The 113,615-nt window shown below is 38.9% G+C and overlaps 12 protein-coding genes, 1 non-coding gene and 1 pseudogene across 20 annotated transcripts; 6 read left to right on the forward strand and 8 right to left on the reverse strand.

The window, feature by feature from the left end:
- Nucleotides 1–13,308: 13,308 nt before the first annotated feature.
- LOC112201675 (probable polyamine transporter At3g13620) lies at nucleotides 13,309–15,410 on the reverse strand. Its single transcript, XM_024342587.2, has 2 exons — nucleotides 13,802–15,410; nucleotides 13,309–13,496 (listed from the first exon to the last, which is right to left on the reverse strand). Exon 1 carries the CDS (start codon nucleotides 15,306–15,308, stop codon nucleotides 13,875–13,877), a length of 1,434 nt encoding a protein of 477 aa, XP_024198355.1. The 5' UTR covers nucleotides 15,309–15,410; the 3' UTR covers nucleotides 13,309–13,496; nucleotides 13,802–13,874.
- An 8,297-nt stretch (nucleotides 15,411–23,707) lies between these two features.
- LOC112167272 (probable polyamine transporter At3g13620) lies at nucleotides 23,708–25,700 on the forward strand. The gene is made up of 2 exons (XM_024304274.2): nucleotides 23,708–25,263; nucleotides 25,361–25,700. Exons 1-2 carry the CDS (start codon nucleotides 23,828–23,830, stop codon nucleotides 25,383–25,385), a joined length of 1,461 nt encoding a protein of 486 aa, XP_024160042.1. The 5' UTR covers nucleotides 23,708–23,827; the 3' UTR covers nucleotides 25,386–25,700.
- A 1,215-nt stretch (nucleotides 25,701–26,915) lies between these two features.
- Nucleotides 26,916–28,340, forward strand: LOC112166793 (F-box/kelch-repeat protein At1g15670). Its single transcript, XM_024303697.2, has one exon. It carries the CDS (start codon nucleotides 27,164–27,166, stop codon nucleotides 28,229–28,231), a length of 1,068 nt encoding a protein of 355 aa, XP_024159465.1. The 5' UTR covers nucleotides 26,916–27,163; the 3' UTR covers nucleotides 28,232–28,340.
- A 5,022-nt stretch (nucleotides 28,341–33,362) lies between these two features.
- Nucleotides 33,363–35,095, forward strand: LOC112168261 (feruloyl CoA ortho-hydroxylase F6H1-3). Its single transcript, XM_024305384.2, has 2 exons — nucleotides 33,363–33,937; nucleotides 34,420–35,095. Exons 1-2 carry the CDS (start codon nucleotides 33,429–33,431, stop codon nucleotides 35,000–35,002), a joined length of 1,092 nt encoding a protein of 363 aa, XP_024161152.1. The 5' UTR covers nucleotides 33,363–33,428; the 3' UTR covers nucleotides 35,003–35,095.
- A 2,052-nt stretch (nucleotides 35,096–37,147) lies between these two features.
- Nucleotides 37,148–38,887, forward strand: LOC112166778 (annotated as a pseudogene).
- Nucleotides 38,888–40,508: 1,621 nt separating this feature from the next.
- Nucleotides 40,509–49,952, reverse strand: LOC112166777 (probable acyl-activating enzyme 18, peroxisomal). Of its 2 annotated transcripts, XM_024303677.2 has the most exons (14): nucleotides 49,537–49,952; nucleotides 48,819–48,948; nucleotides 48,474–48,733; nucleotides 47,974–48,181; nucleotides 47,815–47,855; nucleotides 47,584–47,712; nucleotides 47,333–47,406; nucleotides 47,017–47,237; nucleotides 46,671–46,765; nucleotides 46,376–46,592; nucleotides 41,693–41,818; nucleotides 41,322–41,420; nucleotides 40,939–41,145; nucleotides 40,509–40,715 (listed from the first exon to the last, which is right to left on the reverse strand). In XM_024303677.2, the coding sequence occupies exons 1-14, from the start codon at nucleotides 49,809–49,811 to the stop codon at nucleotides 40,626–40,628; spliced, it is 2,172 nt and encodes a 723-aa protein (XP_024159445.1). In that variant the 5' UTR covers nucleotides 49,812–49,952; the 3' UTR covers nucleotides 40,509–40,625. The 2 variants fall into 2 exon arrangements, with proteins under 2 accessions (XP_024159445.1, XP_024159446.1); XM_024303678.2 differs by lacking the exons at nucleotides 48,819–48,948; nucleotides 49,537–49,952 and having other exon boundaries at nucleotides 48,479–48,581.
- An 8,857-nt stretch (nucleotides 49,953–58,809) lies between these two features.
- Nucleotides 58,810–59,876, reverse strand: LOC112164436 (probable acyl-activating enzyme 18, peroxisomal). Its single transcript, XM_024300628.2, has 4 exons — nucleotides 59,632–59,876; nucleotides 59,133–59,340; nucleotides 58,974–59,014; nucleotides 58,810–58,867 (listed from the first exon to the last, which is right to left on the reverse strand). Exons 1-4 carry the CDS (start codon nucleotides 59,661–59,663, stop codon nucleotides 58,810–58,812), a joined length of 339 nt encoding a protein of 112 aa, XP_024156396.1. The 5' UTR covers nucleotides 59,664–59,876.
- Nucleotides 59,877–64,074: 4,198 nt separating this feature from the next.
- Nucleotides 64,075–81,658, forward strand: LOC112164437 (feruloyl CoA ortho-hydroxylase F6H1-3). Its single transcript, XM_024300629.2, has 5 exons — nucleotides 64,075–64,740; nucleotides 65,230–65,563; nucleotides 69,492–69,969; nucleotides 80,503–81,090; nucleotides 81,564–81,658. Exons 1-4 carry the CDS (start codon nucleotides 64,075–64,077, stop codon nucleotides 81,086–81,088), a joined length of 2,064 nt encoding a protein of 687 aa, XP_024156397.1. The 3' UTR covers nucleotides 81,089–81,090; nucleotides 81,564–81,658.
- An 890-nt stretch (nucleotides 81,659–82,548) lies between these two features.
- LOC112166776 (probable acyl-activating enzyme 18, peroxisomal) lies at nucleotides 82,549–87,817 on the reverse strand. The gene is made up of 14 exons (XM_024303676.2): nucleotides 87,392–87,817; nucleotides 86,675–86,804; nucleotides 86,330–86,589; nucleotides 85,831–86,038; nucleotides 85,672–85,712; nucleotides 85,437–85,565; nucleotides 85,182–85,255; nucleotides 84,866–85,086; nucleotides 84,508–84,602; nucleotides 84,213–84,429; nucleotides 83,866–83,991; nucleotides 83,496–83,594; nucleotides 83,121–83,327; nucleotides 82,549–82,906 (listed from the first exon to the last, which is right to left on the reverse strand). Exons 1-14 carry the CDS (start codon nucleotides 87,664–87,666, stop codon nucleotides 82,793–82,795), a joined length of 2,196 nt encoding a protein of 731 aa, XP_024159444.1. The 5' UTR covers nucleotides 87,667–87,817; the 3' UTR covers nucleotides 82,549–82,792.
- A 587-nt stretch (nucleotides 87,818–88,404) lies between these two features.
- On the reverse strand, nucleotides 88,405–90,718 carry LOC112166779 (constitutive photomorphogenesis protein 10). Its single transcript, XM_024303679.2, has 4 exons — nucleotides 90,478–90,718; nucleotides 89,423–89,496; nucleotides 88,924–89,071; nucleotides 88,405–88,605 (listed from the first exon to the last, which is right to left on the reverse strand). Exons 1-4 carry the CDS (start codon nucleotides 90,653–90,655, stop codon nucleotides 88,508–88,510), a joined length of 498 nt encoding a protein of 165 aa, XP_024159447.1. The 5' UTR covers nucleotides 90,656–90,718; the 3' UTR covers nucleotides 88,405–88,507.
- A 59-nt stretch (nucleotides 90,719–90,777) lies between these two features.
- Nucleotides 90,778–90,849, reverse strand: TRNAM-CAU. The gene has a single exon. It is a non-coding gene; the product is annotated as a tRNA-Met (tRNA).
- Nucleotides 90,850–91,173: 324 nt separating this feature from the next.
- Nucleotides 91,174–95,416, reverse strand: LOC112165487 (glucan endo-1,3-beta-glucosidase 4). Of its 4 annotated transcripts, none has more exons than XM_024302010.2 (5): nucleotides 95,306–95,416; nucleotides 93,975–94,103; nucleotides 92,234–93,478; nucleotides 91,793–91,817; nucleotides 91,174–91,695 (listed from the first exon to the last, which is right to left on the reverse strand). In XM_024302010.2, the coding sequence occupies exons 2-5, from the start codon at nucleotides 94,039–94,041 to the stop codon at nucleotides 91,551–91,553; spliced, it is 1,482 nt and encodes a 493-aa protein (XP_024157778.1). In that variant the 5' UTR covers nucleotides 94,042–94,103; nucleotides 95,306–95,416; the 3' UTR covers nucleotides 91,174–91,550. The 4 variants fall into 4 exon arrangements, with proteins under 4 accessions (XP_024157778.1, XP_024157780.1, XP_040363413.1 ...); XM_024302012.2 differs by having other exon boundaries at nucleotides 93,975–94,098; nucleotides 95,306–95,400; XM_040507479.1 differs by lacking the exon at nucleotides 95,306–95,416 and adding an exon at nucleotides 94,852–95,295 and having other exon boundaries at nucleotides 93,975–94,098.
- A 483-nt stretch (nucleotides 95,417–95,899) lies between these two features.
- LOC112165489 (serine/arginine-rich SC35-like splicing factor SCL30A) lies at nucleotides 95,900–99,465 on the reverse strand. Of its 2 annotated transcripts, XR_005810657.1 has the most exons (7): nucleotides 99,312–99,465; nucleotides 98,498–98,671; nucleotides 98,271–98,348; nucleotides 97,656–97,814; nucleotides 97,331–97,495; nucleotides 97,051–97,209; nucleotides 95,900–96,340 (listed from the first exon to the last, which is right to left on the reverse strand). XR_005810657.1 is itself a non-coding variant. In XM_024302014.2 (6 exons), the coding sequence occupies exons 2-6, from the start codon at nucleotides 98,647–98,649 to the stop codon at nucleotides 96,109–96,111; spliced, it is 786 nt and encodes a 261-aa protein (XP_024157782.1). In that variant the 5' UTR covers nucleotides 98,650–98,671; nucleotides 99,312–99,465; the 3' UTR covers nucleotides 95,900–96,108. The 2 variants fall into 2 exon arrangements, 1 of the variants encoding a protein (XP_024157782.1); XM_024302014.2 differs by lacking the exon at nucleotides 97,656–97,814.
- Nucleotides 99,466–109,063: 9,598 nt separating this feature from the next.
- On the forward strand, nucleotides 109,064–111,598 carry LOC112166012 (transcription initiation factor TFIID subunit 7). Of its 3 annotated transcripts, none has more exons than XM_024302760.2 (6): nucleotides 109,066–109,223; nucleotides 109,388–109,501; nucleotides 110,011–110,144; nucleotides 110,238–110,357; nucleotides 110,611–110,680; nucleotides 111,130–111,598. In XM_024302760.2, the coding sequence occupies exons 2-6, from the start codon at nucleotides 109,390–109,392 to the stop codon at nucleotides 111,303–111,305; spliced, it is 612 nt and encodes a 203-aa protein (XP_024158528.1). In that variant the 5' UTR covers nucleotides 109,066–109,223; nucleotides 109,388–109,389; the 3' UTR covers nucleotides 111,306–111,598. The 3 variants fall into 3 exon arrangements, with proteins under 3 accessions (XP_024158531.1, XP_024158528.1, XP_024158529.1); XM_024302761.2 differs by having other exon boundaries at nucleotides 109,133–109,278; XM_024302763.2 differs by lacking the exon at nucleotides 110,238–110,357 and having other exon boundaries at nucleotides 109,064–109,223; nucleotides 110,011–110,186.
- Nucleotides 111,599–113,615: the final 2,017 nt, after the last annotated feature.

The following is a 113,615-nucleotide window of genomic DNA, read 5'->3' on the forward strand; positions in this document are numbered from 1 at the left end:
CTTTAGGGCCATCCAATTAGAAAAAATAAAATTTTTCCTCTTTTACAAAACTGCCCCTACTCCCTAAATGTACAATACCCAAAAGATTCCATTACTGGACAGTGATTGGTCTGCCGCACCACGTGGCGGTGCGGATGCCCCACGCAAGTCTTTCTCTAAGAAGCAACTTAGCAGACCCGGCCAAGAAAGCGAGGAACAAATAACCAGGAATTTTCTATTGATTTTCTTAGTTCTTTGTTGCAAAATATATGGCTATTTATAAATTTTTAACTGAGAATGTTATTGACTAGGTAAGGAACCAGTCCCACCAGCTGCTGAACAAACAATTAAAGCTTTCCAAGACTTACTATCAGGTTATGCATTGTAGACTACGCGAAGGAGAAGGCTATAGCTGCATTAAGAATCCAAATTTAAAAAACTACACTACTAGAACAGGTAGGACTCAATAGGCATATACATGCCATAGCTTGTGGCTTGTGCTATCATTTAAATCTGCCCTTGAGAGTACATCATGTGCCTTTCACATGTCAAAATTTAACAGAAAAGGAAAAGTGAGTTGCAATAACACAATCCCCGGCCCATTGTTCCTAAAATAGACCCCATCCCATATTGAGCGACTAGGTTTGCAAACCCTAATAGAATAGTTGAGGAAGTGCATGGATATTAGTGTGAGCTATGAGAAACTGGTTGCTATTGTTAGGAAAAAGACCTGGCTAGCTCCGAGCTCCATTAATCGATCAAGGATACTAGAGTTTAATTAGTACGAATTCTCATCATAATCTTGAATTCTTGATGACAACGAACATTGATTCAGTTATCTACAATGAATTGATGAACTATATCTGCGTTAAAATATATTTCCAATTTTCTGTTTTGGTCGAACCAAATAATTTTCAAAAGAAAGGAACAGGGATCCAAATTAAAACACAAGAAGGAGGTGCCGGGGTCGTGATTGAATGATTTGGAGGAAGTTGTGCATGTGGTGGCTAATGCCTTAGCTTCCTTTTTCTGGTGTCTCTTCTCCAAGACTAATGTAAATTCCGGCAATTTTACATGGTAACAACTCGCTTTAGAGCTGGATATTACTCATTAAATTGGAAGTGGAAGGTAGTTGCACTCTATTGTAATCTTTGAATTTAAATGAATCTGAAAAGAAAGATTGTTCAACAAACTCCAGCCTCCCATAGGCTAAAGTGCTAAACCACACCCTGAAGCTACTTAAATACTCGAAATTTTCGCCACAGTTGGCATATACTGTATCTTTATGATAAGAATCATTAGACAATACTACATAAGTTTTCCTTTCCCAACCAAGGAAGATATCTTAGTCCAATAATTACAACGACAAAAACTTTTCAGTAGGAATCATCTAGGCTAGACCGTGCAAGCCCTAGAAGACACATACAATCGATTTGAGAAACATTTATTATTTGGTTAAGATCTTAACTTAATCTTTGTCCACTGACGATCAGAAACTGCATGCATCTCATCAGCCATGCAATCTTTGGCTAAACGGTCTTACGCAATCTAAAAAGAGAGCATGACTGGCTAGGTCTTGGGATAAGATTATATTTTTCAATTTTTCATATGCGTAGAACTACAAACTGTTTTAAGCAACTGTGCAATACTAACAATGCCTTAACGAAGTGAAATGTATCGAATGCAAAACTGATGTATTGTTACATGTAAAAGTCATAGAAGTATATGGACAACAAAGCTTGTTAGAGCTGGCTATATTGGCTTCGGAGAAGTGATATTTTGAGTATTAATCAATGATAATCTAGAATGAAGAGATTCTAAGGAGAAGGTCCAGATTAAATGAAGGTGAAAATATGCAAAATAAAGAAGAAGAAAAAAAAGAAAAAAGAAGTACAATTGCTTAAATATAGCTTTGGAGATCTGGAAAGTTAAAATAGAATTATAAATCTTTGTAGCTTTGTTACTTAATTCATCGCACGGTCGAATCACGATCAGAGACGTGGGGTGTTATAATTCAAGGACATGCAAACCGTCTTAATTAACCGTTTCACTATTTCATTGCACTTGGTCAATTGGTCTAAAATTAGAAAGGGTAGTTTCGTAACTGCATCACCTAATCAGTCCTAATTTGGGCTATTAACAATATATATAGGACCTAATTGCATTCGCTTCGCCAACCTCTTCATCTTCATCTTCATAGTCTTATTCTTCTTCTTCTCCTTCTTCTTCTTCTGATTTTCATTTCTTATTTGGCCGTTGATCTGTAGTTGAATCATGTATTTGTTTTGTCGTTTACAGTTTCACACTTTGGTCTCGATAGATTTGTATCGAGTAATAGAGCCTGATAATGATTTGGATTTTTGTCTCGTTCCTCACCCTATATTCAATCCATTTATATTGGGGGGGGGGGGGGGTGGTGGAATCTTGCATCCAACGAGCAACAACAACTCATATTTCGATCGATTTATATCGAGTAATGGAGTTAGGGTTGTCTAATTGCATAGGTCAATTAATCAATTATTTTTCAATACATGTATGTATGTTGAATGGTGAAGTTGGGCTAGGGTTGTGTTGTTTGTTAGATCAAAAACATCATGTTTTGCTAATTCGATCTCGATCGATCTGGCTCTATTTTATTTTATTTTTTCTTTTCTCATTTTCGATTGATTCATACCGATCCCGTAAATGGAGTTCGAGTTCTTTATTATATTGGACCAAACGACATTGTTTTGGTGTCTTTGTAGTGACCAATCACGAACCCTGGTATTCCAATCGTGCGGCTTTGCTTTGATCCTGAGTGAGAGGCCCGAAGGTTCTAGAAATAGAAAAAGAACGACATGTCGTGTACATTCCCCAATGTATCTTGGTCTCTAACCCTCCCTCCCAGTCTTGAGAGGAGTCGTTTGGGTTTTTTCATTTCATCTCTGCGTTCGTCTCTACGTTCTTGGCTTGGTCTCCCGTTTCTCTCAAACCCTAGTCGTCATAATCATCACTCACGGAGGTTTGTCTTTACAATTTGCACTCTGAAACCCTAAAGCCCTAATTTTGTTCATCATTTTAGCTTAAAATGTGCATTGTTGTAAGATATTTAGGGGTTTTAATTTGTTTGAATTTCATGTTTGTTCCTTGATTTTTTCTACCGATGTGCTAGTCTACATTCAGATTTATTGTTTGATCTTGAATTTCAGTGAGTGCTGTACTTTGAGCCTTTGATCCTTCGTGCTATGTGGTGTCTCAGGGAGAAATCATGAGAGTTGCTACATTTTGAGTCTTTGATTCTTTTACATTTTAAGTCTTTGATTCTTTTACATTTTGCCTTCACCTCCTACTATGATTACTACTCCACTTTCCTTCCCTGCTAATGTTGTAGTGCGTCAAAATCTTGTTGTCCGTGGAAACCTTGTTGTCTATGGAAACATTGTTGTCCATGGATACTTTGTTGCCCGTGGAAACCGTATTGTTGAGCAACAAGTGGAGCATACTCGTGCTCAGACTTGTGAGCAGACTAGCAAGCAGCAAGGTGAGGAGACTGGCGATTAGCAAGGTGTTTAGAATACTGGTTGAGTAGACTGGATGGTTTCAGCTCAGATTTTTTTATTTATTTAGCTATTATGACGATATATCGAACGAGCAACAACAACTCATATTTCGATTGATTTATATCTAGTAATGGAGTTAGGGTTGTCCAATTGCATGGGTCAATTAATCAATTATTTTCAATACATGTATGTATGTTGAATGGTGAAGTTGGGTTAGGGTTGTGTTGTTTCTTAGATAAAAAACATCATGTTTTGCTAATTCGATCTTGATCGATCTCGCTCTATTTTATTTTATTTTTTCTTTGCTCATTTTCGATTGATTCATACCGATCCTGTAAATGGAGTTCAGGTTCTTTATTATATTGGACCAAATGACATCGTTTTGGTGTCTTTGTAGTGACCAATCACAAACTCTGGTATTCCAATCGTGCGGCTTTGCTTTGATCCTGAGTGAGAGGCCCGAAGGTTCTAGAAATAGAAAAAGAACGACATGTCGTATCTTGGTCTCTAACCCTCCCTCCCAGTCTTGAGAGGAGTCGTTTGGGTTTTTTCATTTCATCTCTGCGTTCATCTCTACGTTCTTGGCTTGGTCTCCCGTTTCTCTCAAACCCTATTTGTCATAATCATCACTCACGGAGGTTTGTCTTTACAATTTGCACTATGAAACCCTAAAGCCCTAATTTTGTTCTTCATTTTAGCTTAAATGTGCATTGTTGTCAGATATTTAGGGGTTTTAATTTGTTTGAATTTCATGTTTGTTCCTTGATTTTGTCTACCGATGTGCTAGTCTATATTCAGAATTATTGTTTGATCTTGAATTTCAGTGAGTGTTGTACTTTGAGCCTTTGATCCTTCGTGCTATGTGGTGTCTTAGGGAGAAATCATGAGAGTTGCTACATTTTGAGTCTTTGATTCTTTTACATTTTAAGTCTTTGATTCTTTTACATTTTTCCTTCACCACCTACTATAATTACTACTCCACTTTCCTTCCTTGGTAATGTTGTTGTGCGTCGAAATCTTGTTGTCCGTGGAAACCTTGTTGTCTATGGAAACATTGTTGTCCATGGAAACTTTGTTGTCCATGGAAACTTTGTTGTCCATGGAAACTTTGTTGCCCGTGGAAACCGTATTGTTGAGCAACAAGTGGAGCATACTGGTGATCAGACTAGCAAGCAGGAAGGTGAGGTGACTAAATATTAGCAAGGTGCTTAGAATACTGGTTGAGTAGACTGGATGGTTTCAGCTTAGATTTTTTCTTTTATTTAGCTATTATGACAATATATCGAACGAGCAACAGCAACTCATATTTCGATCGATTTATATCGAGTAATGGAGTTAGGGTTGTCTAATTGCATGGGTCAATTAATCAATTATTTTCAATACATGTATGTATGTTGAATGGTGAAGTTGGGTTAGGGTTGTGTTGGTTCTTAGATAAAAAACATCATGTTTTTCTAATTCGATCTCGATCGATCTTGCTCTATTTTATTTTATTTTTTCTTTGCTCATTTTCGATTGATTCATACCGATCCCGTAAATGGAGTTCGAGTTCTTTATTATATTGGACCAAACGACATCGTTTTGGTGTCTTTGAAGTGACCAATCACGAACTCTGGTATTCCAATCATGCGGCTTTTCTTTGATCCTGAGCGAGAGGCCCGAAGGTTCTAGAAATAGAAAAAGAACGACATGTCGTGTACTTCCCCCAATGTATCTTGGTCTCTAACCCTTCCTCCCAGTCTTGAGAGGAGTCGTTTGGGTTTCTTCATTTCATCTCTACGTTCTTGGATTGGTCTCCCGTTTCTCTCAAACCCTAGTCTTCATAATCATCACTCACGGAGGTTTGTCTTTACAATTTGCACTCTGAAACCCTAAAGCCCTAATTTTGTTCTTCATTTTAGCTTAAAGTGTGCATTGTTGTCAAATTTTTAGGTGTTTTAATTTGTTTGAATTTCATGTTTGTTCCTTGATTTTGTCTACCGATGTGCTAGTCTACATTCAGATTTATTGTTTGATCTTGAATTTCAGTGAGTGCTGTACTTTGAGCCTTTGATCCTTCGTGCTATGTGGTGTCTTAGGGAGAAATCATGAGAGTTGTTATATTTTGAGTCTTTGATTCTTTTACATTTTAAGTCTTTGATTCTTTTACATTTTACATTCACCTCCTACTATAATTACTACTCCACTTTCGTTCCCTGCTAATGTTGTTGTGCGTCGAAATCTTGTTGTCTGTGGAAACCTCGTTGTCTATGGAAACATTGTTGCCCGTGGAAACCGTATTGTTGAGCAACAAGTGGAGCATACTGGTGATCAGGCTTGTGAGCAGACTAGCAAGCAGCAAGGTGAGGAGATTGGCGATTAGCAAGGTGTTTAGAATACTGGTTGAGTAGACTGGATGGTTTCAGCTTAGATTTTTTCTTTTATTTAGCTATTATGACGATATTGTCAGACTGGATTGTTGATCAAGTTGGTTCCGTGATTGAGCTAAACTAGTATAGCTGATTATCTTTTGGATTAAATTCAGTTTACCCCCTGAGGTTTGTGGGTAATTTCATGTTAGTCTTTGTCCTCTTAATTTAATCAGTTTACCCCCCGAGCTGTTCAATTTTCCTCAACCGTGTCCCATGTCTCATTCTTCGTCCAATTTGGACGTTAAGTTTGACAAATGAGCTTACTTTAGGGGCTAAAATTGTCATTTCACAAAAAAAATCCACGTCAAAAAAAAAAAAATTCATCTTCTTCTTACTCTTCCTCTGATCGATTCTCCTCCCCAGAACCAAAAAGAAACAAAAATAAATTCAGACACCAAAAAATGCAGAGAGTCAGACCAATTTTGAAAACATTTTGATAAACCTTTCACAGTACTTAAATACCAACCCGAGTGCCAGTTGTAAGCGGAAAAGAAAAAACATGAAGAGATGTGCTTCAAAGCACCGATTGATTCCCCCACTCTCACCCAAAACACAAAAAAAGAAACCATCTTTTTACCTCTAATCAATTAAGCATTCTCACCTCTCAAATACCCAAATCCCAACACATTGAAATTCCCAACTGTTTCACTTTCATTTTGACACAATCTGAGGCTTTCAATCAGTAACCAAAGCAAAAGGGTATCACTAAATTTTGCACACATGTTATTCGGATTGAGTTTCTAGCTCAGACCCTGAATCTCGGAGCTTCAGATCTTAGCAATAGTTGCAGAGCCTTGGATTTTGAAGATGGGTAACCAGGTACCAGGTAAGCTCGAATCTAAAGCATGCTCTTTTACTTCAGCATTCAAAGAACCCCAACACCAAAACCCAGAAGCAGACTATAGGGATTCTTTCATTTGAGGTAGCTAATGTTATGTCCGTCGCTGGAATGGCCGCACCCCTTCCGCCGCTGACATGGCCCGACACCTCCCCACCCCCAAATTACTGCCCCATCAAAAACTAACAACACTAAGAAATTGAATTCCTCTGAGAATTTTGAAACCATGGCTGAGAGTGGTTCATCTCCACCCCAAAAACTTGCAACCCACAAACCCAAATACCAGAGCGAGAAAGCTGATTTTGATGAGATTAATAGTCGAAGCTCCAAACCGAGATCGACGAAGCATTGACCGGATTTCGGTTCTGGAAGGGTGAGTCTTGAGATGAAGAGAGGAACGAAGTTGGCATGTCGACAATGTAGTTTGGGGCGAGACGCGGCAGAGAAGGAATTTGTTGACGGCGGAGCTCTTGTACTTGAAATTTGTAGGCTTGACCAGATGAAGCTTGGAAATATAGATGAAGCCTTGCCGGATGAGAGATGACGAGATATAGAGAGTTTGAAGTTTGAACCGAAGATGGAGAGATTGAGAGATGAAGTGGAGAGACTGGTTGGACTCGAGTATAAGAGATTGAGAAATTGGGGCTTTTTTGTCGCAGGTTTTTTTGTTCTTCTTGAAATGGCCATTTGAGGTAAAGGAAGAAGGGTTTGGAGTTTTGGGTGAGGGAGTTTGAAGGGAGGTGAAATAGGACTCGAGGTTAGAACAAGTTACATTAGAGAGGAGAGAGAGACTGATAGATTCAATCCCCAATCCATCTTTAATCCTTTACTATTTCAGCCCAATGCATTGTAATAGTGGAATAGCACATTACAAGACTCAGTAACTGTTCACATGACAGCTGGCAGTAGCCATCAGATCATGTACTGATCTTGTAATCCTACTATATATTTTGTATTGCTGTTCTCTTTTGGAATCAATGAAGTATTATGCAGTTTCTTTAAGTTTCTCTTGTTAATTTCCTCTGTATCTCCAAGTTGAGTCTATCAACTGGTATCAGAGCATGGCTCGGACCATGCAAGCTTCTGCACCCTCCTCCACCCCCATCTCCACCGCATTTGTTCCCCCACCACCTCCCCAACCAATTACCCAACTGGCCTCCTCATCGTACCGCCCACCTGATGACTCTGAACCATTACAAAGAGCAGAATTTCACAATTCCTTAGCTATACTGCAAGAACAATTTCACCAATCGATGGACTCAATGAACCAAGACCATACCTCATTTCAAAACCATATCACTGCACAGATTGCTGCCTTGCAAAGCACTATGGTCCAAGCACTTACGGGACGACACCAACCCATCCATTCATTAGCCACAGCCACACCAACTTCCACTCCAACATTTACACTTCCTCCCCCACCTCTTACACCAGCCAACATTCCCCCCATCACTTTTGGCTCCATTTCAACACCACTCATAACTGTATCAGGCTTCAATTCTACCACACAAATCCCAGCCTTCAATGTTCCAATATCTGCCACTCAAGACTCCTCTCCTCACACACCAACACCGTTTCAATCTGCCGCCCCACAGTATTCTACTGTGGTGTCATTCGCACAACCATCCTTTCCCACAAACACTGCCATCATCAACCCCCCGCCACCTCGCTCAATCCCCGAATTCAACATACCCTTTTCTACTCTCAATACTACCACCAGACACCAAACTCCCAACCCATACCCTTATGATACCCAATTCTTCAGACCGCCGAAAATCGACTTACCTCGATTTACAGGCGACGATGCAGTTGGGTGGATCTGTATGGCAGAGCGTTATCTGAGAACACAAAGAGTCCCACCATTGGAAAAGGTAGCCATTGCTGCTTCCCACTTCGGTCCAGATGCATGTTTTTGGATGAATTCATTCGAACAAAGACATCCTGTCATTACTTGGGAGCAATTCGTGCCAGCATTCTTGGCTCACTTTGGTGCAGGTGCAAACCATGATTTCAAGATCGCACTATCACACCTTCAACAGACTTCTACGGTCGAACTCTTCATCACAGCTTTCACCAAGCTGTCTTGCCGGGCCCCTGATTGGAACGATAATCAGCTTCTACCCATGTTTCTCGGTGGCCTGAAAACTGCAATCCGGCATGATGTCATGTCCTTCAACCCACTCACCTTGACAGAAGCACAGCGTCTAGCACGGTGCTCAGAAGCCAAGTTGTCAGATAGCCCACGAGCTACACGCCCAAATTCATGGTCCCATACCTTTCGCTCCAACCATACCTCACTTTTTCCAACAACTTCTTCATCCACTTACCGTCCTCACAATTCTGTACCACCAACTACCCCCACCCAAACAACCACTCCACACAACCCCTCATTGACCAAACCCACCAATAGCCGATACCATCGCATCTTGTCTACTGCAGAACAACGTGAGAGAAGGGCCAAAGGACTGTGCTTTAATTGTGACGAGCTATACTCACCTACCCATGTCTGCAAAAGACCATTCCTGGCCATACTTGCCGCAGATTCAACTGAGGAAGATCTTCCTGATAATCTGGAATTTCATGATTGTATGCCGACTCATGAGGAGCCCACTCCTGAGACAGGCGAACCATACCCACTCCATGCAATAACCACCACCACCATTGGAGAGGTCATGAAGATCCTGGGTACAATCAATGGCTCTCCGGCCACAATTTTCATCGATTGTGGAGCCGCCTCCAATTTCTTGAATCCCAAATTTGCTCAGACCTTGGGTTTACCCATTGCCCCAGTCCCCAACTCCAGATTTAGCTCGGCCTCCGGCGAAACACTAGTGCCCACTGGAGCAGCTAGCGCCGTCGATGTCCTCATTCAGGGATACTCACTCAAGGGATCCTTTTTATTACTACCAGTAGCTGGCTGCGACCTAGTATTGGGTGCTCCATGGTTGAACTCTCTTGGTCTCATTGGCTGGCATTTTCAAGAGAAGGTGATGATGTTCTATACTGATGGCCAATGCCATATTCTTCGCGGTATCACACAACGCCCTTCCCTTCACTCTCCATCAGAAATCCTAGCTCTGCTACCCACGGATCAATGGGATCCATTAGCCCAAAGCCCAACCTTACCTTCTCAGGTCCAACCCGAAGTTAACCACCCCTCAATCCAACTTCTTCTCACCTCTTTTTCGGATGTGTTTTCTACACCCACAGGCCTTCCACCTAAGAGGTCTATTGATCATCAAATCACCCTCTTCCCAAACACAAGCCCAGTTAACGTGAGACCATATAGATACCCCCATGCCCAAAAAAGCTGAACTTGAATCCCAAGTAACAGACATGCTTACCCAAGGCATTATACGACCTAGTTGCAGCCCTTTTTCTTCTCCGGTCCTCCTAGTGAAGAAGAAGGAAGGTACATGGCGGTTTTGTGTGGACTATAGGTCACTTAATGCGGTGACGGTCAAGGATCGATTCCCTATTCCGGTAGTAGATGAACTTTTGGATGAACTCCATGGTGCCAAAGTCTTTTCCAAACTGGATTTACGATCCGGCTACCACCAAATCCGAATGCACGCGGAAGATATTCCTAAAACAGCATTCCGCACTCATGAAGGCCATTTTGAATTTGTGGTAATGCCCTTTGGCCTAACTAATGCACCATCTACATTCCAAGCATTGATGAACCATGTTTTCAAACCATTGCTTCGCAAATGTGTTTTGGTTTTTTTCGATGATATTTTGGTTTATAGTCCAGATTTACATTCGCATGTTGATCATTTACAAGAGGTACTTACCCTTCTCCGAGCTCACTACCTTCAAGCCAAGCTTTCCAAATGTTCATTTGCACAGCCCACAATACACTATTTGGGCCATGTGGTGTCGACCCACGGTGTCTCGGTGGATCCAGAAAAAGTTAGAGCCATCAAGGACTGGCCCAAGCCCACAACAATCAAGTCCCTACGTGGTTTTTTAGGGTTGACCGGCTATTATCGGCGTTTCATCCACCATTACGGCCTCTTAGCCAAACCGCTCACTGACCTCCTCAAGCTTGATAATTTCAAATGGTCACCGGCATCCGAATCAGCTTTCCAAGACCTCAAACATGCCTTGATGACTGCACCAGTGCTAGCTCTGCCGGATTTTTCTAAACCATTTGTGGTAGAAACTGATGCAAGTGGTTTGGGTATAGGAGCGGTTCTATCCCAGCAACGCCATCCGATTGCATTCTTGAGCAAGTCTTTATCTCCTCGTAATCAGGCCTTGTCCGTATACGACAAGGAGATGCTCGCCGTTCTTTTTGCCATTGAGAAGTGGCGTCCATATCTGCTTGGTCATCCTTTCCAGATCCTCACTGACCATCAGACTCTCAAGCACTTGTTGAACCAGCGTATTTCAACACCCTCTCAACACAAATGGTTAGCCAAATTAATGGGCTACAATTACACCATTGAATATCGGGCTGGTAGTGCCAATACGGTGCCAGATCTGCTTTCTAGACGTCATGAGCTTTGCCCGCTTCAGGCGGTTTCTGCTCCGGTTTTCGATTGTTTACCCCAAATCGATCAGGCATGCCTCCGTGATCAGCACGCTCAAGTCATCATATCCCAATTACAACAAGGTCTTACGGCCAAGAAAGGTTTCAGTTGGAGCAATAATCGACTATTGTACAAAGGTAAAGTCTTTGTCCCTGTGTCCTCAGATTGGCGCACTAAGTTATTGTATGAGTTCCATTCTTCTCTACAAGCTGGGCATTCGGGGTACCTACGCACATATTTGCGTCTCTTTCGCAATTTTGCTTGGCCGGGAATGCGGAAAGAAATCAAATCCTTCATAGCAGAGTGTGATCAATGCCAGAGGCAAACTTATGAAACCATCAAACCACCAGGTCTCCTCCAACCTCTACCAATCCCGGAAAACATATGGTTTGATATCTCAATGGATTTTGTGGATGGTCTTCCCCCTTCTGATGGAAAAAATGCGATCTTTGTCGTAGTGGACCGCCTCTCTAAGTACGGGCATTTCATTGCAATCTCTCACCCCTATTCTGCTACTCAAATCGCAGAAGTGTTCATGAAAGAAGTATTTCGCCTTCATGGAATGCCCAAGTCGATTGTCAGTGATCGTGATCCTATCTTCATCAGCCATTTTTGGACAGCCTTCTTTAAGCTGCAAGGTACCACACTCTGCCGAAGCTCCGCATACCATCCGCAAACGGATGGACAAACCGAGGTTGTTAATCGCTCTTTGGAGCATTATTTGAGGTGTTTTGTGCTGGACAAACCCTCCTCTTGGCCTACACTGCTTCATTGGGCAGAATGGTGGTACAATTCTACTTACCATTCCACCATTCGAATGACTCCGTTTCAAGCAGTTTATGGTATTCCCCCTCCCTCTGTTGCTATGTATGTACCGGGCTCTACTTCAGTTCAGAAGGTGGACAAGGCACTCCAAGACCGCAATGTCCTTGTCCAATCACTCAAGATTCACATGGCAGCAACACAGAACCGAATGAAGCAGTCTGCTGATCAGCACCGCACGGAAAGAGTGTTCAACATTGGCGAATGGGTGTTTCTGAAATTACACCCCTACCGGCAACAATCGTTGGTGAAACGCGCAGTACACAAGCTATCTCCACGCTACTATGGCCCCTTCTTAATCCTAGAACGCATTGGCAAAGTGGCCTACAAGCTCGAGCTGCCTCCTCAATGCCGCATCCACCCCATTTTTCATGTCTCCCTTCTGAAGCTGCGTATCGGAGATGGTACGCCCTTTACTACTTCCCTCCCTGAATTTGATGACCAAGGTGACTTATTATGGCGTCCTGAAAAAGTCCTAGACTTGGCTGTGGTGCGTAAGAAGAAACGCAATATCACTCAATGGCTGATACAGTGGGCGGGTCTCCCTGCTGAAGATGCTACGTGGGAAGACGCTCACACCATCAAACATCGTTTCCCAGAATTTTGCGCCTGAGGGCAGGCCCTTCTTAAGGGGGAGGGACTTGATAGATTCAATCCCCAATCCATCTTTAATCCTTTACTATTTCAGCCCAATGCATTGTAATAGTGGAATAGCACATTACAAGACTCAGTAACTGTTCACATGACAGCTGGCAGTAGCCATCAGATCATGTACTGATCTTGTAATCCTACTATATATTTTGTATTGCTGTTCTCTTTTGGAATCAATGAAGTATTATGCAGTTTCTTTAAGTTTCTCTTGTTAATTTCCTCTGTATCTCCAAGTTGAGTCTATCAGAGACCCAGAGTGAGATTGAAGGAAGGAGATGATGAAATTTTTTGTTTTTTTTTTTTTTGCCTTGGATTTTTTTTGTTGAAATGACAATTTTAGCCCCTAAAGTGGCCTCCGGATAATGAAACATTAGACACGGTTGAGAAAAATTGAACAGCTCAGGAAGTAAACTGATTAAATTGAGAGGACATGAACGTAATTTTATATTACCCCCAAATCTCAGGGAGTAAACTAAATTAAACCCTTATCTTTTTCATTGAACTACCAACTGTTAAAACATACAAATCAGCACTTCTTAATTACATCTTTATTTACAAAAGACAGGAAGTTCTATTCATTGTACTACAAACAATGGATTTTAGTGCAGCTACTGGGAAGTAGTGGTAGTAGTTGTAGTTTCTGTTGCTGAGGGATTTTCAACTGCATGCTCATCTGGTTTCTCTTCAATACGAAGCTTTTTAGTAGAGAAGAGTGATTGAGGAGCCGTCAAGTAGCTTCAAAAGTGAGACTCCTACTTCAACATTGTCAAAATGGCTCGCATAGAACAGCTCACTCACTCATGTCCTCGTATTTCCAATTTTTGTTCACCCTTGTTAAATTCAAACCACATCTTTGATTTGCAGAGATTCATAAAAAAGTACCAAACAATTCCAAACAGAGTCATCAATGCACTAACCAAATAAACAGCTTTGGTAGCCACAGCCAGAACATAGACCAAAAACCCTGATGGAATCAAACACATTTCTCTTCAATACGAAGCTTTTTAGTAGAGAAGAGTGATTGAGGAGCCGTCAAGTAGCTTCAAAAGTGAGACTCCTACTTCAACATTGTCAAAATGGCTCGCATAGAACAGCTCACTCACTCATGTCCTCGTATTTCCAATTTTTGTTCACCCTTGTTAAATTCAAACCACATCTTTGATTTGCAGAGATTCATAAAAAAGTACCAAACAATTCCAAACAGAGTCATCAATGCACTAACCAAATAAACAGCTTTGGTAGCCACAGCCAGAACATAGACCAAAAACCCTGATGGAATCAAACACATGACGATCAACCCTCTCATGTCCATTGGAACTTTAAATGGCCTTCCTAGACCTGGAAACTTCACTCTCAACCAAAGAAAAGATGCAAACTCTAATAGCATTCCCAAACTGTACAGGAAATTAGCAGAAGATATAATGTCTGCGAAATCCAAGTAAGAAACCGATAGTGCGAAAACTGTTGAAATGAGAATTCCTAACCAAGGTGTGTTGAACCATTTAGACCGTGACCCAAAAATTACCGGTGAAATCCCCAAGTCTGCCATGCCCAAAAGCTGGTATGCACAGCTACTTAACTGAGCTTCAAACAGTCCAATGATTGATAAAACAGCACCAATTTCGATCCAGTATTTCAACCACTTCCCAGCAATCACTTCTCCAGCTGAAGCAAAATACCCATCAACCCAATCTTCTTGTTCAAGTGGAATAGCACCAGTTGCAGCTAGGAGAGGAACTATGTACCCCAAACATGTGAGAATGCCAGCTGAAAAAAGTGCTTTTGGGTACATCTTTTGGGGTTGTTCAACTTCACCAGCTAATGTACTGGCATTGTCCCAAAAATTTAAGTTCCAGAATAAGGTGTTTATATACAAAGTCCAATCTTTTTCCACACCCTTTTGTCCCAAACTGATCCATCTGCTAGGATCAATCTTGGGAATTGCAACCAAAGACATTACTATAAATGGACACAGTGACAATATTCCTAAACCTACTGCAGTGTAACCAACAATACTCAAACCAGAATAATTCAAACATGAGAGCACTACAGTAGATAAAAATATTGCAAAAAATCGAGGAAGGCCTGAAGAGAAAATTGGGATTACCAGCTTGAGATAGTCAACACAAAGAATAGGATATGAAGCTAAATTGATGACTCCACTGAGGAATTTCCAAGATCCCATTAGGGAGCCCCAGAAGGGTCCAAAGGCCTGGTGTGCCCAGATGACAAAACCACCATTTCCGGGGAAGGCGGTGGCCAGCTCAGCGGTGACAAGGGCCTCAGGGATGCTCCAAATGAATGGGAAGATGAGGAAGCCAAGAATGGCAAAGAGTGGACCAGCTGCACCAACTGCTGGTTCTTCACCATAAGGACCTCCAGAGACCTCAAAATAGATAAGGAAAACTAGTGGGATAAGGGCAAGTTTTTTGGGATTCTTGGTGGTGATTTGAGGCTGTGATTCTAGTTCTTGTTGTTGATGTTCAATTAGGGATTGGGAGCTTGTAGAAGAATCTGAGGCTCCCATGCTCATGAGCCTTTGGATTAATTTCTGGAATGACAGATTGTGATAACAGAACTTTAATCATATTCAGATGGGATTTAGGTGGTTTGGAATTATGTCACTAAGCAAATGAGGGACCTAAGATTTTGAAAGGTAGTTGGAAAGTATTAGAAATGCAAGTTGCTTCAAAATTTACTATTACTTTGGTTACATGGTTGCTAGTGTATGATTACCTCAAACTTGGAAGATATAAAGCAGCATCCAATGATATCAATACAAATATCTCAGAGGCTTGAAAGATTTTTTCTTTCTAATTATTTACAGTCAACGAATCACTTGGTAACAATATGTAAAATGTAAATTTACTCTTTGCTAAGTGTTTCAGTTTGAAGATAATGATAGACTGAATATTCCCTATGAACATGAAAATAGGAACTGCAAGAATAAAACTACTTAACATTGTTCTTTAGACTTTTCAAAAACAGAACTGTGAAACGTGTAAGATCAAATATGGACATAACACATATCATCATAAAGTAATTGATGATTAGCTTAATATCAATCCTAGTTTAACATGGATACAAACAGTAAATCAATACTAGTGACTTAATGAATAGTGTATCAATTCATTAAGGATAGTAATCTATTGCTTAGTCTACAAGGAAGGCTACAAGTTGTGATACATTAAGAATCTAACTAGGAAACCTAAACCGATATGGATAGCTTTAATGGGAAGCTTCTTGAGGTTTAAGTCACCTATATATACAGATGAATTGGTCCCTGATTACTACCGACGTTTTGCATATTGTTCTGTCCATTGAGAAGCAAGTTGGTAAGTAACAGAAGGCTATATTCAGTGTTCGTGTTTGCAGTTGCATAAGATGGAATCCATGCCAGTAATTGCTGAAGGTAAGCCTTAATCCCTTTTATGATTGTGTGCATATGTTGTGAGCATGTATATGGTTATTTTACAATTGGTATCAGAGCATAGGCTCACAAGTATCAAAATCGTTTTAGGGTTTTGCAAAACAAACACAAAAAAAAAAAAAAAAAAAAAAAAAAAAGGGTTTTTGCTTTACGGACCAAGTCACTGATCAGGTAACTGACCATGTAACTGGTCATGTAACTGATCAAGGTAAGTTACTTAAGTCAATTGCTGCATCTGGTTAAATATCAAGTTCACGCTTCCGCTGTGATTTTTAGCAGCAAATTGGGGAAAAAGCAAAAAACAGGTTTTTCTGTGAAATTGATTTCGATTCATAGCATGATAATTGAATTTTGATTGTGCTCAAGAACACTAGTTGCATTCCCGGCGTGCGTTAGGTTAGAGTAGATGGTGACCGGATGAAATTTACAATTTCTTGATTGTTCTGTGGTTTCTTGGAATCGAAACAATTTTGATTGTGCTTGAATATGCATGATGAATTGATTGATGATATGGTATTGTATCTGTGATTGTGTAAAAATTGCATGAAGAACAAAAATCTCCCAGATTTTGTTTACACATTATTAAAATTGACAGATACGAGAGCTTAATTTTCTTACAAGGATGAATCTGGGTAGAATATAAAGTTAAAAGCTCATGGGTTTTGTGGTTTTCTGTTGGCATAAGTGATTATGATGCACAAAGCATTCTTCATTGATGTTGGCAGAAAACGATGATCAGGTAACTGACCAACTAGTCAGGTCACTGACCATGTAACTGGTCGGGTCACTGACCAAGTAACTGGTCAGGTCACTGACCATGTAACTGGCCAGGTCACTGACCATGTAACTGGCCAGGTCACTGACCATGTAACTGGCCAGGTCACTGACCATGTAACTGGCCAGGTCACTGACCAAGTAACTGGTCAGGTAACTAATCAAGTAACTGATCGAATAACAAAACTGAAATTGTGTTTTGTGTTTTAAAACTATGCTTCAGTTTTATCTTCCAAAGAAGTGGTCAAGTATGGTTTTAGAATACAAAACAGCAATATGCGTGCTTGATGAAAATAAATACGGATACTTAGAAATTTTTCTTCTGTCTAAAGATGTGGATAAATTTCTTTGGATAACTTGTTTTCATTGAACATGGTATATTGATAAAGAACTCCAGGATGTTATGCTTCTGCTCAAAAGTGTTGCTTAACATTATTTTTGGTTATGGACTGATATGAATGCAAGTATGGATTGTTTAGGTTTTCTGTATGTTCTTGTTTTGGTTGCTTAAAGCTAAATAAAACACAGAAAACTTAAAGTTATTTTCTTTACAAATTGAGAACTCACACGAATTTTTGTTTTGCTCCTTAGGTAACTCTTACATGAACTTGAACAGTGTCTTGATGCTAACTGGAACCAACTATAGAGCTTGGCTAGATTCTGTAGAAAACTATATGGGAATGCATGAGAATATAGACTATTGCTTTACTGAGGATAAGCCTATAGAGTTGAATGAAAAGAGCACCAAGAAAGAAACTGACCTTTACAAGAAGTGGCATAGATCCAATAGAATGGCTAAGAATCTCATTCGTACCTCTATGTCCAAGACTGTCAGGGGAAGTATAGAAGAACCTGAGCTAGCATCAGATTTTCTGGAACTCATAGGTGCTAAGTTTAAAGAAAGTGAAAAGGCAGAAGCAGCTAGACTAACCAAGGAGTTTCATGATTTGAAGTACATGGGTTCAGGGGGAGTTAGAGAACATATTATGAAGATGATCAATATAAATGGCAGACTCAGGGAGCTCTTGATGGGGGTTAGGGATGAGCAGGTAGTGCATTATGCACTTCATTCCTTGCCTAACAGTTTTAGTCATCTTAGGACCAGTTACAACTCTCAAAAGGGAAACTGGACTTTAGATGAACTTATATCCATCTGTGTTGATGAGGAAGCTAGGATCAAGGAAGAAAAAGAACCTGCTACAGCCATAAATCTCATAGAGAAGCCTAAGAAGAAAAAGCCCCAGAATAAGCTCAAGCCTACCAAAGCCATAACTAAGAGTTCAACAGCTGCAGTGGCCAAGGAAAACAGGCCATTTAGGTTCAAGTGCTACTTTTGCAAAAGAGTAGGACACATGAAAAAGGACTGCACTGGCTATAAAAATTGGTTAGCCAAAAAGGGTAAGATTTTTTCTAATACAGTTTTTTCTTTAGAAATTAATCTTATAAATATTGAACCACAGTCTTGGTGGATAGATTCAGGCTCACCTATTCATATTACTAATTCTTTGCAGGGATTCATAAGGAGCAGAATCCCAAAAAGTGATGAAGTGAACCTGTGTGTAGGCAATGGCATGAGAGTGGCAGTCAAGGCTATTGGAACCTTAAAGCTCGCTCTAGGATTAGGAAAATTGTTAGTTTTGGATAATGTTTTTTATGTACCTTCCATGAGAAGGAATTTGGTTTCAGTTTCTCTTTTAGTAAAATCTGGTTGTAGACTTGTTATTGATAGTAATGGAATTCTTATTTCTAAAAATTCTGTTCAAATTGGTTCTGGTGTTATCTCGAATGATTATTTACAGTTAAGTTGTTCAATGGCTCAACAAGAAATTTTACTTGTTGAAGATAACACAAACAGTACTAGCACTTTAACAGGTGTTAAAAGAACCAAACTAAATGAAAAGTCTGCATTTTTATGGCATAGAAGACTCGGCCATGTTTCAAAAGAGAGACTGAAAATTTTGGTGAAAAACAACATCCTAAATGAACTTGATTTTTCTGATCTAACAGACTGTGTTGAATGCTTTAAGGGAAAAATAACTAATACTAGAAAGAAGACTGCATATAGAAGCCAAAATTTATTAGAACTCATACACACTGATATATGTGGACCATTTAGGCATCAAACTATCTGTGGGAATGTGTATTTTATCACATTCATTGATGACTTTTCTAGATACAGTTATATTTATCTACTTTCAGAAAAGGCACAAGTATTGAAAGCCTTTCAAATCTTTAAGTCTGAGGTAGAAAATCAACTAGAAAGAAAATCAAAACAGTAAGGTCAGATAGAGGGGGAGAGTTCTATGGAAAGTACACTGAATCCGGCCAACAAAAGGGTCCATTTGCCTTGTTTTTGCAAGACAATGGAATTAAAGCTCAATACACAACACCCTATAATCCACAACAGAATGGTGTTGCAGAGAGAAAGAATAGGACTCTTTTGAACATGGTTAGATGCATGATGTGTACAACTGGTTTGCCTAAATTTCTGTGGGGAGAGGCTTTAAAAACTGCAAATTATATTTGCAATAGAACACCTAGCAAAGCCATAGAAAATACTGCTTTTGAGCTTTGGTGTGGCAGGAAACCTAGTCTTCATCACTGTCATGTTTGGGGATGTCATGCAGAAGCTAGGATTTATAATCCAAGCTTGAATAAACTTGACCCCAAAACTGTTAGTTGCTATTTTGTAGGTTATCCAGATAAATCTAAAGGCTATAAGTTATATTCTGCTCATCATTCACCTAGAATTTTTGAAACACATCAAGTAAAGTTTCTAAGTGAAAAAGTTCACAATACAAACCTTGAGGATTTAACCTCAGTTTTTGAGGAAATTGTGTCAGATGAGAATTTAAGTGTAGCATTGCCTTTAGAACAAGATGTAACTGATCATGTCACTGGTCACGTAACTGACTATGTCACTGACCAAGTAACTGTCCCTGGTCGAGTAACTGGTCAAGTGACTGACCATGTCACTGACCAAGTAACTGTCCCTGGTCGAGTAACTGACCAAGTCACTGACCATGTAACTGTACCTGATCAAGTCACTGCCCATGTCACTGCCCATGTCACTGACCATGTAACTACCCAAGTAACTGTACCTGGTCAAGTCACTGCCCATGTCACTGACCAAGTAACTGACCACGTAACTGGTCAAGTAACTGAACCTCAAAATCCTCTAGTAGCTCAACCTAGAAGATCACAGAGAGCAAGAAAACCAACTTATGGGGGGGAAGAGAGTGACTACATTGTTTATCTACAAGGAGCAGAAATTGAAATGGACTGTGCAGAGGACAATGATCCAACTACATTTAATCAGGCCATTGAAAGTAGTGAATCTCATCAATGGCAGCTAGCAATGGAAGCAGAAATTAATTCCATGAGTCAAAATGCAGTTTGGGAATTAGTTGAACCTGACCCCAACCAGAAGCCTATAGGTTGTAAATGGGTTTTCAAAACCAAAAGAGATGCAAATGGCAATGTAGAGAGACATAAAGCAAGATTAGTTGCCAAGGGTTTTACACAGAAGGAGGGCATTGATTTTACTGAGACTTTTTCTCCAGTTTCTACAAAAGACTCGTTTAGGATAATCATGGCTTTAGTGGCTCATTTTGATATGGAGCTGCACCAGATGGATGTTAAAACAGCTTTCTTGAATGGTGAACTAGATGAAGTGATTTATATGAGGCAACCAGAAGGGTTTGTGCGAGCTGGAAGTGAAAACTTAGTGTGTAAGTTAAGAAAATCAATTTATGGCCTAAAACAAGCTTCTAGACAGTGGTACAAGAAATTTGATTCTGTGATTTCTACTTTTGGATTTACAGAAAATCTTGTTGATGAGTGTGTTTATTTGAAGACTGTTGGGAACAATTTTATTTTTCTGGTACTCTATGTGGATGATATACTTTTGGCTAGCAGTAACATTAAATTGCTTAAAGATACCAAGAGTTTTCTATCAAGGAATTTTGACATGAAAGACTTAGGAGAAGCATCCTATGTACTAGGTATTGAGATTAAAAGAGATAGGGCACAGAGACTACTTGGTTTGTCTCAACAGAATTATGTTACCAAAATTTTAAAGAGATTTGGTATGGAGAAGTGTGCAGCTGGAGAAGTTCCCATGTCCAAAGGAGATAAGTTAACCAAGAAGCAAAGTCCCAATAGTGATGTTGAGAAAGAAAATATGGAGTCAAAGCCTTATGCCAGACTTGTAGGAAGTCTCATGTATGCACAAGTCTGCACTAGGCCGGATTTGTCTTTTGCAGTAGGGATTTTGTCAAGATTCCAATCTAATCCAGGCCATGAACATTGGGTAGCTGGGAAGAAAGTGTTGAGATACCTGCAGAGAACTAAAAGTCACATGCTAGTTTATAGGCAAGTGGAGGATCTGAAACTCATTGGATTCTCAGACTCGGATTTTGCAGGGAATTATCCAGACTCCAAGAAGTCCACTTGTGGATATGTGTTCTTGCTTGCAGGAGGTGCTATTGCTTGGAAAACCATGAAACAAACACTTGTTTCAACTTCTACTATGCAAGCTGAATTTATTGCAGTATATGAAACTGTGTGTGAAGGACTTTGGATTAGGAATTTTCTCATGCAGACCAAAGTATTGAGTCACATTGTGGCTGGAACACTTGTAATTTATTGTGACAATGAGGCTGCAGTTTTCTTTAGCAAGAACAGTAAAAGGTCAAATAATTCCAAGCATATTGATCTAAAGTATTACAGTGTTAGAGAAAGAGTAAAGCATGGTGAAATAGCTGTTTTGAGTATTGACACAAATTCACAGCTAGCAGATCCTTTCACTAAGGCATTGTCAGTAGCAGCATTCCAGAAACATACAGCAAGCATTGGAATTTTAGCTAATTTAGATGCTTAGGTTCAGTAGAGAGTTAGTCCAGTTGGAGCATTTAAAATTCTAAGGTTTTTTGAGTTCTTGTGTTTTAGTTGTGATCTTTTATTTTGTTTATCACAACTTGTTTGTAATGACAGATTTTATTATTAATAAATTTTGAGGTATTTTCAGATTTTGGTTATTACTGCAGTTTTTGTTGAATGTTCTGAAAATTATCGATTTTGTGTTTAAAGTTATACTTGCTATCAGATGGCTTAAATCATGTGAAGCATGATGTTAAGGTTCAAGCAATATCTTTAAGCCATCAGTGTTCAGTAAATTTGCTTGAGTTTTTGGTTTTAGAAACATAAAGTAGGACCTAATATATGTTTACTTGTTGATACACATTAACATATATTGTATCACTTCTGGTTTGACATATGTGGATTGCAGGAGCTTGTGTTTGTGGTTTTGAAACTCTGCATTTTTGTTAAAATGTATACTGTTTCTTGCTCTGCATAAGTAACTGTGATCTGACCATGTTGGAATGGATTTTCGATTTAAGTTTGTTATCTGGCGCGCACTTCAGTAAGTTAAGTAGGTTTTGATGTTCTCTGGTGCAAATCATCGAGCATGATATGTGTGAGTCCAAGGGGGAGATTGTAAGATCAAATATGGACATAACACATATCATCATAAAGTAATTGATGATTAGCTTAATATCAATCCTAGTTTAACATGGATACAAACAGTAAATCAATACTAGTGACTTAATGAATAGTGTATCAATTCATTAAGGATAGTAATCTATTGCTTAGTCTACAAGGAAGGCTACAAGTTGTGATACATTAAGAATCTAACTAGGAAACCTAAACCGATATGGATAGCTTTAATGGGAAGCTTCTTGAGGTTTAAGTCACCTATATATACAGATGAATTGGTCCCTGATTACTACCGACGTTTTGCATATTGTTCTGTCCATTGAGAAGCAAGTTGGTAAGTAACAGAAGGCTATATTCAGTGTTCGTGTTTGCAGTTGCATAAGATGGAATCCATGCCAGTAATTGCTGAAGGTAAGCCTTAATCCCTTTTATGATTGTGTGCATATGTTGTGAGCATGTATATGGTTATTTTACAAAACGCACTTTCGAGAGCCAAGCATATGAGCAGTTCAAATAGCAGTGATGAATGGTATACATACTCATCGGATTAATGGGTAACGAGTACTCGTATCATCACTGTATCAAAGCTTTTCTATTTAGATCAAAATTCTTGTTCCTGCTCCCTGACTCGCTGGTCTGTGAGGAAAGTAAATATAAAACGAAACCTGCCAAACCACTTGATTAAAATATCTCACTCACATGAAACCCAGTAGTCAATCCCGGGTCATAATACATCAACCTTATTTAAAGCTCACTGAAGTTTTGTTCAATCTCAGTTGTATTATCAAATCATAGACTCAATAGACTCATAGTATATGAGACCTTATTTAAAGTGATTGATTACGTTGATACGATTGTATGAAATTTACAACACACACACACCCACCCCATCTTTCCTACTAAATTTCTTCTGCAATAACTACCCATTACTACTTCTCCATCTTCTTAGTAAACTTGGTATAGCTTTTAACCTGCACGACATGAATATCACCAATATTCTCTTTTGTTGTATGCCAAGAAATTTCCTAGAAAGAAGCAAAGAGGGGTGAAAGGAAGAGTATACGCAATCAACAATGTATTTTTGCCCATGGGAAGTATGTGCTGCATGGGTACATGCAAATACTTTGTAGTACAAACTACCCTTTTCTTACAACAAGCTATAACATGTACCAACCTCAAGCAATTTCCAAGAAAGAAGCAAAATCAATACAAACTATAGAGAGCAGAAGCATAACGATTGAGAAGCTGTACCAAGTTATATGGCTACCTCGCCTGAATGTTATATATGCACAATGAACTAGCAAATTTGACACCCAATCCAAATTTTGCATCAACACATCAAAGCCACCATGAAAACACCCCAACATTCTCCCAGTTCAGAAAAGCTTCTTGAAGGTGAAGAAAAACAATGCCTAAAAGAACCTCCAACTAGCACTAAGATCACAACCAAAAAACTAGCTTTCATCCCATTACTCTGCCTGATCTACTTTCAAGTCTCTGGTGGCCCTTATGGCACAGAAACCATGGTTGGTGCTGGGGGTACTTTCTATGCAATCCTTGGCATCATATTCTTCCCAATCCTCTGGAGCGTTCCCGAGGCCCTCATCACTGCTGAACTGTCCACTGCCTTTCCCGGCAATGGTGGCTTCGTCATATGGACTCACCAAGCCTTTGGTCCCTTCTGGGGCTTCCTCATTGGGTTTTGGAAGTTCCTTAGTGCTGTCATAAACTTATCTTCATACCCAATTATCTGTTTACGCTACATTGATCCAGATCTTCCACTTTTCTCCTCAAGCACACCTCACTATCTTGTAATCTCTGTTTCGACTCTGTTTCTCTCTGTTCTCAACTTTACTGGTTTGCATATAGTGGGTTATGCTTCAATATCTTTGGGGATTCTGTCATACCTGCCCTTTTTAGTAATTACTTGTTTTGCAATTCCCCAAATTGATCCTAGCCACTGGGTACTTCTAGGCCAAAAGGGTAAGAAAAAAGACTGGCCTTTGTTCTTTAATACCCTCTTTTGGAACATGAATTGTTGGGACAATGTTAGTACTTTAGTAGCAGAGGGTGTTACACAACCCTCAAAAACATTACCAAAAGCATTTCTCTCAAGTGGATTGATCACTTGCTTTGCTCATTTAGTACCTCTTCTAGCTTCAGTTGGGGCTATGAAAATTGACCTAGATGATTGGGTTGATGGATATTACACAATTGTGGCAGAAAAAATTGTGGGGAAAAAATTCAAAAGGTGGGTTAGGATTGGAGCCTTTTTATCTGGTATTGGTGTTTTTCAGTCCCAGCTGAGCAGTTGTTCATATCAGCTTCTAGGTATGACTGAATTAGGGTTGTTACCAACATTTTTCAGTGCACGGTCCAAACAGTTCAACACTCCTTGGGTGGGGATTCTGATATCAACAGTGATATCGATCTTAATTTCAAGTATGAAATTCAGACATGTCACATCATTAGTGAATGTTTTCTACAGTCTGGGGATGATGTTCGAAATCGCAGCTTTTATTTCCTTGAGGATGAAGTTTCCACATGTGGATAGGCCCTTCAAAGTTCCACTTACAAAGCTGAGGAGTCTGATAGCAATGTGCTTCTTTCCATTTGGGTTTTTATTGTATGTGGTTTGTGTTGGGCAGCCAATTGTGTTTTTGGTGGTTGCTTTGCTGACCATGTTGGGCATTCTTTGGTATTTCTGCATGAGGATTTTCCAGGCTAAGATGTGGGTAGACTTCAACCATGTTATGAAAAAGCTAGCAGATTATGAAAATTTGGGGTAAGTTTATTGTGTATGCTTGTCTTTTTCTTGTAAAAAATTATGATTTGCATACAAAATACTGACTCCATCTTTTTCCCTCTGGTTGTTTTTGCAGCTACTATGATCAGATTGTGAAATAAAGTGGTTTACAATCACAAATTCTTCATTGCTATTCTGAAGAAGAGTGCCAAGAATATAGCTGTACATTGTAGTAGAACTATATAAGTTTGATGTAGTACTCTACTATTATTCCTTATCATGTACCTTGTCAGAAAAATAAAGCAAGAAGCATCATGTGGTTTGCAAAAGATTGGTTTAGCACCCAACTTTCAGAACAGTTAGGTATTCATAACTTTCTGACCTTCTGTTGTGGGGTTGAACTCTTCTAGAAGCTGTTGTATCCTTTATATTTCTTTTTCAGATTAGATTTATGAATTGAGAAACTTCTTATGCTAGGCATCTAACTCTACTGATTGGTGATTGATGCAGGCATGTAGTGGTAGTTCAGTATGCTCCTAACATGTTAAAACATCTAAATTCTATTACAACTATAATAAGCAAAACCCAAGATTGAAACCAAAACTGAAAAGAAACAGTTCTTTATTTTCATCAACATAACGATCAAGCAGATAGATCAAGTGACCGCAAAATGTCTAAGCCAAAATAATAACATAGATACAATAACATAATGGTCAAGGAGTTAGATCAAGTGAGCATTTGTAAGCCAAAATAACCAACTTCAAAACAACCAAAGCCACGTATTGGAATGGATAGCTGAAACCTCGAAAATGTAGGCGTGCAATCAATGAAGCACAAACCCTTGTTTACCCAACTCAGAGGGATATTATGAATTTATTATGACAGAGAGCTTCTAGAAGCACATTTCATTTCCCTTGAGGGGGCTGACGCACTATCTGCAATTCTGCATAACTTACCATGTGAAGAGAGAAAGTAGTCTTCAATTTCACCGAGTCTTCAAAAACAAACATGAATTGTTTTTCACCTTTCCATCATATCTCATCAAATCCCATTTGCAACCTTTGTTTCTCAAGTGACTGACACCAGCTGATGATGACTCACTCCAAGTTGGCCTCTTGCGTCAAGACCGAGCAAGTAATTATAATTAACAAACTCAAAACTCACCGAGAAAAAACCCAAACTTATCCCCTAGCCTCTGTATACACAAGAATTTCAATTTTTTTTTTGTTTTTTTCTTCTAAATTATCAAAATTTCCGTAATTAAACATGATTGATACTTAAACGAAATCTAAAATATGTATTTGCATACCAATTTACGACGATATTTATTAGTGTTTCAACCGATATCTGATTTTCCATAAATCTAAATCGATTTATAAACACCGAAATCTCGATTGTGAACTGAATTATAAAATCAGATCAAACGCCATACGCTAAGCACGTGAGCCTTATCCTCTACTTGGCCCCAAATCCAGCTTCAATCTGATAAAACATCAGCACCATCAGTTACACGCCACGTGTGAAAGGGACCCCCAGCTAGGTTAGGACCAGCCAATCAACTGATAGGTATCTTTGGGGTTTTATTATTATTATTTTTGCTCTTATCCAACTCTCTCCGTGTTTCCTTGTTCAGTTCACTGAGCCTTATCCTAGCCTTAGCTACCTTCATCATATTTGTAACAGCTACTCGAAAAGCCTTATCTTGGGTCCACTCTCCCTCCCATAGCCAAACCCAAAGCTAAAGCTAGAAAAAAAAAAGTTATTCGCCTTCTAGAAGGCTAACCTGGATTCTTTTCCAGCATCTGCTTTTGCTTCGTGAGAGAGTAATTGATTTCCCATTCACATTTTCCATCATCTCCTCTCTGGTTCTATAAATACCCAAAACTTTCATGGCCTCCAGCAACCCACACCCACAAAAAAAATATAAAGACACCTTTTGATGCATAAAAATCAATTCTCGGCTGAAATGGGGATTCCTAAAGTCCCCGAGTGGATTCCGGGCTTGCCGGAAGAGCTCGGCCTCGAGTGCCTGACCCGGCTTCCGTACTCGGCCCACCCCACCGCCTCCCGGGTCTGCCGTCCGTGGCGGTCCTTGCTCGAAAGCGAGGAGTTCTATCGCCACAGGAAGCAGAACGGGTACACCCGAAACGTGGCGTGCTTGGTCCAGGCCGTTGCGGTCGCCGTCGAATTGAACACGGGCCCCAAATCGGGTGCCGGAGGCTCGCCGAGTTACGGAATCGCCGTGTTCGACTCGGTGAGTGGGACCTGGGAGCGGCTCGACCCGATTCCCAAGTACCCGAATGGGCTGCCGATGTTTTGTCGGGTGGCGAGCTGCGAGGGCAAGCTGGTGGTGATGGGCGGGTGGGATCCGGCGACGTACAAGCCGGTCACCGACGTGTTCGTTTACGAGTTTACGACGTGTCGTTGGAGGAGGGGGGCGGCAATGCCGTCGAAGCGGTCGTTTTTCGCGATCGGGTCGCGCGGGAGTCGGGTCTACGTTGCGGGCGGGCACGACGAGAGCAAGAACGCGCTGAAATCGGCGTGGGTTTACGACCTGAGGCGGGACGAGTGGGCCGAGTTGACTCAGATGAGTCGGGAGCGGGACGAGTGTCACGGGGTGGTGATCGGGGACGAGTTCTGGGTGGTGAGCGGGTACGGGACGGCGAGCCAGGGAGCGTTTGAGGGCGGAGCGGAGGCGTTGGATCTCGGGTCGGGTCGGTGGAGGCGGGTCGAGGGCGCGTGGGAGGAAGGGGAGTGTCCGAGGGCGTGTGGGGGTGGAGTTGGGAGAGATGGGAGGCTGGTGAGTTGGGCCGAGTTTGGCCCGGCGGTCCGGGTCGGGACCCGTGGGGTGAATCTCGGGTCCCGGGTCCTGGTGATGGGTTCGGAGTACGATGGCGGGAGCCAAGGGGTATTCATGAAGGATGGGCAAAATGGTAAATTAGAGAGGGTTAGTGTGCCTGAAGAGTTTTCTGGGTTTATTCAATCAGGCTGTTGCGTTGAGATTTAGAATTTAAGGATATATGACAAATTGATACATGAGTATGTATAATTTTGAGAGGAGAATGTGGAATATACTTTCATTTTAATTTTGATAATTTTAGTTTTGATAATGTTAATACAGTTTCGTAAAATTGTTTTGATTTTATTTTTTACCAAATTGTTAGATATCTCACACGTTTAATTTATGATAAAAAAAATAAACGATAATTTTTCATCACATGTGTTAAAGACATTGGCTTATGAGCTCATGAGTAGTCACCTTACCACCAAACTTAGCTCGAGGATTTAATAAGTTGTCAAAAATTTGTTAAGAGGGTCTTCGAAATCCATGTAGGGTTTTCAAAAAAGCTTTGTTGACAGCCTTTGAAAACTGGTGAATCAAGTTGTGATCATTTCCAATAATTCGTTGCTTGATTGACTCTGAGTGTAAGACTGATACTTGAGTCGTTTTATGAGTAAAGTCAGTAAACACTAAATCAAATACAAAAAATTGTTAAGGGTCTTCAAAAGTTGGTGAATTAAACTGTGATAATTTACAACTATACATTAATTAATCTGATTCAAGAGTTTGATAGATATTCAAATTATAATTTCAAAAGTGACAAAAACTCTTGCAAACTTCACATGGCAAAATATCTAGATACAGTGAGTGCGAGTTTGAGACCTTCAATTTTGAGATTGATAATGTAGGAATTGAAACAATTGGGAGTAGAGTTGAAAAACCACGTAAATACATTAGGTAATGATTGTATTTTGTTTTTTGTATCATGTATATTGAGTGATGTGCATTTTATCTTTATCTTTTGATGGTGTCTTTCCTTTTCAGTGCAAATATCTTCTTTGTTATTTATGCAATATACAATGTATATCGATTGTATCACTATTTTTCTTTTGATATCCTTATTACTGTCTTTCCTTTTCAGTGTAAACGTCTTCTTGTGATACCTGCAATGCAAATTGCTGTTGATGGTGACTATCATGTAATGCTGGGAGGGAGGCCATGTCAAATTGAGCCAACCAAAATTTAGATGACTTGGGAATATTGCGTAGAATTTGGACCTGATCTTGGTCTAATTTTTTCAAACCCATCACCATCACATACATAATGTATTTTCGAATCTCATAACGAACTTTCGTTATGGGTTTTTAAAGAAGATGAATCAAATGTTAATACGATTTTGAGATTGCGAGGCATAACAATTTTCTAAAATCACCCAAGTAGTATGAGAAGAAGTAGAATAGGCTACCGTTGTCCTCGGGGTTCACAACATTTGAATTTTTGAGAATCGATGCTTCATACTGTGGGTTTACAACATCAATTGCTTTCCCTTTTTCATCCTTGAGGTTAGGAGGAGGCCAAGAGAGTGTCGTCACTCGTCAGTGATGCCCATCAGACCAGGTTCTTCAAGATGAGAACAATCTGATCGAGCAAGCCAAAGAGAATAGTTGTTACGGTCAAGCTTGATGGATGAGAGATTAGTCACTGTGGGAACAAAAATAGAGGAAGAGGTATCCACGGAACTGGAGGAAGCCACGAGAGAAAGGGTAGGAAAAAAAGAAAAAAATAGTATAAGGTCGTTTGACGCTTTAGAGCACCATATAAGAAACAAAATGAATCAATCAGTACACGTAGAGACTTTGATCAGATATTACAGTATTTATATAGAGTTTGATTCCTATATATACAAACTAAATCTTAACATGCTTATACTCGAGTAATAGATACAGAGAGAGATAGAACTTGAAGAGAAAGCAGGAGCCTTAGAACTTTCAGGAACATGTGCAGACGTGGCACTTTGCTTAGAGCGTTCGTTACCCGTTAGTATCATTGTTGTCAATTTTAATTTAGCACTCGCAAGTGCACGAATCAATTGTAGAATAGAGGTGCAAGCATGAGGTCATTCCCTCGAGAACTGATTGAGACAATTTTGTTATGACAAATGTGCTATACTTAAGTGAAACAAACTGATTTTTATGATAAGGTGATTGAGTTTTAAACAGAAAATTAAAGAAAGAAAAACTGAAATTAAAGACAAGAATGAGCAATGGGATTCTTTAGAGTTTAAGAACAGATTATGAAGATGCTAAAGCATTGAATCCACCACCTAATACTTCTATTATATTCTCTAGTTGATAACAATTGAATTCCCTTGATTTCATGCTAAAGATTTCCGTACATAAGCCTTATTGATCCCAGACATATGCCAAGTTTTTCTAACCTATGAATTCCAACTTATTGATCCAGTATAGAACTCAAGTAGCCAAACAATAATTTACTCCACTTAATGATCAGGTTCAAGCAAACATGTTCAACTCCATTAAGCACAAAAGAATTAGGAAATCATGCAAACAAGAATATCGACTATGATCAAGCACTTGTATTCTCAATTCACAACTCTCTAATCACAAGATTGAATTATCTTTTGGCACCCTAGAAAACATCTACTCATTGATCAAGCATCATGTTCTCCAACCAAATAACTCATAAACAAAACCTAAGTCTTATTGATCCCGAGCAAAGATTTTGAATAAAAGTTCTATTGAAACGGTGATTAAGAGTTTAACATAGAAATCAGAAATTCAATCACAAATCAACTAAACAAATAGAATAGTCATGCTAGGGGCTTCATCTCAGCCCTAGCTTAGGAATTTAGCAATCCATAACTATGAAAAGCATGACTAGAATCAAAGAAATCATGAAACAGACAATGGAAGAATTGAGGAACTCGGGTCAGCGATGGTGAGAGCTTCTCTTCTTCTTGTTCTCTGTGGAATATGCTGCCTCCTGTGTCTCTAGACGTTCTAGGTTTTCTACCTTGTACGTTCCTCCCAATCCCTACTTGACTTGGGCTTCTTAGGTCTTCTAGTCCAACTTGGAATAGCTTTCTTTTCTCCAAAGAAACGCAGGGTTATTAAAGTCAATGCAAGAAATTACTCCAAATATGTCAAACACGTTCAGCCTTGTTCCATTCAAGTGCTAAGAACAACGGACTTGGGCCTCACAAGTCAGATTCCCAAAAGATATGCAAAATCCGTTAGAATCTGTCTTCCCGAACTAGGTTCACTTAAATCATCATAACTTCCTCCAGAAAAATGCGAATCCACTTCCGTAAAATTCCTCATAAAGCTAACATCCGTATCTTTCCAATGGTGGCTCGCCTGCTAATTCCTTGTGAGAAGGTACAGTTTAATCCGCGAAGTTGACGCACAGCAGAGACAATTCTGGACACTCAGGATAGCAAGCACCCTTTCAATCCTGCGTTTGACTTTAAGCTCCAAATCTTTCTTTTCTCTAATTTAACCTACAAAACACAAACACAAAGTAAATGACTCAAAAATGATAAGAACTAAGCCTAGAATCCTACATTTAAGGGTATAAAAATATATGAAATTATGAACCTATCAATCATCTCACAGTTCTCACTCTAGACTAGGATGTATACCTTGAATAGACTTATGAGTAAACTCTAAGCCAAACAAAAAAAAGTCGTATGAGCAACTGATCAGCAACTGCATAGTAAACCTAGTGTTCCAATCCCCAGTTGATCAACCTAATACAAACTTAGGTAGGACCCTTGGTTAGAGTTTACAGTTGAATTTTGTTTTATTTTAGGGCAAATAATGTTCATCGATCTCACCCTGTACATGGTAGAAAGTGAGTTAGTCCTCTTCCCACAACAACTTCGGCGGCTAGATCGAACTCCTCCCACTAATTACTGTTTGGTCTAAACAAACTTTCCAACATGATTCCAAGTTTCCAACGGATGAATCTAACTTTCGAAGGCCAAGTCTAACTTAAACTATTTTTAACTACGTGAATCTAACAAAGTTACCGGCTTCGAAATATTAACACTAAAGCACTGTATTGTTTTCATTTGCGCATGCTCCAAAGTCAAACGCTTCGCAAGTTGTCCCTGAAAGGCTGAAATGTCAGTGAAGATTGTATGAACTTTACTTACTGTTTCAGCAGCATCAAATGTCGAAGGCAGCTTAAATGATAGTGATGACTGACGAGGAATATAAGGAGCATGCATGGAAAAGAAGACACAGTGAAATGCTGCCGACACTGTTTTAATAGTGTTTTGTCACATCTCTATTTTTGTTTTTCAGATTGCGCGCAGAAGCTACAGAGAGACAGCTGCATTGAACAAGGTCAAGTGGATTCTGTTAGAGCTCTTCTTTTTGCGCTCTATGGTCGACGTTGCTTTCTCTCTGTAGATAGCAGATTGTAGGACTGATTAGTTTCTTAATTCCTTTGGGCTGGGCAGCCCTTGTTGCCCCCTCTTTTGCCTTTGGGCTTTAATGATTTCTCTTTATGACAAAAAAAAAAGTTGATTCTGTTAATGCTATGTAATTTTTCAGATCGAAAACTTGTTTAGGATTGTATTAATTTAGTTGACAAAGAACTATTCTAATCCAACTTGTATCAAATGAAACATTTTATGTCTTGCAATGACTAGTACATATCTCAACATGAAGCACCCATGACCACCAACCCCTAGAGCAAATAGCTAGCTAAGTAGTCAGTAGCTGGCTGCCTCTGTTTTTTTTTTGTTTTTTCCTTTTCTTCTTTAATTAATTCATGAAGCACCCCAATGACCTACCTAAAGGCAAAGAATTAATATTTGTACTTGCACTTGGGATTCTCTCTATTTTGATTATGAGATGTATTTGAATCAATTTTAGTCGTGTATTACAAATTTAAGAGTTATAAATCTATAAATTGACTCTGCATACATCAAAAAAAGCGTTAATCGTAATTATATATTAATATATGCACTCGGAATTCACTATTTTTTTTTTAAATTAATTTTAATTGTGTATTACAAATTTTATAGTTAAGAATTTATTTTTTTCTTCTACTCAGACATGCACCTTTAAATTCATAATATATGATAACACAATTAATACACTATATTATATCAACACACAAAATTTAAGCATCAAAGTCCAATACACTGTTTACAATTAATTAGATTTCATCAGTGTGGTCCACTAATTAATTAGCAAGCCAAATGAAGCAGAGTGCCAAAGCAAACTGGAAGAAAAACATGCATGACACTTGCTAGGTGAGTTGGTGTCTATAGCCAATAAATAGCCATGTAAATCAATCTAAACCGTACCATTTCCGTAGCCAATTGCTCTGATCACTTCCAAGAGACTAGTATAAGCTTTTTTTCATCCCCAATTCTCAAATTGTAAAAATGGCACCATCTATAAGCCAAACCATCACAGACCCTTCAGATCTCACTGATTTTGTCATAAACAAAGGCAATGGAGTAAAGGGTCTTTCCCAAATGGGACTCAAAAGCCTCCCAAAGCAATATATCCAACCCCTTGAAGAAAGAATGAGTATGAATATGACAAAAATGCCTGAAGAATCCATTCCCATCATTGACATGTCAAACTGGGAGGACCCGAAAGTGGCAGAATCAATTTGCAATGCGGCAGAGAAGTGGGGGTTCTTTCAACTACTCAACCATGGTGTGCCCATTGAAGTCCTTGAGCATGTCAAGGAAGCAACTCACAAGTTTTTTGAGATGCCGGCTGAGGAGAAGTGTAAGTTCTCGAAAGAGCATTCGTCTTCAAACAATGTCCGGTTTGGGACAAGCTTTAGTCCTGAAGCAGAGAAGGCACTGGAGTGGAAAGACTGGCTTAGTCTCTTCTATGTTTCTGAGGATGAGGCCTCTGCACACTGGCCTCCAGTTTGCAAGTAAGCAGTGAAATCTACACTATATATCTTACTATCTCAGTTTTTGATGATGCCGATGATGCCATTGAATCTCCTTTAGCTTATTGCAGTTTTGTCGATCGTATGGACATAGTTGGCCTGGTATATGAATATATTTGGCTTATTTCTAAACACCTCAAAGTTTTTAGGGTCTAAGCTGGTTTGTCAGAATGTTTGTGGTATCGGAACTTAGAATGTAGACAGGTTTTTCTTCTGGCAATCAAGCGTTGAACATAATGTAAGTGATAATTGCCGACCGTTCCAAATAGTTCTTGGCTCGATTTTCCGGTTTTCCCACTTATTTGTACATTCATTTATGGTTAAGATGAGGACGTCGTACCTATATGTTTTCTCAATGATCAATTACTGCACAGTTTAATTAACCATGAAGCCTAGCTATAGCTATGAGTATCTAGTCATTATGTTGTTATTAATTACATATGCTTGAATTTTTTTTTTTCCAGGGCTGAAGTGCTCGAATACATGAAGAGGACAGATATACTCATAAAACGACTCCTAGAGATACTGATGAAAAGGTTAAACGTGACAGAAATAGACACAACCAAAGAACCACTTCTAATGGGATCCAAGCGAATTAACCTCAACTACTACCCCGTTTGCCCAAACCCTGAGCTGACAGTTGGAGTTGGGCGTCACTCTGATGTCTCCACACTCACAATCCTCCTTCAAGACTACATCGGAGGGCTTTACGTCCGAGCTGAGACTACTGATGAAGATACCTGGATGCATGTTCCTCCATTGGATGGGTCATTAGTGATCAACGTTGGTGATGCACTGCAAATAATGAGCAATGGAAAATACAAGAGCGTCGAGCATCGAGTGGTTGCTAATGGAAGTAAGACTAGAATTTCGGTTCCCATATTTGTGAATCCGAGGCCATCGGACGTGATAGGGCCTCTGCCTGAAGTGCTTGAGAGTAGTGGGGAGAAACCATTGTATAAGCAAGTTCTGTATTCTGACTATGTCAGGCATTTCTTCCGGAAGGCTCATGATGGGAAGAGTACAGTTGACTTTGCCAAAATCTGAAAGGTAATTTCACTACTATAGCGGTACGTACTTTGGGAATGTTCCAAGGCTCTTTTGTTTTAAATAAAGAAATGTAGTCCTCATGATATATTTAAAAAATAAAATTATCTGCCCAATACTATTCTATCTAGTGACAATAAGTATTTCATTTGTAAGTGAAATGTCGTGAATTCAATTCACGGAAGACTACTTGTTGCATGAGTTATTGATGTAATAAAAACAAAAATTTATATACGATGTAAGAGATGCGATCAACAATGTGATTATCGATAAATATTTCGTAATGACTCAATAATATCTCATTCAATAGTACTACGTGCAAAACATAAATTCATCAAAGTCTGCCATAAAAAAAGGGAAACATAATATATAAGCTTACAATACAAAAGTAGAGATTTAGTGTAATAAGAAGATATGATTACAGTTACTGTTGAAAATATAATATATAAGCTGTGAACCATACATTTCCATCACTCACCCCCAGTTTGTGTGTCTAGACTCATATTTGATAATAAAGAGCAATATATTCAGTTAGGAATAGAAATCAAAGTCTGACATAAAAAAAGGGAAACATAATATATAAGCTTACAATACAAAAGTGGAGATTATAGTGTAATAAGAAGATATGATTACATTTACTGGTGAAGATATAATATATAAGCTGTGAACCATACATTTCCATCACTCGCCCTAAGTTTGTGTGTCTAGACTCATATTTGATAATAAAGAGCAATATATTTAGTTAGGAATAGAAGTAAAATCACAGAGCAAAATCAAGAAGCATAAGACAGCCAATGCAATTTCAAATTAAAGCTTCACTCAACGATAGCTGTGGTGACAATCCTACATACTTTCTACTTTCTAAAATTCATAAAAGAGGCACCAAATGTTTGAAATGATCAAAACTGAAGGCTTAAACTTTATTAATCAAGATGGGTCTCAAGATCTCAAACCTTTTTGTTTGGATGTACTTGAATTAATCTTAGTCATGTATTACAAATTTTAGAGTTATGAATTTATTTTTTTCTTTTACTCAGACATGCACCCTTAAATTTATAATACATGACAATATTTGTTACATATTTCTGAACAATATTACATATCAAGATAGAATGTGTTGTTAATATGGTAGTTTTTTTTTTTAAATGACACATGTCAACATTTAAGTGGGCGACCTGTTAACCAATTCAATAGGTTTCTACTAAATTAATTTATTAAAAAAAAAAAAAGAGTATGACATACATTAAGGTATCTTAGACGACCTCCAAAATTTAAACAAGTCAAATGCATTCTTTACAATTAATTAGATTTCATCACTGTGGTTAGGGCTGTCAATTCCGACACGACCCGATAACACGACTCGAAACCCGCACGAAATAAAGCGGGTTGAACCCGCACGATTAAAAAGCGGGTCAGCCACGGGTCAACCCGCCAACACGAAGTGAACCCGTATAACCCGATTATGCTATATTTTATCCTGAAATTTTAGACGTTGGGAGTATTTGATCATAGGATTAGACAATTTGAAATATTTTTCTTTATAATTATTGGATTTAATTATTTATGAATTATATATAATTATTTATATTCTTCGTCTTGTGGAGTTTTTAGCAAATTTAATCAATTTATGCATTTTTTTAGTTAAATGGGTCGCATTGTTAACCCTTAAATGAGTCATTTTGTCAAACACAACACAACCTATTTATTAAATGGGTTGGGTTTGAGTTTAAATTTTTGACACGATTATTAAATGGGTTGGGTTTGGGTTTGTATCTTGCAACACGATAAATATATTGACTCGACACGAACCCAACCCGACACGACCCATTGACAGCCCTAACTGTGGTCCTCTAATTAATTAGCAAGCCAAATTCAGCAGGGGGAATTATTAGGTGGTCCTGGAGTACCACGTGGCACTGTCATGCTATAGTCCAGGACCATGTAATAATTTCAATTTCTCAGCAGCAGCAGAGTGCAAAAGCAAACTTGTAGAAAAAAGTGCATGCTAGATTGCTAGGTGAGTTGGTGTCCAATAAATTGCCACGTAAATCGATCTAAACCATACCACTTCACTTTCAAAAAAAACCCTACCACTTCGGTGGCCAATAAATAGTACTGTGATCACTTCGTAGAGGACTAGTGAAAGCTTTTTTTCATCCCCAATTCTCAAATTGTAGAAATGGCATCATCTATAAGCCAAAACATCACAGACCCTTCAGATCTCACTGATTTTGTCATAAACAAAGGCAATGGAGTAAAGGGTCTTTCCCAAATGGGACTCAAAAGCCTCCCAAAGCAATATATCCAACCCCTTGAAGAAAGAATGAGTATGAATATGACAAAAATGCCTGAAGAATCCATTCCCATCATTGACGTGTCAAACTGGGAGGACCCGAAAGTGGCAGAATCAATTTGCAATGCGACAGAGAAGTGGGGGTTCTTTCAACTACTCAACCATGGTGTGCCCATTGAAGTTCTTGAGCATGTCAAGGAAGCAACTCACAGGTTCTTTGAGATGCCAGCTGAGGAGAAGTGTAAGTTCTCGAAAGAGCATTCGTCTTCAAACAATGTCCGCTTTGGGACAAGCTTTAGGCCTGAAGCAGAGACGGCACTGGAGTGGAAAGACTGGCTTAGTCTCTTCTATGTTTCTGAGGATGAGGCCTCTGCACACTGGCCTCCAGTTTGCAAGTAAGCAGTGAAATCTACACTATATATCTTACTGTCTCAGTTTTTGATGACGGCATCGAATCTCCTTTAGCTTATTGCAGTTTTATCGATCGTATGGATATATAGTTGGCCTGGTATATGAATATATTTGGCTTATTTCTAAACACCTCAAAGTTTTTAGGGTCTAAGCTGGTTTGTCAGAATGTATATCGTACCGGAACTTAGAATGTACACAGGTTTTTCTTCTGGCAATCAAGCGTTGAACATAATATAAGTGATAATTGCCGACATGGTATCAGTTTCTAGGTTCCAAATAGTTCTTGGTTCGATTTTCCGGTTTTCCCACTTATTTGTACATTCATTTATGATTAAGATGACGACATCCTCATCTTAACTTATATAGGTTTAGGTTAAGATGAGGATGTCGTACCTATATGGTTAAGAACTTAAGATGCGGACTAAAGCCATCTGTGAGCATAGACCCAATAACCCTGCCTGCGCCTAGGGCCCCCGATTTCATGGCCCCTAAAAAGTTGCAACTCCCTCATTGAGACATTGAGGACGTCGTACATTCATTTATTAATTACATGAACTAATGCTTGAATTTTTGTTTTTTTTTTTTTTTTTCCAGGGCTGAAGTGCTCAAATAAATGAAGAGGACAGACATACTCATAAAACGACTCCTAGATATACTGATGAAAAGGCTAAACGTGACAGAAATAAACACAACCAAAGAACCACTTCTAATGGGATCCAGGCGAATTAACCTTAATTACTACCCCGTTTGCCCAAACCCTGAGCTGACGTACAGTTGGAGTTGGGCGTCACTCTGATGTCTCCACACTCACAATCCTACTTCAAGACTACATCGGAGGGCTTTACGTCCGACCTAAGACTACTGATGAAGATACCTGGGTGCATGTTCCTCCATTGGAAGGGTCATTAGTGATCAACGTTGGCGATGCACTGCAAATAATGAGCAATGGAAAATACAAGAGCGTCGAGCATCGAGTGGTTGCTAATGGAAGTAAGACTAGAATTTCGGTTCCCATATTTGTAAATCCGAGGCCATCGGACGTGATAGGACCTCTGCATGAAGTGCTTGAGAGTAGTGGGGAGAAACCATTGTATAAGCAAGTTCTGTATTCTGACTATGTCAAGCATTTCTTCCGGAAGGCTCATGATGGGAAGAGTACAGTTGACTTCGCCAAAATCTAAAGGTAATTTCACTACTATATCGGTACGTACCTTGGGAATGTTCCAAGGCTCTTTTGTTTTAAATAAAGAAATTTAGTCCTCATGGTTTTAAAAATAAAATTATTTGTCCAATACTATTATGTCCAGTGACAATAAGTCTTTCATTTGTAAGTGAAATGTCGTGAATTCAATTCACGGAAGACTACTTGTTGTATGAGTTATTGATGTAATAAAAACAAAAAATTATATACGATGTAAGAGATGTGATAAACAATGTGATTATCGATAAATATTTCGTAATGACTCAATAATATCTCATTCAATAGTGCTATGTGCTAAACATAAATTCATCAAAGTCCGACATAAGAAAATGAATCATAATATATAAGCTTACACTACAAAAGTGGAGATTATAGTGTAATAAGAAGATATGATTATATTTGTGGTGAGCAGAACTAGCTAGTTACAATATTTACAGCATATATGATTTGAGCAGTTGTACACGGTGATTAAACCGAGCCCTAGTGCACGGTGGGTGATTCATAAAATATGGCCAGGGCATGCCCATTCTCATTACCTAAGAGAAGGCAGAATTTTCGACCTCTGAGATGGACAAAAATAGAGTTGGAACCACTAGGATGATAGCACTAATGTTAGCCTCACACTCTCACAGGGTGGCAAGGAGCAAAGATTTACTTCTTCTACTTAACATTCCCGCGCTACGTTGTGGAAATCAGATGGACTCCTATAACATCTGGCTGAAAATTATTGAAAAGCAGGTGACAGCCATACACGTACGTACCCTCCACAACTAATGTCGAGCCATGAAAATTATTGCAAGGGATGTCCGCCATATCACCTCGTTGTTGTTATTGTGTTATTGTTACTTGTCTCCAAGATCTGTTGCTGCCAAATTCTGTGGTGTCGAAGTAGAACAATGCGGGAGTACTGTACTTGCATGCAGGAGAGCAAGATCTCGGCACTATCTTGGTTCCCACAATTGCGTGGCAGAAATCAGAAGCAAAACCACGCATTAGTGGAAAATTAGTAAATGTGGTAAGATGGAGGATCCGGAAGAGCTGACCCATACCCCCTATTTTGGGTCACAAATACCTCGAAAAGCAGCCTTGGATTATCCTTGGAATGGAAGTAACCAGAGAGAGCATGGGATTTTGCCTCCCAGCTCCACCACCAAGCGATTAGCAGGCTTCTCTTGATTGAGCTTGACACTACAACCGGGCATCGATGGAAGATTGCCCAAATTAATTACAACCAATTTGGACTGGATATGGATCTTCATATATGGGTAGTCATATCGGTCAATTTTACGGCTTGTACAACATATGTTGTGCGACATTTTGCTCTATACTCGGTAACATAAGTTTAGGAACTTATCCCTATTCTTGAGTCACAATAGGAAACAGATGGCTAGTTGAAATCGTCCCTAGTTGATAATTTGCTATTTATTTAGAGGAGTGGAATTCACACTCCCAAGTTTACAATCCACACACTATATGTTTTTTTTTCTAATAACTTAAATTTTGTCTTTTATAAAAATTTCAACCAAAAACTAAAAGAAATGTGAGTTTCATTCTCCATTATTTACTACTTCCGACAATGATACCGCATGACACATACCTTGTATAATAACATCAATTCTCATCCCATCTGCAAATTCCTATTTATCATCCGCACAAAAGGGAGTGAACACTGTTGGCTGACATAGTACAGTAACTACATTCTACTCCGAACAGAAAGTTCATGCTTCATTTTGGTCCCTCAAAACTCTTCTTACTAACTTATTAGAAGCTGTTCGAGGAAACTCTGCGACAATCTTGACCAAGCTCACCTGTTCATCCATTACAACAAATGGTGTAATCACATCAGCAACTAAAAATGACACAAAACTTAGTTTTAGAGTAATGTGAACAATGTGAACCACCAATAGCTTTGTTTGGGCAGTTTTTTTTCTTTTTTTTCTCAAAACGGAAAAAACTTGAAGTTAGTGCTATAAATTGTGAGTGTTGAGCTCCTTTCCCATGCTAAATAGGAAATATTAGAGGTATTGATACCTTGAACAAAGGATTAAGGTTGCTATGAATGGCTCTTGAGAATTTCGTCTTTAGCTCGTCTGCTTTGGTCTCAAATCCCTTCTTTAATACCGCATATATAACCAACTGTTCCGGACCCCCATTCACTGGTGCAACACTAACTGCAGCTGTCTCCAAGATACTTTCGTCAGACAGGTCACATACGCGCTCAATTTCAATAGAACTTGTCTGCAAATCAAGAAGGATTCAAAAATTTAGTGTTTCTATAGCAAGTCCAAGCATATCAGTTGACAGAACAAGCAGCCAATGACTATTCCTGTGAGCATATAAGATACATAAACTTAAGTGTATGCTTTAAGAATGGGTCAGAATCACTATAGAAAGTGGACGGATTGACATCTTACCTTGATGCCACCAAGGTTCATGGTGTCATCAGCCCTGCCTTGAACAATATAATAGCCCCCAACTGTTCTTTTGATTATGTCTCCATGTCTCCTGAGTTGCTGCCGATACATATACCAAGGTATAGAATACAATTACAATTTTTGTCAAGGATTAATTACATTGCCAAAAATAATTGTACTCCAAGATCGATTGCTAAATTTTTAACTTCTGCTGATGAGTCTCAAATAATTTCAAGAAAGGCCAAATCTTAAGATTGACAGAAACCAGGTAGTCGAAAGGTGAAGTATGTATTAACACTTTGTGTGACTTAAACTGGTACTGTTAGTGATTTGAAGAACTAATACAGGACAAGAGAAGGTTCTAAGCATACCATTCCATTGTACATTGGCATTCCCTTAAAGTAGACTTCTTCATGGTCAGCATTTAGCAATCTATCAGTTGCTCCCATGTACAGAGGGAATAAACCCACTTCCCCAACACAAGCTTCATCATCTGGCTGTCAGGTTGTTCAAGAAATCAGAGACCTTGACATACAATATATTATAATATTATCAATGAGTTGCTTGACATTATCAGCCCACCTATTAGTCTGTTACCATCACCAATTGTTTCGACAATAATGACTAGACACTCGCGTGATGTAATAGAGTGGCAGGTAGCTGATTACTGTAGAATAGCTGTAAATCTTATGTAATTATGATTCTTATTTATTTAGGTTATCATGTAATTATAGGAATGATTGTTTCCTATTAGGGTTAGACTACTTCTCTTGTCCTTGTATATATACGCCTTTGTGGGATGAATAGTATTATTATTGGAAACCCTAAAATCAAAGTATTCTTTTCTACTTGGTATCAGAGCAGGTTCAATCCTTTGAACTTGCCTGCATCATTTGAATCCTAAATCCTGAATCTTGAATCCCAAAGCACACCACAAACCGATGCATACCACCACCATTAAAATCAAGCCATCCCTGAATTTTTGAAACCCTAGAAAAACCAAACCTGAAAAAAAAAAAAAAAAACAAACAAACCCCAAATTCCTCAATGGCCATTCAACGCCGACCAGGTCCTCCTCCAGGCTTCTCAGGTCCTTCTCCACGCCGTCCTCATGACAAACCAAACCCATACGCAAACAAAAAATGCGTTGTCTGTGGGGAAGTAGGTCATACCAAGGAGCGGTGCTATGAAGTGATTGGCTACCCTGATTGGTGGGACTTCACCAGGAAACCGCGAAAGAATCCGGGCAAGGCGGCTATTGCCACTACAGAGGAAGAGCATCTTGACAATGCCTCCGCTAATGTAGCACAGTCAGGTATGAAGGGTAAGGCTACTTTGAATAATACATGGATAATTGATACATGTGTATCTGATCATATCACCAATGACCCTAGTCTTGTGAAAAACCTTAGACGTTCCTCTCAAAATATTGTCTCTACTGCTGATGGTACTCCAACTCCGGTCACCGGAGAAGGTTCTATTGTTGTATCTGATACCTTAACCCTTGAATCTGTTCTAGTTGTTCCCTCACTAGCTTATAATCTCCTATCTGTTGGTCAGATTATTTTAGCACTTGCATGTATTGTGACCTTCTATCCATCTTTCTGTGTGTTTCAGGACGTTCTGACTCGGCGGATTCTTGGTTATGGTGTTAGAAGGGGAAAATTATACTACCTGGATCTGACAGAGACTGGAGAAAACCAGAAGCATCTTTTGGGGCAAGCTAATCAGATTAATGGGGTAAAGAATGCAAAGGAAGCAGTATGGTTATGGCATCGCCGTTTAGGTCATCTATCTTTTAGTTATCTTAAGAAGCTGCAACCTCATTTGTTTTCGGTTGTCAGTGATTTGGATTTCCATTGTGACATTTGTGAACTGGCCAAGAGCCACCGTATTTCATATTCACCAAGTCTTTATAAAAGTCCTGTTCCTTTTATGAAAATTCACTCTGATGTCTGGGGTCCTGCAAAGATTCCTTCTCTTTCTGGAGCTCGGTATTTTGTAACGTTTATTGATGATTGCACTCACATGACATGGGTGTCATTACTGAAGAATAAGAGTGATGTATTTGGAATGTTTATCGAATTTCACAAAATGGTGGCAACTCATATCAACAATCCATCCGAGTGTTTCAGTCTGACAATGGTGGAGAGTTTGTGAATGGCCCTATGATTGAGTTTTGCCGATCACATGGAATTCGTCATCAAACCTCCAATTCTTATACTCCTCAACAGAATGGGTTAGCAGAACGGAAGAACAGGCAGTTGATGGAAGTTGTTCGTGCTTCCTTATTTGGCATGAATGTACCTCGGTCCTATTGGGGAGAAGCAGTAAAATCTGCAGCACATATTATCAACCGTACTCCTTCACGGGTGATTGAGTTTCAGAATCCTCATCAGAAGCTTCATACATTTTTGACCATCCCTTCTATGCCTAATTTGGAGCCCCGGGTGTTTGGGTGCACAGCCTATGTTCATATTCCCAAGCCTCAACGCAACAAGCTTGATCCCCGTGCCCGTAAGTGTATCTTTGTTGGTTATGTTGACTTCCAGAAGGGTTATCAATGTTATGATCCTCTTACTGGCACTTTACATGTCTCTCTTGATATTGCTTTTCGTGAATCCGAGCCTTATTACTCAGGGGGAGCTTCTCAGTCTTCCCTTCAGGGGGAGAGAGGTTGTGAAGGGAATCCTCGTTCTATTATTGATGTTGATGTCTTTGAAGACTTGGAAAATTTGGAGGATACATTTGAGGGTAGAAAAAATTTGGAAACAGAAAATGCAGTTGCCGAACAGAGCATTGTGAATTCCGAAATAGACAATGCGACTGCCGAACGAAGTGTTGCGAATTCCGAAACAGAAAATGAGACTGCCGAACAGAGTGTTGTGAATTCCGAAACAGAAAATGTAACTGCCGAATAGAGTGTTGTGAATTCCGAGACAGAAGAGACGACTTTTCTGGATAGTTTGAATCAAAATCAAGACGTATCTAAAGCTCACACACAAGTTATTCCCCCTTCTACATCACCAACTGAAGATCCCGGTCAGAATGATCCTCCTCAGGTACCCCTAAACTTTAATGAATCTTCTGGGTTAGAAAGTGTCGAACCTAGGAAATCAAAAGGGTTACTAAGGGAATTCCTAAGAAACAATATGAACCAGATATCAAAGCCAAAGCTAAATACCCTATAGCTAATTTTATGTCTAACCATAGGATTTCTGGGTCACATGCACTTGTTATTGATCAATTATCTACTGTATCTATTCCTAGTAACGTGCAAGATGCATTGACGGATCCAAAATGGACAAAGGCGATGAATGAAGAATTGGAAGCTCTTCAAAAGAATGCAACATGGGAACTAGTACCTATGCCGGTTGGAAAGAAGACTGTAGGGTGTCGTTGGGTATTTACTGTGAAGCTTAATGCAGATGGAACTATTAATAGATACAAGGCGAGGTTGGTTGCCAAAGGATACACACAACGTTATGGGATTGATTATGAGGAGACTTTTGCACCTGTGGCAAAGATCAATACTGTTCGGATTCTAATCTCACTTGCAGCAAACAAAGATTGGCCCTTACACCAGTTTGATGTGAAGAATGTGTTTCTTAATGGGAATTTGGAAGAAGAAGTGTACATAGATGTGCCCCCAGGTGTTAAGAATAACCCAAGTGAAGTTGGCAAGGTGTGTAAATTGAAGAAGTCTTTGTATGGCCTGAAGCAATCTCCAAGAGCCTGGTTTGGGAGATTTTCAAAGTCCATGAGAGCCTTTGGGTACAGACAGAGCAATTCTGACCATATATACCTTGTTTATCAAGCGCAAGAATGGTAAGATTATAGCTTTTATTGTGTATGTTGATGACATGATTGTTACAGGGGATGATCCGAAAGAGATGAATGAGTTACAAAAGTATATGTCAAAGGAGTTTGAAATGAAGGATCTGGGGCAACTGAAGTATTTTCTGGGTATTGAAGTTGCGAGGTCTAAGAAGGGAATTTCACTGTCACAGAGGAAGTATGTTCTTGACTTACTTACTGAAACGGGGATGCTGGACTGTGTCTAATTGAGACACCCATTGAGATGAATCACAGACTTGCCATTTATCCTGATCAAATTCCAACTGATAAAGGAAGGTATCAACGTCTTGTAGGAAGGTTGATTTATCTTTCACATACTAGACCTGATATTGCTTATGCTGTGAGTGTTGTCAGTCAGTTTATGCATTGACGTCCTAGTGAAGAACATATGAATGCAGTTTTTCAGATTTTGAGGTATTTGGATGGCGCCAGGTAAAGGATTACTGTTTGAGAAAAAGGATGAATTGGAAGTTGGGGGATACACAGATGCAGATTGGGCTCGTGATAAAACTGACAGGCGTTCTACATCTGGGTACTTCACTTTTGTAGGAGGGAACCTTGTCACTTGGCGTAGCAAGAAACAGAAAGTTGTGGCCAGATCAAGTGCAGAAGCTGAATTTCGAGGTATGGCACATGGAGTCTGTGAAATGTTATGGATTCGTAATGTCCTGAAAGATCTAGGTTACAAGCTTAGACAACCTATGGATTTGCATTGTGATAATAAAGCTGCAATTGAGATTGCACATAATCCAGTTCAGCATGATAGGACAAAGCATGTGGAGGTTGACCGTCACTTTATTAAAGAAAATCTTGACAGAAAGGTTATTCGTTTTCCATTTGTAAACTCAGAAGAGCAGTTAGCTGATGTTCTTACTAAAGGAGTGTCCAGGAAAATATTTGACAGCTCAGTTGACAAGTTGGGCATGATAGATATCTATGCACCAACTTGAGGGGAGTGTAGAATAGCTGTAAATCTTATGTAATTATGATTCTTATTTATTTAGGTTATCATGTAATTATAGGAATGATTGTTTCCTATTAGGGTTAGACTACTCCTCTTGTCCTTGTATATATACCTCTTTGTGGGATGAATAGTATTATTATTGAAAACCCTAAAATCAAAGTATTCTTTTCTACTATTACAACAGTTGATGAAACTGAACCCCAATTATAAACTAACTAGAGAAAGTACTCACGTAGGGAACTCCACTTTCATCAAGGATGACAAATCCTGTTGTCATCGACTTTGTGCTAAAGGCCCCGAAAGCTTGTGGCTGCAGTGGACTTGCCATTATGTAGGAAGAAGCTAGTTCTGTGCCTCCACAACATTCAAAGATGGGCTTGTAATAAGCACGGGAAGAGAGCCAAAGGTCATCATCGACGTTAGATGCTTCACCAGTCGAAGCGAATGATCTGCACAAATCCAGGTTTAGTTCCTTTTCTTTGGAATCATGCAAATAATTATGTTTCTTTGAAGATATAGAAGATTACTTTATCTTTGTCCAATCTAGGCCTTTCATACACTCTGTACTCTTCCAAGCTTTTACTAAGCTGGGAACTGTACCCAAAACAGTGACTCCTGCATCCTGAACAGATATAACACAAGAAAATAAGCTAGGAACCGTATGAAGCTGGCAAATACTAATTAATGATTCTTATACAAAAAAAAAAAAAAAGTAAGATGTTAGTTCTTCTGAGCTGTTGCACTTCTTGTCTGTATTGCATCATTTGCACGCGCCTTTCAGGTATTCTATTTTGTATTTGAATTAATTTCTCAGCACCAAAAGAAGAGTGACACTTTTGCTAAGAGGCTCCAAGAGAAGTACTAAGGTATCACCTGAACAAACTTTCCGAAGCCACGACCTAGAGGAGATCCATGATAGAGAGCAAGAGTTGCACCACTTAGAAAGCATGAGTAGAGTAAAATTGGACCCATAACCCATCCTAAATTTGTGGGCCAGCAGAAGACATCTCCAACTTGAGAATCAGCGTGAGCCCATGAATCAGCTGCACATCGAATTGGCGAAAGTTGTGTCCATGGGATAGCTTTTGGATCTCCTGTCAAATGATGCAAGATAAGCTGAAGAATGAGACAACAATGTATTTCAAAGTAGAGATAACAACAAATGTTTGGCTGAAAGTGATTTCTGTACCTGTTGTTCCTGATGAAAAGAGAATATTTGTCATGGAGTCTATTGGCTGATAGACTGGAGCGTAGTAATTCTTTCTGCCAAGAAGAATGTACCATTACACTGATTAGAAAATTGGTTCAAAAGCACAATCATTAAAAGAATGTATAAAATTTTCCAGATTCACCAATGATCGTAAAAGAAACAATATAACTGTCTGGTTGAAAGACAAAGTGTTAACTGGTAAAACCTAATATCTTGCTGCACTAATTTACCTCGGCAGATGATTGACACTAGACAGAAAGTCATTCCAGGATATATCCTGTTCTCTTAATTGAATGCCTACACTGTTCCCAATTGCTGGAAGCACAATAGCTTTACATGGAGCAGCATCCACAACCCGACTGTAAGGAAAGAAAAAGTATTAATTAACCATAACAACGCTATTATTCCCAAATGTGACATTTAGTAGTATCTAGTATGCTTGCAAATGTAGTATGCTCTACCTGTACAGAGGAAATTTACGACCTCCTCGTATTATGAAATCCTGGATACAAAGTACAAGCAGAAATCATTTCAGAGACTACTAAAGTACTAAGTTAATGGCCTTATAAACAGACTGAAAAGTTTTAATGTTAAAGCTCCACATATTAGGAAAAGTCCACCTGGGTAAAGATTCCCTTTGCTTTAGACACACGCAGACGAGTTGCAATTTCGTTAACAGCGAAACTGTCAGCTATTGATACAACTACATATCCTGCTAGTATGATTGCCAAATATATGACAACTGCACTGACTGTCATTGGCATGTCAATTGCGATGGCATCACCCTTTGAAAAGGTTGCATCCTGGTCTAGTGCATTAGCCACCAACCTGTGAATTTTTGTGTAGACAACATGAACAAAAGAGAATGGTGTGAGGAAACTGTATAAAAAGAGATAACATCTTGATCTATTCGGAAAAAGGGTAGAAGAACAAGCAGAATGAATGAAAAGTTTAGACAAGTCACAAAAGAAAAAAATTGTAATCAAGGACATTCATATTCCAGGTGATCAATCAAATGGGATTAAGAGTAGCAAGGACGTTTGGGTGAAAAGAAAAAAGTCACAATCATTGCTCAAATGTAATGAATCTCAAGGACTTAGGAAGTTAAATAAGAGCATACATTACTTGTTCCCGAAGTTCTTTTAGTGTCATACAATTTACAGAAGAATCATCACAGCCTTCATCTCTCCATATAACAGCCACACTGTCATCCTCTCTCCTTGGTTGTCTGATGGGTAGCAAACAACATTCAGCTATATTCAGAACTGAATCTTGAAGCCACACTCCCCCATGCTTCGATTTTTCAGTCCTATCTAGAATACACTTTGGGGCCTCTCGAAATGAAATTGAGAGCTCTTTTAGAATAATTGACCAGTAAGCCTAATAATCAGTTGCAAGTCATGAGTTAACTAAGAAATCAGTTCCTCTAATTATAAGCAATATTTGCATATGATTGAGTACTTACCTCGGGATTCTCAACAGAAAATTTCTGGAAAAGGCTAAAACTTGATATAGGATCCTTATATGATGTTCCTAAAAGCTGTGAACCATGCATTTCCATCACTCGGCCCAAGTTTGTGTGTCTAGATTCATATCTGATAATACAGAGCAACATGTTCAGTTAGGAATAGAAGTAAAATCACAGAGCAGAATCAAGAAGCATAAGACAGCCAATGCAATTTCAAATTAAAGCCTCACTCAACGATAGTTGTGGTGACAATCCTACATACTTTCTACTTTCTAAAATTCATAAAAGAGGCGTTAAATGTTTGAAATGATCAAAACTGAAGGCTTAAACTTGATTAATTCAAAGATGGATCTCACGATCTCAAACCTTTTTGATATTGTAAGTTATATATAACTGAAATAAAATCAAATACGCCATAAAGGGTAGTGACTTTATTAATCAAGAAAACAGTGCAGCATTAACAAACCTCACTGGTCAAAATTGCAATTCTCAATGTAGTACCAATCCAACTGTACTTTCAACTCTACTAAAATTCATAAAAGAAGCATCAAAGGCTTGAAATGATCAAAATTGATGGATCTCAGTATCTCAATCCATTTTTTTATATTAGAAGCTATATATAACTTGGACTAAAATCAAATATACAATTAGGGACTTGAACGACCAAGACAACAATGCAGCAATTAAAACAAAGAAAGCAAATTAGGAAAATTACAGAGAAGGGAACCAGTAGAGAGGAGGGCCTCTGTTGGAGACATCCCAATTGGCATAGACGGAGTAGTAAACCAGTTGGTGCAGCTCATGTGGGTGTGAAGGTTTCAGCAATCTCTGAGCCACTATCTGCCTCCACACCTCTCCTGGATCAAATGACGTGGCGTTGGTTGCAGAGATCGTCTGCTTAAGGACAGCTTCGAAGTCCTTGGCCTCATTGATGGTCAGGCCTGCATGAACAAAGTCACCCAATCCCAATTCACTTATGGTCTTCACCATCTCTATCTCTGTGTTGTGGTTTAAGGTTTTGCATGATCATCACCAACATGTGTTATAAAAAGACTCTCTACTGTAGTAGGTGAGAGATGTACGGGTAGTTGAGCCGCCACGTGATTACTTCAGTTGGGAGGTTCAGAACAAACCTCTCTTTGCTTAAATGCTTGGTTTCTACATCTGCATACAATAGTCATTCTGTGTTTGGTGGTTGCCATCTTTTAATTTTTGGGGAAACTATGTCATTTTTACCAAACTATGTCATTTTTGAGTACTGTACTTGCATGCAGGAGAGCAAGATCTCGGCACTATCTTGGTTCCCACAATATATAAGCTTACACTACAAAAGTGGAGATTATAGTGTAATAAGAAGATATGATTATATTTATGGTGAGCAGAACTAGCTAGTTACAATATTTACAGTATATATGCTTTGAGCAGTTGTACACGGTGATTAAACCGAGCCCTAGTGCACGGTGGGTGATTCATAAAATATGGCCAGGGCATGCCCATTCTCATTACCTAAGAGAAGGCAGAATTTTCGACCTCTGAGATGGACAAAAATAGAGTTGGAACCACTAAGATGATAGCACTAATGTTAGCCTCACAGTCTCACAGGGTGGCAAGGAGCAAAGATTTACTTCTTCTACTTCACATTCCCGCGCGACGTTGTGGAAATCAGATGGACTCCTAGAACATCTGGCTGAAAATTATTGAAAAGCAGGTGACAGCCATACACGTACGTACCCTCCACAACTAATGTCGACCCATGAAAATTATTGCAAGGGATGCCCACCATATCACCTCGTTGTTGTTATTGTGTTATTGTTACTTGTCTCCAAGATCTGTTGCTGCCAAATTCTGTGGTGTCGAAGTAGAACAATGCGGGAGTACTGTACTTGCATGCAGGTGAGCAAGATCTCGGCACTATCTTGGTTCCCACAATTGCGTGGCAGAAATCAGAAGCAAAACCGCGCATTAGTGGAAAATTAGTAAATGTGGTAAGACGGAGGATCCGGAAGAGCTGACCCATACCCCCTATTTCGGGTCACAAATACCTCGAAAAGCAGCCTTGGATTATTCTTGGAATGGAAGTAACCAGAGAGAGCATGGGATTTTGCCACCCAGCTCCACCACCAAGCGATTAGCAGGCTTCTCTTGATTGAGCTCGACACTACAACCGGGCATCGATGGAAGATTGCCCAAATTAATTACAACCAATTTGGACTGGATATGGATCTTCATATATGGGTAGTCATATCGGTCAATTTTACGGCTTGTACAACATATGTTGTGCGACATTTTGCTCTATACTCGGTAACATAAGTTTAGGAACTTATCCCTATTCTTGAGTCACAATAGGAAATAGATGGCTAGTTGAAATCGTCCCTAGTTGATAATTTGCTATTTATTTAGAGGAGTGGAATTCACACTCCCAAGTTTACAATCCACACACTATATGTTTTTTTTTTTTCTAATAACTGTTGTAAAACGATAGTAAAAGAATTTGATAGAGGGAGAGTTTAGACACCAAGAATGAAGTATGAGAAATGGAGTGATTCTATTCATCTCACAATGAGGTTTATATAGGAGTACCTCAGGTTTACAAAAGGTAACTATTTAACGATTACATCAATCACTCGTCTGATTACAATCAATCAATCGCTAATTATATTCTGTTAATCACCAATCAATCTTAATTGGCGTATATCACGCAACACTAATTGCTATTACATGAATAGCCACATTAATATTTACAACACTCCCCTTGGATATTCCATGTCAATAGTGTTGCCCCTGCTATGCGCTTCTAAGTTGCCTCGTCAAAAACCTTGCCAAGTAATAAAAACCCTGTGGGAAAAACGACCTTGGTCGAAGGAGAAAAAGAGCACAACGCGCTTGAGTGTGGAGTAGCAGTATCACAGCTTCAGAGATAGGTGGAGTCTTCTTATCAGCACCATAAGTAGGTAGTATGTCTACGAGAGGGATGCATTAGAATTGCTACACCAAAACCTTGCCCGGTAAACCCAGTGGGAGAAACCCGTGGTCGAAGGAAAAAGATGAGCAAATGCATATATATGTCGAATCAAAGCATCTTCTGGATGCAGTAAGTGGGGTGACCATGCTAAAGATGTGATGTGCCTAGTCAAAACCTTGCCAGGTAACAAAACCCAGTGGGACAAAATAACCCTGGACGAAGGACAAAAAAAGTACACGATGGTCAAACGAGTATGCTTCAGGATACTCCCCCTGAAAATTACATGTTAGGTAATTCAGATAGTTTACGTAGACCAATACCTTGGACATGCTTCTGGAATGTAGACTGTGGTAGTGACTTGGTGAAGAGGTCTGCACGATTGTCTTCAAATCAAATCTGCTTAACTTCAATCTTCTGATGCTCCTATTGTTGCTAATTGAAGGAGAACTTATGTACAATATGTTTGGTGTTGTCTCCTTTGATGAAACTCGTCTTTATCTGCTCTATGTATGCAGCATTATCCTCGTAGATAATGGTTGGTTCATCAGTGGTGGAATGCAGTCCACATGTGCTTCGAACATGCTTTGTAACGGCTTTTAGCCATGTACATTCACATACTGCTTCGTGAAGAGCTAGTATCTCAGCATGATTCGAAGAGGTAGCAACAAGTGTCTATTTCATAGACCTCCAAGAAATTGCAGTATTCCCAATGGTAAAGACATAACCAGTTCGGGAACGTGCCTTGTGCGGGTCTGATAGATAGTCTATATCAGCATATCCAACAAGGCGAGCATCATTCTGAGGATCAAGGGGGTTTGATCCATTCCTTGATGCGTAGGGATAGAATAAGCCTATATCCGTTGTACCTCTAAGGTAGCAAAAAATGTCTTTTATGCCATTCCAGTGGCAGTGTGTTGGCGCAGAGCTATATCTAGCTAACAAGTTTACATCGAATGAGATGTCCTGTCTAGGGCATTAAGCCAAGTACAATAATGCGCCTATTGCACTTAGATATGGGACTTCTGGCACCAATATCTCTTCGTTATCATCTGCAGGACGATACGATTCTCTCTAGACTTCAGACGACCATGGGTGTGCTTGCTTTTATCCTTATTAAAGCATCTTAACATCTTCTAGATGTAATTTGGTTGATGGACCAAAATTTCATCTGCACTGTGCTCGGGCTCCAGGTCGAGGCAATAATTTGTTCTCCCAAGGCCTTTCACCTCAAATTCCAACTTCAGGTGCTTTGCGGTTTCCTTGATCTCTTCAGAAGAACCAATCAGATTCATGTCATTGACATAGACCGCCACAATTCCAAACTAGGAACTTGTTTCCTTAATAAACACGCATGGGCATAATTTATTATTCACATATCTCATCCCGATTAAATATTCACTTAGACGGTTATACCACCTCCGTCTAGATTGTTTCAATTCATAAAGTGAACGCCTCAAAACTAATGAAAAGCATGTTCCGTGGTCTAGAACTATTTGCATCGGGTATATTAAGTCCTTTAAGAACTTTTATGTATATCTCTGTATCGTGATCCCCATAGAGATAAGTTACGACCACATTCATAAGCTGCATATTCAGTTTTTCGGAAACTACCAAACTAATAAGGTAGCGGAACGTTATGACGTCCATTACGGGAGAATACGCCTCCTCGTAATCAATCACAGGGCGTTGAGAAAATTCTTGCACCACTAGACGAGCCTTGTGTATCACAATCTTGTTTTTCTCATTACGCTTCCTTACAAATACCCATTTAAATTCTACGGGTTTAACATGGGGAGGTGTAGGAACAACAGGTCCAAACACCTTTCTCTTTGTCAAGGAATCTAATTTGACCTGGATTGCTTATTTCCCTTTTTAGCCAGTCGTCTCTTCATTGATATTGATCAACAAAGGAAGGTTCAATTTCATTTCTTGTTATAGTTTCAGTGGCCACCGCAAATACAAACACATCATCGATGATGATCTCATTCCAATTCCAAATCTCACTAAATTTACCGAGATTTCTCTATTCTTGGGAGTGGGTTCAAATGTTGGAGCGTCCCCCAACATAGTCTCTTCTAGGATGTACCCATAATCCGGATTTATCTCATGAGATGAATCAGTTTGAGATTGCGATGCAAGAGGATTTGTTTGTGCCAAGTTTATCCTCTTCTAGGGATAAGAATCCTTCGAACCTAATGGTCTACCTCACTTCAGGGCAGGGACATATGACTGGTTAGCCGCCATGGTCGTACCTCGTCTATCTGGGACGACACATCCTATAGGGACGTCTATCCTTGCAGGCACATTTGCAGCAGGTATATATGATCTCGTCACTTTAGCTAGATCAGAGAAAGCGTCTGGCATATTTTGGGCTACACTCTGTAGATCTATAATTCTCCGCACTTCATTATCACATTGTGCGGTTCGAGGATCAAGGGTGAGACATAGTGGGGACATTCCACGTCAATTCACGTCGTTCATCAAGAACAGTAACGTTCTTATCTCCCCCTAACGGCGGGAAGACTGTCTCATCAAAGTGACAATCCTCAAATCTAGCGGTAAAGAGATCGCCTGTCAAGGGCTCGAAAGAGCACATAATGGATAGGATTCATAATCGACATGTATGCCCATCCTTTGTTGAGGACCCAAGTTTGTACGTTGTGACGGCACAATTGGCACGAGGACTACATACCCAAATGCGTGTAAGTGCGAAACATCAGGTTCGTACCCAGTCACCAGCTGTAACGCGGAGTAAGGTTGGTAGCAGTGGGCCTCAACCGGACCAACGTAGCTGCATGCAAGATTGCATAGCTCCATGCAGAAATTAGAAGCTTGGTGCGCATTACCAAGATTCTATCTGCGAGACCATCTTGGGTGTGAACATAGGGAACTAAATGATCAACATCAATCCCAAAGGATATGCAATAATCATTGAAAGACTTCGATGTAAACTCTCCGGTATTATCAAGTCTTATGGACTTTATGGGATAATCCGAGTGGTGAACCCTCAATTTCATGATCTGGGCGAGAGTTTAGCAAAAGCAGCGTTTTCTTGTGGACAATAGTGTTACATGTGATCACTTTGTCGATACATCAACCAAAACCATTAATATTTAACTGGTCCACATGGTGGTTGGATATGTCCACAAATTTCCATTGCATTCTGTGCAGAAAAATAGTGGTGTATGTACTAGTCTTTGCATATGATGGTCTAGTATTAAATATTCTTAACGAGTATGGCATAGTGTGTCATTATATACAAGACCCTTATTCAGAAGGGGATGCACCTGCGATGAGTTGAAGATACAGTGCATCATACTTTGACCTGAGTGTCTCAAAAGGTCATGCCATAGCAAGTAGTTGCTTGAATTAGTTAGCTTCTAGCTAACATATTTCAATTTCCCCAATGTACGCTTCTGGCCGCACACTCAGAGGTTATGCAAAGATATTCCACTCATTTTTCTCAGTGGTTTCAACGTGGTAACTGTTGGATCGAATATCCTTAACACTCAATAACATTCTTCTGGAACGTGGAGATTATAAGGCCTCATTAATGGTAGGTTCAGTACCATTGGACAACATACTGTGGGTTATGCCATAACCCTCTATCAGGTTGGATTAGCCTGATACGGTTGTCACAGAGGTATGAATAGACAATAAGTTTGAAAAACATCTCCGATCTGGGAGTATGGTGTGTGTAATAGCACTTTTAACCAGACAACAAACTTCCCCACAAAATATGCCTATTCATTTATTTAATTCAATGGATCACATGTATAAATAAGTTTATTGAATTAATATATTCGAACATAACCACATTTTCATAATCCAAAATGATTGAAAACATAAATCACCAAAATCTGAAGATGTTTCATTCATTAAGATGAAAATATGGCACAAGGGGCCAATTATACCCATGTCTTCGAGTTCTAATTGTCGGTATGTTTAGTAACTGCTTGAAAATCCATAATCTCTAGTGTGGAATCGATGGAAAATGACCCTTCAATAAAGTTGGTATTTCGAGTTCCGCGACCGACGTAATACTCATCTACTGCTTCGGCTATCGCCTAGCAGGTGCGGGACCAGCAGTTAATTCCTCCACATTGATAACAAAGATCATGCTGATTTTGGTGGCGGTGGGTCAAACCAGTGTTCCTTTCCACTTTGGCTTGTTAGGCAGGGGCACTATAACATGGGGCCATGTTTTGGGCCAGTTATCTGGGCCATTTATGGGCCCACCTCTCTTTACTTGTCTAAAAAGATCAGACTCTTTGTCCCTTCCACGGTCACAATCTCTCCTTTCGAGATTAGGTTTGCAATGAGCAACATCAATTCCTTCAAGCAAAAGTGCTGCTCAGGTACCGATGGGCTTGGCTTGATCATTCCTCAACAGGAGGTTGTTGTTCATTTCAGTGAGCAACAAGATAGTGATCAATTCTGAGAATTAATAAAGTGACTCTCCTTGTATTCTTTTGGGCAGATGGGCTTGTTCAATATCTTGCTAATCATGTCTTGCTTCAGGCAAGAAAATGGTCATTTGGTGGTTAAAGTACTCTTCCAGAGCGACCCAAAGAGTCTGTGGATCCTCTTCATCGGATACTCAACTTGGAGTGCTTTCTTCATATGTTTCTTTATGAACATTATGGCACTCGCCTTAAAAGCCTTAGTGATGACATTGTCATGAGTATCGATTGTTGATCTTATCTTCTTTGTAGTCAGATGAATTTTCACATCTTGAGTCCACTTTAGATAGTTTCTTCCGGAAACCTCCAAAGCAACAAAGTCAAACATGTTGAGATTTGACATTTCTTATAGGAAAGGAACAAATAATATTAGTGCTTTGGGTAATATCGTCCATAAGCAAGTAATGAGAACTTCAGGTTCTATAACATGGTATGAAAAATCGGATTAGACATGTAAAATCTACTGGTTTTATCATGTGTGGTGAATTTATGAAAGGAAACTTCAAGTTTCTTAAATGGCATTATCGAAACTACAAGTTCGATTTATATATGAACTACGGGTTCATTTATAACTTCTAGTTCATTAGGTACCTGCATTTTCTACACATATATTCTAGTGCGAAAATTTAGACAAGTAACATAATAATATTGAATTGAGCAAATTGAAATAACCTCACAAATTTGGATAAATAAAAATCACAAATCAATTGAGATATTAATTGCATGCTACTAATTTAACAGATTAATTATCACACAATTATGTGAATAAATGCTTCTGGCAATTAATTACACATATTAAATATGGTGAATCTATTTACAATATGAAATCATTTTTCCTTTTATTTTTTATTCTGCTGGACCAAAGAAGGAGTGGGCTTGATAGTGAAGCCTATCGGGCTTGTGACCCGGGCTTTCATGCGTAAGTCAAATGGTGTGTGAGACCTGCTGGGCTGCTAGGTCCTACTGAGGGAGAGTGGGCCTGCTGGGCTCAAACTGGTCTGCCAAGGAATGAAAAGTTATTACTCAACTCTTTCGGTAACTCCAATTGAATACGACCAGGTAAGGAAGGATGAGGTTTAGGTGGAGCGAGGCTCACTTAAGTACACGGCCTCATCTGAATCTTGCCTAGACATCGCATCCAACTGGATGAGCCTAGTTTGAGAAGATTCATAACTTTTGTCATGACAACATGTGATGAGCTTCTGTTCTGGTCTTGCAACTTGCTTGAGCTTTTGGCTCGGATTTGTTGTTGTGACTTTGGGCTTGATTTGAGCTTCTGACTCAGCCTCATTTAATATTCACCATTAACCTGTCTTCTTTTTTTTCTTAAAATGCTTCTGGCATTAATGCTTCATTAACCCCATAAATATTACATAATCATTATGGCAATAAACTTAATGTACAGCATTAAGAAATTGTAATGAAGTAAATAAATATCATAAAGTCAATAATGAAATCATTATGGTGATGAGCGTAATATACGGCATTAACAGGAAATGATGCACATTATTATGGCAATGATTTGAATAACGCTTCTGGCATTATAGTAATATTAAATAGGAATCCTACATGTCAATGTGTCATGGTATATGTCAATCAAATCCAAAAACATGAACAAATATATACGACAGATATATATGTATCAACCAAATAAATTAATAAAGTAAATTTGGGGGTTCATGCATCATGGTGATTGTTCATATAATCAAGTTTGAAAACATGAATTAAAATTAGAATTTGGAGAACTTAACTCAATGTAGAACGGATGAATCTTCATCTTCTTTGTGCAGAACTAAGAAGGTTGTCTTCTCAGCCAATCCAACCAATCCAATAGCTAGGGAGTTATTCGCCTCTTCTCTTGATTGAATGATGAACCACCTCTCTCCGCAACTCGCAATCTGAATCAAAGAGCTTGTCGTGCTAATAACGTGTTGTAAAACGATAGTAAAAGAATTTGAGAGAGGGAGAGTTTAGACACCAAGAATGAAGTATGAGAAATGGAGTGATTCTATTCATCTCACAATGAGGTTTATATAGGAGTACCTCAGGTTTACAAAAGGTAACTATTTAACGATTATATCAATCATTCGTCTGATTACAATCAATCAATCGCTAATTATATTCTGTTAATCACCAATCAATCTTAATTGGCGTATATCACGCAACACTAATTGCTATTACATGAATAGCCACATTAATATTTACAACAATAACTTAAATTTTGTCTTTTATAAAAATTTCAACCAAAAACTAAAAGAAATGTGAGTTTCATTCTCCTTTATTTACTGCTTCCGACAATGATACCGCATGACACATACCTTGTATAATAACATCAATTCTCATCCCATCTGCAAATTCCTATTTATCATCCGCACAAAAGGGAGTGAACACTGTTGGCTGACATAGTACAGTAACTACATTCTACTCCGAACAGAAAGTTCATGCTTCATTTTGGTCCCTCAAAACTCTTCTTACTAACTTATTAGAAGCTGTTCGAGGAAACTCTGCGACAATCTTGACCAAGCTCACCTGTTCATCCATTACAACAAATGGTGTAATCACATCAGCAACTAAAAATGACACAAAACTTAGTTTTACATGGAGCAGCATCCACAACCCGACTGCAAGGAAAGAAAAAGTATTAATTAACCATAACAACGCTATTATTCCCAAATGTGACATTAAGTTAGTAGTATCTAGTATGCTTGCAAATGTAGTATGCTCTACCTGTACAGAGGAAATTTACGACCTCCTCGTATTATGAAATCCTGGATACAAAGTGCAAGCAGAAATCATTTCAGAGACTACTAAAGTACTAAGTTAATGGCCTTATAAACAGACTGAAAAGTTTTAATGTTAAAGCTCCACATATTAGGAAAAGTCCACCTGGGTAAAGATTCCCTTTGCTTTAGACACACGCACACGAGTTGCAATTTCGTTAACAGCGAAACTGTCAGCTATTGATACAACTACATATCCTGCTAGTATGATTGCCAAATATATGACAACTGCACTGACTGTCATTGGCATGTCAATTGCGATGGCATCACCCTTTGAAAAGGTTGCATCCTGGTCTAGTGCATTAGCCACCAACCTGTGAATTTTTGTGTAGACAACATGAACAAAAGAGAATGGTTTGAGGAAACTGTATAAAAAGAGATAACATCTTGATCTATTCGGAAAAGGGTAGAAGAACAAGCAGAATGAATGAAAAGTTTAGACAAGTCACAAAAGAAAAAAATTGTAATCAAGGACATTCATATTCCAGGTGATCAATCAAATGGGATTAAGAGTAGCAAGGACGTTTGGGTGAAAAGAAAAAAGTCACAATCATTGCTCAAATGTAATGAATCTCAAGGACTTAGGAAGTTAAATAAGAGCATACATTACTTGTTCCCGAAGTTCTTTTAGTGTCATACAATTTACAGCAGAATCATCACAGCCTTCATCTCTCCATATAACAGCCACACTGTCATCCTCTCTCCTTGGTTGTCTGATGGGTAGCAAACAACATTCAGCTATATTCAGAACTGAATCTTGAAGCCAAACTCCCCCATGCTTCGATTTTTCAGTCCTATCTAGAATACACTTTGGGGCCTCTCGAAATGAAATTGAGAGCTCTTTTAGAATAATTGATCAACTCAGGAAATGTAAAGAAAATGAGCTCCTTTGTTATTTGGTTTATTATCACAAATGGTACCTGAACTTATCCTCTATTTTGTCGATGGTACCTGAACTTCAATTTTGATCACAACCAGTACCTGAACTTTTCGATTTCATTTTAAATGGTACCTAAGGCCACCTTCGGTCAATATTCCGGCCAAAAAAGCCAAATCTAAGAAAACAAAAAACAAAAAAACAAGTTCAAGGCAAGTCTATTACCAAAAAATCATCACTATATATGATTGCAACCTTTGAAATCATCAAAAATCATCACTATGATGGCCTCCCATGCCTTTTTTAGTCGGAATAGTGACCGGAGGTGGCTCTAGGTACCATTTAAAATGAAATCGAAAAGTTCGGGTACTGGTTGTGATCAAAATTAAAGTTCAGGTACGATCGATAAGATTGATGTATAGTTCAGGTACCATTTGTGATAATAACCCTTGTTATTTAATGATGTTTAACACAAGTATGAGTTGCTTAAAAATACTAACATTTAGTACTAAAAGTAAACTACTGCTATACCACGAGTAGAAGAGTGGAGAAAGGGAGGAAACATAAGGAAAGGAACACAAGAACAGGCAGAAAAGCAAACTACGAAGAATGCTCAAAGGATAATAGAACTTACAAGGATCAGGTTTTGTGAAAATGGACCGAATTGCCAGTAGCACCTTTGTAATTGTCAGAGCTGGACTCCAACCATCCTTTACGATTTCCAAACTTACATTACCAGAAGAATCGACATTGCAATGAAAGACTCGAGTCCTGAATAAAATCTGAAACACTTAGAAACGCTAATCCTTTTAAGAAGAGAAATAATAAATAAAAGGATACTAGCATCAAATCGGTGAATCACACAGCTAACCTGCTGACCTCCAGTTGTATTTAATTCATACATATACATTTTATTCTTGAGATCAATGTTTGATACATCGATTTATGAAAAAGGTACCAAGGCTATAGCCTATGGGTCCCACTAATAACCTAAACGAAAAGTTGGATGATCACTTCATTACTTTGTTTTTTGGCATAGTATCAGTTTCAGAATTTATACTTAGTATATAACTATATGATGTATCTTTGGATGTAAAGATGAACTATAGATATAAAATTATTCCCCATCAAATGCCTAATGAGGCGTAGTACCTTTGGAGGTTTAAATGGATAATCACCGGGAAACGTAATGTCAAGGAAGTATATCCCACCTTGGTATGGTGTTCCTAGGAACAAGAACATACAAATGTGTCAATGTTGCGAAGTCATACCTAGTATACATAAGATTATCAACATAACTATGAGCATTGAACAGAATAAACATAAAGCAAAGAGCCATCTGGATACACAATTAGCAGTAAATATTTCATTCAACTCCATTTTAGCATGAACCAAATGAGTGATGCAATACTATCCCAAAACCATAAAAGAGCATAAATTGCATCATCCACTAGAAATACAAGAAAAATAAAGCCTTGCCACCTGCTAATGGGTTCGCAGACATTCAAGTTTCACTATAAAGAAAGATTACAGAGTTGGTTCTAAACTAAACCTATGGTCTGCAGATTTGACTTTCTAAAGACCTCACATGCAGAAAATAAAGACAACCAAAGAGAAATCTAAATTCATAACCGATCAAAGCACCCATAACATAGCTAGCTAAGTAGTCAGTAGCTAGCTGCCTCTGTTTTTTTTTTGTTTTTTCCTTTTCTTCTTTAATTAACTCATGAAGCACCCCAATGACCTACCCAAAGGCAAAGAATCAAATACCTGCACTTGGGATTCTCTCTATTTTGATTATGAGATGTATTTGAATCAATTTTAGTCTCGTATTACAAATTTAAGAATTATAAATCTGTAAATTGACTTTGCATACATAAAAAAAGCGTTAATCGTAATTATATATTAATATATGTACTTGGAATTCACTATTTTATTTTTTTCGTTTTTAAATTAATTTTAATTGTGTATTACAAATTTTATAGTTATGAATTTTTTTTTTCTTCTACTCAGATATGCACCTTTAAATTCATAATATATGACAACACAATTAATACACTATATTATATCAACACACAAAATTTAAGCATCACAGTCCAATACATTCTTTACAATTAATTAGATTTCATCAGTGTGGTCCACTAATTAATTAGCAAGCCAAATGAAGCAGAGTGCCAAAGCAAACTTGAAGAAAAACATGCATGACACTTGCTAGGTGAGTTGGTGTCTATAGCCAATAAATTGCCACGTAAATCGATCTAAACCGTGCCACTTCACTTCCTAAAAACAACCTACCACTTCGGTGGCCAATAAATAGTACTGTGATCACTTCGTGAGGACTAGTGAAAACTTTTTTTCATCCCCAATTCTCAAATTGTAGAAATGGCATCATCTATAAGCCAAACCATCACAGACCCTGTTTGAGCCCAAAATAAATATTTTTCCCGACAAAAGGAACTCGAAGAAGACCGGGCCAATATCGGTGGCCCAAACTATTTATTTCCGACAAGTTCGGAATATATTGTTTAGAGGCCAATAAGGCCTGCTTAGAGATCAAGCAATCGTGAGGCAAATGGTGATATTCATGGATTTACTAGTAATTATCAAGAGATTTGATGATTAATGGTGATTTGCTTGGTTGTCAAGACTGTGCAAAACGGGAGCATAAAATATACAGGCTGTGTGTATGGCCGAGATTACGCGAGCGCGAGCAAGATGAGTTGATATATAATTGACCATGCAATTAAGGTGGACGTGGAATAAGGGAAGCCATGCAATTAATCATGCTTGATAGCAATCCTCAAGGAATATAGTTATATATATATATATATATATATATATAACTATATATATATTGCACGGATGGCTGGACGTACAACATAGAGGGACATAATTATATATATCCTTATTAGTATATATATATATATATATGTAGAAGTGCGCAGAGGGTCATATAGTATATATGATGGGTATATACAATTAAACATGGCAGACAAGTTGTCCTCTTCTACTTCGAGGTAGTTCACGGCTCCACGCAATTAAGTCCTATAGTGGACCAATTAAGCAGAAAATCAAGGGCCTCCCACATACGTGGCAATCAGGGAATGAAGTTGGATGTACGTCAAATGGAAGGGACACCATCACCTCTTAATTGCAATAATATATATATATATATATATATATATATATCCTTTCTGATTTGCATGCCGCCGCGAGCTACAAGAGTCCTCGCGAAGATATATATCAATATAGGATACGTACATATCCTACCACTGCATCCAAGAGGAAGATTACGTCTGAGACTCTAAGAGGCAATTAATCTTTGCCTATATTCTTGCGGTGACAGAGGCGGATAATTATTAATTATCGCCTACGATAATATCAAAACTATTAAGAGTTTTGATTTGATTCAAGGCCAATAACTGTGGCCTAAATATAGTATTTCATTCCTCTTAGGAAAGTGAATCTGCAGTAGCCTATATATAGAGGCTAAAAACGATACAGAAAAGGATCTCTCTCTCTCGAATCAATCCCAGCGATTACAAAGCCTCCCCGGAGCAAATCCCCAACCTCGTTGAAACCCGGTGACCGCCCGCTAGTCCTAGTCTCCTCGCGAGCCGACTGTCAGCCTCACCAGTTCAACCCGGCGACCGTACTTCCAGTCCCAGTCTCCCCAGGAGCCGACTGCGAGCACAACCGCCACTGTTACTTCCAGCGAAGCAAGGGTAACGCCCTCGCACCCAGCGAAGCTAAAGTCACGCTTTAGCAAACCCGTGTTCCTCTCAAACTTCCCAGTGATTGCTCTGCTCAGCTTTCAGGTTGAGTATCGATTTAGTGAACGCAAAGAGACCACAACCGAAGCCCTTACTCGCGTAAGGCAAGAAGTCCTTTTCCGGAAGGCAAGAAAAGAACCCTGTGACGAGGTTAGTGCTCTCCTCGTCCACAGCGCTTGAAGAAGAAGTCAGGTCACGGGACTACCCCAACGACTGCACCCCGCGGTGCTGGCACGCCTGCGCAACCACTCGCCCAAAAGAGACTGTTTGCACACCAGCTGGTTTTGGAGCCAAACATTTTGGCACGCCCAGTGGGACCAAGCTAGAGTCTTTTGTATTCACCATCATTGGGATGCCAGAGGAAAATCTTTACCAAAGGAGATTCCTAAAGTGAAAATATGGCCAATGTTGCCACCAATGACGACATTACAACAGAAGAGGCTTTTGTTTCGAAGCCTATCCCGGAAGGAGCGACCTTCGAGGAGACACTCGCGATCCTTATGGAGAATGTCGAGAACCATCGCAAGAAGATGGACGCGGATCTTGCCAGAGAAACTGCAAAATCAGAAAGGCTCCGCCGCGAGTTTGAGCAGCGTATGACTCTATACGCAGAGAGTACCAGGCAGCAGGTTACACGAACAAAGGGTGCCTTGAAGGCGCAAGCTATAACCATCGCTGCCGAACAGGATGAGCGTCATAAGACAATTTTGAACGCCATCGCGAGCCAAAACAAGCATACCTCATCGGAGTTCGCGACCTTGCGCAAGGAAGGTCCCAGCTTGACTACTCAAGTCGGTTCACAGCAAGGTGAATTGGAAAGCCAAAAATCTTCGCGCGAAGAGGTTGTTTCTGAGGTTGAATTGCCTACAGATGGCAACAAACGTAAATGCCTCATTGATGAGTCACGACCTTACATAGAGGCTTTGCATGGAGAGGATGGTCAACAAGATTGTTTCTCTGACAATATAATTGTCTCAGAACAAATATATGATTTCTCCACTGATCAAGCCAAATATGTGGCTACTGATCAGATGCCTGGGGGGCAAGACGTAGCTCACGTTCAGGTTAGTGATCACCAAGATCAACTTAATTGTCAATTAAATTGCTATCTACCTACTGGGCTTCATCAGAATCAAAAGCATGGTCGAAGTCATGGTCTAATCAGTCATCAACCAAGCCATTATATGGTTATTGGACGTCATCATGGTCAAAAAGGTGACCAAAGCCACAATCAACTTAATTATGAATTAAGTTGTTCTATGGTTGCTGGACGTCCTCATCATGCAGAAGGTCAAGAGTGTGGTCCACTTAATTATCAATTAAGGCATGGGCCACTTGATTATCAATTATGTTTTGGTCTTGAGAAGCCAATCTGTGGCTTTATTAATCAATTCAATTTGAAGATCTTCATATATGTTTCAAGGCTAGTCAGTGGCTTTGAGATTTGTAAAGAAGGATTCGGTGACCCCAAGTCCAGTCTTGACACAGAGCCAATCTATGATGAATATGATGATAATTATAATTTAATTATTGGTTCCAAAAATCATATGCAGCAGTTCAAATCCCTTGAACAAGTGGTCAAATATAATAGCCAATCTGTGGCTTATTATGAAGACACCATGTTCTATGACATGGTAGTTGGCGACAAAGCCGATCTTGGGACAACGTCATCTCCAAAATTTCAATTGAAGATCTCGCCTCGTCAACCAACAAAGATACTTGGGGGGCAATACTCCTTCTACGAGCCAAATTTCTTCCAAGTGTTCGACACGAAGTATTTTTGTTATTTTCTTACAAGCTCCCGCAAGAGGGATTTTCATGCCATAAATTTTGATACGTCGGAGCTTGGAGTAAGGCATAGATGGCCTCCCCCGTGGCCTTCTAGAGGTTAGCCAAACGCACTGATGCTAGCTTCTTTATTTGCTTCTAATTTTTAGTTTGCATCTTTTTTTTAGTTAGTTAAAAAAAAAAAAATAATAATAATAATAATAATAATAATAATACAAAAAGAGAGTTATGCGGCGCATCAGCGACTGGCCGCGAGCGATTGACAGCATAAGCAAGCGACCGCGAGCGAAAGCAAGCGATCGCGAAGAGCGCGGGGCCGCGAGCGAAGGCGAGCGACCGTGAGCGTCGCACACGGAGACATCAGCGACTGGCCGCGAGGGAATGGCCGCGAGCGAACGGCCGCGACGGAGGCGGCCGCGACGGCAGTGCTCGCTGATATACATCGCCTGGGCTTCGCCAGCGAGCTTCGCCAGACATTCTCCAACAAGATTCACTCTGAAGTGAAGGTGATCTAAGGGCTGCTAAATGGATGGATGCCGATCCCAGTGGCAGACGTCGATATAGCTAAGTCAGGTTGCAGAAGATTCCATATCCACTGCCGTTGCGAAGAATCAAGCGCAATCCCCAGGAAGGATGTGCAGATAAGGCGTTCGATGGAATGCCTGAGAGAACGGTGCTGTGAAGATGACATGTGCAGACTTGGGGGGCAGAACTATCAATCTTCAGAGCCTCAGAGGTCACCAACAGTAGCACAAGTCATACATGCCAATCGCAGTGGCATCGAAGGCCCATCAGATTGATGCGAGAAAACTTTGGAACAGTGGAACCGTAGAAGACACTTTCTGATAAGCCTTTGCAGCAAGTTCGAATTGATTATAGGCCAAGGTGGACACACAGGAAAAGCTCGCGAAGTGAAGTTACCAAGAAATTTTCAGAGTTTCTTCCCACAGTAGTCTTGCATTTTCATGACGGAAATTCTATTGAGAGAATCTAGCCAGCAAGTGGCTCTAGTGTATGCCAGATACAGTGGCTATAGTTGCAGGGGAGAAAAGAAAAGCATAATTGATCCATACTACCATCAGGGGCTTCTATTCCTCTGCACATCAAGCTAATTGAGTCGCAGTGGAGGAACGCATAATTAATTCAAACAGCAGGACCAACATTTCTTCTTGGAGAGATTCAAGCTGCTACTGAGGAGGACCATCTCTTGCCCAAAAAGGAATGTCTTTCTGCAGAAGTTTCATGGGCCAAATTACGTGAAGCTGGAGATGAGGCAGAGGAACATGAGGTGGTTGAAAATGATGTTGATGTTCAGTCTATCTCTGTCTCTGGTGATGAGGGTGTGCATATATTGCAGTGGATCGTAAAGGACAACCATCTGAGGAGAATGGTTGTGAAATAGGCTCGTTAAATTCTGAAAATTTGGTTGATCATGCAGAAGAGCTTCACGTTTACATCTCTCTCTCTCTTTCTCATGATCCTATAGGACATACTACCAGACAGAAGTTCCACACCATTGCCTGTTCTGTGCATAGAAGACGGATTGGTGATCTTGCGGTTTTCAGAAATCTTTGGCATTCATGTACCCTTAAAGAAGGCTGAAAAAAGAGATCACAGTTGCAGCAAGGATGTAAATGCTATAGAGGAATGCGAGCTCGCGAACCAAAACTGCCTTGGAAAGTTCTTGTGGCCGACATACTTTTGGGATTACTTTATTAGCTAAGCCAGCATGTGGCTGTAGTTGATGATTAATTATTCTTACATTATATCTTGAATCTGCATATGAAGCAGTGAAGAGGTGGTGCGTTCTGACAGTATATATATATATATATTATATATATAGCCTGCATGGTGGCTTAGATTAAATGATGCATGATGGTGTGAGCTGACTACAACACGTGCTCATCCACTGGGGACAACATAGGCTTTATTGATTAGCCTAATGGTATATATATATTTATATAAAGCAACAAGGAGCACGTGGCCCCTCAATGTGCAGCGATTTAAAGTAAGGAGAGTTTGGGCACCGCGAAGAGTGCAGAAAGGACAATTAATTATAGCAAGAAGTTCGCGAGCGTTCATAGCCGAAGCTCATTCTCATCACCGCGAAGGGTCGCGAGCAATTTGAAGACTTCACGAGGCAGAGAGTAAATGCAACAAATAAAAATACATCGCGAGGAACTTGCATCAAGTTTTTCATCCAAGTTGATGTTACTTTCTGGAGCAATTCGAGAACTTATGGCGAGTACTTCATCTTTGCTTTTCATTTAAGCCAACTACAGTGGCTTTAGAACAACTTTATTGCAAGACTAGTGCTGATTCAAGACCTCTTCAGTCAAGACGGGGAACTTTGATTTCGAGGTCTGGGGGGCAATGTTTGAGCCCAAAATAAATATTTTTCCCGACAAAGGGAACTCGAAGAAGACCGGGCCAATATCGGTGGCCCAAACTATTTATTTCCGACAAGTTCGGAATATATTGTTTAGAGGTCAAATAAGGCCTGCTTAGAGATCAAGCAATCGTGAGGCAAATCGTGATATTCATGGATTTACTAGTAATTATCAAGAGATTTGATGATTAATGGTGATTTGCTTGGTTGTCAAGACTGTGCAAAACGGGAGCATAAAATATACAGGCTGTGTGTATGGCCGAGATTACGCGAGCGCGAGCAAGATGAGTTGATATATAATTGACCATGCAATTAAGGTGGACGTGGAATAAGGGAAGCCATGCAATTAATCATGCTTGATAGCAATCCTCAAGGAATATAGTTATATATATATATTGCATGGATGGCTGGACGTACAACATAGAGGGACATAATTATATATATCCTTATTAGTATATATATATATATATATATATATATGTAGAAGTGCGCAGAGGGTCATATAGTATATATGATGGGTATATACAATTAAACATGGCAGACAAGTTGTCCTCTTCTACTTCGAGGTAGTTCACGGCTCCACGCAATTAAGTCCTATAGTGGACCAATTAAGCAGAAAATCAAGGGCCTCCCACATACGTGGCAATCAGGGAATGAAGTTGGATGTACGTCAAATGGAAGGGACACCATCACCTCTTAATTGCAATAATATATATATATATATATATATATATATATATATATATATATATATATCCTTTCTGATTTGCATGCCGCCGCGAGCTACAAGAGTCCTCGCGAAGATATATATCAATATAGGATACGTACATATCCTACCACTGCATCCAAGAGGAAGATTACGTCTGAGACTCTAAGAGGCAATTAATCTTTGCCTATATTCTTGCGGTGACAGAGGCGGATAATTATTAATTATCGCCTACGATAATATCAAAACTATTAAGAGTTTTGATTTGATTCAAGGCCAATAACTGTGGCCTAAATATAGCATTTCATTCCTCTTAGGAAAGTGAATCTGCAGTAGCCTATATATAGAGGCTAAAAACGATACAGAAAAGGACCTCTCTCTCTCGAATCAATCCCAGCGATTACAAAGCCTCCCCGGAGCAAATCCCCAACCTCGTTGAAACCCGGTGACCGCCCGCTAGTCCTAGTCTCCTCGCGAGCCGACTGTCAGCCTCACCAGTTCAACCCGACGACCGTACTTCCAGTCCCAGTCTCCCCAGGAGCCGACTGCGAGCACAACCGCCACTGTTACTTCCAGCGAAGCAAGGGTAACGCCCTCGCACCCAGCGAAGCTAAAGTCACGCTTTAGCAAACCCGTGTTCCTCTCAAACTTCCCAGTGATTGCTCTGCTCAGCTTTCAGGTTGAGTATCGATTTAGTGAACGCAAAGAGACCACAACCGAAGCCCTTACTCGCGTAAGGCAAGAAGTCCTTTTCCGGAAGGCAAGAAAAGAACTCTGTGACGAGGTTAGTGCTCTCCTCGTCCACAGCGCTTGAAGAAGAAGTCAGGTCACGGGACTACCCCAACGACTGCACCCCGCGGTGCTGGCACGCCTGCGCAACCACTCGCCCAAAAGAGACTGTTTGCACACCAGCTGGTTTTGGAGCCAAACAGACCCTTCAGATCTCACTGATTTTGTCATAAACAAAGGCAATGGAGTAAAGGGTCTTTCCCAAATGGGACTCAAAAGCCTCCCAAAGCAATATATCCAACCCCTTGAAGAAAGAATGAGTATGAATATGACAAAAATGCCTGAAGAATCCATTCCCATCATTCACGTGTCAAACTGGGAGGACCCGAAAGTGGCAGAATCAATTTGCAATGCGGCAGAGAAGTGGGGGTTCTTTCAACTACTCAACCATGGTGTGCCCACTGAAGTTCTTGAGCATGTCAAGGAAGCAACTCACAGGTTCTTTGAGATGCCAGCTGAGGAGAAGTGTAAGTTCTCGAAAGAGCATTCGCCTTCAACCAATGTCCGCTTTGGGACAAGCTTTAGTCCTGAAGCAGAGACGGCACTGGAGTGGAAAGACTGGCTTAGTCTCTTCTATGTTTCTGAGGATGAGGCCTCTGCACACTGGCCTCCAGTTTGCAAGTAAGCAGTGAAATCTACACTATATATCTTACTGTCTCAGTTTTTGATGACGGCATTGAATCTCCTTTAGCTTATTGCAGTTTTATCGATCGTATGGATATATAGTTGGCCCGGTATATGAATATATTTGGCTTATTTCTAAACACCTCAAAGTTTTTAGGGTCTAAGCTGGTTTGTCAGAATGTATATGGTTCCGGAACTTAGAATGTACACAGGTTTTTCTTCTGGCAATCAAGCGTTGAACATAATATAAGTGATAATTGCCGACATGGTATCAGTTTCTGATAACATTGCTGCCATGAATCTATAAACTTTGAGCTAGAGGAAGAAGAAGATGAACTCACCGAGAGAAAAGAGAGCTTCAGACAAAAATATCTGAGAGTTTTTCTAATTGATGAAGAAGTAGAAATTATTACAATGCAAGAGCTATTTATAGCAGTAGAGAAAAATAAAACGAAACAAACAAATTCCTAGCTATTACAGCCTGTAAGTACACATCAGCAGCACATCAGCAACAAGTCACCACTACATGCATTACAGCTGGACAGCATCTTATTGGTCAACTAAGTCATATTGACGTTCACGTTGACAAGCTTTGCTAACACCTCCCCTCAATCTCAGTGGGAGATAACACACTGAGATTGGTACAATGTTGTTTAAACGTAGGACTATGAAGACCTTTGGTGAAAACGTCTGCAGTTTGGCTCTCTGTGGGTACATATTGTAGCAGAAGATCTTGTCTTTGAACTCTCTCTCGGACAAAATGAAAATCATTATCCAGATGTTTAATCCTTGAGTGGAAAACTGGATTTGAGCATAGAGCAAGAGCAGAAAGGTTGTCACATTTCAACAAAGGTGGAGCTGGAATCCGGACGTGCAGGTCACACAGAATGTGTCTCATCCATGAAATCTCTGCAGCAGTATTAGCAAGAGCCCTATACTCAGCCTCAGTTGAGCTTCTAGATACAGATCCTTGTTTCTTGGATTGTCATGAGACTGGACAATGTCCAAGATACACAATAAAGCCTGTAGTTGATCTTCTCTGATTAACGTCCCCAGCCCAATCAGCATCACAAAAGGCATTGATATAAGCAACACTATTACCATACTTGTAAAACAGCCCTTTAGACATGGTACCTTGCAAATATCTCAAGATTCTCTTAACAGCAGCATAATGCACATCAGTTGGAGAGGACATGAATTGACACACAGTGTTTACAGCATAAGCAATATCAGGCCTGGTGAATGTCAAGTATTGTAATGCACCAACAATGCTCCTGTAGAGAGTAGGGTTTGATAGAGGTGTACCTTCATTTTTTAAAAGCTGCAGATGAGGCAAACAAGGAGTATTACATTCTCTGCAAGTTTCTAAACCAGCTTTAACTATCAACTCCTTGATGCGCTTAAAAGCAAGCGCATAATTTAACCCTGAAATGTCATTAGTAGTACGTAATAAATAGGGATCGTTCTATTCCGGGGATTGAGGGTACACCTGTAATTGCAAAAACAAATTAATAAAAGTAAAAAGTATTATGTACAAAAATAAAACAAAGAATAAAAATATATACAAATGAACACTAAAGGGGGTTTTAGGATTATTAAATTAAAAACTAAAATAAATAAAATAAAGAAAATGTAAAAACATATATACACAGGTGGAATGAGAGAACAAAGATCAAAACTGAAACTATGATCAAATTCGATTAAATCCTAATATTGTTCATCTAAGTCATGAGAAAGGAGTTGATCATGTGAAATATTCGAAAGCAAATAATTTCCCATTTTTTACTTTTCAGTGCTAATTAACCTAAGTGAAAGCACAAAGATTAATCCTATCAAACATGTAATCAAGCCCTAGAAAGCTAGTCAATCATGACATGTTTAACTCATTAAGAACAAAGAAAGGCTATCAACTCAAGTGTGCAACTTAGTATGACAAAAAGTCCACCTAATTGCAATCCTCTTTAATTAAATTCGGTTTTTGTCCAAAACCTTTACTACTTTGATTCAAGTTACACAAAACAAAAAGTTGATTTCATGTTCTTAAACCTAGCACCATTCATATCAAAACCCTAAGTGTTTCGAACCACATAAGATTAAAATACAAAAGATATCTATAAAGCAAATTTAATTAAACAAACTCACATAAGCAACTCTCGAATTACAATATAAGAATCTGAAAATTTCATTCAATCATAAAAATTCCAGAAATAATAATTTTGTTCAATCATGAATGTCAACTAGTACATAACCAACGAATTCAAAACAAGGTTTACAAAGTAGAGGTCGAATTACACCGTGGATGGAAGATGAAGATGGATGATTTTCGTTGTGATCCTTGAAGCTTGAAAACAAGTCTTCAATGGTGGATGGTGGAGGAATAGGTCACGGCTCATTCTTCTCCCTTCGGCCTTGCTTGAAATCCGTGGCTTGCTTTAGAGGATGGAGAGAATTTTCTGAATTTTTCTAAGGTGTGTGGAACCCCTCTCAACGTCAAAGAGGTGGGTATATATAGGAGCATGGCTAGGGTTCACAAAGCAATCAGAATTTTCCACATAGCTTCAACCAATGATAATTCGCCAAGTAAGCTTGTGATGTGGTCTAACCAATCATAGAATGTCAAGTAAGCCTTGTGATGTGTTCCAACCAATCATAATTCTCTAAAATACCTCCCTCATATTTAATTGCCGAATTTCCTTGAAATTATTCTGATTTTCTTCATGAATTTCGGCCAACATTCCTTTAGGGAATTTAGGGATGAATCTAGACGCCTTTGAGACCTTTTCTTGCTGCACACATATTTTCTTTCCTTAAGAATTTCCCTTGAATCTCTCTTGGCGTCACCTTCTTGATTATTTCTGATTTTTCACGTTGGCAATCACACCAAATTATTCCTCCAACAATATTTCTTCCTTAAAAGTCTCCCAAAAATATCTCCTTTGAATCCTCAATCAATCATCTTTAATTCCCACGTTGTCACCTTGTTTTTCCTTAAGTATTACACGGCAAATTTAATCCCCAAGGAAAGTATATTTTCCTTTTTTTTTAAAAAACTCTTCCTTGATTCTCTCCTTGCCATGTCATCTTCATAAAGCTTCTTGTTCCATTTATGAACTCAATTCAGCTTATTTATTCCAAAAACCTGAAAATAGAAGCTTTCTAAAATAAGAAATGGAAACTTTCTAAAAATGGAAAATAGAAACTACAAAACGGAAACTTTCTACAATTAGGAACTTTCCCATTCGAAGAATGGAAACTTTCCTAAACAGAGTTTTATTAAGGAAATAACGCAGAAAATATAGGGAAATAACAGTTAAAACGTCGCATTAAAATGCTCCTATCACTCCTTTGCATACTTCTCTTGTGACAAGAATATGCCTTTGTCATTGTACTGAATATTGATTCCCAGAAAATAAGACAAAGGCCTAAGATCTTTCATGTCAAACACATCATTGAGCTCAGAGACAACTGTTGACACACCATTTTTGTCAGAACCAGTAATAACAATGTCATCAACATAGAGTAATAATGCAATTATTCCAGTACTCGTGACCTTAACAAATAAACTTGGATCAGAATGAGAAAACTTAAATCCCAAGGCAGGAAGAAAATTAGTGAATTTCTCATTCCAAGCTCTTGGTGCCTGTTTCAAACCATATAGAGATTTCTTGAGTAAACACACATGGTTGGGATGAACTGGATCAACAAAACCCTGAGGCTGATGCATGTACACTTCTTCTTTGAGATCACCATGCAGAAAGGCATTCTTAACATCAAGTTGCCTTAATTCCCAGTTATACATTGCAGCTAGAGAGATAATAATTCTTACTGTACTATGCCTTACAACTGGACTAAAGGTTTCATCATAGTCCAAACCTTTTTCTTGACTATATCCCTGAGCAACCAATCTTGCTTTATATCGTGAAACACTTCCATCAGGATTTTTCTTGATTTTATACACCCATTTACTCCCAACAATATTTTTACCTTCTGGAAATGGAACCAGTTGCCATGTACCTTGTTTATTCAGTGCATCCATCTCTTCATTCATAGCCATATTCCATTCAGGTCTATCAACAGCAGCTTTAAAGCTTTTTGGCTCAACAGGATCATGAATGTCCATAACAGCACTGAGACCACTAAAGTAAGACAATTCATCAAGTAAATTGTGTTGGACAACACAGGAATAAGCACAAAACTCATCAAACGATTTCTTCTTGACTATTCCATTCTTAGCCCTGGTCATCATGGAATGATTGTTGTATGCAAGTGCAGGATCAACAATAAACTGCAACTCTTGAGAGAATACTTGACTACTATCTTGTACAGCATCATTGTCAACAAACAGAGATGAATCACTAAAAATACCCTCTTCAGAGCTATCATTTCTATTTCCATCATCATTGGTATTACCATTTCTATTCCCATCACTTGTACCAGTGTTTCTATTCCCATCACTTGTACCATCATCACTAGTACCACCATTGTCAACATCAATAGAAGAAGAGGATCCAGGCATAGGTATAGTCTCTACCCCCTCATCAGCCTGAGCTGGGATAGCAGCAGAAGGCTGAGAGACAAATGGAAGAACAACTTGGAGCTGATCAGGCGAGAGAACAGGCATCATATGTGGGGAAAAACTAACAGGGACAGAAGACATATGTTGGGAAGGAGAAGGAGATGATAAAGCAGGATCAGGAGAAAGGAGTACACCAGAAGAGTGAAATGGAAACACTGACTCATCATGAATAACATGTCTACACTCCAAAGCTTGTTTTTCTCAATGCTGTAGCAGAAAACACCCTTGTAGCCCAAGGCATAGCCCAAAAATACACATCTAGTTGTCCGAGAATCAAGCTTATCACTGCAGTAAGGCCTAAGATAAGGATAACATGCAGAACCAAAAATTCTGAGATGACCAAGATCAGGTGCAGATCCAAAGAGTTGGATATATGGAGAAGACATATGCAAACTGACACAGGGCATTCTATTAATGAGAAATGCAAAATGAGCAACAGCATGAAACCAAAATTGTTTAGGCAGGTGTGCTGCAGACATAAGAGTAATACAAGTCTCAACAATATGTCGATTCTTTCTTTCTGCTACCCCATTTTGTTGGGGAGTATGAGGGCAAGTGATAAAGTGTACAATGCCCTTATGATCAAGAAAATTCTTAAAGGCTTTACTGTTATATTCACCCCCACCATCTGTTTGTAGAGAAATGATATTGTGCTTGAACTGAGTAAACACAAAATTGTAAAACTTGACAAATGTGGCAAAAGTATCAGATTTATTGATCAGTGGATAAATCCACACAAATCGGGTACAATCATCTATGAAGGTTGCATAGTATTTGAAACCTTCAATGGACAAACAAAGAGCAGGGCCCCAAAGATCTGAATGTACCTTTTGAAAAGGAGAAACTGACTTTGAAACAGACTCAGTGAAAGGTAATCTATGCATTTTGCCACTAAGACAATGAGAACACATATGAGAAGCTTTGTCATTATTAAACTTGACTTGAGACAAAGACAACATTTTAGACACTACATCTGAAGAAGGATGTCTAAGCCTGTGATGCCAAAGTGAGCATTTAACAGCAGCTCCAACAAATGCAGTATGAGCAGACTGAGATGGTGGTGTGAGCTTTGGTGTTTTGAAAAGGAAAAGACCTTCCCCATTACTCTTTCCTCTGTAAAGAAGGGCTTTTGATGCCTTGTCCTGCACACAGATATCAATATCATCCATGATAATGAAGCAATTATTATCCTTGCATAGCTTATTAAAAGAAAGCAGATTAACTGCTAAACTAGGAACATGAAGCACAGTGTTTAGCTGAAAAGTATGCTTTGCAGGTGTAATTTGACCAGAGCCAATGTGTTTAACATGCAGACCTTCTCCATTACCAATTGTAATGGTGTTGTTGGAGGCAAAAGGATGAGCAATGGAGAGGTTTCTCAAGTCAGATGTCATGTGATGAGTTGCACCAGTATCACCAATCCACACCTCAGCATTGTTAGAGCTAGATGAGGTTGAAGAACTTGCACCATTACAACCAGTGTGAGCAGTCATAGCAGTGAGTGAAACAGGACGTTCAGAACCTTGATAGGCATAGTTGCTTCTGTGATGGCAGTTAAGAGCAACATGTCCCTTCAGTCCACAAATTTGACACACCACCACTGATAGAGAAGGATGATCAGGAGGTATATCTCCTCTATAGAAACAGTTGATAGCCGTGTGTCCCTTCTTACTGCAAATTTGACATTCTGGAGAAGCACCAACATTGGTTCTATACTCAGATCCTTGAGTATTAGCCGGATTCTGAAAACATTTGCTAGCAATGTGACCCTTTTTGTGGCAAATGTGACACTCAATTTTTTTATAGCAGTTACTCTCAGTATGTCCTTTCTTTCCACAGACTTGACACTCAACTCCACTATAATTCTTGAACCCTCCACCACTTGAGTTGTTTTGAGAGAATGTGCCATTGTTATTCCAGGTCTGAGACTTAGAGGTGTTATCACTCCACAATGCTTTCCCTTTGTCTCCATTGTAAGAACCTGATCCTCCAGAAAAGTGTGAGCTATTGTTGCTTCTATAAAATGAACCTTTTGCAGCCATTGCAGACATAGACATATGAGGCACAAGCAGTGACTCAATATCTCTTTCAGCAGCCAGTAATTGAGCTCTGAAATCTTTCAGTGAAATTGGTGTGTCTTTTGCCCTAATGACAGTCTTTATCATTGCATATTCATCTGGCAGACCATTCAGTGTCACAACCACAATATCTTCATCAACAAGTGTTACTCCAACAGAGCTCAATTGATCTCTTGCAAGCTTAATACGTTGAAGGTACTTGTCAATAGTATCTGCTCCTTTCTTAATAGTTTGAAGATCAGTTTTGAGCTGTATGATGTTAGCTCTAGAAACAGTAGAAAACCTCTCAAGTAATGCAAGCCAAGCCTCATGTGAGGACTTACTGCCAACAATAATGTCCATGATATCACCATCAAGAGTAGCCATTAGAAGACCAAGTAGAGCTTTATCTGTTTTCTTCCACAGTTTATAGGCCATAGTAATGTCACTAGTGATTTCACCTTCCTCAGTGAGAACAAAACGAGGTGGACAAGGATATGATCCATCAAAGTATCCAAAAAGATCATTACCCTCAAGCACAGCTTGAAACTGAAAGCTCCACTTTACAAAATTATTTTCACTCAATCGAACAGTAATTGTGCTAAGCAGGGAGTTGATCTCGGATTGTGACATGGCCATAGCTTCAGAGATTATTCCAAACAACAGGTTATACAGCTTTTATCAAAGATTTTGCTCACAATAACACAGTTATGTTATCATTCTATTATACTATCACAGATCTTCAACAAACTTGAAGCAATTATCATCAATTCCACAACTCAAGAGGATTATCAACATCTCAACAGATTATACACTTTTATCAACAATTTCCACAAAACGAAGTAATGAATAGCTATAATCAGCTTCAGATCTCAACCAAGCATTAACATATTGAGAGTCACAAAGTAAGAGAAAGGAATAAGCTCACCAGTAGGTGCCATTACGAAGAACAAATAGCTGAGAAGGTATGGAAGCTTGAAACTTAGAAACAAAGTAAAGATCACAGATCTAGGGTTTCACCTGATGAAGCACACATGAGCTTAAATGCGGAAGCGAGAAGAGGATCAATTACAACTACTGGTATAGAATAACATGTAGAATCAAGAGCCAAAGCTCTGATACCATGATAACATTGCTGCCATGAATCTATAAACTTTGAGCTAGAGGAAGAAGAAGATGAACTCACCGAGAGAAAAGAGAGCTTCAGACAAAAATATCTGAGAGTTTTTCTAATTGATGAAGAAGTAGAAATTATTACAATGCAAGAGCTATTTATAGCAGTAGAGAAAAATAAAACGAAACAAACAAATTCCTAGCTATTACAGCCTGTAAGTACACATCAGCAGCACATCAGCAACAGGTCACCACTACATGCATTACAGCTGGACAGCATCTTATTGGTCAACTAAGTCATATTGACGTTCACGTTGACAAGCTTTGCTAACAGTTTCTAGGTTCCAAATAGTTCTTGGCTCGATTTTCCGGTTTTCCCACTTATTTGCAAGGTTTCAAATTTCGGTTTCGATTTCGATACTTCAAATTTAAGGAAATTTCGGAGAAAGTTTCGATTTTGGTGGAAATTTCGGTTAAAAATAAAGAAATCAAATTAATTGCATTTATAAAATGATATTTTTGAATGAAACTTTTACATAGACTAAACTAACTTGTAATAAACCTATTTACAACGTAACATCTCTAAAATTATACATTTATAATAGAATTATGATATTTTATATGGACGAGTAATTAACTAGTACTATAGTAGGTTGCTAAACTAGTGTTTTTATCTATGTGTATTGATAATGTGTTGTATATTGATAATGTAAATATGATTTACTTTTTTTAATAATTAGAAAATTACAACGGGGTGGGGCGGGGCACGTAAAACTAAAACCCCGTGAATGAAAATCAACAAGTACAACAAAAGGAATATAAAAGCTACTATGATGTGGTTCGATGTAGCTGGTTGAACTGCTTTCATTTAGTATCATACAATACTGCTCCCAAGTACATGAATTTTGGAAATAATTTTCATACTTCATCACATGGTTATTGTATGTGTACATGTTGTTCCATTTCCCCATGCAATCCATATATCGGATATTGTGGAATTACCTAATATGATGTTACAATGTATGAAGCATACAATATTTGAGACGAAGCAAAAAGGAAATCATGTTATGGTTGGAGCATTCAACTTTGTAGCAGATAAAAACAAAAAGGTTTTTTTGTTGTATTCAACTTGATTGCAAAAAAAAAAAAATCATATTTTCTCTATAAAAGTATGAAGTAAAAATTCATTGTAGGTGACATAAAAATTTAACAAAAATTTTAGAGAAATTTCAGACAAAATTTCGGTGTGAATTTTTAAATATATATTGTGTGTGTAGATATTTCAGAAATTAAAAATTTCGTGGAAATGTACGGAAAATTTCAGGAAACTTCTGACAGAAATGATATAGCATATAAATTTCATTTCGATACTTCAAAATTACGAAAATTTTGGCAGTTTCGGAGAAAACCTTGCTTATTTGTACATTCATTTATGGTTAAGATGAGGATGTCGTGTATATATGTTTAGGTTAAGATGGGGATGTCGTACCTATATGATTAAGATGCGGACTAAAGCCATCTGTGAGTAGGTCTGGGATCGGTTTGGCTCGGCTTGGGAATGGGCCTGTACCGAAACCGATACCGAGTTTATAATCGGCCCGGTTCAGTTCGGGATGCCGGATTTTTCATCAATCATACCGATCAGTGCCGAAACCGAATAGTTCGGTATCAATCGGTTTCAATAGTACTGTGAACCAAAGTTTCCAGAAACCTGAAAAAATGCAGCAGACCAGCAGTAGGCAAATTTGCCTGCCTTCCTAATTAGTTCTCCATTGAACGTCATGCACATTTCAGTCCAAAATGCAAATGAAAAGAGAACTTGGAACTACAAAAGACTAAAACAAGTGGATCATAATCATCATATAGTTTAGACAGTTCAATAGCTTACACAAATTGAAATCACTCAAATCAGTTCAGTAGCTTACACAAATTGAAATTCATTAGCCAAATGCCTAAATAAGTTCATGAAAATATGAAATGATCAAGTTGAAAACATAAAACTGAATTCTCTGAAACAGAAAACAAGTTACAGAAAGTGAGAAAACAAGAAAGAAACAGAAACGAGTTCTTATGAAATGATCACCATCAAATCATCCACTTGCAGTTTACCTACTGATTCAGACTAAGAGGTTTGAAGAATCTGAGAGACTGAGAGAGTGAGAACAAGGCTGCTAATCGACTTGGATTCAAAACGAGGCTCTTAAATTCTTCACCGGAGATTCTGATTTGGTCTCTAATTCTGTATGAGATTCTGAGAGTCTGAGAGCCTTTGCTTTTTTTCGATGACACCGAGAGTAGGGATGGAGGCTAAGTTGTTTTAGGGTTGGGGTCGGAGTTGAATGGTGAAAACGCGATGGAATTGGTCAATTGGGAGTATAGGGCTGAATGATATGACAAGTCGTACCGAGGCTAGCGACAAGCGAAAACGCGAAGGAATTCGGGTCGGTTCGGTCAATTCGGTATGAATTTGACCCATACCGGTGCCGACCCGTTTACTATGATATCGGTACGGTTCGGATCGGTATTCCGAGGAGATGTCTGTTCATACCGACTCGATCAGTTTCGGCTCGGATCGGTCGGGATCGGTATCGGTTTCTTGGTGTCAAATTCCCAGGCCTATCTGTGAGCATAGACCCAATAGTCCTCCCTGCGCCTAGGGCCCCCGATTTCATGGCCCCTAAAAAGTTGCAACTCCCTCATTGAGACATTGAGGACATCGTACATTCATTTATTAATTACATGAACTAATGCTTGAATTTTTTTATTGTTTTTGTTTTTTTCCAGGGCTGAAGTGCTCGAATACATGAAGAGGACAGACATACTCATAAAACGACTCCTAGATATACTGATGAAAAGGCTAAACGTGACAGAAATAAACACAACCAAAGAACCACTTCTAATGGGATCCAGGCGAATTAACCTTAATTACTTCCCCGTTTGCCCAAACCCTGAGCTGACAGTTGGAGTTGGGCGTCACTCTGATGTCTCCACACTCACAATCCTCCTTCAAGAGTACTACATCGGAGGGCTTTACGTCCGACCTGAGTTTACTGATGAAGATACCTGGGTGCATGTTCCTCCATTGGAAGGGTCATTAGTGATCAACGTTGGCGATGCACTGCAAATAATGAGCAATGGAAAATACAAGAGCGTCGAGCATCGAGTGGCTGCTAATGGAAGTAAGACTAGAATTTCGGTTCCCATATTTGTGAATCCGAGGCCATCGGACGTGATAGGGCCTCTGCATGAAGTGCTTGAGAGTAGTGGGGAGAAACCATTGTATAAGCAAGTTCTGTATTCTGACTATGTCAAGCATTTCTTCCGGAAGGCTCATGATGGGAAGAGTACGGTTGACTTCGCCAAAATCTGAAGGTAATTTCACTACTATATCGGTACGTACCTTGGGAATGTTCCAAGGCTCTTTTGTTTTAAATAAAGAAATTTAGTCCTCATGGTTTTAAAAATAAAATTATTTGTCCAATACTATTCTGTCTAGTGACAATAAGTCTTTCATTTGTAAGTGAAATGTCGTGAATTCAATTCACGGAAGACTACTTGTTGTATGAGTTATTGATGTAATAAAAACAAAAAATTATATACGATGTAAGAGATGTGATAAACAATGTGATTATCGATAAATATTTCGTAATGACTCAATAATATCTCATTCAATAGTGCTAAGTGCTAAACATAAATTCATCAAAGTCCGACATAAAAAAATGAATCATAATAGATAAGCTTACACTACAAAAGTGGAGATTATAGTGTAATAAGAAGATATGATTATATTTATGGTGAGCAGAACTAGCTAGTTACAATATTTACAGCATATATGCTTTGAGCAGTTGTACACGGTGATTAAACCGAGCCCTAGTGCACGGTGGGTGATTCATAAAATATGACCAGGGCATGCCCATTCTCATTACCTAAGAGAAGGCAGAATTTTCGACCTCTGAGATGGACAAAAATAGAGTTGGAACTAAGATGATGGCACTAATGTTAGCCTCACACTCTCAGAGGGTGGCAAGGAGCAAAGATTTACTTCTTCTACTTCACATTCCCGCGCGACGTTGTGGAAATCAGATGGACTCCTATAACATCTGGCTGAAAATTATTGAAAAGCCGGTGACAGCCATACACGTACGTACCCTCCACAACTAATGTCGACCCACGAAAATTATTGCAAGGGATGCCCGCCATATCATCTCGTTGTTGTTTAATTTGTTACTTGTCTCCAAGATCTGTTGCTGCCAAATTCTGTGGTGTCGAAGTAAAACAATGCGGGAGTACTGTACTTGCATGCAGGAGAGCAAGATCTCGGCACTATCTTGGTTCCCACAATTGCGTGGCAGAAATCAGAAGCAAAACCACGCATTAGTGGAAAATTAGTAAATGTGGTAAGATGGAGGATCCGGAAGAGCTGACCCATATCCCGTATTTCGGGTCACAATACCTCGAAAAGCAGCCTTGGATTATTCTTGGAATGGAAGTAACCAGAGAGAGCATATGGGATTTCGCCTCCCAGCTCCACCACCAAGCGATTAGCAGGCTTCTCTTGATTGAGCTCGACACTACAGCCGGGCATCGATGGAAGATTGCCCAAATTAATTACAACCAATTTGGACTGGATATGGATCTTCATATATGGGTAGTCATATCGGTCAATTTTACGGCTTGTACAACATATGTTGTGTGACATTTTGCTCTATACTCGGTAACAAGTTACTTATCCCTATTCTTGAGTCACAATAGGAAACAGATGGCTAGTTGAAATCGTCCCTAGTTGATAATTTGCTATTTATTTAGAGGAGTGGAATTCACACTCCCAAGTTTACAATCCACACACTATATGTTTTTTTTTTTTTCCTAATAACTTAAATTTTGTCATTTATAAAAATTTCGACCAAAAACTAAAAGAAATGTGAGTTTCATTCTCCTTTATTTACTGCTTTCGACAATGATACCGCATGACACATACTTTGTATAATAACATCAATTCTCATCCCATCTGCAAATTCCTATTTATCATCCGCACAAAAGGGAGTGAACACTGTTGGCTGACATAGTACAGTAACTACATTCTACTCCGAACAGAAAGTTCATGCTTCATTTGGTCCCTCAAAACTCTTCTTACTAACTTATTAGAAGCTGTTCGAGGAAACTCTGCGACAATCTTGACCAAGCTCACCTGTTCATCCATTACAACAAATGGTGTAATCACATCAGCAACTAAAAATGACACAAAACTTAGTTTTAGAGTAATGTGAACCACCAATAGCTTTGTTTGGGCAGTTTTTTTTCTTTTTTTTCTCAAAAAGGAAAAAACTTGAAGTTAGTGCTATAAATTGTGAGTGTTGAGCTCCTTTCCCATGCTAAATAGGAAATATTAGAGGTATTGATACCTTGAACAAAGGATTAAGGTTGCTATGAATGGCTCTTGAGAATTTCGTCTTTAGCTCGTCTGCTTTGGTCTCAAATCCCTTCTTTAATACCGCAAATATAACCAACTGTTCCGGACCCCCATTCACTGGTGCAACACTAACTGCAGCTGTCTCCAAGATACTTTCGTCAGACCGGTCACATACGCGCTCAATTTCAATAGAACTTGTCTGCAAATCAAGAAGGATTCAAAAATTTAGTGTTTCTATAGTAAGTCCAAGCATATCAGTTGACAGAACAAGCAGCCAATGACTATTCCTGTGAGTATATAAGATACATAAACTTAAGTGTATGCTCAGAATCACTAATTATAGAAAGTGGACGGATTGACATCTTACCTTGATGCCACCAAGGTTCATGGTGTCATCAGCCCTGCCTTGAACAATATAATAGCCCCCAACTGTTCTTTTGATTATGTCTCCATGTCTCCTGAGTTGCTGCCGATACATATAGCAAGGTATAGAATACAATTACAATTTTTGTCAAGGATTAATTACATTGCCAAAAATAATTGTACTCCAAGATCGATTGCTAAATTTTAACTTCTGCGGATGAGTCTCAAATAATTTCAAGAAAGGCCAAATCTTAAGATTAACAGAAACCAGGTAGTCGAAAGGTGAAGTATGTATTAACACTTTGTGTGACTTAAACTGGTACTGTTAGTGATTTGAAGAACTAATACAGGACAAGAGAAGGTTCTAAGCATACCATTCCATTGTAAATCGGCATTCCCTTAAAGTAGACTTTTTCATGGTCAGCATTTAGCAATCTATCAGTTGCTCCCATGTACAGAGGGAATAAACCCACTTCCCCAACACAAGCTTCATCATCTGGCTGTCAGGTTGTTCAAGAAATCAGAGACCTTGACATACAATTTATTATAATATTATCAATGAGTTGCTTGACATTATCAGCCCACCTATTAGTCTGTTACCATCACCAATTGTTTCGACAATAATGACTAGACACTGGCGTGATGTAATAGAGTAGCAGGTAGCTGATTACAACAGTTGATGAAACTGACCAATTATAAACTAACTAGAGAAAGTACTCACGTAGGGAACTCCACTTTCATCAAGGATGACAAATCCTGTTGTCATCGACTTTGTGCTGAAGGCCCCGAAAGCTTGTGGCTGCAGTGGACTTGCCATTATGTAGGAAGAAGCTAGTTCTGTGCCTCCACAACATTCAAAGATGGGCTTGTAATAAGCACGGGAAGAGAGCCAAAGGTCATCATCGACGTTAGATGCTTCACCAGTCGAAGCAAATGATCTGCACAAATCCAGGTTTAGTTCCTTTTCTTTGGATTCATGCAAATAATTATGTTTCTTTGAAGATATAGAAGATTACTTTATCTTTGTCCAATCTAGGCCTTTCATACACTCTGTACTCTTCCAAGCTTTTACTAAGCTGGGAACTGTACCCAAAACAGTGACTCCTGCATCCTGAACAGATATAATACAAGAAAATAAGCTAGGAACTGTATGAAGCTGGCAAATACTAATTACTGATTCTTATACAAAAAAAAAGAAAAAGAAAAAAAAAAGTAAGATGTTAGTTCTTCTGAGCTGTTGCACTTCTTGTCTGTATTGCATCATTTGCACGGCGCCTTTCAGGTATTTTATTTTGTATTTGAATTAATTTCTCAGCACCAAAAGAAGAGTGACACTTTTGCTAAGAGGCTCCGAGAGAAGTACTAAGGTATCACCTGAACAAACTTTCCAAAGCCACGACCTAGAGGAGATCCATGATAGAGAGCAAGAGTTGCACCACTTAGAAAGCATGAGTAGAGTAAAATTGGACCCATAACCCATCCTAAATTTGTGGGCCAGCAGAAGACATCTCCAACTTGAGTATCAGCGTGAGCCCATGAATCAGCTGCACATCGAATTGGCGAAAGTTGTGTCCATGGAATAGCTTTTGGATCTCCTGTCAAATGATGCAAGATAAGCTGAAGAATGAGACAACAATGAATTTCAAAGTAGAGATAACAACAAATGTTTGGCTGAAAGTGATTTCTGTACCTGTAGTTCCTGATGAAAAGAGAATATTTGTCATGGAGTCTATTGGCTGATAGACTGGAGCGTAGTTATTCTTTCTGCCAAGAAGAATGTACCATTACACTGATTAGAAAATTGGTTCAAGAGCACAATCATTAAAAGAATGTATAAAATTTTCCAGATTCACCAATGATCGTAAAAAAAAAAATATATATAACTGTCTGGTTGAAAGACAAAGTGTTAACTGGTAAAACCTAATATCTTGCTGCACTAATTTACCTCGGCAGATGATTGACACTAGACAGAAAGTCATTCCAGGATATATCCTGTTCTCTTAATTGAATGCCTACACTGTTCCCAATTGCTGGAAGCACAATAGCTTTACATGGAGCAGCATCCACAACCCGACTGCAAGGAAAGAAAAAGTATTAATTAACCATAACAATGCTATAATTCCCAAATGTGACATTAAGTTAGTAGTATCTAGTATGCTTGCAAATGTAGTATGCTCTACCTGTACAGAGGAAATTTACGACCTCCTCGTATTATGAAATCCTGGATACAAAGTGCAAGCAGAAATCATTTCAGAGACTACTAAAGTACTAAGTTAATGGCCTTATAAACAGACTGAAAAGTTTTAATGTTAAAGCTCCACATATTAGGAAAAGTCCACCTGGGTAAAGATTCCCTTTGCTTTAGACACACGCACACGAGTTGCAATTTCGTTAACAGCGAAACTGTCAGCTATTGATACAACTACATATCCTGCTAGTATGATTGCCAAATATATGACAACTGCACTGACTGTCATTGGCATGTCAATTGCGATGGCATCACCCTTTGAAAAGGTTGCATCCTGGTCTAGTGCATTAGCCACCAACCTGTGAATTTTTGTGTAGACAACATGAACACAAGAGAATGGTTTGAGGAAACTGTATAAAAAGAGATAACATCTTGATCTATTCGAAAAAGGGTGGAAGAACAAGCAGAATGAATGAAAAGTTTAGACAAGTCACAAAAGAAAAAAATTGTAATCAAGGACATTCATATTCCAGGTGATCAATCAAATGGGATTAAGAGTAGCAAGGACGTTTGGGTGAAAAGAAAAAAGTAACAATCATTGCTCAAATGTAATGAATCTCAAGGACTTAGGAAGTTAAATAAGAGCATACATTACTTGTTCCCGAAGTTCTTTTAGTGTCATACAATTTACAGCAGAATCATCACAGCCTTCATCTCTCCATATAACAGCCACACTGTCATCCTCTCTCCTTGGTTGTCTGATGGGTAGCAAACAACATTCAGCTATATTCAGAACTGAATCTTGAAGCCAAACTCCCCCATGCTTCGATTTTTCAGTCCTATCTAGAATACACTTTGGGGCCTCTCGAAATGAAATTGAGAGCTCTTTTAGAATAATTGACCAGTAAGCCTAATAATCAGTTGCAAGTCATGAGTTAACTAAGAAATCAGTTCCTCTAATTATAAACAATATTTGCATATGATTGAGTACTTACCTCGGGATTCTCAACAGAAAATTTCTGGAAAAGGCTAAAACTTGTTATAGGATCCTTATATGATGTTCCTAAAAGCTGTGAACCATGCATTTCCATCACTCGGCCCAAGTTTGTGTGTCTAGACTCATATCTGATAATACAGAGCAACATGTTCAGTTAGGAATAGAAGTAAAATCACAGAGCAGAATCAAGAAGCATAAGACAGCCAATGCAATTTCAAATTAAAGCCTCACTCAACGATAGTTGTGGTGACAATCCTACATACTTTCTACTTTCTAAAATTCATAAAAGAGGCGTCAAATGTTTGAAATGATCAAAACTGAAGGCTTAAACTTGATTAATTCAAAGATGGATCTCACGATCTCAAACCTTTTTGATATTGTAAGTTATATATAACTGAAATAAAATCAAATACGCCATAAAGGGTAGTGACTTTATTAATCAAGAAAACAGTGCAGCATTAACAAACCTCACTGATCAAAATTGCAATTCTCAATGTAGTACCAATCCAACTGTACTCTCAACTCTACTAAAATTCATAAAAGAAGCATCAAAGGCTTGAAATGATCAAAATTGATGGATCTCAGTATCTCAATCCTTTTTTTATATTAGAAGCTATATATAACTTGGACTAAAATCAAATATACAATTAGGGACTTGAATGACCAAGACAACAATGCAGCAATTAAAACAAAGAAAGCAAATTAGGAAAATTACAGAGAAGGGAACCAGTAGAGAGGAGGGCCTCTGTTGGAGACATCCCAATTGGCATAGACGGAGTAGTAAACCAGTTGGTGCAGCTCATGGAGGTGTGAAGGTTTCAGCAATTTCTGAGCCACTATCTGCCTCCACACCTCTCCTGGATCAAACGACGTGGCGTTGGTTGCAGAGATCATCTGCTTAAGGACAGCTTCGAAGTCCTTGGCCTCATTGATGGTCAGGCCTGCGTGAACAAAGTCAACCAATCCCAATTCACTAATGGTCTTCACCATCTCTATCTCCGTGTTGTGGTTTAAGGTTTTGCATGATCATCACCAACATGTGTTATAAAAAGACTCTCTAGTGTAGTAGGTGAGAGATACGGGTAGTTGAGCCGCCACGTGATAATTTCAGTTGGGAGGTTCAGAACAAACCTCTCTTTGCTTAACATGCTTGGTTTCTACATCTGAATACAATAGTCATTCTGTGTTTGGTGGTTGCCATCTTTTAATTTTTGGGGAAACCATGTCATTGTTACCAACTTCTCGTTCTCCAATCATAAAACAAATATCGAAAATTTTATAATGCTGCGGATCATTTGCTAATATAGGTAAAAGGTGCAACCAAATTGTGTTTCATGTAATGAGTAAGATGTTTGAAAAAGAAAATACAGTTTGAACTTTGAAGAGTTTGGGGACCATAGTTTTAGTACCAATAGCTGCAAGCAGTTGTGGGTGACAATAGCAGATAAAGTTGTTAGTCTTATATCAGAGCCGGCTATTCACAATGCCATACCTAATTATTTATTATTTATTTTTTTTGGCAAAGATACATAATTATTTATTAGAAAGAGAGTTTGAGACTTTTGGTGCCAGAAAATTATTCTAATACGACTAACAGATTCCTTATGTTATGATACATATTCCAAATGGAAACCATATTTTGCAAGCATTTTGCTTTGTGGTTCTTGTCATTCAACCATGACTCTGCAGACCATGAAGCAACCACAACTCCTTTTTTTTTTTTTGCCCCGGTTATAATACACTTTTCCATTATCAACCTCTTGGAAACATGACCTACTTGCAAGGCTGTTGGACTCTGATGCTTGCACTGTGAGCAGATTCTGTGTAAAACTCACTTGGCGAATCGCATTGTCCACTCAGAAGCTAGTTCATCGTGTTTAACTTTATCTGCCAAGTACAAATGAGCGATGCTAGGGACAAGCGGATTATCTGCTCAAATATAAACATCAGTACAAGAAACACATCATTTGGAGTTAATGTTAAATGAATATGATGTTGGGGAATATATTTTATTTTAAATCAAACTTGATAAACTCAGGAAATGTAAAGAAAATGAGCTCCTTTGTTATTTAATGATGTTTAACACAAGTATGAGTTGCTTAAAAATACTAACATTTAGTACTAAAAGTAAACTAGTGCTATACCACGAGTAGAAGAGTGGAGAAAGGGAGGAAACATAAGGAAAGGAACACAAGAACAGGCACAAAAGCAAACTACGAAGAATGCTCAAAAGATAATAGAACTTACAAGGATCAGGTTTTGTGAAAATTGACCGAATTGCTAGTAGCACCTTTGTAATTGTCAGAGCTGGACTCCAACCATCCTTTACGATTTCCAAACTTACATTACCAGAAGAATCGACATTGCAATGAAAGACTCGAGTCCTGAATACGATCTGCAACACTAATCCTTTTAAGAAGAGAACAATACATTAAAAGAATACTAACTTCAGATAAGTGAATTACACAGATAAACTGCTGACCTCCAGTTGTATTTAATTCATACATATATATTTTATTCTTAGATCAATCTTTGATACATCGATTTATGAAATATGTACCAAGGCTATAGCCTATGTGTTCCACTAATGACCTGAACAAAAAGTTGGATGATCACTTCATTACTTTGTTTTGGGTATAGTATCAGTTTGAGAATTTATATATAACTGTATGATGTATCTTTGGATGGAGAGATGAACTATAAATATAAAATTATTCATCATCAGATGCCTAATGGGGCATATTACCTTTGGAGGTTTAAATGGATAATCACCAGGAAATGTAATGTCAAGGAAGTATATGCCACCTTGGTATGGTGTTCCTAGGAACAAGAACATACAATTATGTCAATGTTGCCAAGTCATCCCTAGGATACATAAGATTATCAACATAACTACGAGCATTGAACAGAATAAACATAAAGCAAAGAGCCATTTGAATTCCCAATTAGACCATATCCGGTAAATAGTTCATTCACCTCCATTCTAGCATGAACCAAATGAGTGATGCAATACTATCCTAAAACCATAAAAGAGCAGAAATGGCATCATCAACTAGAAATACAGGAAAAATGAAGCCTTGCTACTCGCTAATGGGTTCCCAGACATTCAAGTTTCACTACAAAGAAAGATTACAGAGTTGGTTCTAACTAAAACCTAGGGTCTGCAGATTTGACTTTCTAAAGACCTAAGATGCAGAACAAAAGGACAACCAAACAGAAATCTAAATTCATGACCGATAAAAGCTCAAACCAAGACTGATAAAGCTGTAGGTTGTGCTCAATTATTTTTCAGGAACATGAAAAGGACTGCATCATCCAATAGCCATAAGCCATCAGATGTTAGACTCCCAACAGTAGCTTAGAAATATCAGAATAAGCATAACACTCGAAAAGTCATATAATCTAAGCACACCAACAACCTTCTACTCCTCATCTTATTACAATAACCAATCGATCACCAGCAGAGATAGTTATATAATGAGCAAGTTTGCTATAGGAAGTATATTCAAGGCACAAATCCAAATAGAACATCAAATTATAGACGCAAACCATAATTCTCTAAAAACTTAGCAACCCAAAAGAGTCATCTGCAGACAATCCACAAATTCAAAAAGCCAATCAATTTACCCAATACTATCAAAATTATCAACTGCAAAACCAACTCAACCCAGAAAACAAAGCAAAGCTAAGCTAACAAATTGAGCTTGGAACCATCAAAGAAAGCAGCTTTAGAACCCAAAACTCAGCAAAGAAGTAAAAAACTGGGAAAGAGTGAAAGATGAGATCTTTGAGGGGAAGAACCTGGAGGGCCAATGATGGTGGCAACCCAGTGGTAGAGATTGTCACCCTTGGGCCCAGCAGAGCAATCAGGAGGTGGGTCCATGTTGAGCTCAACCATTTCTCTCTGGATTCTCTTCCCTGAGGAAGACACAGAGGTCGTGGACACCCACGTAGAGGTTGATGCCGACGATGTTGTCATCGACAAAAGATGATGTCTTGTGTTTTCAGAAAGCTTGAACCAACACCACACCGTTTTAAATGATTTCAGAAAATTAACGTTCCTTAACAAGAAACTGTAAAAAATTAAAAATACAAAAAATTTATCAAAGCCAGGTTTCGATCCTGGGACCTGTGGGTTATGGGCCCACCACGCTTCCGCTGCGCCACTTTGATTCGTTGATTGTTTATCGCACGACGTATTATAAGTCTCTCATAGAATATCACCGCCAATTTTATGTTAATTAAAGAGTCTTACTAACATATTTATGCTCAACTACCTTTGGATATAAATCTAATGGTGGAAATCATTATTTTTAAGTTGAGCTATTTTATTTTCAACTGTTAAATTTACATCTAACCAGCCGACCAGGTCAACACCCACTATCAAATCTGTATTCAAACCCGATGCATTATCGAATAATCAACTGATGATAAGAATTGAAAGTGTTCTTTGATACAGTAATTTGGAGTTTTAAAGAAGTGAAATGTTACTAAGACTTGTATATAATCCATGTTTTGCTTTTATGCATGGATAGTTCGATTTCATAAATAGGTAAAATGTAGGTACACTACAAGCAACAAATACACTTTTCATTGATAAGGTAGATAACTAACTTCTGGTTAAATCTGCCCCAAAAAATAGCCGCTACTTCATCAGAATGCCTACAATTAACGAACTAAACAGAACTCTCCGGAATTCTTTTTAAGACAAAAAAAAAAGGTGAAGGAGAACATGAAGAGGTTCAAAACAAAACCAAACTAGATGAACAATGTATGAACTCCATTTCACCTAGCTTGTGCACTCCATCATTTTTCTATCTCAAATGGGCTGCTTTAACTACACGACGTGGAAATAATCTGGATCGAACCTCAAGTCAAAACAATAACAATGGAAGAAATGCGGCTGGTATGAGATACTGCAGTTGGGAGACTTTCAGATTTGAACTCCAGCCTCCAACAGGGCTTGAAGGTGCAGTCGCCGAGATTGGTGTAAGTGCCCCGGTTGTACTTGAATTAGAACTGTTTCATAAAATTGCAAATTTAGAGCCAAATAATGTATACATTCTAAAGTTCTAATTATGAATATCTATAATATTTAGAGGATAAGTATTCTCACCTTGCAAATTTGCAAGATCCATAACCTGCAATGACAGAAAGAGTATTAGGAGGACAAAAGGAAATAAATGTAAGAAAGCTCATATGCTTAACTGGAGAGTTGAGATAACAGTATAAGGCAACTTGAGTACTTCGAAGTTTGGAGCAAGATGATAACAGATGAAGAGAAAGAAAAGTTTGAATGTACAGTCAGTAAGTGGTTCAACACGTCACATCTAAATATCATCATTATTATGTCAATTAGCAAATCAGAACCATGAAATATTTATCTTATACTATAGCTAATTAAACAACCAAATCCTATAAACTACTTAAAGCTCCATTTTTACCATAACTTGTAGAAATGTGCATTCTGTACACATAATTTGTTTGGAGAACTTGACTTCTGAACCATTATAAGAGCAGTGCATTTAAACAAGGAGAAAATGTTGACAGAACTTACTGGGATCAACAGTAGTTGTCTTAGCCGTGCCATCAAAGTCGCATGTTCCACCGACACTCTGCATTCTTTGATAGTAATCATTATACGCATATGAAGCATGATTTACAAGTGTATTGGGAAGAAAACACCCATGCCCTTGTTGAATGGGAGTGCAATCAGCTTGGCCTTGCCCACAAGCCCAGTTTAAGCCATCTTGCAACTTATCAGGATCTGCATCAGTTTGCGCCACACAGAACAACCCTGAAGAATTTCCAGTTGGAGTGGAAGTACCCCAAGTTAAAGGATAAACAGTAGACCCATTAGTGAAGAGCACGCCCCAATTTTTCTCTGACACTGGCCCTGGCCTCTTATCTTCATTGAACAACTCATAAATGTAAGTGTTGATAGGAAAAGTTGGCTTGCTTGGTGGACCTGAATCATTCAAAACTCGCCGAATCAAGTTGTTTGTGTATGTCTGAGCATTTTCCACATTCGCATCAGGTTCATTGGATCCACCCAAAGATGGCCAACCACTCTCCGTAACAACAACAGAAATCCCAGTAAAATTGAGGGCCTCTATAGAATAATAGGTAGCATCAACCATAGCATCAAACATGCTGTTATAGTGGGATAAAGTGTTTGGATCAACAATCTGCTTGACAGAAGGAAGTGGTTGAAAAAGAGCATAATCAATTGGGAAAATTCCATCACCCTTGGTGTAACCATAATAAGGATATGCATTTAACATGTAATAGGAATTTGTGTTTTTCAAAAACTGAAGGATTTGGAAAACTGTAGAGTTCCATGATGGATCAAAGGTAGCAGTGGAGGGGGGGAAAGCCTTAGGGATTACATCCATGGATTGTGGAGTTGAAACTTTGACCTGGAAGTTTAAATTTGTAGCAACCAGGGCTTTGTGAATGTAATTCATAGCAGAAACCAAAACTGGCGAAGCATGAGGAATTTGGGTAAGAACCTCACTGCCAACAGCAATGGCTGTAATGTTGGTGGAAGGTAAGTAAGGTGCGACATTTTTATTAACCCAGGCTGCTGCTACTGATGGAGACTCTCCAATCCCTAGGACCTCCTCATTTGTAATACCTACCACTACTTCAATACCACTGTTTGAAAGGGCTCTCAGCATGTGAGCATCAGCATCATAAAGGCGAACATGTGTGATTTGATGGGCTATAAGGATCGCAACTATTTCAGTCCCAGCTGGAATGTCTGAAACATCAGTACCAATGTTTACCCCTACGAATGCACCTACAAGTTTCATAATGTGATTCAGTTACTTGTTAGAGTGATAACCTTCCAGCAATAAGTAAAGGCATTTCAAAATTCCAACTGGCGTGCCTTCCAGTAGAATAAAGAGTTAAACATATCAGACTACCAATCAAGCAAGTTTTATCATGTTCTCATGCGTAATTTTGGTCTTCCAAGAACACAAACTTCTGAATTGATACAGTATGGTAAAGTCGAGCTTGTGACAAGAATTATTTTTACATGACCTGAAAATAATAGGCTCAACTGATCAAGATGTAGATAATACCCTTTGCAACTACAGTTATGGCCCATCAATTTGTGTCTTAATACATACTTATCGTAACACTACTAAATGATGCATGGCTTAAAAGCAGTCAAACAAACATGAAATGGGCAATGACTGTCATCTAAGAAGCGGTTGAGCTCTTAACTACTTAATCCGAATCAATGGAAATAAAAAAATGGAGTGAACAAGCAACAAAGCATGTTATTTTACCTAATCCATTGGTAAACATGCCGACTAGGAGCAATAGCAGGCCTGCAATCCGTCTTTCAAGCATCATTCTCACCACTAAGACTCCAAGTTATACCTCCAGTGCTATGCCTATAGCTCGTAACTCCTGTTCTGCCAATAAGATCCCAATGGCCATATGCAAAGTTCAGCTACAGCTTTGTATATCAAAGCCTCAGAATTGTATGAACGTGCAGCCCAATTATGTAACATGAAAAAAAAAAGAGCAACAAAGTGAAAAATGAAAAATCCTCCACCACCCAAAAGTCGATGGTCCAAAGTATATCACGGCTCAGCACAATCACATCGACTCATTTTGACATGGTAGGTTTCAACCCCATGAATACAAAAACAATAACTGATAAGGAAGAACATCACCTAATATTAGCTCAAACCTACCCATTGCTCTCACAAGTCACAACAGTAAAAATGCTAAATGTGCTGCATCGTGTGTTCTAACTAAATAGACGCCGGAATCAAATATCAAACTTAGACTACTAACATTTGAGTCTACGATTCAACTTTCATTCAAACCATAACTATTTCAAATACGCTCCTGCAACAAATTCTTTCAAGTTTTAAACTTTCCCTTGCCCTTTTCGAAAAGAAACTCAGCTTCAACAAACTAGCTACACATACATTAAGCCACTTCCCAAACCCAAAGAAATCACGAAGAGCCAGTCACCCCAACCCAAAAGAAGAAAACCCACATAAATGGAAAAGAACCAGCTGAAGGAAAAATGAAAAGCCAATGTAGAATTGCCAGATCCGACGACTAAAAACATTAATGACCAAGAACCCCAGAAGCTGAAAGATAAGCAATAAATAGCCATAAAATCAAAAACCCATGAAATAAATGTACCCGATTCAACTTCCCCAGCCAGAAAGTCACTTCCTTTAAGCTCAAGACGCTTCTATGAACTCAAACCAAAACACCCAAATGAGTAAAAGCACTTCACAACATAGCCACAGAAGCTCTACCGTCCAGAACCAACCAGAATCCAAAGAAAGATTCCTTAATGTGAACTAAAGTGTAGTTCACAACTTCTTCTTGTTTTCACAATGGAAGCCAGAACAGCACTAAAACACACTTCTAGAGACTAGACCCTGGATATACCATACCTTCCATTAAAAAACAATAAAATATTGGATGCCACCCAGAAAAGAAAACACTCTGACAAGCTCTGCCCCACCATTGCAATCATATTAATATTATTCGTTCATGATGCTAATTAGAGATTTACAGAGGAGTCAAGGAATAGAATAATAGTTGGGACGTTGAGAATGAGAAGGAATGAGATTATAGAAAGAGAGACCTGTTAGCAGAAGCAACTTCAGTACAAAAACGAGCTACTGTGAGAGTGAGGAGAGCTGATACCCAACTAAAGCTCAAGTCTTTCAAAGTTGAAACTCTGGTTGCTTCTTTTTATATTTCCTTTTTCTTTTTCTTTTGAGGGGAAATTACAGAAGTTTTTTTTTTTTTTGGGTCAAACACAGAAAAGAAAGGTGTATTCTTTGTGCAGGGTCATTGGGATTAACGCCTAGGACTATTACATTATAGTAATTATTTAGGTGATTTCATTCATTTTCCTTTTTCTTTTCTTTTTTTCTTCCCTCCAAAAGGCGTTTTCCTCAGCTGGAAAGACAGAAAGAAGGAAAAAAGGTGTTGAAAAGTCGTGCAGTGGCCGCGTGAGAAAGGATGGTTTTTGATTTTTGAACCCAAGCTCAATCATCATAAATCAAGCTCAATCATCATAAATCGTATCATAATTAGTAACAAGGTGACAGATACAAGGTAAGACGAAACGAATAATCTTCAGTGCGCATCAGCAGTTTAAACTGCCATCAAACCTTCTAGACGAATTGTTCAAATGAAAACGGTTTTCAAATTGTGAAATCAAAAGCAGGACTATTCAAGCATCTTCAGGATCACTGATATCATAACAGGAGTAACTGAAACAAACATCATCAACCTACTGAATCCTAGATTAAATCTCATCAAATAGTACAACAAAACATTAAAGGAACCAAAATACAAGACTAAATCTCTAGTTCGGAATAACAAGTTACTTCACAGTAGTTTTGAAAGTAAAAACATTTAAACAGTCTTTCTACTTGTTCATGGACTAGGAGACCTGTCTCCATTTGGTTCCCTTGAGTAATCTTCATGATCAGGACTTTGTGGCCTGCCACTCAAGCTTCTACCAATTTGCCTTGGACTCTGGCTTCTGCTCCGGCTTGGACCCCTAACTGGACTCTGACTGCGGCCCCTTGAGCCATTATATGGTTGAGGAGGAGATCGGGAAAACGATCTCTCTCTACTGTACCTTTTTGCCGGGGGTGAGACAGATCTGATCCAGAAGAAGCAACATAACTTTCACACATTAGAATAAATTGCTGAAAGCTATAGGCATTGCATACCACACAAACAAACAAGTAGATGAAAGCAATTCAAATGTGACAGCAAAACTTTTGCCATTTTCCAGCAAATTTGGGGGAGACACTATTCTCATAATCATTACCATGAGACTGAACTCCACCAATTCACAGTTACTCGTGTACTCATCTATTCTTTAACCGGAAAGTCTTTATTTTGTGAGGGTTGCAGGAAACAAGTAATACGCAAGTTCCAAATAGTGGTAAAAGCAACTACCGGCAAAGGTTAACCATGATACAGACATAGAATTATATACTGCATGTAAGTTCAGGGTCTTTTTTTTTTTTTTTTTCCTCAGCCAATGTAGATCCAGAGTTTATATCTTTCAAATTACTTCTTCACATGCTAGTTCTGGTAATAGAATGAGAAGCCATCCAAATTGCAACGACACAAAATCCAACTTTCCTCCTCCTGAAGTATGAGGGCTAGCCACAATCCTAAAACTAAAATGTACATATCTAACAACTATGAATCATCATGTAAAGCATTTGATTTGAACTTTGGGAGCAAAACACATGCAAGCCATGCAACCACAATTAGTTGTTTCCATACAGGACGAAAAAAAGAAGAAGAAGCCTTTAGCCTTTATTGGAAACAGGACACATAGGTGGAACTGACAATTACCTCGAATATTCCCTTCTTTTTGGGGGAGGGGAATCATAAGAAGGGCTGCGGGGCCGAGATCTTGCATGACGTGGAGGTGGAGATCGGGAATATCGTGGAGAGCGTGAATAGCGTGGAGGAGACCCTCTTCGATCACGATGTCGACCACTACCCCTGGAGCTGATTGGAAAAGATTTGAAATACTTCTCAGATTTGAACAACAAATTAATTATTTTGTTTTAATCAAATGTCCAGGTTTCAAACTATATGGCACATCACAAAAGCAATAGGCAGGTTTTACCTTGGACCCTCCCTTTGCCTCATATCAGACGGCTTCTTCCTGTTCTCCTCTGCAAATACAACAGTTACCTCGCGACCAAGAAGAACGTGACCATCCATTTGATATTTAGCCTCCGCAGCATCAGTAGGATCAACAAATTGGACAAAACCGAAACCACGAGGTTGCCTGGAAAATGGGGGGAAAAAACTGTCACAAAAGGGGCTACACCAAAAAGAAAAAATGGTGATGAGTACTTTACACACCATCAGTCTTTCCTATATATGCCAAAATAACCTCCAACTAATACGTATGGCCATGATAAAAGAGCAAGCACTCGGCTGCTGACCTTTCAAGTGTGAATTTTAAGATGACTTGAAATTCTTCAAGACTTGGAACATCTTCACAATGTATTCAAACCCAACTTCCTTCAAATCTTCTCTACCATTAACATCATCTTCAAAAGACCTCTAATTACTTGATTGTTGTCTTCAAAACTTTAATTTCACTGTTAAACCTCAGAAACTTCAATGAACACACCCAACTTATAGAAACAGTAAGAGTAGAACATATAATATAGCCCGATCACCAGAACAGCTCTTGATAGCAGGGCCAGCACATTTTAAAAAAAATTGATTTGATACTTCAAATGTAAAGATAGTAGCATTAAAAATACTTTAAAGAAATGTCATTTTCAAAACTGTTAATTTTTTTATAGGAGCAACAAGTGGGAGCAGAACTATCCAAAATACTATCATTAGAATTGCTTTAAAAGGGATGTATATTAAAAACTTATAACAGGTTGCCAACTCAAGCCGTATTTTCACCAATCATGAGAAATAAACGAGAACACCAGATGTTAATCATTTAGGTGTGATATTCATAAGGAAAAGAAAAAAAAATTGAGAAACATAATCTCTTCACAGAAGATATTCAGCGACTAAAGTATCACAAATATGCTTACCCTGAATAATAATCCTTTGGCAGGTAAATGTCCTTCAGAGGACCAAACTGCCCAAATGGACGGCGAAGATCATCTGGCCTGGAAGCAGACAGTGAATCCAGCATGTTATTAGTTGACATTTAGCTTGTCGTTGCTTTCATAAAATTATACCAATACATTGATAACCCACCACATGAGAGATTGAAGTGTAAGGGGCAAAATATCACTTATAAGTAACAATAACAAACCTGCAATCATGGCGAAGGTTACGAACTAGGAGGCTTGTAGGATGATCTCTATCTCTACTATGACCACCATAACGACCCCTTGGGCTAGGACTCCGTCCTCTCCTACCATATCCCCTTGGTGGTGGTGATGGACTGTAACTCCTTCCCCTCATCTGTAGTTAACTGTGGGCTGCCCTGTAGTCCGATAGAAAAAAAAAATTTATCAGAATTGAAAAAAAGAAACATTTGAAAATTACATAAACCAACAGATTGAAATTTACCACTGAGGTACAAGTCACAACTGACCCAATTATTTTTTGGAACATTAAATCCTACAATTAAGAACGAAAAATTGCAAGAATATATGACCCCAACTTACAGCTGACAAGCCAGTGATCATATACTAGCTTTCATAAACAAATTACTACATTCAATAACAATATAACCACAAGGCAACTAAAAAAAATAAAAAATAAAAAGCAACAGTCTTGCAATCCAGATTATTCGTTTATCGAAATCCGATACAACGAGTAAGGAGGATCTTATTGAAGAATCAAACAACAGTAAATGACTCTTGAAGCCCACAGTTTAGCTTCAAGCACAGTAAAGCTTCAATAGAAGCCCAATATCTTCAATCTATATGAAAATCGTTCTTGATTCTTTTTTTTTCCAAGCAACGAGGTTGAGATTTGACTACATTTTTCACGAATTACACAGAAAATTCGCAGCCGATGTATAAACCCTAACGAGAACTGCCTCGACCTCTTAAACCCTAACAATGCAAACATAAATACGGCATCGAATAGCATAGAGAGAGCGAGCAATAGAAACAGACCTGAAGGCGGTGAATCGGCGGCCGGCGGTAGTGACCTGAAATCGACGGCGGTGGTTGCTTTGGTTTGGGTGCGAGTGCAACGAAGATAGCAGCTCCCGGTGGATGTGAAATCAGTAAAGGTGTCTTTTTGTGTATTTATTAAAGAGGCTTAGGGTTAGGGGGACCAAGACTTTGTAAAATTGACCGCTTTTTTTATATTTTTAATTTCAAAACTACCTAACCTCTCGTAATTCTATTTTTTTACAAGCATGTCATATCCATCCCCCTCTATTTTCTTTTTCTTTTTCTGGACCAAAATACCGTGTTGTATACTTTGTCATGTTTGTTTCCTATATTTGACGAATACAATATAAAATCATTAAGATAACATTTGGAGAATATTAAATTCAAATTCAAACCATTAAATTTTGTGTTAATCATCAAAATCTATTATAATCTGCTAAGAAAATAAATAAACTTTAATTTATAACATTTTATAAACTTAGTGACATAATAAGCAAACTTTTTTTCGATTGAGTCCTATGGTATCTTAAAACTTTCAATTAAAGTTTAAGATATCGTATTCTGGAGGTCTTGTTATAACGTTTCCTCCATCTTAATCATAAATAATAACTTCATGGATCAAATGCCGGTTAGGAGGTTTCCGACCACAACGCTGAATCACTAAGTCACATGCTATGATTAAGCAAAAATAAAATGTACCTCTCGATTTTCTTTGTATTCCCGAAAACTTTTATCTATTTATGAAAAGGGATATTTCTCGTTTACCCAGATATCCCAAGTATTATGCCCAAATACACACGTACTTATGTATCTTACTATTCTCTTTGTGAAAAGACTAAAAGGGGTAGTTCCTATGCTATCCTGAGCTTCTGAGCTTTTGTCTTCCTTAGAAACTTTATTAAAAAACAAAAACGAAAATAAGACTAGCCTTCAACATGCCCAAGTTTTTCTCCTAACGACTCCCTGCCTAGCGGATACTTTAACAGGCGGAATCACTGCTGCTTGTCTTAATCTTAGTTTTAAAACTGGTTTTTTCAGGTAGGCAAAACTTTTCAAACTTCAAAATTCGTATAGGAAACAGATAGTGACAGGTAGAATGCAAAACAGATAGTGATAGTTAAAGATTTTTACTTTTGACAAACATGGATGGGTAATCCCTATTTTATTTATTCAACAGAAATACATGCTAGAAATCCAGAGCCTCATCCTCAGGTAAACAGCAAAAGGCTGTTTAGCTATCCATGAGAATGAGAACATGTACTTACTTGTAATGAAAGTACACTACTGCACACTTGACAGGTAGGAAAAAGCACACTGCTACTATGGCTTTCTTACTTCTTGAGAGAAGACTCTTCTACTCAATTTTCTGATGCCTTACAAATGAAACTTAAAGTTCCTTATATAGAGAGCGAAACTCAAACTGGAATTCAAAACATAAAAATGTACAGGACAGCTCCGTGAACTTTTGCTTTTCTGAGTGCTCCTGCTGGTGGAGGTCGGATAGGGAAAAACAAAAGCAGGAAGGTGAAATGTTTCTTCTGGTAGGTGAAGTGTTTCTTCTTTTTGAAAGCAAAAGTAGCTTTTAACTTTTAAAAGGTCAAAAGTACTACAGTTACTTATTTGGAATTTTTCTTCCTTCACCTGTAGCTTCACCCGTGATGCTACATATTCTCGTCTGTTTCTGAATGATAGCCAAAGACAAAGGAGCTGTTGTCTGCCTGGGCCATTCTAACAGTGGTAGCATTATCTTCGACATCTGTATCGACATACATTTTATAGTGGTTGTCATTTTCAAGCTTTTCCACCCAATGCATGCATGTCATAGTCGAATCTATCTCTTTTCTGGTGAGAGATAGGAATAGGTCACTGCTGATTACGTCAGGATGATCGTATGCAGTGATGATTATTTTTTCTCCTGCTGGCAGGAAGGTATTGCTGATGTCTTCAGAGATGATCTTCTTCATGTATTCCAGAGCCATAGCCTTCATACAAGGAATGCTTGAATTTAGTTGACCATTGTATGCTACACAGGCTGGTTGAAGATATTTCCTTTGAATTATTCTGACATAATGATATGGAGGAATATATTCAACTTCACCGTTTGCCTTCTGACTCCATTCTGGAGGAGTAAATCTGAACTTCAGACGAAGTGTACAGTCATTCTTCCTGATGTTTTTGACTGTGTTGACAATAATGGGTGGCAAACCTTTCAGATCATCATTAGTTTTAGTCCACAGATTATGGACAAAACCATTTTCAACAAGCCAAAGCTTGTGTTCTTGGGGATGTTCACTCTGAACATTTACCAGGTATCTTCCAACATATGGTCCTGAGACAATGAAGAGGGTTGGAGGAATCAGGTCTTCTGAATTGTGCCTTCCTATCAGATTGTGGAATTCCTGCCAATCTGATTCATTGAGTGCCATGATAGGGACCTTAGCACTTCCTGGACTTTCAAGGAAGGAAATTTTTTCTTTTCTTACAGCACTCTGCTGTATATGGATTTCTTCAGTCTGTGGTCTGGCATTCTCATAAAGTTCTTCAGCTAAAGCAAAGAGTGCCGGGAACATTAGACCACTACTTCTTTCCTGGAAGGCTAATAGGAGATTGTCTAAGATTGCCTTCTGGTGATAAGCTAATCTCCTGCCAGTTCTGAACACAGGACTATCAAAAGTTCTTAATTCATAATTAAAAATATTTATAACTCCGCTAGGAGTTGGTCTGCTTTTTGGCAAAGCAGCAGCAGTCAACGGTCTTGATGAGCCTTTGCCGTCTGCCGTTTGAGACGGGCTAGCCAATCCTTTGCCCTGGGATTGATCAGTTGAGGCCAAGCCTTTTGAGCTTAGCAGAAACCTTTTAAGGATTTTTTCTTTGGTTTCTTTTGGATCCTCTTCAGGTTCCTGTTCTTTCCCAGCTCTTCTGCTTCTGGGATTACGACCTTCGTCGTCTTCTTTTTGGCTGAACATTGCCATCTCTCTGGTCAATGCGTCTGGAAGATAGTTCTTGTTTCCTGCAATTAGTTCAACAGTATAATCATATTGGTTAAGAAACAATTGTCAGTTTGCTAATCTTCCTTTATCGGCAGCTTTGTCAAGTTTAAAATTTTTAAAATTCTTTACTCTGGCACAATCGGTGCGGACAGTAAAGGTTTTTCCAAGATAAGCTGGAGAATTTAAAATCGTTTTCTTGACAGCTAGAATTTCTTTTTCCCCTGTGGGATAATTCAGTTCTGCAGGGCTGAACTTGCCACTACAAAATTTGCAGATCTTTTCAATATTAGTTCCAAGCGCTCTCGCCAGAACCACACCGGACCAGTAATTATCACTCGCACCTGTCTGGAGGATAATTTCATCATTCTCTTCTGGTTGTTGGAGAGGAGAGAGGTTTTTGCAGAGATCTTTTATCTGCTTCACGATCTTTTCATCATCTTCAATGAAGCTCCATTTTCTTTTGGAACTTGTCTTAGGAGATAACATTGCTGTTAACCCTGAGATTTTGGGGATGAAATCTCTCCCGTAATTTATGACACCAAGGAATCTCTCTAGACTCTTAGCATCAGGAATTCTGTCTGGGAATTTCCAGATCTTTTCAAGGATATGTGGTTGGAGTTTTATGACTCCATTCTTGATGTTTATCCCTAGGAAATCAACTTCATCAAGGATAAAGAAGATTTTCTTCTCGCCTAGGATAATTCCATGCTGAACTATCAGCTTTACTACCTCATGGAGGTGTTTCATGTGTTCTTCTGTGTTTTTGGAGAAGACCAGGATGTCATCTATGTAGACGACACAGAACTCCGCTACATGCTTGAAGATGTTGTCCATCTTTCTCTGGAAGATTGAGGGAGCTTGCTTCAGACCAAAAGGCATTGCCAACCATTCGTAATGACCTTGAGGCGTTCCAAATGCAGTGAGAGGAATGCTCTCAGGATGCATCTTGACCTGCCAGAAACCTAACTTTGCATCGAATTTCGAAAAGACTTTAGCTCCTCTGAGCTGGTTGATCAGTACTCTAACCTGAGCAATCTAATAGCCGTCTTTAACAGTCTTTTTATTGACATCTCTGTAGTCAATAACCATTCTAGCTTTTCCTCGTAGATTTTCTGCATGATTTCTCACGTAGAAAGCTGGAGCATGATGAGGGCTAGTGGAAGGTTGAATTAATCTCTTCTTCAGGAGATCTTCAATATCACTTCTGAATTCTTTTTGATCTTCCTCTTTGTACTGAGAAATGGTTTTGACATGGCAGATAGCGTTCATGTCGTGCAATCTCAATTCACAGACCACTGGGTCTTTTTCCCAAAACTTCTGAGGATTTGTATCTACATTCTGCTCGAGTAGTTTCTTGATTTTTTCAAGAGTGGGAATTTGCTGAGACTCAAGCTTGTTCTGAAAGTGCTTGAGGTTATGCTCATAGATGAAGCTAGCTTATTCATCTTCACTAGTTTCCTCTTCTTCTTCTTCTGAAGATTCTTCAAAAAGCAGTTCTTCTTGTTGTTTGATTTGGAGTATGGGCTCAAATTTGGGTTTGTAGGGGGTAAGATCACCACTATTCTGTTGCGATCTCTGATGTTGAGTAGTAAAACCTGGACCTACCACACTTTTTGCTTGTGTGAGTCGGTCTGCCCAAAACACCCGTTCTCCTTTTCTGAAGCCTATCGCTTCTTCATCCTGAATGAATCGTTGTTGGAGAATAAAATCATTTCCCAACAAGAAATCAGATCCTTGGCCTTCGGATTGCCAAACATTCTGGATGATAAATGTTCCTCCACCAATGGTGATATGAACATTTTTTGCTACTTTCTTCATGGTGAGATGGCTCCCATCAAAGGTGACACCAGTAGCTGACTTTTTCTTGTCTTCTTTCCAGAGTTCATCTGGAATTGCAAATCTCTTTGCAACAGTAAATCCCGATCCATTATCTACAAAGGCATGTAGATGATATTTTCTGTGATCCGGGAATTTTAGTCCGATCTCTATGTAGTTGCTATATCTACTTGTAGAGATGACTTTCGATTGTTGGAGCTCATTTTCCTGAGCTTGTTCCTGAGGAATGAATGGTTTACATTCTTCTGGAACATTTTCCTGAGTGGGTGATTCGTTTGTACATTCGTCTGCACCATCATCCCAACCTGTAGGAATTATCTTTTTGCTGTCTGGATCACTAAACCATGATGGAGGGTCATATCTGACTTTATAATCAAACTTGTCGGATGGTTGGCCAAGTAGATCCCATGTTTCAGTATCCGCAGCTACAGCTATCTCTTGTCGTTCTAAGAGATGAACAGTTTCTGGTGGTTTCACCAGTTCAACATTTTCTGGTATTTCAACCAGTTCAATATCTTCATCAACTTCTTCTTCATCGATGATTTCTTCCTTTTTCGAGGAAGAAGGTTCCATGGTTTTCTGGAACAGAGTTTCAACTTCTTTCGCCTTTTGCTCAGCGAAGTACTCTTCATATTCTTGTTCAACCAGTTGGCTGACAACACCATTCTTGGTCTTTCTTCTTGCCTCAGCTATGAAGCATTCTTTGTGATAAGTCTTCTTAGACTCTTCACAAAACATAGGGAGACCATTCTTTTCGTGACATAAGCAGTAGTCACAAACGAATGTACCAGGGTTCACCTGATAAGAAGACATGAAAGTTTCTGTCTTGCTTTCTTCCCAGTTTTTGATTCTCAGTACGTTCATCTGTCTAGACTCTAAGTACTCTACTTCAGAATCTGACTCTTCTTCTGATGAACTTTCTTCTTCAGACCAGGCAGAGTAAACTGACCTGTCGTCTTCTTCATCATCTGAATAGACTATCTCATAGCCTTTCATGTTTGCTGATTCTACTATTTGCTCATATTCTTCAAAGAGAGCTTTAGTAGATCTTTTACCCTTTTTCGGGCATTCATTGGCATAGTGCCCTTCAGCTTTACACAACCAACATATGCAAGCTTTCTTGCTCGGTTGTTGTTTATGCTGATGAGTATTCTTCTTTTTCTTGAAGAATTTCTTTTTAGGATCTTCATCCTGCTGCTTCTTGGAATTGGAACTCTTCTTGAATTTCCAATCTTTCTTCTGATTACTCTTTTTGAATTTTTTAGAGTAATAATTTTTTTTCTTCTTTCTGCGGAATTTGGATTCATGGCATCCCCAGTTTGTGGGCATATCCAATATTCCATAGCAGAAATTCTCAACTCCTTTAAGTTGCTTCTTGGCCATCTTAGCTCTAAGATTGGCTTTGCATTACTCCTTCAGTAATTGCCGGATTCTGTCGGCAATCCCTCCAACTGAAAATCTTTCAATTGGTTTCTCAGCTATGCTTTCTCTCACAGCTGTTCTCCATGGTTCGGGGAGCTTTCTGCGCAACAGATTAACTAGATCAGTATTCTCTAGTTCACCAATTGTACAGTAATATTCCTGAAATTCATTCAGGTACTCTTCGAAATATCTCATGTCGCAGATCTTGAGCGCATAGATATTTGACTTTGCCGTTTCTTTGGCTTTCTCACTCAGATTTGAGAGATCTCCACAGAACTGATCGTACAAGGGTACTGCAAAATCATATGGAGACTTTGAATTCTTGATCTCTTCAAGCCAGTCTCTTCCTCAGGCGATCTCTTTGAAGGATAGGTAGTACTTTTTTGCCACTCCAGTAAGAGTAGTTTCATAGTACATCTGCAAATCTGGTGTTTCAAATTTACCAAGGGTAAGTGCAGAGGCCATCATCAGGCTATCTACCCATTGGTCAATGGTTTTTCTTTTGTCTAGACTCTTGTCTAGATTCAACCAGATGCCGTAGTTCGTGATCGGCACTCTTGGCAGATTGTCCTCGGGGACGAATCTTTGGGAATTTCTTTCCCCTTTTTTACCCGTGGGGGCTTTCTGGAATGGGAGCTTTGTTTCCCTTTTTTCTCTGTTTATGAAAGTTCTGGAGCTCTCTCCATCTTCCATTTCAAGATCTTGATAAGGAAAGACTTTTCTCGTCTTTCTGATTTTGAATTCTTTCATTTCTTCGATTAGTTTTTCTAATCGTTCAGGGCTTTCACAATTCTCAGCTTCTTTGTAAAGATCATAGAGCCTCTTAGCTCTGAACATGTGGACTGGTCTGTTTAGATCATCTTTCAGATCCTCTTCTGATATTGGCTCTTCTATAGGGGGTTTTGTACCACTGACACCGGCTTCTCTGGGGCTATAGCTTCTTCTCAGAAGGTTGTTGTTTATCCTGAGCTTCTCAGGACCGACATCACTTTTTCTGTGGTTGTCGAAGTTGAGGCTGATTTCTCCAGTTCTTCTACTCTCGTACATCTTTGCTTTTGCACTTTCTGCTGGTAGCTTTGAACCGGATAATTTCCATTCAATAGGAAAAGTTACTTCATTCCAAGCAACTTTATGAATCTGCTGTGAATGGTTCTTCTGGCTGGTAAGGAATCCAGTAGTGAGACCAAGGATGTTGGAAATCCGTGTCTTTGGCTCTACTGTGGTGCTCATCAGTTTATAGTATATTCTGTATACTATCGCCAATTCTTGCATTTCTTCTTTCATAGAAATTCCGTCTGTCTTGACTCTCAGTCTGAGACAGTGGGCTGCATCCTTCAGGCTGGTTGAGAAGTTGGGGAAGCAGTTGAAATATGCTACTTGGTTGCACAGTGATGCTTCTAGAGTTCCCAACAGACTAGCTTAGAAGTCTGTCAGTCTGTTGTCTTGCAGAACGCACAGGACTGAACAGTTGATGCCTTCTCTTGCCAAAAGCTTTATGCCGACTTGGATTGCTTGAATGTGCATAAATTGATACTTCTTTGCTTGTGCTCTGGCAACTTTAGCTGGAGTGATCATCAAGAGATTTGTCTCTCCAGATGTTGAGGGGGTTGTGAATTCAAGTACTTTGAAGTGATGGCTGTCCATCAGGTCAAATGTTCCCCTTCTGTAGATCTGTTTGAAATCTAGCTTTGGAATTGAGACGTTTTTTACCTCATGCTCGATTTCATTGTATTCAAATTCTTCAGAATTCAGGAGTTGTACTCCTTTCTTTTTTCCAAAGATGCTTAACATCTTCATTTCTCTTTTTTTCGGGTTTTCATACCGGATACTAGTCTGACTAGTAGATGGTTCCAGAAAAATCATGTTTGGAACACGATTTGAGTCTGGTTTCTCTAATGGTTTGAACCCATTAGTCTTCTTTTTTACTGTAGGAACTTTCTTGTCCTTCAGTATTTTTTCCAGCGTTTTTTGCTGTTCATTGATTTTTCTACTGACACTCGTCAGCTTTTCTTCTTCCGTTTTTGGAAGTTCCTTGATATAATCCAGTTTGTTTTCCAATCTTTCCAATTGGTGGATTATAGCAGGTAGTTTTTCCAGATGATCTTGACATCTAGATACTTCTAGTAACAGCTTCTGATATATCTCATCAGAAGATTTCAGTAGAGAATTTATTTTCTCTAATAACAATTCTGACATTGTCCCCATTAAGGAGGGGGTCTCATTTGAGCTATTTTACAAGCTTTGATACCAGTGATGTGCGGATCTAACCAATGCTCAAATAATCAAGAGGTTTTTGTTCCTCTTCTAGAACATATAAGAGATTTTCTATCTCTTCTTCTATTTTATAGATTCTAGTATGAAGTCTATAAATAATGTCTCAATAGTTAGGTGAAGCTCTATTAAGACTATCTCTATAGGCTTTCAACTTTCTCAGTTTTGCTCTTTCTTTTTGTAATTCTTTGCTAGTACTTCTACAGATAACAACTAATTCAAGTCTGTCGACGATCGAAATTATGAATAGTAAAAACGTACTGTTTACCTTTGAGATAGAGACTGAATATCTATCATGCTTCTATTTAAACAAATAAAAAATGGGCCCACCACGTTTCATCAAAATTTTTAAAACGTACTATGCAAAAAGTTATCAGAAGGGTACTGATGGAAGAGAAAGAGGGACAAGTTTGGTGAAAAGGAAGGAAAAGGACAGAAGTCTGGGTGGAGAGGAACAAAAGTATTTTGTTGGGGTTTCTAGTAGGGCTGTCAATTCCGACACGACCCGATAACACGACTCGAAACCCGCACGAAATAAAGCGGGTTGAACCCGCACGATTAAAAAGCGGGTCAGCCATGGGTCAACCCGCCATGACCCATTTAATAAATGGGTCGGCCACTGGTCAACCAGCTAACACGAAGTGAACCCGTATAACCCGATTATGCTATACTTCATCCTAAAATTTTAGACTTTGAGAGTATTTGATCATAGGATTAGACAATTTGAAATATTTTACTTTATAATTATTGGATTTAATTATTTATGAATTATATATAATTATTTATATTCTTCGTCTTGTAGAGTTTTTAGTGAATTTAATCAATTTATGCATTTTTTTAGTTAAATTGGTCGCATTGTTAACCCTTAAATGAGTCATTTTGTCAAACACGACACAACCTATTTATTAAATGGGTTAAGCGGGTTGGAAACGGGTAACCCGTTTAATAAATAGGTTGGGTTTGAGTTTAAATTTTTGACACGATTATTAAATGGGTTGGATTTGAGTTTGTATCTTACCACACGACAAATACCTTGACCCGACACGAACCCAACCCGACACGACCCATTGACAGCCCTAGTTTCTAGGAAGTATTTTGCCTAGATCAGGGTGTATGAGCATTAACCCTTATGAAAATTATGAAAACAGCTTTAGCTCGGCGAACTAGCCAGGACTTTTATAAATTGACCGCTTTTTCATATTTTTATTCCAAAATCACCCTCATGCAATTCTTTATTTTACAAGCGCGTCCTCTCCTGCCCTCGCTGTCCTCTCTTTCCCTCTCTATTCTTCTGCTTCACCGCCAAAAGTACAGGGCTCTGCTTCACTTCCAGCCACCTCTGAATCTCTCTCTCTCTCTCTCTCTCTCTCTGCGTTTGAATTTCCCACAGGTAATCTCATCGGCCACCAAAGACTTCAATTTCTCAATCAATTTTACATTCGGAGGTCAATTTCTCCATCAATTTTACATTTGGTTCGGCTTTAGGGTTAGGGTTTTGGTTTTGTGCATTTGCGTTTTGTGGTTTTTAAGACGGGGTCTTTTTTGGTTTTGTAGTGATGGAGGAGCAATTCGTACTCAGAGTCCCACCTTCAGTTGCAGAGAGATTAGATCGTCTTCTCAGCGAGAATGCTTCTTCAGACGACAAGTCGTTGGATTTGTCTTTCGAAGGTCAGAGCAAATGTACTTCCTGGATTGTATGCATCCTCAGTACAACTGTTTAGTCCTGCATTGCATTGTTGTTACATAAAAGGCAGAGCCCTCTGATAGGATTAAAAAAGGCTAGATTTTCGGTGTTGTTTCGTCAATGAGAGTTGATTAGGGTCTTTGTTATGAAGCTGCTTTGAGAATGGTGGCTAGTGATACATGGATAGTACTTTTGCATGGGAGTGATGCATTTGTTGGATTATATTGGAGGGTTTAGTAGCAATTGGTTTGGACTTGAGATGGCAATTCGGCATGACGCTTTGTAAATTGTTTGATCTTTTGCCTGCTTAGTGTGCCTGTAGCTCCTTTTCAAATCAGCATTGTGATTAATTATGATTTCGAGTATGTTATGTGGACATGGCAAACTGGCTAAGTAGAAAGGAAAATAGTAACAATGGTGTATGTGTATAGTTTGTTTTTTCCTTACCCTGTTTCATCAAATGGTTTGCATGTAAGCTTGAAATATATTGCAGAGGATGGCCGGAGTGGAACATTTGTAATTGGCAATGACCGGTTCCCTGCATCGCTCTTGGATCTTCCTACTGTTGTGGAATCCTACAAAACGTATGACGATAGTGTGTTAATTAAGACTGCAGATATTGGTCAGGTGGGGTGCTGTATGTCAAGGCATATTGAAACAGCTGATTATGTGAGTGCTTCATTTCAAAGGCATTTATGTGATATTTTTGGGTTTTGATAGATGATTATGGTTAGAGATCCAAATGATCCTGCTCCAGATACAGTTGAGTACAGGCATGGTCTCACCCCTCCGATGAGGGATGCTCGAAAGCGAAGATTTCGCAGGGAGCCTGATCTAAATGTAAATTACTATCTTTACATTGGATTTTTTATTTACTAATGCCATATATATTACGGTAGGAAAGAAGAAATCCAGTGTCGCTTGGTGTAAAAGTGTAAAAAAAAACATAAATAAATTGGAAAGAAATGTCTTTTGAGAAAGACTCCTATAATTGTTGAGACCTTTCTTTTTTATTTTACAGCACAGTTATCTTACGCTCATATCCTTCACATCTGGATGTTGTTGCTGATAGTGATATTATTGCATTTTACAGCCTGAGCTTGTCCAGCGTGTTGAGCAAGATCTACTGAACATTAGTGCTGGTGGACCAGCTGACAATGTGGATATCCTTTTATATAATGTTTGAACATTATTTGTTAAAGTTTGGCAAAATGTGGAAATAGTAGATTTTGTTCAAGTGAGAAATAGGATAAGTAGGGTTTTAAACTTATACTGTTAAGCCTAGAATGCATCCCTATTTATGATAATTTACTATGCCTTATTTTCATGAAGGCTGCATAAATTGCAATTGTATGTCTTTTTGTTTAGCTGAACATGTTATTTTCCTTGCCTTTTTCTCCTCTTTTATAAGAAATATTTAGGCCTCCTGTTCATCAGGTTATGAAGCTTACTGTTACATCAATTGATATGTGACTCTATCTCACTGCTAATACAGAAACTTTTCTGGATCTGTGATGATGGATTTGGTACTGTTGTCTTGTAACATTCAATCTGTATCATGTGTGAAGTTCTGTATGTTCTGTTTTGTTTATCCCTTGATTTGATAGCTCACATATTGAAGTAGCTGAGCAAGAGAAAAATCGAGATGGCAAGGCTGGTAATACAAGTAAAAACCCTGCACCAGCTCCTGAATCAAAAACTGATATTCCTGAGGCTACTACAAACACAGGGGAACCTGATGGAGAGCCTGATAGAAGTGATTCGGATGAATCTGACGATTCAATTTGAAGAAAGCCCTTGTGCAAGCTGATATCGTTTCTCCGTCAAGCTTCTTGATGAAGTTAAGATGTGCATATCGAAAAGAACATTTCTGAATGATAGCATAAATTTATGTTGTGTTGATAACATTAACATGTGTACTAACATTATTTTTGATCTCCTCCTAGTCGGTTTGCCAGTTCTGAATATCCTCAGGATTCTCAAAGAACTTGTATAATTTGGTAGTATATAGTGGAAAACTTGTCTACAAGTTTGTACTTTTGCAAAGCTATGCCAAGTTTCATTTCTTCGTTCCAAAGGCATTTATAGGCTGTGGTATTGTCTTTTTGAAGTGTTGCTTGAATGTTTGGGCTACCCACATCCACTATAAGGCTGAACATGCAGCCTTTTCTTTCAACTGAATGCTCTTGTTCTCTAATCTTTGTAAGTCTGCAAAATTAATTCTGAGTGAGTCTATGAGAAATAGACTAACTTGGTTTGACATCTTCGTATCTGGAATCAACAAATACAACTGCACATCGTTCACATGCTTAACCATTTTTTGTTCTTGAGTTCAAGATGGCCCCTAACCTTGTTTCGGTATACTAGTTTTCCGAAATAATAAAATTTCCCATCATACCGTGAAGTTAAATGTGCAAACCAATTCGAAATTAAATTGTAATTCCCGCATGAGCCATGAGATGAATTGATATAAGAAAGAGTGTTGCAGCAGAGAGCCAGCTAATGTTGTGAGGATCGATCATGGCGGAAAATCCTAGAACTTGTCTTGAAGACTTAAACATAGTTACAATTTTCCATGTGATCCATGGACCATGAGCCTAGTTCTAGTAGCTAGCTAAGCTACGCTGCTTAAACAAATTGATTATTTCACTTTTCAGATCTGATTTTCCGTAGTACTACTCCCATTATGTGAAACCTCGGATTCTTTAGTAGCAACGGTCGTTCACTCATTTCTATACATCCCCCGTTAAAAAATGAACAAAGACATCCTGTTATGATGAGTAATGAGCATTAGTCACCTTCACGAATAGGAATACGAGTCATTTTTTTCCCCCTTCTTCTTCTTTTTCTGCGGCCATCTTTCGGATGAGATCGAATAAGCACATGAAGGTAAGCCTATAAATCAATTAAGAAAAACTAATCACGAAGTTAGTAATGTTTAACAATTAAGACTCCACCGGGGCATGCACCAACCCCCTGGGTTTATGCATATCCTTAACACCATAATCGAGCTCGTGATGCATAGACTAAACTTGAGGACATGCATAGACTTTATATTCATGTAGTAAACTGTATATGATTGCTGGAATTCAAGGTGGATGTTATCCAAATCTGAATGGAGCCAAATTGCAATATGGTTCATATATGATTGGTGGTGTTTATGAATGAATATACACAATCATGCCAGCTTGTGTTAGCTCGAGTATGCAGTAGGTAAGATCTACACAAGCTGTGTTTGACCCCAATACCACTGTACCCCCATAGACCTAATTCTGAAATATTATGATCGAGTTTCAAACAAGCAGGCTAGCTTTAACTTTTATATATATATATATATATATATATATATATATATATATATATATTGTAGATCCTAGAAGGAGCCTAGAGGGGGGTGAATAGGCTCACAACCAATTTTTTCGTTCAAGACTTTCTCAGGGATTGCAACTGGGTGATCAATCCTGAGTGCTGATATTGAACAGAATATATTGAACAATCAAGCGAACCAACTAAAGCATTAAAGAACACAGATTTTTGTTAACGCAGTAAACACCCTATCGAGGGAAAACATCTGCGTGGCCTTTAACTCTTGAAAGACCAAAACCAATTCACTATGAAACCAAATTACAAGATTACAACACAGTGATTGCACTGAACTCGGCAACCATTCTAGACTGACTCACTAGACTGTTTGTACTTAACTCTTGCTAATTGTTTACACAAGTGAACAACTCAGAAATCTCAGCTATGAAACAAGCTATGAACGCAGCAAGTTCTTCTTGGAGATTTCACCTTTGAAGTTTGCAATACCCAAATGACCTCATGGGATGCAAGATATGATATGTATGAATGATTGAACGGTTTGTTGTTTTTCAAATTGTTTTCAACATGGAACAAGACACTTTGAAAAACAGAAAACCGAAGAGATAGAACTTTAAACAACAAAGGGATTGAAAACCCAAATATTTTCAATGACCGAAATAGGAACAGAGAACCAATATATATAGAGGAGGAAGAGAAAGAACAGTTCACTCCAAGGACCCTTTGACTCAATTTGAGAAGGTAAACCCATACCCATAATTTCAGATTGCCCATGTA

The sequence above is a fragment of the Rosa chinensis genome, chromosome 5 (assembly GCF_002994745.2).
Source record: "Rosa chinensis cultivar Old Blush chromosome 5, RchiOBHm-V2, whole genome shotgun sequence".
NCBI classification, from domain to species: domain Eukaryota; kingdom Viridiplantae; phylum Streptophyta; class Magnoliopsida; order Rosales; family Rosaceae; genus Rosa; species Rosa chinensis.

What these genes read in the sequence shown, in the direction of transcription:
- LOC112201675 (XM_024342587.2), bottom strand. Translation starts at nt 15,308, where the DNA reads ATGAGCATGGGAGCCTCAGATTCTTCTACAAGCTCCCAATCCCTAATT.
- LOC112167272 (XM_024304274.2), top strand. Translation starts at nt 23,828, where the DNA reads ATGAAAACACCCCAACATTCTCCCAGTTCAGAAAAGCTTCTTGAAGGT. An exon ending in GCAGATTATGAAAATTTGGG is followed by an intron (nt 25,264 to 25,360) that starts GTAAGTTTATTG and finishes TTGTTTTTGCAG; the next exon opens with CTACTATGATCAGATTGTGA.
- LOC112166793 (XM_024303697.2), top strand. Translation starts at nt 27,164, where the DNA reads ATGCATAAAAATCAATTCTCGGCTGAAATGGGGATTCCTAAAGTCCCC.
- LOC112168261 (XM_024305384.2), top strand. Translation starts at nt 33,429, where the DNA reads ATGGCACCATCTATAAGCCAAACCATCACAGACCCTTCAGATCTCACT. An exon ending in CACTGGCCTCCAGTTTGCAA is followed by an intron (nt 33,938 to 34,419) that starts GTAAGCAGTGAA and finishes TTTTTTTTCCAG; the next exon opens with GGCTGAAGTGCTCGAATACA.
- LOC112166777 (XM_024303677.2), bottom strand. Translation starts at nt 49,811, where the DNA reads ATGGTGAAGACCATAAGTGAATTGGGATTGGGTGACTTTGTTCATGCA. An exon ending in AGTGTCAATCATCTGCCGAG is followed by an intron (nt 47,407 to 47,583) that starts GTAAATTAGTGC and finishes TCTTCTTGGCAG; the next exon opens with AAAGAATTACTACGCTCCAG. An exon ending in TGCCAATGTACAATGGAATG is followed by an intron (nt 41,421 to 41,692) that starts GTATGCTTAGAA and finishes ATGTATCGGCAG; the next exon opens with CAACTCAGGAGACATGGAGA.
- LOC112164436 (XM_024300628.2), bottom strand. Translation starts at nt 59,663, where the DNA reads ATGACACTAAAAGAACTTCGGGAACAAGTAAT. An exon ending in GAACTTCGGGAACAAGTAAT is followed by an intron (nt 59,341 to 59,631) that starts GTATGCTCTTAT and finishes AAAAATTCACAG; the next exon opens with GTTGGTGGCTAATGCACTAG. An exon ending in CGTAAATTTCCTCTGTACAG is followed by an intron (nt 58,868 to 58,973) that starts GTAGAGCATACT and finishes CTTTCCTTGCAG; the next exon opens with TCGGGTTGTGGATGCTGCTC.
- LOC112164437 (XM_024300629.2), top strand. Translation starts at nt 64,075, where the DNA reads ATGGCCAATGTTGCCACCAATGACGACATTACAACAGAAGAGGCTTTT. An exon ending in TCCCCCGTGGCCTTCTAGAG is followed by an intron (nt 65,564 to 69,491) that starts GTTAGCCAAACG and finishes GGAGCCAAACAG; the next exon opens with ACCCTTCAGATCTCACTGAT. An exon ending in CACTGGCCTCCAGTTTGCAA is followed by an intron (nt 69,970 to 80,502) that starts GTAAGCAGTGAA and finishes GTTTTTTTCCAG; the next exon opens with GGCTGAAGTGCTCGAATACA.
- LOC112166776 (XM_024303676.2), bottom strand. Translation starts at nt 87,666, where the DNA reads ATGGTGAAGACCATTAGTGAATTGGGATTGGTTGACTTTGTTCACGCA. An exon ending in TTTCTGTTGAGAATCCCGAG is followed by an intron (nt 86,590 to 86,674) that starts GTAAGTACTCAA and finishes ACTGATTATTAG; the next exon opens with GCTTACTGGTCAATTATTCT. An exon ending in ACCTTAATCCTTTGTTCAAG is followed by an intron (nt 82,907 to 83,120) that starts GTATCAATACCT and finishes ATGGATGAACAG; the next exon opens with GTGAGCTTGGTCAAGATTGT.
- LOC112166779 (XM_024303679.2), bottom strand. Translation starts at nt 90,655, where the DNA reads ATGACAACATCGTCGGCATCAACCTCTACGTGGGTGTCCACGACCTCT. An exon ending in CACCATCATTGGCCCTCCAG is followed by an intron (nt 89,497 to 90,477) that starts GTTCTTCCCCTC and finishes TCTTGTTCCTAG; the next exon opens with GAACACCATACCAAGGTGGC. An exon ending in ATCCATTTAAACCTCCAAAG is followed by an intron (nt 89,072 to 89,422) that starts GTAATATGCCCC and finishes TTAGTGTTGCAG; the next exon opens with ATCGTATTCAGGACTCGAGT.
- LOC112165487 (XM_024302010.2), bottom strand. Translation starts at nt 94,041, where the DNA reads ATGATGCTTGAAAGACGGATTGCAGGCCTGCTATTGCTCCTAGTCGGC. An exon ending in CATGTTTACCAATGGATTAG is followed by an intron (nt 93,479 to 93,974) that starts GTAAAATAACAT and finishes TGAAACTTGTAG; the next exon opens with GTGCATTCGTAGGGGTAAAC. An exon ending in GGATCTTGCAAATTTGCAAG is followed by an intron (nt 91,696 to 91,792) that starts GTGAGAATACTT and finishes TTTATGAAACAG; the next exon opens with TTCTAATTCAAGTACAACCG.
- LOC112165489 (XM_024302014.2), bottom strand. Translation starts at nt 98,649, where the DNA reads ATGAGGGGAAGGAGTTACAGTCCATCACCACCACCAAGGGGATATGGT. An exon ending in CCAAAGGATTATTATTCAGG is followed by an intron (nt 97,496 to 98,270) that starts GTAAGCATATTT and finishes CCCATTTTCCAG; the next exon opens with GCAACCTCGTGGTTTCGGTT. An exon ending in AAAAGAAGGGAATATTCGAG is followed by an intron (nt 96,341 to 97,050) that starts GTAATTGTCAGT and finishes CTTCTGGATCAG; the next exon opens with ATCTGTCTCACCCCCGGCAA.
- LOC112166012 (XM_024302760.2), top strand. Translation starts at nt 109,390, where the DNA reads ATGGAGGAGCAATTCGTACTCAGAGTCCCACCTTCAGTTGCAGAGAGA. An exon ending in AGACTGCAGATATTGGTCAG is followed by an intron (nt 110,145 to 110,237) that starts GTGGGGTGCTGT and finishes GGGTTTTGATAG; the next exon opens with ATGATTATGGTTAGAGATCC. An exon ending in GCAGGGAGCCTGATCTAAAT is followed by an intron (nt 110,358 to 110,610) that starts GTAAATTACTAT and finishes TGCATTTTACAG; the next exon opens with CCTGAGCTTGTCCAGCGTGT.